The sequence below is a fragment of the Melozone crissalis genome, unplaced genomic scaffold (genome assembly GCF_028551555.1).
Source record: "Melozone crissalis strain CALT ecotype California unplaced genomic scaffold, PUWL_Pcris_2 ptg000107l_1, whole genome shotgun sequence".
Lineage (NCBI taxonomy): Eukaryota > Metazoa > Chordata > Aves > Passeriformes > Passerellidae > Melozone > Melozone crissalis.
Window position 1 is genome coordinate 4,047,957 of NW_026535884.1, and position 141,680 is coordinate 4,189,636.

Genomic DNA, 141,680 nt, shown 5'->3' on the forward strand with positions numbered 1-141,680 from the left:
TGAAGGGACAGGTGAGAGGGGACAGTGCTGAGGGGACTGTGTTGATGGGACACCTGTCAGGGGACAGGTATGAGGGAATGGGATGTGTGAGGGGACAGCATTGAGGGGCTAGAGGACATGTAAGGGAGATCAGGTGTGAGGGGACTGGTATGAGGGAGAGAGGACAGTGATCAGGGGACAGGGGACAGGTGTAAGGTGTGAAGGGAACAAGCATGACATAATATGATACTGATGCAAGGGGACTGGTGTGAGGGGACTGGGGCCTGAGGAGAGGTCCTGAAGGGACATGGATGAGACTGATGTGAGGGGACGGAGTTGGAGGGGCCATGTTTTGAGGGGATAAAGGCCAGGTGCTGAAGGGACAGGTGGGACAGGACAGGCCCTGCCTGCCTCCCTCGGAGCTGCTTCCCAGGAATCCCAGCAGGAAGCCCCAGCAGTGATGTCCGGCGAGTGTCAATCCAGCACCCAGCCCAGGGAGGGGCCACTCAAAGTGGCTAAAGCAGGAAAAGTACGGCTGAGATAATAAAGAGGGAATAATATCAGACTGGCCAAACGAGAGAAAAAACCAATATATTAGTGGTGGAGCAACCAGAGTTCCACAAGAGGCAGTCTGTGACGTGTTTAATGCTTTGTAAAGTTGGGTTTGGATGTTTTTCTCTAGTGGTGCTTTGATATTTTGCTTCCAAACTGAAGCAAATCAGGATCTCCTGCTTTTTCCTCACAGAAAGCTGGGATGGTGAACACAGAGAGTCCTCTAGTGGAAATGCTGCTCATCCTGCCCAAACAGCTGGTTTCCTTATGTACCTCAAAACTTTTCTAAGCAAATCAGCTACCCAAGCAAAAGAGTTATTTTGGGGCTTTTCTTGATGTATTTATACCCACCATTGGGCAACATCACCCACCACATTTGAAAAATAAAACAAAACAGGGAGACAAAACTATTAGGATTTTTTGGGGGGGCTACCTGGAGTTGAGTGGTCATGATTTGTATTTTGAAATGGAAAAAAAACAATTGGTCTTTAGTTTTCTGCTATTCCATGTGTACACCTACCTCAAGTTTTTTTGGGCACATTTAGCACTTTCTGAGCACCTTTGTGGGGCTTTTGGGGTTTGTGAGTGGGACAGTTGGCAGCAGTGTAGCTCTGAGGCCTCTATTGGTGTATCTAAAATCTTCCAAAATACAAATAAATAATTATTGGCACCAGTTTAATTAGCAGTAAAATGGGAAAATGTATTCCCATCAGTCGAGATGTTTTCTCTGACACCAAGGAAATGCATCCCTTGGCTTCATTTATCAGTCTTTAATTGAATTATTTCTGTGTCCACTGCTAATTTTATCTTATTAGGAACTCTCAATTTGGTTTCAAAGTGGGTCCTTAAATCTTCATGTGTTCTGAATTTCTCTGCTTAAAATGGAGAACATTATGTAAGTTAGGTCTGCAAACATAATTCTTTCAGGTCAAGGTAGTCTTTGATCTCCATGTCAATTAAATGCTTCAGCTCCTTGAGCTGTTGGATTGGGAGATAAAAGGTTCTTCAGAACTGTGATCTGAAGTTTTGTGTGGTTATTGCTGTTTTTTTCTTCTAGCACAACTTACCAAGGAGAAAAGCTCAGGTATATTTTCAGTGCTTGATGAAATAAAATCTCAACCATACTATTCTTACATCTCACAGAGAAATTTTGTAGTTGGTCACTTACTGTCCATGCTGTTGCTTTAGAAGCCTTGTTTTGGGTTGGTTTGTATTTTCTTGTATTACAGTAGAATTTCTCAATAGATGCTTCCCGCTTTTGGACAGATGGCAATTTTTGGAGAGGACCTTGGCTTTGCTCTGTGCAGCAGCTGACAAGGTTGTAACTGGTTTGAAACACAAGTTGTAAATCCTCAGTGTACTCCTTTTTTTTCCCCCTTTATTTTTCCAAATGGCAGGCACTTTTGTCTTCTACCAACTTAAAAGTTGCAATATTTCTGTCACCTCCATCTAGATTTGAAGAGCTGACAGGATCCTACATTTTATTTTATTTTATTTTATTTTATTTTATTTTATTTATTTCATTCCAGGTGTAAATGAGATATCTAAAATTTTAGTTCTTTTAAAAATCACCATTAGAATCTTTTCGTATCAGATCTTTTAAGACCAGTGATCCGAAGCAATATATTTGAGAAAGAGAAAACTGAAAAGGGTTTAGTTTTTTTCCAAATATTTCATTTCTGAAATTCTACATTCAACCTCAGCTTCCAGTCATGCCACAGATTATCTGTATCAGGGAAAATGTGATTTATTCAAGAATCTAGTGATGGTAGTGCAACTGCTGCAGCCTGGGAGTGTGAATTGTCTTTTTGACCCAAAGTTATGAGCTTTCCGAATGTTGATTTCCGAATATTCTCCATGATTTCCCGGCCCTGATGTAAATTCCATTCCGGCTGTACATCCGCACGTTTCCAGCAGATGGCAAGAGATTCCCGGGGAACTCGCTGGGAGTCACGGCTGTGCAGACGATGCTTAAGGGTCGTACGTCTTTATTTAGTGCTTCAGGGGGTTGAGAACTGAATTAAAAATCAGTTTAAAAGGGGAAAAAAATCTTTAGGTAAATGATTGCATTAATCTCAAGTACAGCTTAAGCCACCAGACACGAGGGTCTGTTTCTGACCAGGCTGACCAAAATCTCCTCCCTCCCAAAGGCTCCAATGAAAACATCATTACGGCAGCGGCTTCTTCCAGACAATTGTTGCCAAAAGGGAACAATCGCTACTAATTTCACCTCGGCAGAAGACAGGTATCCTGTTAGTACTTGAATTCCCGACTCAAAATCTTCAGCTATATTAAGACCTTTCAAGTTTCCAAGGTTTTAAAGATTTAGTAGGGATTAGAATGATGCTTTCACACTGTGAACTAAACAACAAAGAAATTGGGAGAGACAGCTCATATCTCCAAGTGCATGTGAAGTGTGAGTAACCAGTTCTGGAGCACTTCAGAATAAAAATGCCTCCCCATAGAATGTCTCCAGCAGATCAAACCAGCAGCTCTCCAGCCTACTTACTGTCTTCCTTTGCCAAGGAAGAGACTGGATATTGTTTCCATTGAAATAACTGGCACTGAAATCCTTGGGTGCAGTGGGAATGAATTTGGGCCACATGCCACAAAGTTTGGATAAAAATAATAAGGCAAAGCATTGATATGTTTGAACATAAACTGGAGTAAAGCAGATATTCTACATAATATCAGAAATCACCATGGCAATTCTTTGTAGATTTTCTTGCTGGCTTGAATATTAGTGTTTTTCTAGCCTGTGTTAAAATAGACAAAATGAATAATGTTTCAAGACTATTTTAAGCCAACACCTCCCTTCCTTGTCTGTCTTATATAAGATAGAAGCAACCAGAAGCTGACGCTCTTGTTGACACCTCATTAGCCAGGAGGAGAAAGAATTCTCTGAGTAGCCCAAAGTACACATCTTTAAAAGCAACTAAACCCAAACCTTTGTGCTTCTGTATGCACTTTTTCAGATATTTAAACAACCTGTTTGATTTTACAATTCTGTGTGCACTGTAATTGATAAAGAAAATGTGGAACCTCCTGTCCTTTATGCACATGCAAGGTTGTATATGCAAAAGTTTCACCCACAAAGATGAGGGTAGGATAATCTTAAATGCATCTGTAAAAATTGGAGTTAAAGATGTACAGAAATAGTTATTTTGTATTTGTTTAAAGCTGGTAGAAATGCAGCAATAGAGGAAGAACAGCCTGGATGGAACATTAGACCAGATGTTTTACAGATTACTCTGTATTTCATCACTCACTCTTTGTTTAATCTTAAGGCTGTAGTAATTGTAATACTGGAATAGCTCAATGGCCTATATATGGTTTTGCTTCTTCCAGCTCTGCCTGTTCCAATTGGCCAAAGCTGGCCAATTATTTATTACTGTGCAAAGAAAAATATTCTCCCTACTCCACTTGGTAAGCCCATGAATGAAAATGGAGTTTTGTGATAATTAAGCAGCACACTTAATGTGGAGTTTTGTGATATTTGTGCTGCTCTTCTTGAGATTACCTACCCAATGAAGAACTAATGCAACCTGGATTTGCTAGTAACTTATGTTACCCAGCAACTATGTTAGAGATGTTTGGGCCAAAATTAGGAAGAGATGGAGAAATTGAGGCATGACTTAAACAATCTTTTCTCTCTATTGTGCATATGGGGTTAGTAGTGTGCAGTGTGAGAGAGTGAAACAGGGAGGAAAGAGCGTGTTTGTGTGGGAGTGTGTTTGTGTGGGAGTGTGTTTGTGTTTGTGTGGGAGTGTGTTTGTGTGGGAGTGTGTTTGTGTTTGTGTGGGAGTGTGTTTGTGTTTGTGTGGGAGTGTGTTTGTGTGGGAGTGTGTTTGTGTTTGTGTGGGAGTGTGTTTGTGTGGGATTGTGCCTGTGTGGGAGTGTGTTTGTGTTTCTGTGTGTTTGGGTTTGTGTGGGAGTGTGTTTGTGTTTGTGTGTGTTTGGGTTTGTGTGGGAGTGTGTTTGTGTGGGAGTGTGTTTGTGTGGGAGTGTGTTTGTGTTTGTGTGGGAGTGTGTTTGTGTGGGATTGTGCCTGTGTGGGAGTGTGTTTGTGTTTGTGTGGGAGTGTGTTTGTGTTTGTGTGGGAGTGTGTTTGTGTGGGAGTGTGCTTGTGTGGGAGTGTGTTTGTGTTTGTGTGTGTTTGTGTTTGTGTGGGAGTGTGTTTGTGTTTGTGTGTGTTTGGGTTTGTGTGGGAGTGTGTTTGTGTGGGAGTGTGTTTGTGTTTGTGTGTGTTTGTGTTTGTGTGGAAGTGTGTTTGTGTGGGAGTGTGTTTGTGTGGGAGTGTGTTTGTGTTTGTGTGTGTTTGTGTTTGTGTGGGAGTGTGCTTGTGTGGGAGTATGTTTGTGTTTGTGTGGGAGTGTGTTTGTGTGGGATTGTGCCTGTGTGGGAGTGTGTTTGTGTGTGTTTGTGTTTGTGTGGGAGTGTGCTTGTGTGGGAGTGTGTTTGTGTGGGAGTCTGTGCTTGTGTGGGAGTGTGTTTGTGTGGGAGTGAGTGTGCTGCTTAATTATCACAGGCTTGAGTTTCTTGCCTTTTATGTAATAATCATTGGAAGGTACAAAGGTTTGGCAATTGGGACTTTCAGTCTTCCTGTTTTTCATACCTGGGCAATAAGATTATATTGGTTTTACCTAATATGTTCTTTTGCCAAAGAAAAAGAAAATTTCCTCTTCTTTTCCCCTTTCCAAAAGGAAAAAAAAGGGAAAGAGAACTGAGGATCAAGTTAAACAGAAGTATTGCAAGAGTCAAAGAAAGATAAGTTTCCAGAGATTTCCAGTGTCTCAGAAATGCAGAATATTTGGATTTACTTTTTTGGACCAATCTTTTCATGGAACAGTGAACTCCCAATAACATCTGATTAGTTCTGTTCCTGCTATATTTTCTGACAGTCTGGGCTTGACTGTCTCCTCAGATTTGTTTTTACTGTGCAGGATTTAGTAAAAGAAATAGCTGTGGCACAAAGCTGGTACAAGGAGAGAGCAGATCCCTGGTGCATTATGTAATGAGGGGCTTAGATCCTCAAATTAATTCTATTTAAGATACAGTACCTTTCTCATCTATCTACCAAATCCATCCAAAACCACATATTCATTGCCAAATTTTATTCAGTTTTCATTGGGAAGAATCAGCTCTTCATGTTTGTAACATATATTGCACACAATGTTATTTTAATATCAAACAGGCTTTCAACCATGGCAAGTGGTTTAAGCTGCTGTAATAAACAGGGCAGGAGGGAGTTGCTTCAGATTTTTTTCTTAAACAAAAATATTCTCAGAAACTTTCAAGAAGCTTTTTGTTATGTGTTCTGCTCCAGAGCCAAGCACACAGGGTGCTGTTTTGCTGCTCACCAGAAGTGCTTTTCCAGGGTAATGACTGGGAGCATTTAAAATCAGAGCAATCGCATTAAGTGTTTTGTTGTCCCAACAGCAGAAGCCTCATTGAGCTAAATTGGTTTTGCTACATTATCTATTGGATTAGCAAACCAGTTCAAAACTGATGGGAGAGCTTTTACTTTAACTGGGATAAATGCTTTCATTTTTACCCAGAAACAGGACAGACATTTCTGGTTTTTAACCTCTTCATAGTGCTGTCACCATTAATGCCAGCATTACCTTCAAACAAATGCAGCATCTTGCTCTTCTTATCTTTCCTCTTGTGCTTTCTGATTCTTTCCAGCCTCATGAGGCAGCAATTGCTATTTTTTCACATCAGTACAGCATTGTGCACAAGTACCCCCCAGAAAGCTCTCATGAACACACAATGGTGCTTCCTCTTCTGTTGTCAAGGCCAAAGGAGAGTTTTGCAAACCCTTGGGCACTGAAAAGGCAGGATGTCATTATGGGTTGAAATCTCTAGGGTCATTCTGATTTTCCTTCTAATGCATTTTATCTTCCAGTTCAATAGTTGGAATGCCTATTTTGTCCGTTTATAGAAGCTCCAATTTCTGTATATCTACATTTTATTAACACTTCACATTTAGAATGATTACATTAACACATATCCCACTCTTTTTCTCACAGACACGCCAGTCCATAGAGCAGTACTATAAATTGCTGAAAGGAACACAAATGCTTTCAGGTGCAGCACAGAAAAAGTGCCTTCTCATCTGTCACATACTGGTTTTTTATGGCACTAGTACAACCCATCCAAAGTCAGCATTCAACTGCCATCAAATCTGGCTTATTTCACTTTATTGAGGGCATGATGAAATTAGAGTTGAAATGGGAATTGTCTTTAGATGTTAATAGGTCTAAAGCAGTAATGTCTGGGGATTTTTGAACATGATGATTTTAAATGAAAAAAAAAAAGTGAAGTACACACAAAAGTATAGAAGATTCAAATGTATGCAAAACTCCAATCAATTCACCATACTCCTTACTGAAATGTCTCCTCAAAAGTTTGAATGGCATCTGAATTTTCAGCTTCTGGCTCTGGAAACCAATTTAAGCAAATCTCCCTCTTGTTGATGGAGGTGTTTTGTCTTGTGCTACTCATGCAAGTGCAACAAGAGCAGCTGAAACTCCTGTTCCCCCTCAGATCCCCGTTTCTGGGATGGACACGTTGCCATGTGTGTGCTCACAGGGCACTTCTCCAACTCCCTGCAACCTTCTGAGATATTTTTGCCTTTTATTTATGCTTCTGTCTACATCACTGTAGGCACTCTGACATCCTGGCTTTAGGTTTTTTGAGGAGATTGCTGCCACCTTTTACTTTGATCAGTCACGCTGAGCTGTGCACCTTGAAGATCTGCAGGCAAACTGGAGAAAAAATTCACTGAATAAATCTTGTGGAGCAGCCAGCAGGACATGCAGCCTGTGACTGTCTCCCAGATGGAGAAGCAACTAATTTTGTCCAATAACCCCATGTGATCAGTCAGTTGGCTGCAGTGTAAGGAGTTATGTCAGGTGCACAATTACAAACCATTTCTGCTGAAGTAATTAGATTAGACATTGCCTTTACAATATCTGCAGCCACCTTCCTGCTAATTACTCACAATAACCGGCCACTGCACACTAGAGGGACCAGGGCAGTGCTTCCTTCTCTGCTCCTTAATAACTTTAATTCCCAAATCATGGATTATTTTCTTATGATTTGCACTCCTCAGGAACTTGCTGTGAATATACCTTCAGCTGGATTTAGTCAATAATTTCACTCTTAGCATAAGTTACCAACATTGACAGGGTACATAATACACTAATAGCTGGAGAAAACGGTGGGATACAAAAAGGCTGGATTCTGCTTTCCCAGAAAAAATAAATCTGATTTTAAACTAAAGATTATTTCTGATTTTTACAAGTATAACAGAGAAGGTGGTGGCACCATGGTCTTTCCAAAAGATGTTGTATTTTTGTGGTGATGGATCATGGAAAAAGCAACAACTTAGTAAGGAAAAGGCATTGTAAAATCATGCTTCTGCTGCTTTTATTCCACTCTGCATTAAATCATTGTATAGAGCAGTAGGATTTATTCAGAGGAAGGCAGAAGAGGTTGCGTTTCCTTGGAGAGAAAGTGATTATGACCAAAAACACACTTAGAAAAAAATATAGTGTATTTCTGAAATGCAGCATTCCATCAGCATCAGGAACAAACAATAAGAAAAACAAATTAGAAAGAGGAGAAGCAGGAGGGAAAGAAAAAAGCTTGATTACCTGAATATATTGAAAGAGATGCAGATTTTCATTTGCTTTTCAAGTAAGGTGACATTTGAGCGATACTTGGCCTTAATTCAGTATGTGAGCCTGAGAAACAATGGTAAATGGTACCATGAAAGTACTGATTGGGTGCACTTACCTAGCTGGAGGACAGGATTTGTGTCTCCTGAAGAGCTTTTCTTCTGGAAAGCTCAAAGATACAGGAAAGAAATGATTCTAGCCATTTTTCAGACGATGCAGTGGAAGGGTTTGACTGAGATTCCGCAGCAGCTCAGTGCTGAGATGTGGGAGCAGAACCCAGGTGTCTCAGGTTGGTGGTGAGGGCTGGGTGGAACAATCACAGCTCGATGTCACTTGGGGTTTTGCAGCACTCTCTTGGCTGATAGCTTTCCATGATAACAGAAACTAAAGATTGAGGTGAACCTAACCTACAATGGAGCATATTGTCTATTACAGCCCAGTTCAAGATCATTATTTTTTTCTTCAAAGCGTTCTCTTACTTCACTGATATGAGCAAATCTCATTCGAAGTTATAAATCAGTGCTAAAATGTTTTAACTTTCAGTGCTGGTCATCTGAAATCAAACTTTAAATCACAGCTGAGTTAAGGCAGGAGGAACGTGCACATACTCCACAGGGATCAAACTCTCCTTTCACCCTTATTGCAACTATTTATTGTCAGCCACACGTTCAAGAGCTGCATCCTAAATCCAGCAAAGCTCTTCCCTCACCTGCAGCCCCTGGCTCAGTCTCTCTCCATGCCCCTTTCCATTGCAGCTTTTCAGCTTTGCTTCCTTCTCTCCCTCTCTCTCATTTCACCCTTTCTTTTGTGGCAGTCTCTATTTTTAAAACAACCTCTCACTTTCAAGGCAACAATATCCTGAAAATAAATTGTCCTTTTGTACTGTATTTTATTGGCTTCCTACATTAACAATATTTCAGTTGTTTTAATCCATATTCCTATATATTTACTGTGGAGGTTTTAGAGAATAATTGTGAAACTTGTTTGTTGTGAGTACTGTGTTCACTTGCTGAGCTCACTGAGATTATTTACAGAACCAAGTGTTATTTTGCATGAGTTGGTGAGAGATCTAGTCCTGAATTAAGCAATGTGTATGAGGACCCATAAATTTCACTGTTGAATAATGGAAGTGAAGAGGCCTAAGAGATTAGGTCAGCCTCTGAATAAAACCAGCAAAAATATCCAAAGCAACGGAATAGCTTAAAGACAGTTATGAAATTTTTTTACTTCCCTCAGCTATTTAGGGACAGATTCAAAAAGGATATTTTCAGAGGCACACATGGTAGATTCTCAGTGAAAATTAACAGAACAAATTCTAAAGTCATTCCTGCAAATGGAGTCTGACTTCCTTCGTTATCGAGCACCTTTCAAATTTTCCCCAACCTAACACAGGAAGCCTGAGCTTTCTCTGTGGTTCTAAACCACTTTATCTATTTTAGGGCCTATTAAACTAATAAACATTTCTGTGTTTAAATGTTTAAACTTTCATTAGCTCAGATCTGAAATGTAATGCAGTCATTATTAACAATTCAGTAGAATTTTATGTAGTATATTTTATTTCATGCTGTGACTAAGAGCATTGAAATTTTTCAATACTTTACCCAAGACAAATAATATTTTAAGAAAAAGCCTCCACTCCCTTCTATTCCCTTTTACTTTGTTCATGAGATTTTTCTGATTAAAAACTCCGACTTTAGCACTACTGTTAAACCTAGGCCAGCCCACAGATGCAGAAAATCACTCGTGCAGAAGTGAGGAATGAGCTCTTTCATTACAAATAAAAAGGAAATTATCTGAGTGTGAAAAGCCAAATCTTCATTACTGATCAACCTTGAAGTGGAGGAAAACCACGGTCATTTAAGATTTAAACTTTTGCTACAAATATGTACATATGAAAAGTTGTCTCATGGAATTACAGGAAAGGAAGAGCTGGACTTGTTTGGCAGAGTGCAGTCTCACATATCAAATCAGGTCAGCAATAAATTGCTGCTTTAAGTAGGAATTCATAGCAGGACCTTCTTGGCTTTGGAAGTGTTTGAGCTCGTTGGAAAATACTTTGAGAAGAGGTGCCTCAATTCAGTTTCAGTGAGGGCTTTTTAGCCTGTGACTATTGTTCAGTTTGTAGGTCTTGGGAAGAATTTTCCTTTTTTTGTTGCCTTTACATTGTGTATGCAACCCAGTATATAACATTGACTGCTGCAAAGGCTGCTGGGAACACGGCTCTGGCATAAATGTCAATGGTGTCAGCATCAATGGGCTTAAAGAGGGACTTCAGGCCAGTCTTTTTGTCCAGTTTCATTCCCTGCTGCTGTTTTGTCTCTCCAGTTTCTATTTCTATTGTGCCATATGATCCTGGCAGGCTTCTGGGAATTCGGTGCTGCCTGTTGGAAATGGCCAGTTCCTGGTTCACCCCAGCTATGGAGAGGGAAAACAGAACAATGGCATTCTTCACGTTGATCTGCAAAGGAGAGAGGAGAATAATGGCAATTTACAGGGCAAGGACAGTGTCATTTATCCAAGCCATCAGTGGCACCAGCATGGTGAAACCCCCCTGGGATCCATATGTGGAGAATGGGATTTAACCCCTGCTTTGGCAGAACTGATGGAAGCTCTGTGCTACCACACATAATTCTGGTTATGGCTTTCCATGCTCTGAATTACTGAGGCACCATCCAGAACATTCTCAAAGCCTTTCTTCTCAGGAAGAATTTGGAGTAAAAGGTCATAAGCAGGGTGATTGCTGTGGCAAAGTTATTCCCAGTACCACACTTACTGACCTCTGCACTCTGCCTTCTCGCCTTGATCTTGTTCTTCTGCTTTTTCATGTAGTCAGCATTGAAATGTGCAAAGGCGTATTCCACCAGAGCAGCAAACACAAACACGTAGCAGATCCAGAAGTAAACGTCCAGGGCCTTGATGGCAGAGGCTCGTGGGAGCGAGGATCGGGCACTGACCATCAGGGTGGTCATTGTGAGAACTGTGGTGATACCTGCAGGGTGCCATGGGAGAGAGATATGTGCACTAATATACATAAATATATTTATTAATATGAATTATTATCATTTTCACAGTAAAAGCCCCTTAATACTGGGGCTTCTGATTTTCAAAACTTTTAAGAAGCTGCATTTATATGACTAAGGCAGCTTTAACAAGTTATTCTTGGTTTTGTCCTAGATCAGAAAAAACAAATCCCAAATAATTAACCCTCAAACACTTTTACATCTGGACTGGCAACCCTTAGTCAGACCAAAAGACCCACAAGCTTCAGGAACATTTTTTTGCCACTGTCCCAGTTCCTTCAAATCAATTCTTTCATTTCTTTCACAGTCATTACTGCTTTTAACCCTCCCTAGGTGCTTATTTGCTCTTCCTTACTGAGGAACTGCTCTGATAACACGACAGAAATTAAACCAGGAGAGAAATCTTTCAAAGAACCCCCCGTTCTGCAAATGTAAACATAAATGCACTGTAATGAGGATTATCAGAGCACAATTCCCACTTGAGCACTGCCTTCCCCAGAGTCCCCAAGCCATCTGTTTTACCTAGTGACACCCTGGCAGGCACAGCTGACTGGCTGATCCAGAAGGACACCCACGACATGGCCACCAGCAGGATGGAGGGCACGTAGGACTGGATGATGTAAACGCCCCGGTTCCGCCGAAGGTGGAAGTGGAGACTGAGCCTGGGAAACTGACCTGCTGGAAAGGAGAGCAGGCACAAGAGAGTCTGGCTGTGTGAATTCCACTTAGATTGATATTTAAATGACATTTCAGATAACGACACAGAGCTACGCTCTTTAACATCTTCTGCACAAGGGTCACAAAAAGCTTTTTTGATGCTGTTGGATTGATGCTTCCTAAACCCTGCACGAGGTTCTGCAGCTTTCATCAGCTAAGAATAGGTCAAATGATTTGTCTCAGGTCATATCAATGCCAGATCTGAAAATAAAATCATGAGTCTTCTCAAATAACAGTATTGCTTCAAAATGTGTACTGTCTTATCATCTGCTGTAGAAAGTCCTCCAGATACTAAATTTAGATTTTTTAAAAGGCCAAGTTAATTTCAAACTCAAAAAAGAGCTTAGAGGAGATGCGCAGCATAAATGAGAATCTGAATACATGAAAGAGGATGAAAAATCAGCAGGAAAGAAATGACTCCAATCTTGTACAAACATTGCAATAAGCCCAGTGATAGACATACACACCACTGACTTCTACGGGGCAGAATTAGACTGATCTGACTGTACGTCATAAGCTCCAGAACATCAGGGCTAATGGAAATTTTTCTTGATCTGAAGTTGCAAATTAGGTCAAGAAAATGTGAGCTATACCTCAAGTGCTTTTATCAAGTGCTGTCTGGCTACTCCACGCAGGATTTTGTCAAGCAGAGAGAGCTGAAGGACAGAACCTGCTACAGTGACTACCTAGAGGCTCAGCAAAGAATGGCACTTCTCACAAGTGGAAGATGAAGGAAACTCTTATCAGAAACCTGACAGGTTCTTAAATTAGTCACTTAAGGAGAAGGATTTTCTGTTATAGATAGAGGAGGTTTCTCTCTGCAGGAAAAAAGTCAGGTACTGTCCCTGAATTGAAGAAAGATTCTGTTACCAGATTTGAAGTTCATAATTTCTGTTGTGAACTGGTAATTGGTAATTGTGAATTGAGCAAGCTGCAGCTTATCCAGCCCGTGGATCTCCTCCTGGTTTTCTGACCAGTGGTAGACAATGTCCTCTGAAGAGTAGCCATCTGCCAAAAGAAAGCTGAGTAAACACAAAGTTCAAGGGAGAATTCAGAGCTTAGAGAATTCATAGCAGAAGTTCTCTAATTCCTGTGCTACGCTGATTTCCACCAGGCACGTTGCAAACGTGCTGAGATTCAGTCAGGATCATTCTCTCTGCTTTGGAGAGGTGCAGGGCACCACAGCCATGACAGAAAGGGGGATATGAATGAGAGGGTTTATGTAATATGCAAATCCACAGGAAATCAATCTTTCCTACTTCTGCTGTTCATTGACAACTTGCTACTAAAGCATCCATTTCTTTAAAGAGACTTTATTTCTGTTTGCCTCACTGAAATGAAAACCCTCAAATTCAATTAAAACCTTCAGCCCCCACCAAAACTCCCTGCAGAACTCCCTGGGAGAGGGAAGGAATTGCTGGGGCACTGTCTGCTGCCTCTGCATTTGCTGATTATGTAAGTAAAACTAGATTGCTATTTTTGACAGGATAAAATGGTATTGTGGTTAACAGCCTAGAAAACAAAGTCAGTGACAGAAAAGAAAACCAGAAACCTGCATCAACAGGCCAAGGGACCTGCTCAGGATCTGCTGTTCCCAGATCTCTGCAACCCTCAGGACCTGGGGGCTCCTTGATCTAAAATCCAGATTCACTTTCCCTGACTGGGTGGTCCCTGCTTGTGTCAGTGGTGATTTTCATTCAGAAGTATTGATGCTCATGGGAATTACATGCTGATGATAGATTAAATACAAGCTGGATAAAATATAAATCCATTCTTCACCCTCCTTTGTGAGTACAAATGAATTAAGCCCATCCATGCAGCATTCTGATGGATTTCTGTGTAACAGATACACGAATGCCAAGGCAAGTTAAAGAGCTGTGTGAAGGTTAGTCACAATGGCATTCATTAAAAGCAGGGAATTCTTTCTTTTCCCTATTTTCTCATAAATTAAAAATAGCACATCACATTTTGCCTCTGGGCTTTTCTACTTGTTCTCACTGGATTTGATACAAAGCTCAGTAATGCCAGTGACTGTCACAACTGCACAAGGTTTCACATGAAGCACAAAGTTCCAAACATTTGTCAGCAGGACTGTACATTGTTCAATCCTAGAGATTTGGATTGGACCAGGGTTGAACTGGTATTGAAAAGTGCACAGTGTAATGCCCAACACAGGGATTGAAGAGATTTCTGTTCACTTAAACCCCAAGTGACTAAAGCAGAGTCATCCCAGCCCAGTGCAGCTATCTCAGCACCATGCATGCAGCTTTACACAAAGCACAGAGGTACTCAGCCCTTACAGCTCTCCAAATCCAGCATGCATTCCTGCTCATCCATGGGGTACTTGGAAAGGTCCATGTCACAGGCCACTGTTGAGGTAATCCTGTGTGGAGAAACAGGAACACCAGTTAGGGACGTTCAGACAGAGCCTTTTCCTCAGAACTCAAAAGACTGAGTGGAAAACTTTGAAACTTTAATGCTAACAGAGGAAACTGTTTTCAAAGTCCTGCTGGCTGCTGCCTGAGTCTGTGGGAAACCCAGAGGCAGAGGGAATTGAAAAAAGGTCAAATGACTCGTGTAACGTCAGAGGATTCTGCAGCTACTGATGATGATAAAAAGGAATTTTCTCATTCAATCTCCTCCCTTTCACTGTCCCCAAGATCACTGCCAATACCTTAAGGGGCACTTTGGACTTAGAGTTTCAAAGGTGCACATTCATTATTTTTCAGAACGTTACACAATTAACTGTCAATACAGTTACTGAGTTCCAGCCACAGCCCTCTTCAAAAGTGAGAAATGCTACTTTGTGTGTGTGAAAGATGGGGAAGCTGAGCCTAAATCAGGCTCAGAGCTCCCTTGGAAAATAAAGTGAGGGAGGGGAGAACAGAATCTTTGCTCTGCATTCAGCACCTCTTTGCCCAGTGACCAAAGGCATGAGGGGCTTCTCTCCCACTGAGGGCATTCTGGACATGAGCAGTGACTGCCCAGTGCAAAATGTGTTAGTGCTGCCAAAGGGACCTTCCTGACTTCTCAGAAAGAAAAGGATAGGGGGATAGGAGCTTTCCTTCAGTTTTTAACTAATAATTATTTCAGGAAATCCTCCTAGGAATGCTGGCTGATTATAGAACATTCAAAAAGTTAACACACAACAGAGAACACTTGTACTGTTTGTCACTCACCTGATGCTGTACAAAATGACTCCATCTGGCTGGAGCCTGATGAGTTTGTTTTCCACAGTCACATCATGGAACCAGGCAGACTTGGCATTGACTATGAAGGTGTCTGGCAACCAGAGCTTGTCCACAAACCTGCTGTCCAAGCCCAGAGTTTCGTTGGTGTGGTTGTAAGACAGACGATCGTCTCGCCAGCTCTGGTGCAAAAACACTGTCATGGTGTATTCCTGTGACAAGAGAAATCCTAATTAAGAAGTGATGCTGACAATGATAATGTCTTGGAACTTAGCCAATAATCAATGTCTTAGCCTAGGAATATATTATTTGCTTTCAGTGCAAATACATATTTTTATACTTAGTCAGCCAGGGAGCTGCCCAAGCATTTGTATTTTGGTCATATGCTCCTACTATGGATAGGCACAAGCTATAAAAAAGTGATTCAATATCAATGTTACACATAACACACTGCAAGACTTGCATAGGTCTTGACAGAGAAAATCAGTTTACATAGCTCAGCAAATACAGCTTCTGGTTTTGAACCTTTGCTTTTTTAAAGCAAAACTAAAAAATCTGATACTGTACCATGTTCACTTCTGAGATGTGGTCAATGCTGGCTACTTCAATTGCCAGAGCAACATTAACGGGAGGACCTGAGAAAAAAATGTTTGAACGTGGTGATTTATATCATCATAATACCCATAAAAATATCAATGACCCCTGACTGTTAATGCTTTCATCAATTCACTGAAGTGTTTCCCATTATAAAGTACATTCTTAAAGCAAGAGTTTTAAATCTTTCACCAATTGTGCCCTCAATTTCCAACAGCACACCTCACTTCAGAGATAAGAGACACGAGATAAAATCACAACTACTGAAAATCACAGAATCCTTTCTGGAAATCACTTTATCTAGTTTAAGACAGCATGACTTCAAGCAGATGCAGAAATTATCACCATTTAATGAAATACAAAATTCCTTCAACTTAGATGTCAACAATTTAAGAACTGCATCAGAAGCCTGTCTTGCTGTTGAACAGTCTGTCTCTTGTCAAAATCAAGCAAAATGTTGATTGTTATTTTTTTTCCAGCATCCAAGTAAAAGACAATCACAACTTTTTAATTATTTAAATATGAATTTCACATAAACATCAGAAGGATTAAGAACCAAAGAACATTATTCATTCTCCAAGTCTCACCTCCAATCCCAGGCCTGAAATTTCTTGCATAACCTTTCATCAAATCATCCAGGTTGGGCAACCAGGAGATTTCAATGTTGGAACCTATGTAATCTCCGATGTCACTCATAGCTCTGGGTAAAGAGAATAAATGTATTAAAATTTCCCATGTTTACAAACAGAAGAATGACAGCAAATGGAAGTTATTGACTTATTTTACACCAGAGACCACCTACAGTAGAATCAGCTATATTGGAGATTTTTATAGGTAGGAAAAGCATTTCAGATATTTCTGTTTAAACCAAAACAAATTTCAGGCAAGACTGTGGCATCTTTAAGTACAAGCCCATACTTTTAAAAGTTTATTTCTTTCTTAAAAAAGTAGGAAAAATAGATGTAGAAACTTAGAAAAGCATGAGGGAAAGGAAGATACTTTGTATACTGCCTAAAATGCATCTGTGAACTCTGAAATGCAGCTGTGACAGCTTCTTACTATACAACAGCTGAGATCAAGAAGGCTGGAGCATTGTCAAATGTGGCAGGAAAACAAGAAAAACTGCACATCTGGAATGTGGACAGCAGGCAGCAGGTTTTGCTTGGGAGAAGACGTGTTGCTGTGGGATTTGTGCTCCTGCACAGCCTCTCCCAGCAGTCAGGCTCCCTCTCTCAGGTGCCTCTTGTTGCCAGGCCAGTGATGCTCATGAAGTCTTTGGTTGCCATTTGCCAGCCCCTCAGCCCTGGCACTGATGTGGAAATTCCTCCATCTCTTACAAACAAAGGCAAGGTTGTGTTATCTTCATTATCTGCTAAACCTGGCAGGCTCCAGTGGAAGATCTGAGCCTGCTCACGTCGTTCCTCTCTCTGCACTGTGTCTGACAGGGCAGGAGGGGATAAATGGGACAATGACAGCACCATTTGCAAAGAGAAAACTTCCCTGTGGTTTGAGAGGGCCTGAGACTGAATGCAGGTACTGGATCAAAGCTGCCTGAGCACTGGTTTAGCATCTTCCACTGAGCCCAGCTATGAATGTGGCATTTGAGAGGTATCTATGACTTGTAGCAGAAAAGAAATGGTTAAATATCCATGGAAGGCTGCAGAGTAATACACCACAAACACATTCTGCCTTGGTACTTACATAACTTTCTTAGAGTGTTCATGTGACATTGACCCACATAAAGCACATGGTTTTTCTCTCCAAAATATGCCAGCCTGGGCACTCAGCTCAGCACAAGCAGTTATTGCCAGCACAGGACCAGAGCATCCCACAATAACCAACTCTGCTCACAGAGACTGAAAGGAAAACCTTTGATTGCCCTAGTCTTCAAATTCTTGTCTGGACTCAATTATATAAGGAAGGAGTTCTGGAATTACAGTGTAAATGTAAGTTTTGAGCAGCACTGCCACTGAAATCTTGCATTAGCAGAGCTGCCAAAGCTTCTGTGACCTCCCAGCACAGGGACCCTGCTCCAAGTGCAGCTTCATTAGTTCCCAGCAAAATGGGATGTTAAACTGCACTGCTAAGATTTCCTTGCCAGGAGCACACACTTGTATGTTCCTCTCCAATTACCATCCCAGCTGCTTCTCAGGTCCCTCTGTCTCTTCTGAGGAATATGAAGGATCTTGGAACACTCCAAGATGTGTTTTTAGCTACATAAACTGGAATAACACAATTGATTTAGACAAGAGCTTTGAAGATTTATAACAGATGTTGACAGAGGTTTTTTCCTTCTTTATTGGGTCTCATCAAATATATCAACACTTCTTTCTATCAGACTGCTGGTCTTTCAATCATCCAAGCTCATTATTTACTGTAATGTAATTAGAGCTTTATAATAAGTTTGTTTAAAAACATACTTATTTGTAATTCACAAGTCCCAGCCAGAGACATGGAAAGGTGTTTCTAATCAGTAAAATGCCAGAGATCCTTTTATATGTAAAGAATGGTATTCTATGTCTTTTCCTAATTAAATAGCTGCAGTACTCTTGAATGAATATATCTGCTGAAAATCTCTTTGACTTTTCAATAGAAGGTGATACTTTTCAGCTTCTGTTGCTAAAGCAGCAACCAAGTTCAGGAAAGTGTTTTGAAAACACAATTCAAGTCAGGAGGTGACAGCACCGTAGTGATGTGTCCCATGTGCTGATCATGTTTTGACAAAGCTTGGAGTTCAGCTGTTCTCCTGTGTCAGGATTCTGTTTTAATGGCATTAAGGAAAGCCAAGGAGCTCAAAGGAAGTTAAAATGATGAGAGGCGGGTTAAAGACTGAGGGCTACAGCCTGCCATGTGTTTTAAGAAGATTACAATCTAGAGGGAGTTTTACTTAAATATCCATGACACAATTAAAATAAATCTTGTTTCTATTATTAATAAAGCCTTAGGGTCAGATCATCAGTGTAACAAATGTGCTGGAGTTAGTGGAGCTATATGCATTTAATACCAGGGGGGTTATTAAAATATTACAGCTGAAATAATTTTATGGCTCAATTTACCATGTGGTGAAAACCCCTTTGAGTCATTCCTCTAGACTTCTACACATCACATCCAGTGCTTTAAAATTACAAGAAGAATAGTAGGAGAATTTCCTTCATCCTTGATAAGCAGTTGGGATTATAAATGGCCTAAAATATTATTCATTATTGTACCTGAAAAAGGAAGCCCAGCATAGAAAGGATGCATTGGAAGGGATTAACTTTTCATAGTGTAAGCAGTAGGGATGAAAAGAAAGGCAACTGTTATTAGTTGATTCAGCAACTTCACTTCCTAATGTAAGCTGCTGTAACGCTTGTTTCAGTAAGGAAAAGGACTTTGTAAAATCAAGATATTGACTTGTCAAATCCAAGGGGTAAAAGAGCTCCTGAAAAGCTTCTCTTCAGTTTGCACAGGCCAGTGTGGAGAGCCCCACTGCTGAATGGCAACAGCCCTGGGGACCTCTGTCCCTCTGGAAGTCATTCCCAAAGGCAAAGCTGAAGATGATCACACTCTGACTCTGTACACATCTCATTTCAAGCAGATATTTTTGAGGATATGTTTGCATCTGTCCATATCTGGAGCACTGGGAGAACTTCAGCTGAGCCCATTGAAAACAGATTACTGCTGTCTAAAGCATGGAAGCAACAGTGAGCTCTCCTGCACAGACAAAGGGAAAGGAAATCCCCATTGATAAACTGCACACACCTGTGGAGTTCCTCTGTCCCTAATATTGATAAATATTGATAAAGCAACTCCAAGCAATGAATGTCACATGACAGAGCAAAGAAATGTCTCTTTCAGAACTAAGTACGAGCAGTTCCAGAATAAAAAGTTCACATATCCCAAAATCCTTCCAATCCACGCTGACACCTCCCTCCCAGCTGCTGCAGGACCAGGACTTCCCACAAATGTGGAGTGATCTGGGGGAGAAACATCAACCAGCTTGGCCAGCACATCTTCAAAGGGCCTCTCAGCCAAGTGAGCCATTAGCCTGTCTGTGCTCCCTTCCAGAGCACTTCTTGAAAACACTTGCTAAAAGTTTATCAATATTATTAGAAAATATCTGGTATTTAAATCACACCAAAGCAAGAGGCAATCTGTAAGTTCCATGTGAATGAGAGCACAACAGCAGCTGAGCAAGGGATAGTATTGGCAATTTCATTTTTCCCAGCAGTGCCAAAATCTCCAGGATCATTGCAAAAAAAGGCTCAGAATCCTTGAGTCAGTGGCCAGTGGGACACAGATTTGAGGCCATACTTGTTAGGAGGGTGCACTGATCTTCTGAAAAATTTACAGACCAGAAAGATGTGGAAAATTGCTTTTTGCACCTTCTGTTTCTTCTCTAGATCTGCTAACCTGATTCTCTTGGGGATTGTAACATTGTTATAGGAATCTTTTAACCTGGCAGATGGAAAACAGTTTGACTGGAGGACTGGGATCAGTATATTTCATTTTGATAAGCATTTGGGACAGATGTCCCAGATGTCATCAGCACTGAAGAAAACTTTTCCTTGGGAAAAAGACAAGGAATATCCTGCAAGGTCAGCGAACAGTCTGACCTCTGCCAAACTCCAGGATTATCCACAGCAGTATGTATATCCTTCCCATCTGCCATTCCAGACTCGAAGGGAAGCTCACTGTAAATATGTTTTGTATTTTGAAATGTAATTGAAAAGGCATTAGGCTTAATTCATGGCAACCTTTAGAACATCAAAGCCTCTCTGGCAGTTTTAAGCTACAGAAAATGGACCACTCTGTGCATACATTCACGTGTTAAAGCTGCTCTGTTTCCACAAATAGAAGTAAAAGGCTTAGGGAGACACACACAGCAGAATGACAATTAAATGCAAGAGTATAAAAGTCACTTAACAGAGTGGAAACTTAAATATTAAATAGACACCTATTCTAATTAGAGAATTAAAATCTCTTTCAGTGAGAAATTACACAGTACAGACACACACCCCAAAACTCCTTTCAGAAGTGCTCTTTCCTCACACAAATGAAGAAATATTTCCCCAAATGTCTTTCTGCAGATGATCTCATTCACTGTGGCACATTTATTATTGCAGCATCCACAGCATCTCAAACCCTGATAAAATAGTGGAAGGCACAGTCTTTGTCCTGAAGACCTGTCAATCATTTAAATGCCAAATTCCTTGCACTAATCACTGCCTTGAGCAGACCAAAAACCACTATTTATAAAAAATGTTTACCTGACTAAAATGTGCTGACTTAGGCTGAATTTGGCTCATTCACTTCAGACAAACAACACACATGACAGAGGAATTGCTTTGCACACAGCTAAAGCACCCCAGGAGGGTTTTCAGAAATGCTCTGAGGAAGCAGCCTGCATGCATCCCCCACTTCCCCCCCCTGCCCATCCATAACATTATTTGCACTGGTAGTTTTGCTTTTGGGAAGTCTTTTGTCTCTTATGTCTTACTGGTGAATTTCAAAATCACCAAAATGTTCTTCCTTTTTTGAATATGGCTTTTTTTCAATCTACAGTGCACAGAACTCGGAAGCAGAGAATTTAGGGGTGTTGGATGGCCTCTATCATCAAAATTTGGAATCACACTGCATTTAGAAAACAAAAACAGGGCTTTAAAATGAAGCCATTGGCAGTTTTGCCCATTAACATGCTGGTATTCATAAAAGCATCTCGTACCAAAAATGTTTTTACTAATGAAAGGATAAAATTTCACTTCAGTTCTGTTTAACTGATCCAAAGTACACATGCAAGCGAGGCTACTCCCTTTTTACAAGATTAAACAGTGTCCTGCCATAGCCACCCTAAACCTGAATCCAACCAGAGAAGCTTTCCTTGGCCATGGAATGTCTCACACTTTGAAATATTTGGAAGACTACAACCTGAACAGTTGGAATTTAAGTTAGAATTTGCCTTGCCTGAGTCTGCCCTTACCAAAATATTCGTCACTATTGTGTAACTGAAGAAGGAAAGTCAATTAGGGAATTAATAATAAAATAAATAATGTCTCCAACGAACACATATTCTGGCAGTTGCTGTGCCTAGGAGCAGACCTTGGAGACACAGGCTCAGAAGACTGACTCTTCCTCAAAATTCCCTCTTGTTTTTGGTCTTATGTACTCCAACATCACTTTTCAACCCCCAGCTTCAATGGTAGCCCAGTTGCAGAGGGAGGAACAGGATCACTGAAATGATGGGCAAGCTGTGGGTGCCCTTAGGTAATAAGCAGTATTTCCTCTGCCTTCACTGTACCACTGGATTGCTTCAGAGGGTGTCAGGATCTGACCCTGATAACAGATTCAAGGTCACAGGATAAATCATTCTGTCAATCCTCACTAAGAGCAGTTGACTTGACACTTTCTCTGAGCAAGGTTCTTTTCCTTCCCAGTGAAAAAAATCAGATCTCCCTGATTAATTCCAAAAGGTGTAACAACAATGTTATGTTTTACTACAGTTCCCACTTTGCCTCTTCCACTCCTCTGAAGCTATTAAGGATGTCTATGAAGCAGGAGATGTAAGACCCCCTTAATGCCACAGCCACCCCTGCTCTGGGGGGTGTAGGCATGTTTTTACATGCAGCAAGTTCTTTTTTACTCCCCCCTCTATTTTCATTGCGTAATCATGGCAAGCTTTCTCCACATCCAGCCTCCAGATCTGGAGAGAATAAGAATATACCGAGACCGGCGCTGGTTGCCTAGCTAACACCTTCAGAGGAAATGTGACTGAGAGCTGCAAATATACATCTTTCTTTCAAATTTATTATTTTAAAAAATGGTTTGAGTTCTCCAATTTTTTTTCCCCTAAGATCTCTGACAGTCTCTTCCTGCTAACCCAAGTTGAGGAGACTTAATGAACTCATTAGAAAGGGATGGTTGGATTTTGGGGTTTTAATGGCACCTATGGAGGCCCTAAGCAAAGCTATTGAGCTCGTACCCCACTGGTTGTGCTGGGGTTTAGGGAAGAGTTTCATGTTCGAGCAGGCCCCTACAGAGCTGCTGGAGGGGCTGAGGCTGAGCTGGGATATTGCAGTGCCTTACAAAAAGTGATTGCCCCCAATTTAGAGCAAGTGCCCTCGGGAAAAAGGTTCCAGGAGCATCCTGTTAAAAACACAGCCCTTGACTAAGCCAAGAAACTGCTGCTCCACTGGCAGAAGTGCATTCTCAGCTAGGGAATGAAGAAAAAAAAACTGAAACAGATGAGGCACATTAAGGAAACTCTTCACTCAAGGGCCCTTTTTCTCCTGAACACTCACTCCAAGCAGTCGTGGCCCATAAGTGCAGAAATCATCCCTGGGCAAAAGTGGGAGCCCCAGCCCGAGCTGGCATCACTCACTCCAGTACCCGAGAGAACGGCTGCCTGAGGCCCGGCTAAGAAAGAATGAGAAGATGTTTTCTTACCTGATACACCTGTGCTGTTGGGTGCACAGTAGAATCAAGGCAGGAAAAACCCAGGTAAGAAATTCCATTTTACTTCCATTTATTAGACAGCAGCGACCAAAACCCAGGTTCCCCGGCTCTCCTGGCAGCCCCAAAGCTCCAGTGGCTTTGCCATTCTTGCCTGCTGCGCTAAGTTGAGGCTGAGTTTAAAGCGATGGATGGTTGCTCAGCAGCAGCAGCCCCCACAATCTCCACAGTGCCCGGGAGCCATGCAGGCAGCCCGGCACGGAGCAGGGAGCAGGGCAGCTCTCCCCTCCTCTCCTCTCTTCTCCTTCCCTCTCCTCCTCTCCTCTGCGGGTGGCTCAGTCCCGCCCGGCTCCGCTGCCCTGCTCCCGCATCCCTCCCCTGCCGCGGGCTCTTCCTCCGGCCGCTCTGCCCGCCTGCGAGGCTGCTTGCCGAAAATAACCTCCAAAAGGATGGATTAATCCCACGGAGCGGGGTGGGAGCAACTCAAAGTGCTCCGGAGCCACTAATGTCCTGCGCGCATCGTGCCGGGGAGGAGCGGAGCAGCTGCAGCCCGAGCCCAGGGCAGGGGCGGCCGGTCCCGGGGCGCTCGGGGGCGCGGAGCCGCCGTGCCCGCTCCGCGCGGGGCATGTGAACCGCAGGCACCGCCGCCGCCGCCGCCCCCCGCCGCCCCCCCGAGCTCCCGGCAAATCCCGGCGGCACCGCAGCTGCAGCCCGGCTCCCGGCATCGCTCCGAGCGCCCCGCCGCTGGAGCCGGGGACCGTGCCCGGGGAAATGCCGCCTCTCCGCTGCTGCCTGCGCGCTGTCCCGGCCCGCCGGTACCACCGAGAGGGGCAGAGCCCGCTCACAAACTTCTGCCTCGCCGCTCTCGGGCTCCCGGGGGGCCGCTCTACAGTGAAACGCTCGGAGCAGTTCCCTGCTCCATCCCGGGCTGCCATAGTCCAGCTTCCACCGCCTGTGCCTCGCGAACTCCCGGTCCCTCCGCCGGCTCCCGGGCACCGCCGCTCCCGGCACGGGGCCAGCGCGGCCCCGGCCACGGGGCTGCTCGGGACCTCGGGCTCATCTTGACTTGCAGGTCAAACTCGCTTTTCTCCTCCATATTCGCTCTTTCCTTCTCTCCTCCTCCGCCTCCTCGGTTTTTTGGTGCTGTTCAATCTCGAATGACAATTTTAAAACCAACCCACAAAGGAAACAGTGTGAAGGAGACATTTTCAAAAAACAAAAATGATTCTGCAGGTACCTTAAACTAATGAACGGAGGCACCTGGGGTACAGTGTTGGATTCATCTTTTTGTCTTCTTAGTTGTGTATTGTTATTTAGCACCAACATTTCAAATGGCTACTGAGGGGTGGTGGGTGAGGGGAATAACAGCCCCATGAAATCCAGGGGAACAGATGTACACAACACACACACAAATGTAATACAACAAATAGAGGCATGTCATAAACCTGTGAGAATAACGTAAGAGGTAATTTCCTTACTGATCTTTTCCTCCCTCTGCCCATCTCAGTGGCAATCCTGCAGCTAACATCCAAAAAGGAGGAAAAGACACAAATTTAACTCCAGGAGTCAGATTATTGCATGATATTTTTTTTTAGGAGGTAGGTTGAAAGATTTTTAATGGAATTTACCTGGTGACATGCAGAACAGAGTGACTTTGTCTCTCCATCAACACATTCACACTTTTTGGGATATTTTCAGCTGAGATTTTTCATATTTTTCATATTCTTAAGGCTGATGGTGCTGTGGGCTATGTAGCTATGCTGAGAATTCCTCAGTGTTGCTCTCCTCTGGCTGGAGAGCTGTCACCTAATTTACTAGTAAAAAAGAACAGTTTTCTATATCTTCAGCATATAAATAATGTATCCAACATTAGCTGTAAAAATAGCCCAAAAATCCACAGAGGCACTTTGGACATTTGGATTGTGTCTGAGTGGATTTTATGTGTGGATGACACGTGTAAGTGTGTGATGTGTGCATTTGTATGTTGATATAAGCACACCATGCTCTGATAGGACAGACCTTGCTACAAAAGTGACCACTGACACAAGTGAAAATACAATGGCAATCCTAAAAGACATGTGAGAGCTCTCTCAGATAAAAAAACTACATTTTATCTACAAGGGTCTTATTATATCCTCATAAAGGATAAGGACAAATGTTTGGTCATTCAGCCCTGGATTTAGTTGGTTTTACATACAATACATATTTAAAATAGATTGGTACATATATATGTATATGTATATATATATATATATATATATGCACAACCCACTCAAAATAAATAACTCCTATTGCCAAAGGGAAGAGAGGAGATAAAATAATAAAGGTCAACAATATATTAATTTCCTACATTTTTAGCTAAATATCCCAAACTCATTACAGTCAATGACAGATTAAAATTGCTGAGACATAGATTAAGAAACTATTAAAATTGCCATTAAAACATCAAAACAAAACAAAATAAATAAGCTCTCCAAATCTTTCTCATCTAATCCTCTTGAAAATAATTAAAGCTTTCCTTTAGCTTTAGCTCCCGGCTGGGAACTGTCAAATAGTCTTAAAAAGATGGCCCATGATACTCAATGTTTGCTAAGCCTTTTTTTCACTCTAACAAACTTCCCCTCACTCCCTGTGGCTGCAGGCACCAGCTCCCATGGCAATGTCCATCCCAGGCTCTGACCTTGCATGGGGGCTCAGGGACCCTCGGGGACTGTGTGGGGTCACTGCAGCTCCAGCAGGACCAGGCTGCCAGGACAGTCACACAGCTCGGGGCAAACTTTGATCTGGGCTGTAGTAAAGCTGTAGTAGATCTGTGGAAGAAACACAGACCCTTAAATCAGTGTTTCTGTAGTATTTGTCCATGCCAGGTCTAATGCTAATGGGCTCCACGACATCTGGGCAATTTTACAATGATATTTAATGATTACTATTTATTAAATCATTAGTTATTACTACTATATCAACAATTACTAATTCTTGAAGTATCTACCCTACTCAAGCACTAATAAAGGTCACAACTTTGAAGTATGTTTTACTACACTGAAGCCGGAAACCCATGTTTCAGTATCTGTCAAGAATTTTTCTTCTGGAACGTGTAACAGGTATGAATGGTCCCTGATCACAGTCATCCATCCTTCTGTAACTGCTACCATACAATCATTTATTGGATGGTGTAATTTGATGGGATTGAGGAGAAGCATGCTCAGTGATTTGGGCCAAAAAAACAGTTTTCAGTCATTTATTACTCAGGATTTTGAGACTGTATCAAAAGGATATTATTTCATTTTATGGCTGCACTGCATTACCTGGTATTCTTAACAGATCATTTTCTAAATAGAACAGGTGGTTTTACTGCCAGAAAAATAAAGATATCATATTGTCACATATAATTTCAAGAGGCAAAAAACGTACCACAGGGATAATTAGTCTCACCCTCCCATGATTCCACCTAAGCAGCTCGTGAAAGACTGTTGTGGCAACATCGCCAAATGTCTCTAGATATATAAATTACACACATATGCCTATTTTTGTAAATGGGATTTGGGAATATCAGTAGCAATTGCATGGTGGAAATATTTAGCTCGTTTCAGAGGTTGTACTGTACTTGCACTGTCTGAACGTCCCCCAGCCCCAACACAAACGTGTCTGTATTTAATCAGTATCTGGATAACCACAATATTAATTTCCCTTTCTCCTTAAGTACTAGGAATACAGTTTTTATCTGTTTCTAAATGTTCTGTAGAACATCTAGTTCCTCCCTCAATCTGCATAATTTTTTTTATAATCATGAAGCACACACTGCAGCCAGACACTTTGCCCTCCTTTTCTTTTCTTTATGCAACAGATTTGGGATGAAATTCCCCACTTTTCCCGCAAGGCAGAGCTAATTCCAGGACCAGGATGAAGTTTTACCCCAGCTCTCAGGGGTGCAATCCCAGCTGTGCCATCCCAGGCCATTCCTCCACCAAGTGCTCTGACAGCAAATGCCCCTCTCATTTCCTGTCCATGCATCTGTAGGGATGAGTCATTGGGAAGATGCTCATCAATGTTTGCCATTATTTACAGTCCGACAAATCAATGTTTGCCATTGTTTACAGGCCAACATCGATCCCTATCAAACAACAGGGCAGACAAGTTGCGTTATGTAATTGATGTGAACCACCCTGCCAAAATGCAGATTCCATTATTGGCATGTCTTCCTGCCTAAACGCCAGAAAGCTCCATAGATGAGCTCCTGTCACCTTGGAAACGTTCGGGAGGGAAATGCCAAGCGCCTGTGGAAGCACAGCATGCAGCCACACAGCACAGGGACGTGGCCAGCTCTGCTGCCTCTCCAGCTGATCCTGAGGTGCCACTGCAGGAACTCCACAGAAATGCCTCTGAACTGAACCCTGGCCGAAAACAGCAGGGATTTCATTTGCATCTGCTCACTCCATTTCCCAGTTTCTCCAAGATGGATCACTGGGGTCCAGAACCCACAAAATCTGGAAGAGCTGCATCAAGCAAAGCCTTTTCTGTACATTTCCAGGAGCTTAAATCTTAAAGATTCACTGGCTTCAAGTTGATAGACGTAAATTGTAGATTGAGAGATAAGAACTTGGCTGGGGAGCCATAATTTCCTTCAGAAGCACTGCAGATCTCTTCTTCCTTTCCTATCTATATGAGAGAGAAAAATCTACATTGTCTTTCCCTAAAAACACATTATTCACCTGACACAAAACCATGACCCTTGTTGATGTTGCTGTTATGAAATTGAAATAATTCAAACAGTTGTAAATTGGGACTGAAAAAATACCTTAAAAAATATCACAAGAAACTGATAATCAGTGATATTTCCAGGTGTTCTTCTGAATGTTTTCTTGAGGGGAAAATCCATGCTTGGATGTTTTTCATCCCAACTCGAGGAATGTGGGAACTGGCAGGTTCAGAGTTAACACAGTTATAACTATTCCAGATCTGCAGAGAGAGCTATACAGTTAATCACTGCATATTTTTAGCCTACATCTTGTAGCTTTAATCCTGCAAATGTCTGTATGTAATTTGTTTTATGTAATATGAATAGATGCCATAAAATCAAGATTCCACCATTTATAGAGCTAAGAATGTCCATGTATTTCTCAAGATTGAGGACCTATAGCATAAATATGGGACAATGCACTGGTCACTGTGAGTAATTTACACTCCATAGTGTGTGTGCCAGTGGAAATAAATGCTCAGATTAGCAGCATGTGCTTGGGATCAAAACCTAGACCTTACTCTCATAGCAACGATAACAATTACAGAAATATTGCTTACAATTAAGGAACGTTTTCAACTAAATAAATCTGAGAATGCATCTGTCTCTGTGTACAGATCAGGGTGTATTTTGGTGCAGATGATGTCTCAGGATTTTAATAACTGAATCCCTGGGAGTCTGTGAATAGCTGGGTTTCTCTGGCACGTCATCGAGGCCTAGTGCCAAGAGTGAGGGAGCTGCTGGGCTGTGGATCCAGCTGCACTGCTCCTTGACTTTGTCAAGGTAACACAAGGAAGAGAACAGAGAGGAAACCCAGTTAATCACCAGTTTAGATAGAATGGCCTGGGTTAGAAGGGAGCTCAAAGCTCACCCAGTGCCACCCCCCGCCATGGGCAGGGACACCTCCCGCTGTCCCAGGTGGCTCCAATATAGGGGCCTGAGTAAATGTATGTATTGCAGTAAAAGATCTCTGTATCGTATAAGTGACCCTGCCCCAATTCTAGTTATTGTAAATGGGCTGCAGCTGTGATGTCCTTAATTGGGTGGCAGCTGTGGCCCGTGGAGGTAGCTGGGATAAAAGAGGGTGGGGCGGCCAGGGGAGACTTGGAGGAGCCCTGATGAAGCAGGAATAACACTGCTGTGAAGAGCTGCTTGTGAGAAAGCCACCCAGAAGGTATGGACTTTAGAAATATGAAATACAGCACTCCAAGCCATGTCCAACCTGGCCTTGGACACTTCCAGGGATGGGGCAGCTCCAGCTGCTCTGGGCACCCTAAATCTGGTACTGAACACTTGAATTCAAGCGCACAGGCTCAGGAGATTCCACTGCAGGACAGAATATTCAAACTGGTTCATTTTATGAACACAGACATTCATTATGAGTATGTAAATCACTGAAATATCATCTAAAGACTTTTCATGTAGTGATTTTGTGCTTATTTCTAACAATTACAGAAGTTCATAAAGAACCTCTAGAGCTGAAGTTGCTGTTGAAGCCAGAGGACCTGTCCAGAATGAGCAGTACATGATTTCAGCTGAAATAACCTTTAATTAGTAACTAACGGGGAAATGCTTTTTGTCAGGATAGTACAGGCTTACTTCCGAAAAGACATTTGAGACAGATTCCTTTTGGATTGAAATTTGGAAACCTTCAGTATTCTAACATTGAGTGCTCCAACCCCAAATCCACAGGACTTCACATTCCAGCAAGATTAAAGGGTTTTAATCATAATGCCACCAACTTGCTTAAAATTTAAAAATGTATTTGAATAAGCATTAAGCTGAAAGTTCACTGAGAATGTCTCTGGCTTTGGTTACCTAAAACCACCTGAGCCAGATGTCCCAGACAGGCAGCACAGGTAGAGGTGTTCCCACCAGAGTAATTACTGACACCAATACGATGGAATTGTTAATGCTGCTGTATTTCAAAAGTGTAAATCATTCTTCTAAAGAACGTGCAAAAAGCGTGTCAGTGTTTCATATTCTAATCTACCTCTGAGAATAAATAATGTCAACAATTGTCAAGTAGGAAAACTCCCCAGAGGGCTGCTCAAGATGCCTCAAACCTCAAGAACGCAATGATCTGAACAACTGCGAGGACCCCAGGGACATCAGACCCACACCCAGGGACCCCCGGACACCGGACATCAGCCCAGGGACCCCGGCCCTCAGGCACCGGACCCGGATCCAGGGACACCGGACCCCGGCCCTCAGGCACCAGACCCGGACCCAGGGACCCCTGCCCTCGGACACCGGACCCCGGCCCTCAGGCACCGGACCCGGACCCAGGGACCCCTGCCCTCGGACACCGGACCCCGGCCCTCAGGCACCGGACCCGGACCCAGGCACACCGGACCCCGGCCCTCAGGCACTGGACCCCGGCCCGCACCACCCCGCGGCCGGGGGGGGACGCAGCGAGCCACGCCGGCAGCGCCGCCCCGCGCCCGCGGCGGTTCGGGAGCGGATCGCGGCCGTGCGTGCGCGGCGCCCCCGCGCGCGGTGGTTGGCGCCGTTGCCGTGGCAGCGCGGGCGGTGCGGCGGGCCCGGGCCGTGAGGAGCCGGGCCGGGGGTGAGCGCGGTGAGCCCTGAGGGGACAGCGCCGGGAACACCGACACTGCCCCGGGGTGTCCTGTGGGAGGGCTCGGGCCTGTGCTGTGCATCTCGGCCTAATTTACCCCAAACTTTGTTCTTTGGGAGTTGGAGCCCCACAACTTCACCACGCAGGGGTTTGGCTGAAGGCGTTGGGCCCGCTGCTGCATTGGCTGCGTTTGATGTTTGTGCCACTTCTTAGTGCCACCAACATCCCTAAATCAGTAGCCAAGCGTAGGAATCCTACTTGGCTTTAAGGTGGTTTCTATCATTTGCTCATTCCTCTATACTTCAAATCCTGGGGTTTGTTTTCTCTGCTCCTTAACTGGAGAAAATAGATACTCTTTTGTTGTTGATTCTTCTTGAGTTCTGCATAAGGATTTACATAAACGCACTCAAAGCTGAGCCACCTTCGTTAAAATTAATCATATGTCCAAGTCCTTCTGTGGGTAAGATGTGAAATGCTCAACCATGTGGTAATAACTCATTCTAGATGACATGCAGAATTTACTGCATTCTAATAAATTGTAACAACATTTGGGAAGAGTTTACTTTGCATTGGAGAACTCCACAAGACTCAAGAACAAATAATGTTTGTTGGAGTTGTGTCCAAATAATCTGGGGTAAAATCATGGTGTAAGTGGATAAAATACATTCAGAAGGTTTGTTTTATTGCTGAGCTGATTGTTAAAAGAAAAAAAAAGGCAGTTCCTTGCTTTTCACTAAGAGATTTATTATAGTTGATACTCAAAATGTGTAACTAGCACAGAGATATTGTATCCAGTCATTTCACATGCATTAAATGCATACTGAATGCTGTGAATTCGCTCCTGAGATAGTCACCACTACTGCAAGTTGTTGGATATTTAATATGGAAAACATGTTCTTCTTTTTATTCAGCCTGGTCATTTGGAAAGAACTGTCACCATGGAAGACCAAGAGATCAGTTTTAGTGAGGGAGAACAGCAAATGTCTCCTCTAGTGTTCCTAGAGGAGGAGGAAGAAAGACAAGAGGAGGAAGAAGAAGAAAAGGAAGAGGAAAGCAAAGAAAGAGAAGAAGAGGAAGAAAGAGAACAAGAAAAAGAAAGGCTAGAAGAGGAAGGAGAAAGACAAGAAGAGGAAGAAGGAGAAGAAGAGGAGGAAAAAGAAAGAGAAGAAGAGGAAGAAGGACAAGAAGAGGAAGAAGAAAGAGGAGAAGAAGAGGAAGAAGAACAAGAAGAGGGAGAAGAAGAGGAAGATGCAGCTGATCAGCTCTTTGACTTGGAAGAACACTGGGAAGGTAAAAATGAATTGTTTTGATAACTCACAAAAAACTGACATTAATGTAAATTTAATGTAAGATAAACATGTTAGATCATTGGCCAGAACCTGACAATACATTATCCTCCCTTGTCCCCCTCCCTGTTCTTGTCTGGGATTTTCCCACATAAATGGGATTCTTGGTGACACTTTCACATGAAGGCAGAGAACATTCTCCTGTTCTTTTGCAGGTGTATCATAGTCCTGTGTGTTTTGCCATATGAATTTTTTAATGTACACTGCAGTAATGCTATAAAATGTCACATCTGATTCTCCACACTGTCACTTGACAGCAAATATAGAAAGGTTTTAAAATTTTAAAATTCATACTCTCTTTATTAAGCTGTTGTTTCAATATCTGCTAGAATATGAGCTGGAAGAAGAGCTGGATGTTGGTGACAAGATGGAAAACAAGGACACTTTTGAAGAGGCTGGAGACCAGTCTGATTCTACCATGTAAATATCTTGTTCCAGTTCAAACAGAATTTCCTCAGTGGTGCTAAGTGACCAGCTGTGTATGACATGGCTTAAACTAGTTTAAAACGTTCCTGTTAAATTGTAAACTATTGTTCAGGAACACTCAAATTGCAAAGCCAAGGTGGGATTGAGAGGAGCCCCAGGCATTTTAAAACAAAGACACATCATTAGTGCTTTCAGTGAGGGTGTAAATGTTCAACTTTAGATATCCAATACTGAAAATCCTGGCTTAAGTCTATGCGTTCAAACTTCCTGTGCTGTTTGTGTTCATTTTCTTCATTATTTATAAGTTCTGCTAGAATAAAACAAAAGCAGGAATGTAAGGATGTCAGACAAACTTCACATTACTACAGTTTCACATTGTTTCTTTCTTGGTTGTGTGTTCCAAGTCGAAGGCAAAGCTCAGAACACTCTTTGGGCAGAATTGGTACCATTCAGCCTCTGAAGTCTGCAGAGAGAATTCACTTATCAGCCTCACTGAGAAGCCTCCAATTGTTCAATGACAAGGTCAGGGAAAAGAAACTGATGGTCCAAAAAACCAGGTTAGTGTTTAATAGGCATATTCCATTAGCACAAATCCCCAGCCAATACTGAGATACTGTGTCCATCTTAAATACTGGAGTTTATAGAACTATGTATCTGACAGGAGTCCTGGCTGTGAATCTTGCCCCCAGAAAGAAGAGTTTCACTGAGAAAAGAACCTACAGAACATAACTGGTGTGTTTGTTTCTTGCAGTGACATGCTGAGTGCCTGTCGGCTGCGGAGCAAGATGCTGGCAAAGCAGCTGGATCATGTAGACATGGAAATAGAGAGAGAGGAGGAGGCTGGCAATGTGTAGGTAGAGAGTATTTCTGGATACCAAGGATTACAGGCATCCACTATCTTCATCTGTGTGTAATTAATGAGATAAGAGCAGGAAGAGGTGGAAACTTGGGAATGGGTAGGAAAGAGGCATATATTTTTAAATGTAACAACAGGTACTAAGTCAGCCTAGCCCACTGCTGTCAGTCATGTCAATCTTCTATTCAGTCTGATGAATCAAGGTGCTGTGACACTCCTGGAGGTCATGGCTTTGCTTCTGGTGATTATTCAGTCAGGATTTCTATATATGTGTGCGTATTTATTTTTATAAATGCACACATACATGTGCCATTCCTTTCTTGTGTTGTTCTGGAATGCAGGAATGCCTTTCAGGAGTAGCTCTGCATACAGGAGCTGCTCTGAAACACTTGTGCTATCAAGTGGGAGGCAATTTACTGTACTCTTCACATTTGGTTTAAATAGAAAGCAGTGGGTGGCTTGTGTACCAGGAGCCAGAGGCTTGTGAACAAACTTTGCAGCTGCATTTCTAACCTGTGTTAATCTCCAGGTTAGAGCAGCAATGAATGAGAGAGGAAGGCAGGTTAACTGCCAGAATGGCAGAGCTGCTTAAACAAAACTGATGAGCTCATGCAAATGAGCCTCCTGAAGTGGTGCAAGTGGGATTTCAGAGACAGTAACAAATCCCAGCAAAGACAGAAAAGCAGTGTAGTGTTTATCCTTATGATGGGTCACATGGAGAGGTCTAGATATGGAAAAAATAGCAATTCTCCCAATCTCTTACATTTAGCAAGTGTCTAGTGGAGTGAGAAGGCTTGATAGATTCCTGGCTTCTGAAGTTCAAGAACTTTGTGTTTTAGCAATAATGCAAATCCTGGCTGCCATTAGCACTGCCAATGCCAATAGAGAAATGTTGAATTTAGAGGAGTAGCTGCAGGTAGAAGATCCAATTTTCATTTAGAGGATGGGAGTTTATGTTGAGTATAGTCAGGCCACTGTCTGTGGATCCTGTAGCACACTGTCTGCTAGTTCTCCTGGGGAGAGAGGGAAAATAACTGTGTGGGAATGCTGCAGTTGTAGGCTAAGTGTATGGAATATTGTAGTACCATTTTAAAAGCAAACTCAGTCTAGGTTCTCTAGGTTCACCTACGCTTATCTTCATGAATAATACTACTTTTATCAGTTGGAGAAGTGAATAGTTGCATTAAGCTACTGGTCAGTGCTTTTGAAATTCTCATCTGTTCCTTTCAACCGGTGTGTAAGAGTTTAAAGTAAGCTCTGCCTCAAGAATGGACACTTAGAAGGTTAAACAAGAGGCTGCATGAATTGCTGGGATTCTGCTGAATAAATCTGAGCCTTAGAGCTGTGCTTTATTCTTGCTGATCTTGCAAGGGGGGCTCTGTTCACATTTCTGCCTGATGGGCTCTGTCTGACTGTGCAGTGCAGCCGTGTCCCGCCTGCAGGCCGTGAGCAGCCGCCTGTGCACCGAGCTGGAGAGAGAGAGGGAGCTGGAGCTGAGCCTTGCTCTGACACTCAAACAAAACTTGTAAGTGAGGGCATGAAGAAAGTGTGCGGGGAGTCAATCTTTATTGCCTTCTTCATCTGCTCTTGGATGGATTCAAAAGTTAATCGATAGAGACATTTCTTGTAAATACTGAACTACATCAATCCAGATCAGCTTTTAGCCTGCATGGTTCATCCCTTACAAAGCTGGATGATGTGGCTCAGAACCCAAGTTAGCTTTGCACATGTAAATAAAGTTTTGATTTTATTACGAGAGGTACATAAATTGTGACCTAAACAGGTCTCATTTGAAATGTAAAATAAGATGGACTAAAGTAAATCTGTCTGTGCATGAGCATAAATAGTTGTAATTTATGCCTCTTGGTGGCTTTATAGGGCATAAAGGAAAGGAGAGAAAATGAGCATGATGGAGACATTGTAGCAGTACTCTGTATTTTTATGCCAAGCTAATACTGCTGTTGTAATTGATTGTTCACACATAATAAATTACTGCTTTTTATCAGACAGAGTAAAACTGCCTTTTGCAGGAGGCAACAGGTGAGTGTGTTTGTATTTTGGTACCACAGGTACATCAAAGGAGGAACACAGGCATGAGCTTCTAGCTGTGATTAGCCAAGTGGTTAACCAGGATACAGTGTGTTCTGCTGCAGTGTTGTGTAATAGCTTTAAAATGCTTGACTTGTTTATTGTGTGATTAGCAATACACAGAGCAGATTAATGTACTCAGCTCTATCATATCTGGTTCCTTCAGCAAAGCACAGAAGAATAAAAGCTGTGGCCTGTCTCTGAAGTTATTTATTGTTGAAGGAAAAGCTATTTTAAGATTTTTTCTTGATTTTCACATTTTCATCTAGGTAAATGGGAGAAACAAAAACTTGAGGTTTATTTTTTTACCTTTTTTTTGACCAATATTTTTGATGTCTTTGAAAGGAATATTGTATTAGATATGAGCCTTAGTCTGTGTCAGTAGAAGACTTTGATTCAAAATATGTTTGTAAATAATAAAAGAAAACATGGTTACATGTTTATTTCCCCCATAGAGCCTTCCTTACTCAATTTATCACCTTAAAGTGAAAGAATATCAGTATCCCAGTGAAAATAATTCACACTTTTTTTTAAAGGCTTGAGATGTGGCAGATAGAAACTGAACAGGAAAAACACGACATCCTCCATGAAAAACTTCAAAAAGATGAGGAGGAGCTGCAGATGCAATACCAGGAGGAGAGAGAAGTGAGGATTTGGAAGGAAAAAATAACAGCCCTGCAAGCAGAAGGAACACGTCGGACTCGAGAGAAGTAAGAGCCTCAAAGTCAGAGCCTGCTGCCTTTCTTGTTTTATTTTCAGCCAGTTCTCTGCTGCAGGTGCTGAGATTAGCTGGTTCAGATAGTGCTGCTACTGTGTGTCTTAGCTGGGTGTGCTTCAGGAATATTTGATGAGGAAATGGAATTAAAATAAGAATTGGCCACGGCCTTGCAGTTATGCAAGTAAAGATTTCTGATCTGTGGGAATAAACTTAATGAAAATGAAAAAACTACAAATGCAGGAGGTTTTATCATAGGAGATGAGGTTTATTGGGTCAGACTAACTGCATGTGTCTGCAGTGCTGTTGGCCTCCAGGACCTTCTGGGCTTATGAGTCCATTGAGATTTCCTGGAGCAGAAGCAGACACCAAAAAGCACAAAAGTGCTCTCCAAAAGCAGAGCAGAAGTGTGTCAGTCTGTGGCTTTTGTGAAGTTTATCACTTTGTCTGTAGTGTGGGGAATGTGGAGAGTGGACAAATGTCCGCATTTCAGCACATATTAATGAACTTCCCAACCCTACCCTAGGTCTCATTGTGTTGGAATCAAATTTCCCTTAGTCCTGCTGCAACTGTTGGTTTGTCTGTGTTTTGCAGAAGAGAGAAGGAAGCCCAGAGAGAACGTGAAGAAAGAAATAAAAAACTCCTCGAGGATGCCAAGAGGAACCATGAGAAAGCAGTCTGCTTCCTGAGGCAAAGCATGGCCAGGTGGGGCTTCACTCCCTTCCTGTTGTGCATTCTCTGCTGGGCAAGACTTCATCCCCCAGTCTTTGAAAAATAAGGATTTTTCTGTAAGTTGTATTTTCTGTTTCACCTGGAAATCTCATGCCAGGTACAGTGTGGTGTGACATTGAGATCTTTTAGGGCAAAAAGGATGGGGAAAGAAGAAAATCCACTCAGTGTCCTGTCATGGCCTCCACATTCCCTGGAGTCTCTGGAATGAGAGCTCTGACCTTGGAGGCACTGATGGTGATTTGAAGCATTTTATCTATATATGTGCCATTAACTGAAGTAGTACCGCTAAAATCCAGGTTTGAAACCTGCCCTGTGCCATTCTATGTCCTCTCAGAAATGTGGTAAAAAAGCATCAATGGATTGATGGGCCATTTCCTTGTGCTGCTGCTCTGGTTGATTTTAAATTAGATGTTCCTTCATAGGTTGATGTTTGTGTTATTACTCTGGTGTTGAATTATTTTGCTGCTGAAGAAACAGAACATTCGTTACTTATTTTTATATCTATCTAAATATATCCTAATATATAAATAATAGGACTTAATTTAAAATGATTGAAATAATTGTACTGTTTCTATGCTGTTTTATTTTTATTAGATGGTGTGTACAAACTGATAATTAAGAAGAACAAAATCAAATAGTTTTTTTTCTTGACAAATATATCAAACATATCAATCTTAATTGTTTTTATGGTTTCCTATTATATTTACTGGAATATTCCCAGGTTTGACTCCTGCCCACATATTTCCAACTTGTAGAGTTCTCAGGATTTATTTTTAGTGTGGGTACATGTGCTTGGCTTGTAAAAGTTTGCTACATAAGGTTTAGATACTGCTTATATGAGCAACACCTGAATTCTTTATTTTAGCAGCCAGTCATATGTCATAACATGAAACACATTCTTCATATCCAAAATTTTTTAAAAAATTAAAGTTGTTGAGCAAAATATTTGAAAACCTGTTGGCACTTGGAGCTCGAGCAGTGCCGTGTTTGGAGGAGCTGCAGCTGTTCCCTGTGCCCACAGCAGTGCCCACCAAGCAGGGCTGTGCAGCAGCAGCGGCTGCTGGCAATTACTCCCTGGCAGCTCAGACATTCTATTACCCAGAGCTTTCCAGCATGAGAGCCTGAAAGATTTTACTTTGCTTACAGAATTCATGAACAAAATGCAAAGGAAGAAGCGAAAGCTCAGGAGCATATGGAGAGAAGGATCCAAGCTGTGCTTTCCCTGAAAACCAGCATCACTTCCAACAGGGTACTGCTGCTGGGCTGGGATGGCAATGAAGTCACTGCCTTCTGATGCTCAGTTCTCCTTGCAGAGCTGTGTGGGGGTTTTTGATCACATCACTGACCAAACCCCTTGAAACTGGGGGGAATTTAACCATTGCAGGGATCTGTGTGGGCAGGTTTTGACATTCTGCTGATGCAGTTTATTCTGTCAACAGTCTAGTTGTTCTGGGAGGGGAACTCTCTGGGAAATAATGCATGCTAAAAAAAGTTCTCTGGAAGTTCAGCCAGAAGGATTTCCAGTTATTTGGATCCCAGTGCAGAAATATTCCACATGGAGAAAACATATGGAAGAAAAACAGTTATTTGAGAATTTAAATAGTATAAATTAGGAATTTCTGAGCTATGCTGCTTTGCTTTTCTATTTCTGTTCTGTAGGATATGAGGGAATGATCTTAATTTAAACCTGATTTGTTTAGAACTGTTATCTTTTCACATTCCTTCACTGAGCAGCATTCCAGGGGCAGGCTGGAAGGATAGAGAAGTAGCTTGGACCTAGTCAGAGCTTTCTGCATCTCAGCACCCCAGAGAATATTACAGACAATACCTTCTGCTTCAGAGACATCCACCACAAAGGGATACTTGGATAAGGGGACCAGCATTAGATCCTCTGTTTTATATTCTTTAATATGTGAATCAAACATGTAACTGGTTTGTGTGACTCTCCTAGGAAAAGCTTCAAACTCTCCAGGTTTTGAACAAAGCAAAGGCCTTGGAGGCAAAGAAGGAGGAGATGAAGATGAGAGAGGCCATCCAAGCAGAAGGAGGCAATGTTATCAAGGAAATTTTTCTCCATAAACGGCAGCAAGAACAGGAGAAAAGGAAAGAGTGAGTGTCATATCCACATCAAACTGTGCCTGCTCCCTGGAGCTCAGTCAGGTCCTGAGGGCAGAACATCTCTGATGGTGCCTGGAGGGGGTGAAGTCCCTCTCCCACTCCGTGTGTGACACTTGCTCAGTTTGTTCCTGGGGCCCTGAACTCTGCCTCAGGGGAGCTCAGAGCTCCAGAGCCCCGTGGGTGTTCCGTGATCGACTCCTCCGGGAGGGGAGTTCAGTGACCTCAAACTGGAAAGCTGAAGTAACTGTCCCTCTTCCTCCCCTGAACACTGTGAAAGTCTGTATCAGCCTTCTAAAACACTGTAACTGAGTATATTTAGTCTGCAAAAATGTATAAACAGCCTCTGAATCACTTGGTGTCTTGGCAGAAATTACTGCTGAACCCAACTTGCTATTTAGCTAAAAGGCTCCAAGGGAACTGGGTTGTGGTTAATATTATTGTTAAACAACCATGGTTGGGTTAATATTTCTTACAATTTTGGATTACAGAGCTTTTAGAGAACAGCAGAAGTCGAGAAAAATGGAGATTGTGTCTCGAATTTTGCAAGAAAGGGCTCCTCCTCACAAGCAGAGCAAAAGTCAGTCCCCTACTAAGGCAATTAAGGCTCGTGGTAAATTTGAGGATCCTTTACTGCAGAGCAGGAAAGCCTGGCAAAGTGAGGAGACCTGCAGATATGCAGATGGAGAAATATCAGAGGTAATCAAAGGCCTAGGAAACAACTCTCTTTACATTGTCTTGTTTTGTTTTGTTAAATGTGCAGGTCATTGAATTCTGTTTAAAAATAGCACAGGGTACAACCAAACATGAGACAGTAGAGAACAAGTGGAGAGGAATTTCCCCATCAGATCTCTTAATATCTGTTAGTTTCCTTTTTCTTGAAGGAAATAAAGTGACTTTTAATGTAAAATTTTGTCTGTATTCAGTGTTTTAAGAGGGGATTGGCCTAAGTTGGCATCTTTGACCTCTGAGCCAAAGGCCAAAAGGCAAAAAGTCAAAGACTGTAATTTGTGTTAAAAGATCTCAGAAATTGATAAGTGTTGAAGTAACTGTAATTTTTAACTGTATCTTCAAAACTTGTGTTCTTTCACCAAAGCTGGGGTGCCCTCCATTAGTTTATTCCTTGGCTGGGGAGGGAACTGCTTCCCAAGGAGAGAGTTGTGAGGACACACCCCAGGATGTGCTCCAGGAAAGTGGTGATGAGGACACAGAGAGGGACAAGACCCTCCTGGTACCTGAGTTCCCAGGACTTTGGAATCTGGAATTTGACTTGCACAAGGTAAATGTTGTGATATCTCCTGTTAGAAACAGAAAAGAACCTTGCTTGAAACCAATAATTGTGTATTTTGCAGTTAAAATGCAGACATGATGTTATTACATAGATGCAGAAATTCTGATGTGAGAATATCATCAGTCATTGCTGTTTGACACTGTTCTGGAGGAGTTTGTTCTCTCAAAGAGAAAACAGTGCTTTAGGTTTAGTTCAGAAATCTGTGAAGACATAAATCACATTATGTTTACTTCTTTGAATGTAAAAAAAACTTCAGAATCCATCAAAAAGAAATCATGTCAGTACATATTCCTAGACTTGCATGGAGAAACACTGGACCATGACTGAAACATTCCAGTGAAGTCAGCTGATTTTTTTCTCAATGTTTAATAAGTTTACAAGAAAATAAAACCCTTAAAGTGCAGAAAAGCTAATTCTGCCATGAAAAACATGATTTTCTAGTGTTGGGTGATGAGAAACTGCAGAACAGACAGCTGAGAATCCATTGAATTCTTCATGTTGAGGTTGGGATGCTGAGTTTGACTGGAGAGAGCCAGACAAAGGCTGGCCAGGTGCTGGAAGGTTCCTTTTGCAGATTTTTCTACTGGAGCTGCAGATTCTGTGGTCACACACAGATCTGGCACCTTTTCTGCATGTTCCTTTTAGGTGGCCAAAATTGAAGATCCAACACAGTTGGCTCTCAGGACAATAAGGACACAAATGGCTAAGAAAGAAAAGGAGAAACTCCAAACTGGAATTCTTTACAAGCAAAGTGTGCCTGCTCAGGAGCACAAGGGCTGTGCTTTCCACAGCAAACCCAGCTGCATTCATTTCAAGGTCAGTGGCCATTCTGCATGGAATTGTACAGAGGAATCTGCTGGAGGTATCTTCCAAAGTCTTCATAAAAAATCTGTTGCAGCCTTCAATAGGTTTGTAGTGAAATTTGAAACAGCTTTTGCCTCTTTCTCTCACAATCTCTTTATTAAGTAATAGATTAAATAAATTACTTATTTTTACTATCTAAACTATAAATACTTCATTTTTTAGGGGAGTTTAAATGCTGTCAGAAGGGTGAGCAGATGATGAAACCTCCTGTTGGATTGTGTTGTGTTTTTTGAAGGGCAGCATGACTGTACTTGTATATTGTTTGTAAATACATTATTACTGTAAAATTATGTCCTTAAAGAAGTGGTGACTCCCATGCAGGTAAATCTCAGTTAGTTAACAAAACTTTAAATAACTCAGACCATGAATGTGACATCATGTCTCTGACACTCACCTGGTGTGTTTGGCATCCCAAGGATTTTGATGTTGGTCAAATCTACAAAAAGAAGATAATTTTGACAAATGCATCCTACAGTGTTAATTACTGCAGGCTGGTGGGAATCAGTGAATGCCTCAAGGACTCCATCAGTGTTCAGTAAGTAAATTCACTGCAGACTTGTTTTACCTTTGTACCTGAAGAACCCAGTTCTGCAGGAACTGAAATTTCTGCTTGTTGTGGGTTAACCCTGCAGGCAGAGAAACTCCACAGAGCAGCTCCTCACTCCCTGCTCAGTGGGATGGGGGAAAAAAGTCATACTTGTGGCTTGAGATAAACACAGTTTAATTCAACAGAAAAGGAAGGGAAAAATAATGAAATAAAGGAAATCAATCTCAGAGCAAAGAACACTTCAATTGCAATCCTGTGGTCTTTCCCATCAGTCTATTCCTGTAATCCTGCTGCCAGGTTATGTAATGTAGCACTGTGTCTGCTTGGGAGATTGCAAATTAATCTCAGTTTAACTATATTGTTAATTTTATCTCACTGTTTATAAACAAACAAAAGGAGGTATTTTATTTCATTTAGTATGTTGGACAATTGCATATGGTAAATCAGCACCTCTGGTTTTTCACCAAAAATTAAACAATGCTTTCTGAAAGGCCCAAGTCTTTCCTTGCTGTAATTGCCTTTCAAAGTACTTTCCAAATATCAAGAATTGTGAATGATTTTTCAATGTCTGATAAATTAATTAACTTTTTAAAATTCAATTGGTTACCCTTACATTTGCCAGCAGGATAGCTAGCAAAAATAATCTAGGATTTTGTTCTCCATTTTCATGTTATTAATAATTTGATCAGCAGAGCACAGACCTGTGGACACTGATCTCTATGAAGCTTATCTCAGGTAGAACCAAACGTAAATTGTTTGTTACAAAATAGTTTTGCCAAGTATTTTGAAAACACCCAGCACATCTACACTGCCATGGTGTCACTGTCCTCGAAATCAGTGCCCAGGTATTTACAGACAACACCTGGGAGCTGTTATCAGTGACAGGGCTGGATTTGCTGATAAAAAGCTTTATCCCAGTGCTTAAAATGAGCAGCATTCCACCCCATGGAGCCTCTCCTTAGCACAGTGGTTCTGTGTGGGTTTCTGTGTCTGACACTTTGTGCTCTAAATCAGAACTATTTTATCAAGATAACATTTGAAATAAAGAACCATTCCTTAGAGTCCTCCTCAGGAGAAACTGCCAGGATCTGTTCAGAAGCATGCAGGTGCTTATTCCCTGTCTACATTTTAAGCTCCTGAATTCTGAAGTGTTTCTCTTTCTGAAAAATTTTCATTTTTCTTAGGCTTGAGTTTAATTTTGTTTTGATAAAGCTGTGAAGGGCAAATGTGTTCCATGTCTCCCTTGGCTTAGGGGCTCCCATGGCTGACAACACTTCCTTATCTCCTCTGGCTCCTCTGCCAGGCTCCAGGAGTGCCTCAATAATTTCATTTACAGTGCAGCTGTGAGATGTCTTGTCTTCTGATGGACATTTTCCCTGCCTCACACAGACCATGAAATGAGTGGCAGATTCTATTCAAGATAATTTTGATACAGCTGGCAACAAGCAGCACATTCTCTAATCATCTGCAGCTCCCTCCTTGGGTTTTTCCTCTTCATTTTGTGCTTGGACAGGGGAGATGTTACAGAGCAACATTAAAATGGAAAATGGGAGAATTTGCTTCCTAATTGTCTGACTGGGCAGTTCCACCTCTTCTTGCTGATTTTGAGCCTCAGCTTCACCTCCTTGGCTGCAGTCCCTGTCTTGCCTTTTAAAAGCACTTTGAGTCTTTCTGAATAAAACCTTAATAAAGAATCAGCCTTTGTTGTTTCCCAGTTGTAGCAGGGTTCTGGAGCCTTTCATTAATCTGTCACTCATTCTGACTTTTCTAATAATTATTCCAAGTGAGGGGGGAAAAAAAAGCAATCTGCCATTGTTACCAGAGCAGGAGCTGGGTGTTCCATCCACAGCTTTAATTTGGAGTTTTATTTTAATTATCTCTATAGTTTTGACCCACCTGGCAAAATGTCTTCTGGGATGTCCTGTGAATTCCTGGTAACATTTAAGCCAATGGTAAGTGCATAGTGAGGAGAATCCTGGTAAAGGCCACTGGTCTGATTAAAACCATTATTAATTGAATTTCTTAAGAGTTAAGAAAAAACCCTACATTTTTAGAAGAGCTACTGTTGCACATGGACAGCTGTGTGCATGTTCAAGCTCTGATAAATTGTCATAAGGCAAATTCTGAGGACATGTTTGGAAAAATGCCTCCAAATGAGAGCAAGTTTCCAAATATTTATAATCTTGCCCAGCTCAAGTTAAGCAAGCTGTCACAAAGACTGTTTTAAAGTGGAAACGTGGAATCAGTAAAGATACATTTTAATATGGTACTCAAAGAATGAGTGAAAATATTTTTCATCAGGCTAAATCTTCTAAATTTACTTAGGGGTTTTCTGGTTTGTTTTCTAGATAAATAAAGGGCTGGAAGGAGCAGTCATGTTTATGGCCCAGACAGGTTCTTTTTCTGTTCCACTGAAATGCACAGTCAAAACCTGCATGGTAAGAGACTTCTTTTAAGCATGTAGATAATATAATTATTATTATAAAAAGCTGATGCTCACTTAATTGACATTAGTGCTATGTAGGCCAGTGGTAATTAATGGTTTGTTTTCTCACAGCTGGCTCTGGATAAGGAGCTCATTGACTTTGGCAGCCTTGTGGTGGGAGAGACAATTTCACGGCCCATCAGCCTGACAAACAGCGGCGCTCTGGGAGCCAGATTCCGAGTCTGGGCGTCACCAGGTGCCACAAGTACCCTCAGAGCAGCAGCAAAAGCTGCTCCTGCTATCGTGGTGGGTTCAAAAGCACTTCCCTAAAGGGATAGAAATGTTCTGCTTTGGAAATGTGGTGCAGTTTGTGCAGAGTCACAAAGCAGCTCAGGTCAGAAGGACTTGGGGAGATCATCACGTCCAACCTTCAGTACATTTGGGTTGGTGTAAATATAATCTTAGACCCAAATATTGGAAGGTAAGAGCAATTCTCTTGTGAGGCGTGGGGAAACCAGCAATACTGATTTTTTAAAAGTATTTTAGCAATTTATGTCACGATTCCTATTTTCTCCACATTCATGACAATTAGGAGAAAATACTTCAGTTAAAAGAGGAGATTCTGACAGAGTCATTAAAAATCTCAGCTCGTGGAAGGCAGAAACATGTGAACTGCTGCAAAACTAGCAATCAAGTGAGGGATGTGATAAAGAGAGGGCTGGTTTCACCAGACTTAGTTTTGACATAAAACTGCCTGGGTTTCCACTAGAAAAATGTTGGGTTTGTTAATTGTAAAGTAACTGGCATTACACTGCACTGCTCCTGTTCCATGATTTACCTGTTTGGGGCAGCCAGCAAAAAATCCAATCTGCTCATTGATAAAGGCCTTGTAGAACGTGCAGTTCTTGGAAAGTGCAACACATTTCTCCCTTTATAACATGGAACTATTGCAAGAAAACACAAATCTGATTTGCATAAAACTTTTGCTGGGTAGAACTGGAGCTGGTGCAAGGCAGAGGAACATCCATGGGAGAAAATCCCTCTCTGTGTTTCCTAACAGGTCACTGAACATCCCAGTGACTCTGAAGAGGAAAAGGAAGGCAGCACAAGCCCTGTGGCAGCTGGGGATCCAAACCAGAGCTGTGCTGAGCCCAGGGAGGGGCTGACCCCCAGTGCAGCCCAGGAACCCAAGAGAAGCAGTGCCACAGGTGAGGTGATGCTGTGGAACCCACCCCTGCACTTCCCCAGGCCAGGCTTTAGCCAGCTGTAATCTCCTGGAAAGGACTGAGCAGTTCAGTTTACAAAGTTACCCAGTAAATGGAGTAGCTCATCACTGCAGGAGTGATGTTAGATTTCTTTGTGTGCTGCCTCATGGAAAATTACTAAAATAATGTCTTGACACCATTATATCAAAAGCAGCAGAGAACCTCATTGCTCATTAGTGATCAACAATTCAGACTCAGAAGAGCACAGAACCCAACCAGCTTCAGAAATTGCAAAATTGTTAACATCATCCCTGTCTCAGCAACTGAATCCCCACTTCTCAGAATAGCAATCCACATGACAGGTTTATTTTTATAGTCTGTAATTCTAGGAACAAGGAAGCAGAAAGATGAACCTCCTCAGACATTTTCCATCTCATTCCTAATGTTTACTATGTGCTTAATAAAATCCAGTCTTGTAGATGAAATACTTTCTTAATTTGCTTCTTATCTATGTTCTTTAACATTTCTCCCCAATACTGATTCCAATTTCAGGAAGCTGAAGGTTCCATGGGAAGGTTGTGGGTGGTTTTTGCAGGTCCTTCTGGCTGCATTCCTTTATCCCACTGAAATTGCTCTTGAAGGCCATCCCCACTGCAGCTGAGTCTGTATTTTTGAACCATTCATGTTGTTATTCAGTGGAAGGCTCCAAACTAGACTAAAGCTGGATGGCCAAACAAATATTTCCTTGCAGACATTCAGGTTTTCCCATCATGGCTATACATGCCTGGATTTGCAATATTGACTCAAATTAATGTAGTTGTGCCTTGTTGGATATTGTTTGTTGGATATCCAGCATTTTATTTTGTTTTGTGTTTGTTTCTTTCCCCAGAACAACTTGGTCCAGGAGAATTAAATACCAGATCACATCTGGACATAGACAATGAACATAATTTAATGGAAGTTTCTCCTGAAGAAATACCAGTTGAAATTATGCTTGGAAAGGTAATGAATGTCCTGAGATCCAGACAAGATCTCACTAGGCTGAGCCTGCATCAAATAAATTGCTCAGGTTCATGGTCATTCCAAGCCCACTGGACATCACTGTATCACAGTTGATTCTTAAAATGAAATCACTGCACTTTCCTCCTTTCTTTTGATCTATAGAGACAGAAGGTTTGATCTATAGAGACAAAAGGTTTAACTTTTTGTTCTAAAAAAGGTTAAGACCTTTTAGCATAGAACTTTTTGTGGCAATTCACATTTGCCACAAGTAATTCTTTTTTTCTGCTATGTGGTTCTGTGGTTAAACAAAGTCTGGTGGCAACAGACAAGGAGGGGTAGGAAAAAATGTCTGGAAAATGTCAGATTTGAGCCATTTTGTTGCTCTGATTCTGATTTTTCCTGTGCATAGAGAGTTCAGTTTCGTTTCAAACCAGGTGTAGTAGTGTGTGTGCAGTGAGTATCTACAGCCTCTTTATTTCAGTGCAATTTCTAGAGTTTCGCTGTTGTTGCTCAGGTCACTGAGGGTGAGATTGGACCCTTCAGCTCAGTGAAAATCCCAGTCCTGTTTGTTCCAGTTGTCCCTGGGGACGTGAGGGCAGAGTTTGTGATCCTGTTTGACAACCCAGACTGCAAACCAGTGAGTGACCTGCTTCAAAACATGTGGGAAATAGTTTAAAATCTTCTCATTTGTGCTCTTCTCAGGAATTATGTGTTAGGTAGTTTTATGGGAGTCATAGCTCTTATTTCTGATGCAGGATGTTTATTAAACCTGCTAATTCTCTTAATTTCTATCCAAATAATCCTGATGTTCCCATTTTATCAGACATCCTATTGGAAAACATCTCATGTCCTGGAAATAAATGGGGAAATATTCTCCCTTATTCCCAACCCACCTAGTTTATTTTCTTTCTGATCTATCAGAATTGGAATTATTTAAGAGGCAGTAGTGAAGCTGATGTGTGAAAGCTGGAAGAGATGACAACTTTAGTTACCACTTCAGCATATTGTGATTCTAAATTTTATTGCGAGCCAAATTTTGCTTGGAACAGTTCACAGAAGCTTGCCAAAAATTAAAGACAAACTTCCCAGCAGCTCAGCAGCCAGGCTTGGCTGTCCCTTGGGCTGCAGAAGGAGCTGCAGATCCTGCTGTGAGATCCTTCTTCTGCAGGCCCAGCTTTGCAGGGCTGAGCTCTGTGGGCCCTGGTGCCAGGTCTGGGCACTGCAGGGAGCACAGCCCTGTGCTGCAATCCCTGCATTTCTGTGCTGCCTTCCCTGCATGTCTGTGCTGCCTCCCTTGCATGTCTGTGCTGCAATCCCTGCATGTCTGTGCTGCAATCCCTGCATGTCTGTGCTGCCTTCCCTGCATGTCTGTGCTGCAATCCCTGCATGTCTGTGCTGCAATCCCTGCATGTGTGTGCTGCAATCCCTGCATGTCTGTGCTGCAATCCCTGCATGTCTGTGCTGCAATCCCTGCATGTGTGTGCTGCAATCCCTGCATGTGTGTGCTGCAATCCCTGCATGTCTGTGCTGCCTGGAGGAGCTGCAGCCCCAGGGGAGCCTGGACTGGGGCCCATCCACTTCAGCTAAAGGCACTTTAAATAATTCTTCTCAATGTCATGGGCAGATGCTCTTCTTTCATGTTCCCTGTCAAGGAATCCAACCCAAAGTAGAATTGTGTTTCTCTGCTGGGTTTACTTTGGGTAACATCTTGGGTTTACTTTGCAAATGATTTTCCTAGGTCTGCCTCATTAAAGAACCTGTTGCAATACAAATAACAAAACATTTTACTCAGCTGAATTTATAGCAGAAATCCTTGCTGGAAGTCAGTAAGAATGTGAGACTGACACCACTAATCCCCTGCCATTGCTGCCCTGCCAGCTGAGCTTCAGTGCCATTGGAGTTTCTGTGGATGTGCCCATCTGGGTGCCCCAGCCCAACGTGGACCTCAAGATCTGCCTGTACGGGCGGCTGTACCAGGACAGCGTGGAGGTGCGCAGCAGGTGAGCTGCCCTGGGTGCCCCTGGCACTGCCCCTGGCACTGTGGGTGAGCTGCCCTGGGTGCCCCTGGCACTGGCACTGCGGGTGAGCTGCCATGGGTGTCCCTGGCACTGCACCTGGCACTGTCACTGTGGGTGAGCTGCCATGGGTGCCCCTGGCACTGCCCCTGGCCCTGGCACTGTGGGTGAGCTGCTCTGGGTACCCCTGGCACTGTGGGTGAGCTGCTCTGGGTACCCTGGCACTGCACCTGGCACTGGCACTGCAGGTGAGTTGCCATGGGTGCCCCTGGGACTGCCCCTGGCCCTGGCACTGTGGTGAGCTGCCCTGGGTGCCCCTGGCACTGCCCCTGGCACTGTGGGTGAGCTGCCCTGGGTGCCCCTGGCACTGCCCCTGGCCCTGGCACTGCAGGTGAGCTGCCCTGGGTGCCCTTGGCACTGCAGGTGAGTTGCCATGGGTGCCCCTGGCACTGCCCCTGGCCCTGTGGATGTGCTGCCCTGGGTGCCCCTGGCACTGTGGGTGAGCTGCCATGGGTGCCCGTGGCACTTCCCCTGGCCTTGGCACTGCAGCAGAGCTGCCCCTGGGTACCCCTGGCACTGCAGGGGCACATCCTCTGAGCCCTCTGAGCTCTGGAATATGTGGGCATCCTGCTAAACCAGACTCCCAACACCAGCCCTGGCTATGGGGTAGCCCCACACCTCCCCAGCCCTGCCACATTCCCAGTGATGTTCCTGTTCCTGGGGAGAGCTGGGAAGCCCCCAGGGAGCAGCAAATCCACAGTTTCCTCATGTGGAATCTGCACACTAAATGTTTAGGGAGATAAATGTATCTAAAATTAAGTGCACATTGGGCTGATTCAGCCAGGGAATTTTATGTAGGAATATTTTGTTGTTTCTCAGCTATTTTGCATTCAATTAAAGTCCTGGGGGGACTTAGGATCTGGAAACCAGTTTCATGAGAGCCTTTCCAGACCTGGAATTAGATGCTGGATAAATCATGTCAGTCCTTTTGCATTCACTCTAAAATGGGGAAGGCGCAGCTTTTCCTGACCCGTGGAGGCATTAAGGTCTGCACTGGAAGGACAGATCCCTCTGGTTACACAGAGAGTGAGCAGACAGTGAGTGACAGGGGAACATTTCTGGGTGTTGCAGAGTCCAAGTCAGTCAACCATCTGAGGGCTGGTTCTGTTTGCACTGTGATATAAAGGGAATATTCCACTCCTTGGCTTCTGGAGATTTCCTGCTATTAAAAGTACTTATGGGAACATTTAATTGTCTTCAGGTGCTGGGTGTCTTCCCTCCACCTAATGCAGTCACTATCGAATTCTTATTTTAACAATTTGCATTTCTTAGAGTCTATTTCAATAGGATTGGGGTGGGTTTGTGGGAGGGTGGGGGAGAGATTGGTTCTATGGAAGGCATCCATTCTAAACCTCTTACCAGAATTACAGACTGCAGAGATTCTTCACAGTTGGAAAGAAATGAGTAAAGCTGTTATCTCAGAAATTCAGCTTACAGATATGACAAGCACAAGTTGTTATGTAAGTGATTTTACTTGGTCTAGATAACCCAGGGATAAAACTTATAAGTATAGAAACAGAATAACTCTCCTAATGGAACTTAAGAGTTCAAGGGGATCTCAAAGATAGAAGCTGTCAAATTGCTTAGGGCAAAACTTCTTAACTGAGGGAAAAATCCTGCTGATCCTTTGCCAAGTTGCACTAAATTAAGAGCACTTAATATGTAGTAGCCTGTCCTTAGCACCTTGGCAAGTCAAGGCTTTGATTTGTCACCCAATTTCCATAATTAGCAAAAATAGCCTGTTATACAGTCAGGTGGGCTGAAATTCAGTGTATTTCATGTGCAGGAATACCATGTGTCAACTTTTTATCCTACAAAAGTGGATTGATTCCATCCTTCTGTTGTGGCCTGAGCAGATTCTGCCTCCAGGAGCTCCTGACATTTCCCTTGCTGTGTCAGGAGGAGAATTCCTCCTGCAGCCTGCCTGTGACTTGTAGGCTGTAGCACAAGGGGAAAATAAAGTTTCCAAGAGAGTCAGATACCTCTGGAGCTGGAATGTAAAATATTGCTAATATTGGTTTTGTTCTGGGTTTTAATTTGGGTTTTTTCTAGTCAAGAAGATTGTGGTAATCAGGCAGCAAAAATAAGCAGCATCAAGGGTGAAAGTGTCTTATCAGAATTGTGTTCAATAGAAATAATTTTAAAAAGTCATTTCTTCAGCAGGTTATAATCTGCACTGATTTAATGAAGTAGTATATAATTCTCTTAGATTGTCAACAGTCAGAAATCATTGCAGCTCTCAGCCCCACTTGCTGTAGCTGTTGATTTAGAGGAGACCATCTGGCCTGACAGCTTGGAAACCAGTCCAGGGGAAGGAGAATGACAAGCTGAAATATTTGTAAATTGCTCGGCAATTTTGCACTTAGGCATAAAATTCCAAAGCAGGGGATGGTCCATGGCTGTTGCTGTGCTGTGATAGGGCCAGAATTCAGACAGGCAGAGGATTCCTGGTTCCCAGTGTGCCATTCCCAGGGCAAATGGATCCCCAGGTTTAGCAGGGGAGCTGGCAGGACCAGCTCAGGTACGCTGTGACTCCCAGCCCTGCAGAATCTCTGCTGATGGAGGAGAGGTCACATAAAGAAATCACCAGGGTTCAGTCATCCTATGGATCCTGACAGAGCCAGTGTGTGTTAGGAGCAAATAATCAGCTGATATTCCTCAATAGCTTGGCTGTGGCTGCCCCTGACCTGGCTGAGCTGTGCTGAGCTCTGACAGTTCTCTGTGGATCACTTTGAGCCCTGTTTGCTGGGTTTGTTACAGAACTTCCAAGTCTTGTTTTCTGTACTTAAAAGAGAACACAACTGTGTGAGCTTGCTGTGGCACTTTTCCATGCCCATCATTTTCAAAGGAAGCTCAGGATTGTTCTGATTACAATGCAGGGCTGGGGGCAGGAGGGTTCAGACTCCAGAGTCACTGAAGTGGCCTCAAAGGCACCTGAGCCCCTCTGATGTGTTTGCAGAGCAAGAACCACGCTGCGTTTGAAGTTTGAGGTGTGCAGAGAACTGAGCAAGCACATGGAGCTGCTTCCAAAAACAGGCTACATCCAGGCCCAGTCATCCTTCAGTGCCCAGCTGAAGTTCCTGCCCAGGTAACCAACATTAACCCAACTCCAATCTTTCAGGATTTCAGGCAGTGGCAGTGGAAAAGCTGAGCAGGGTTGTTGTTCCCTCCTGCTGTCCAGGCTGGAGCTCACAGTGCTGCTGCAGTGCAGGTCTGGACTCCTCCCTGTCCCCCTGGAAGCTGCCAGATGCTCCAGGAGGAAATGAGCTTGGCTGCCAGCGCTGTGAGGCAACGTCCCCCCTGTGGCGGCAGCAGCGCTGTGACACTCCGAGCGCTCGGTTCCTGCTAGGCTGCTCTGCTCTGTGGGAAGCTATTCCTGTCCAGGGGGAGGTTATTGAGGCAGGTGGCTGCTTCATGGATCACTGATTGAATAATTTCTGGACAAGAACTCCTGTGCTTGCTAATTAAGGTGAGAGTGCTTGGGCTTCCTGTCCATATCTCTCCTCCCCAGGTACATTTTTTCTCCAAATGATGAAGGTATTGAATGAATTTCACATGGTGTTTTATGTAACATCTGATGCTAAAAGCTTTATCACAGCAAGTTTTGTTTCTCCATTTTACAAAACATCTACAAATGCAAACATAGCTCAGGGATAGGAAACAATTCCAGTTTCTAAAAATTTAAATACCACAGCTCCCATTGGCTGCTGTTCATTTTATTTTCCTCATCCTTGCCCTCCTAAAGAATTTAGCAGGACATTTCTTTTTAAAAAAATAATTAATTACATATGGAATTCAGCATCTTTGGCTTTGACTGCTGCTGCCAAGCTGCTGCTTCTTTGATGTGAGTTCTTAGTCCCAGGGATGTGTTTGGATTCTCACAGATGTTCTCAGAACCTCTGGATTCTATCCTGACTGCAACATTTTCACCAGGTTTGTATTCAAAGAACTCGGAGTATTTACAGTTCTTGCAGCATCTCAAATCCCATCAGATTACAACAACAGTAACATGGTGACACATCCCAGTTCCTGAACCTCAGCTGCTGTGAGGCACTGTTCCCTCTCTGAGGGGATGCAGACAGAGCTTGGATTTAGAACCTTAATCTTCCTTTAAAAATGGGGAAGCTTCAGAAAGGAGATTTGATGAGATTAAGGCATTTCTGACACACCAAATAAGTATCTGGCTGTTTGAGGGTACAGATGATTTAAAGACCTGCAGCAGGGGGAGTGCTGGGAGCTGAGGGAAGCACTGAGCCAGTGACACATTTCCGTCAGGGCTGGCACTGAGCTGCCATTAGGAGCTCTATTAATAGAGCAGCTGTGGCACAAGTGACACAGAGGGAAAAGAAGCCCCCACTCAGCAGTGCTGAGGGAGCTGGGAGCTGCCTGAAGGCTTGAGAAGCTCTCCTGAGTGTTCTGTGCACACTGACATTCCTGGGCAGGTGTTCCCAAACCCAGCTCCTGGGAGCTTGAACATTTCCTGCTCAGTTGAAGGCAAGTTCTCTATTCTGCTGCCTTTCAGAATTCCCAAACACCACATCCTGTAGTTCTCTGCATTTGGAACTAATCTTGGCAATCTAAATTTGATTTGTCTTTTGTGCTTCTCTTTAATTGTGCCATTTTCATGGAACTTTCTGAAGGATTCCAAGACCTTTTCCCCAAGGTACAGCAGCTAATTTAGAGTCCACTCCTGTGTCCATACAGTTACAAGTATTTTCTTCCCCCTCTGAATTATTATGAATCAGGTTAATTTCTTCTGCTATTGACATGTCCTGTGACAAAGTAAAGGCTGTAAAAACTCCTCCCTTGCACTTAACCTCAGTTCAATGTGTAAAGAACTTCCCAACATCTTTGAACATCACCCTTATTGCAAAATAACAGCAAGAATTTGGGATCACCATGGTGACTGAGTGGGTGTTATTTTTGTTCTTTAACAATACATTAAAGAGTTGCAGGCAATTCCATGAGTAGTAGTAGAACATGAGCACTGTGGAGACCCAAGAAGAGGAAGCAGCTCACTCTGGTGCTCTGAGATATAAATAGAGCAGCAGAGCTAAAAATGCTCCAGGTTTGTATTGTCTTGGCTTGAAGCTCTGGAATGGAGCTCGTGACAGCAAGATGTTCACCTACAGAAAACCTGCATATTCCTTATAAATGCTGAGGCTGGTGGGTGATCAGGCACTGCTGGGCTCCAGGTTTGTTCATTTGATATCTTTGATTTGGGGTACAAAGTGGTTCTGCCCCAGGCTGATCATTAACCCCAGAGGGAGCCCCTGCCTGGGCTGGGTTGGTGGCGTGCTGGGGCTGCAGCAAAGATCCACAGGGTTCATATTCTGATTAGAGTGTAAGCTTTTAATTTTTCAGAATTTTGATTGACTGGATGGCATTAAAAAAAAAAAAAAGATAAATGGATGCTGACCTCTGTGACTGCCCTTAAAATCCTGTGTGTGTCCAAAATCCTGTCTTTAAAAACAAAAAAAAAATCCAATACAACTGTACAAGGTCAATCACTCTGATATCAGTGCCTTGCAGCCCATGCCCTCCTGCTCAGAGCATTGCCTGGGGGTGCCAGGCTGAACGAAATCTGGGACAAATCCAGAATATTCTTGCCCTGACTGCATCTTCTTTCCCCTGGTCAGGAGGTGGGACCTCACAGGTCACTAATTTTTGATTGGCATTTTCTTCCACCATTCTTTTTCCATTTTCTCTAATATTTGAGTTTATCTTGCAAGCAGAATTTTAATGAGAATTCCCTTCAGTGAAGAACTGGAGTTGATGCTTAACCAGGTGAATCCTCCAATTTGAGGACAATTAAATGAAGACTAAAAGCTGTGAATAGTAAAACTTTCAGACCTTAAGTAACAGGATTTGGTTTGTTTTTCTTTCTGTTCATAAATAATCCATCCAAAGTTCATTATTCGACTTAGTGAGAACATAGTCAGAATGTTTTAATGGCACTGACTGGATTTGTTCTTTTGGGTTTTCAGGCAGTCCCTTCCTGAAGATGCAGGGAGTTATTTCAATGCACAGACAGGAATCCTGGAGGCCCCAGTGACAATCCTGATCATGGACAAGGTCAGCGATTTTTGTGATGTTGATTATCAGACTGACAATTTATGTAATTATTATAGTGAATTTTCATTTAATGATACCTAATTTTAGATTAGTTCTTTACTAATTGAGGCTCTGTGATAATAGTTAAAGATGCTTGAAGTGGTGATATAGATTTGATCATTTTTTCTTGTCTCATATTTGCAATATAGGCAGTTTAATCCTTTCTCCTCAGTGCTGATCTCATGTTACTGTCAAGGAACAGAGTAACTTTTTCTTGCACTTTTCCTTTTGGATGACATTTCATTTAAATCCTGTCCTCACAACCCACAGATGGAGGTTTTTATCCTGTTCTCTTGCATTTGTTTCAGGCTAAAAAAGTGAATTTTACTGTCCATGCCATTGTTACTACTTCTGATTTGGAAATCAGCCCAGCACAGATCAGCTTTGGGTACTGCACGATCTACGAAGCTGTGCAGGCAAATGTCACCCTAACAAACAAATCCATCTTGCCACAGGAGTTTGGATTTGTGGGACTGCCAGAGGTATGGGCTGATCCCACACACACCCCCTCTGCTGTCAAAATAGATTTCAGTGTCATGGGAACGTGTTCAGTGTGAGTGTAAATAAATCATGACTGGTTCTTGCATGGGAATCCTGCTGCTGGAGCTCTGTCCTGCAGTGTGTGAATCTCCCTCTGCATTTGCCACACAGTGCAAATCCCTGAGAGGAGATTTTCCTGTTCCTCACCTTTTCCTGTCAGAATTCCTGGGGTTTTACACCAAGAGATCTCCTAAAAGAACACCTGGGACACTTTTACCCCTAAATAAAACAGGCTTGGGGCTGTGGCTGTGGAATGTGCCCACTTTGCACCAAATGCCCAAAGGCTTCCCTTTAAAATGCTCCTTGGAACCATCCCAAGCCATGCCTGGGCACTTTGAGTGTTAGAAGTTGATGTGGAAGCACAAATTTAATCACAGGAGCTGCTGGGTTCATGTGGGCTGGGTCTCCTGAATAATTTTTTGGAGAAAATTTGTCCTTCAAGCTCCATAGTGGCAGAGTGAGGTGAGCACAGTGTGAAATGTTGGGCAGGTTGGCATCAGAGCTGGAGGAGCCTGGCAGTTCATTGGGCATTGTCCTGTTCTCAGCTGGCTTAGGGATTAAAATCAAGGAGTAGCTGAAAGGAATTGTTAACTTCAGCTTCAGGAAAGCTTTACTCCCCAGGATGTGTTTCCTGAGGAGCTTGAAGAGTGCTGGGGACACTTTCTAGAACCATCTTCAGCTCAAGCACAAAGCACTGCACAGCTGTGGGTGGGGAACTGTTCCTGTCCCTGCCCCACACAGGAATCAGCTCTGAAAGGCTCGGGGCACCTGCTGGGATTTTCACCATATTTCATTCAGTTTTCTATGTAGAGTAAATAAACATTAGAGCAAGGTGATTTCCACAGGTGGGAAGAAGCTGGGGAAGGGATTCTCCTGAAATCTGAGTTAATGGATTTAATGCCTTTTGAGTTACTTTGAGATGAGAAATCTGCCCCTCAGACTCTGGGCACTGACTCAGACACAAACTTCTCCCTGGAAGGTTTTTCTTTTCCTGACAGTTCCACATTTAATAACAAATTTTTTTAAATCTTGCCAATATTGTCTTATTTTAATTTATTAGTAAACTGATAAATTAATTAATAATTTCTTATCCTGCCATTTTGAAGTTTGTTGAAGTTCAACCCAACGATGGATTTGGAATTATTCTTCCCCTGGAAAGCCTGACACTGGACATAATCTTTAAAGCCACCAAGGCAAAAGAGTACAGCTTTGAGCTCACCTGCAGGACAGAGATCAACAGGTGTGTTCATGGATGGACAGCAGGGAAACTAAAATCTGAATTTCACTGCTAACCCAGCTCAGGGATTGAACCCTGCCTGCCCTGGGGAGGAGAGGCTGGATTAGCACCTGAGGCAGGTGGGAATTCTCAGTTGCAGAAGTCGCTCAGTTCCTGTTGGTTTCATCCTTGATTTTCACATCTGCCTTCACTGAGGTGACTTTTCCCACCCCTCCTGAAGTTTATCCTTGTCCTACACCAAAGCTCCAGCCCCTCAACCTGCAGTGCTCTGCTGCTTTTTCAGCACAATTACTGAAGGAATTCTTTTTTGTAAAAATGCTCTATGCTTTAAGCCATTGCTACTGCAATAATGATGGCATAAACTTTGATTTGACTGGATGTATTTCCAGAAGTTCACAGAGGAAGAATTCAAGCAGGGACTCTGGCCAATTGTGCATTAAAAATAGATAGTATTATTGTTCATCTTTAGGCAAAATTCCCATTGCAAGCTTGAAATTCTGCTTAAATAGGGACTACAGGATTAGCTCCCTATTTTCCGGGCTGATTAAGACACTATTTTATGCTGAGACAATTTATCATGTGTTTATTTTTAGACAATTCAAGCTGTCATGCAAAGCAGTTGGAGTCCACCCACCTCTTGAATTGTCTCATTCCTTGGTTCAGTTTGCTGCTACAGCCCTGAACTCGGTGTCTTCAGCCACCGTGGATGTGCTCAGTGCCCACCCTGTGCCACGGACGGGCACGGGCAGCCCTGGCCCAGCTGGCCCCACTTCCTTTGAGTTCCACGTGCCCCAGGAGTGCCCTGTGAGCATCACTCCCTCTGTGGGAACTCTGCTGCCTGGGCAGGTAAACTCACTTTCAGTGTTGGGTGTTGTTCCAAATCTTTGATCATCTGCATCCTCACAAAGGCTGCCACTTGTAAACACAGCTCCAAACATCAGTTGTTGTTGGAATAGCTGGAATGTTTTGTCTTGTTTAAAAGAATGTTTTAAATCAGACAGGAGGGTTAAGCACCAAATCTGGCTAATGCCTCATGGGAGTGTGTGATGAATGTCACAGAGGTCCCAGGACCAGGGAGGAGATGAGAATGTTGACTCCATGTTTCAGAAGGCTGATTTATTATTTTTATATATATATATATATATATATATATATAATATTAAAACTATACGGAAAAAATAGAAGAAAAGATTTCATCAGAAAGCTAGCTAATAATAGGAAAGGAATGGTAACAAAGACTGACCAGGCAGTCCGAGAAAGCTGGACTGTGATTGGCCATTAATTAGAAACGACCACATTAAACCAATCACAGATGCACCTGTTGCATTCCACAGCAGCAGATAATTGTTGTTTAAATTTTGTTTCTGAGGCCTCTCAGCTTCTCAGGAGAAAAAATCCTAAAAAAAGGATTTTTCATAAAATATATCTGTGACGGGAGTATTGTCACTGTGATTTATGTGGAGAATGTTTAAATATCAAAAGCATTGCCCATGTAAACCCAGCCCACTGCAACATCCTGGACATCCAAAAGAGCTGCAAGTGCCCTTACCCTGAGGCTGCTGTGACTCCCTCTGAGCAGAAGTGAACTGGGTGTGAACTGGGTGTGCTCCTGTGAAGCTCTGCAGGTGTCCCACGTGCCTGGGGCTGAGCTGTGCCCTCACTCCTTCTGAGAATCATTCCTCCTCACTCTTTCTTGGGATCTCTGCTGCTCACAGTGACCCCAAGGTGTTAGAAAGTCTCTTTTCCCAGCCCAGTGGTTGAAGAAGGAGTCAGAACTCTTTATTTCTCATTCTCAAGGTTGTTTATTGTTTCTTATCTATAAAATTCTTTCTCCTATCCACCCGAGGTCCACTCAGCAGGTGAGACAGAGGCACTCTGGTGTTATCTTTTTATACTAAAAACTATGTGTACAATATTTACAATTCATTCCCAATACCCATCGCCCATGTTAGACAGTGAGCTTCTACTCTAAACCAATCCAAAAGTGCCACCATCACCCAGAAGATGGAAGCCAAGAAGAAGGAGAAAGGCTGGACAAGCCCAGACTCCTCCATCTTGCCCCCTGAACCCCCATGCTAAAAACCCCAAAAATCTATTTTTCACCCTGTGATAACTTCACTATCATTCTACTTAAACTTTCATGGCTTGTAATTCTTCATACAAGGTTGGTGATTGTTTTTTCCAAGGGCTCAATCACAGGCACAGGGGTCTGGGGCTCTGTGCCAGGGTCTCTGAGCCCCCTGGGCAGGGTCTGGAGCCCTGCAGGGCAGCCAGAGGCATTTCCTGGGCTCCAAGCCCTGCTGTGTGTGCTCTCCCCTCCCAGAAAAGCTCCATCCGAGTGTCCTTCAGGCCGGCGCTGGCGGAGCAGCTCGTCAGGGAGGAGGCAGCGCGGAGGCTCAGCACAGCAGCTGTGCCAGAGGCAGCAGCACAAGTAAGGAATGCTAAGAACAGCACATGCTGCTGGTCTGCCACTTCCAGAGATTTATTTCTCTGGATGGTATTTTTATCATAAAATTATTTGCATATTAATGAAGCCCAAGCTTGTGGTCCATGGGGGACCTGCCTGTGAAGGATGAGGGTGTGACTGTGCACTCAGTGTGTGGCCTGTTCACTGAGCAATCATTTAATTTTGTGCTCACAATTATTCCTCGAGGGTTTTATTGCCAACTGAAATACTCTTAAAAAAAAAAAAAAGAAAATAAAAAGCTTCTAAACTTCCTGAAGATTTACAGCATCCATGGAATTTATATGCAACCCCCAGGTCAGTTAATTTATGTGAGCAGCTGTGGTTGTCTTGGATTGGGAGATAAACAGGTAAAATTCCCATGAGAGACTCATCTGCTCCAAGAGGAGACCTCTTATTCTAAGAGGGAGTAAAATATGTCCATTTCAACCTAATTTTTAAACTTTACACTTTTGGAAATTTGTCTGTTGTAGCTACTGTGTGTGTGGGCTGTCACCATCATCCTGCTGTCCCCTGCTCTGTGTCACCTCCTTGCTCTGTGTCTTTGCTCACTCCTCTCTTGCTCAGATTCCCAGTGATCCCCCTCAGTCTCCAGTGGGCAAAAAGAAGAAAGATTCAAAGAAAGAACAAAAAGAACGAAATAAATCGAGTGTTTCCATCTCCAGAGGAAGGAGTGGAAGCAGGAAAAGCCTGGCTTCTGTACATACCCCTGAAGAGCCAAAACCAGAAGAGTTAAAGCCTGAGTAAGTCAACAGAATCTTGTACTACACAGACAGCATTCTCTTTAGAAGTAGTTTAATAAATCTACTAAAGCTGTAGGTAGACAAGAAAGCAAACTGGAGAGGGAACAGCTTCAGCTGTGTTGCAGAGGCTGTTTCCAAAATTAGTGCTGCTTGTGAGCCACACAGCTGTACCCTCTCATGTGAGGCAAAGAATCCCTTTATGCATCAGAGGGATTGAAGACTTCAAAGAATCTGTCAGGGAGCAGGAGCTGGGGCTGTGCGGGGGTGGGGCTGAGCCAACACGGGTTTATGGAAAGGGCAACAGCAAAGCTCAGCTTGGGCACCAACAGAAACCCCTCAAAGAAACCTCTGTGAGCACATCTACAGAACCAGCTGATGGCCCAAACCCGTGGCACAGAGGAATTTCTGTTTTTAATTTGAGGGCTTGCACAGTTCAGCACATCAGTCATGGTCAGCATCAGTGCTGGCAGGGAAATGCTGCTGGAAATGTGCATGTGGAGCAATCTCTGTGCAGTGTGAGCACCTCAGGGAGAGCCAGCACCAACAGCATTGCTGCCTGCAGCCTGGGACACTCACATGCAAAATCTGATCCTTGAGGGCCCCTGTTCAGCAGGAAATTCAGCTGTCAGAGCCACACTTCTGCCCAGGCTCAGGAATTTGGAAGTATTTGGAAGTAAATACATACTGAAGCAACAGGCATTTGGCTGTGCTGGATGTTTTGATGTCTTTTACTACAATTCCATGTTCATTGCAATCCATTAATTATAATTTCTAAACACTTTCAGCAGAGATTGTAAAAAAATTCCCTATTTTAGAAATATTGCCTACAGACTGCATTAGAGGAATGTGATCCTGTGTGTTTACATGACATTGAGATGATGTAGAAGTACTGGAAGACTCTGAAATTCTTGAAATATTCAACCCAAGGAAATTGTATTGAGGTTTTTGCAATCTTTGGTGTAACATTTGTTATCTGGGTTCTTCATTTTTATTCTCTTGTAGGGTGGGTCCATTGCTGACAGTCATTTAATTTCACTGTTACATTCCATTTTGAATGTGTGACTAAGAAACAATAATCACAAATAGCTCAGCAGATATTTATTTGATGGTTTTTTGCTCTCTCACTCACTGAGATAATTCCTATTCCTGGATTCTCTAGTTCTGATGCTTATAGGGCAGCCCAGGCTTTCCTGACAAGGAGTTTCAGAGGGAGTTTTAACAAATACATCATCCCATGCTCTGTTGCAAGTGGCCATGCCAGTGGAGAGGAGGGCTCTGGGAGCTTGACCTGCAGGTGGGTGCCGTGGATAACCCAGAGATGGGAGGGGGAAATGGTGCCCTTGCTGATTTATTCATTTTGAGGGAGAAATTTGTTTTCTGCTCTTAATTACTTCATAGCTCAGTGGTAGAAACTCATGCTCCCAGCCCACCAGTTGGATAAGAATCAAACACATGAATATCAAAGCAGCTGAAGGAATAATTGTGTGAAAACTTTGAGGCAGCTGTAGCTCAGGCACAGTCAGTCACCCAGCCCTGTGCTGTGCTGTCACACCCTGGGACAGGAGCAGATCCCTGGCAGTTGTTGGTGTGTCTGTGCTCCCAGAGCTCTGCCCTCTTATTCCCAGCTCTGCCCTCTTATTCCCAGCTCTGCCCTTTTATTCCCCAGCTGCCTTTGCTCTCTTGCAGCCCTCACAACACCTTGTACCTGGAGCTGCACTGCCCTGCTGTGGCCCCTCCTGTGCTGATCATGTCAGACTCTGGGATCAACACAGTCAATTTTGGGGATGTTTCTGTAGGTATGGAGTTTGAATTCTGGTTGGGAGTTGTTTCTCTCTGACAGTGAGTTCTTCCCAGTGGTTTTACATTTTCAAAAGTCAGGATAGAAATTAGCCCTTAGTGGTATTTAGGTGGAAAATAAGGAGCCTCTAGCCACTGAGGCCCATGGAAGAGCAGATCTGATCCCCAAACAAGGACCTGGAAGCTCCAGAAGTGACTGGCCCAGTCTGAAAGCATTTTGGTGAGCTTTGAGTGGTGCCTTAGCCATAGGCCTGGGATGATCTGGCTCAGGCAGGAGCAGGAGTGAGGGGGAGGAATGGGAGGGATGAGCATCCTCCCTTTGGGAAGTGTTTTCATTCCTTGCAGGCCACAGAATGATGAAGAGAATTACAATAGAAAACATCTCCCCAGGGAAGCTGGAGGTATCCTTGTCTGAGCACGTGAGCTCAGCCTCTGCTTAATCAGGCTCTGCCTCTGCAGGAGGAACTGCTGCACACCAAAGCACCAGCTCATCTTCTCTCTTGAGTTATTGACCTCTCAAAAGCTTTTAGATGCTTAGTTCAGACCTAAGACATGGAAACAATATGTAGAATTTATTCTCATATCTTTTTTCTCAATCTTTATGAATGTTTTTCCTTGAGTTGCACTGTTTTAGCTGGGATTCTCAGTTCTGAATCCCAATGGCCCCTTCCTGTTGGTCAGAGCAGTTGGAACACTCGAGCCAGGTGAAAACAAACCCCTGATCATCTCTTTTTGTCCAAGTGAGGATAAATGGGTGAGTAAAAGATACAAGAGCAGTGAAGAGAGGAGAGACAAAGTTCCCTGTCCACCATTTGGATCTTGTCTCAGTTCTGGGGTGGTCCCTTGGGAGGGGTCAGCTGGAGGGATGGGGTCTCTGAGCAGATGCACTAACCCAGGCACCCTCTGGGCAGTTCTTGGAAACTCTGGACATCCAGGTGGCACAGACCAACCTCAGCCTCCCCCTGTGTGGGCACGGGGTGGTGCCCAGCACTGAGTGCTCCGTGGGAGAGGTGCTGGACATGGGATACGTCATGGCCAGGGACACAGTGACTGCCACAGTCCAGGTAAGGCCTCTGAGCTGAGCTGCAGAGCACAGCAGAGCTCCTGTCAGGAGGAACACAACACAAACTCCTCCCAGATTCTGTCTAAGTGTGTCAATAACCAAAGCCCAGTATTGATGCAGAGTGGGGTTGGTGTGGCACATTGTGGGCAGCACTGATTGTGCCTCTGGTGGCATCTGGGGACACAGAGCTGCACTAATGCAGCAAAATAAATTCAGCCCCATTGCAAACTATGGATCTTACAGGCCTGAGAGTCAATTTCCTTCATGCAAATGCTGTTGTGTGAATGAATGTCCCCAGATAAAGAACACTTCCAGCATGACCCTGCTGTTCTCTGTGCAACTGGAGTCGCTCTCACCAACGCGGGACAGAGACCGGCAGAAAATCCCCTCCTTTCTCACATCCTCTCTGCAGAGAACAGAGATTGTTGGTAAATTCCTTTTATTCTTTGCTCTTTTTCCTCTGCTAAAGACTCAGGAGGTGTAAAGCAGCATAGCTGTGTCCTCTTAGATGCACACAACGGTCAGACCTGGGGCATCACAGCCCTGAAATTAAAGACTTTATTTTGCTCCCCAGTAGGAGCTGTAATAATTCTTTCAATATGGGGAGCTGTAAATGTATGCAGCCTGAGCAAATACCCACAAGTAAGGAGATATTGGTGTTTAAATCTAAATAAACCCACACAGTAATTGCACATTAAAGATTACATTTAAAGATGTCCAGATCTGTAAAAACACGTCAGAATATAGGAAGGGTTGGTGATGCTTTTCAGTTCCTCTGGAGATTAATGCATCAAACTGAAGGATGGATGGATTTATCTGGTGTTCCTAACACCCTGTTTTGCTGCAAAGCCATGTATCAGCTCTTATTTATTTGCTGTTCCAACAAAAATTAAATGGGTTTAAAATTTATGAAGAAGTAAAATGGAGCTGTTCTCCTTTCTTGTCTGTATCCTCATTTTTATTTACCAGGAACACAGAACTATAATGGCTTCAGCGTGTTCAGGGTCTCTCCAACAGAAGGAAAAATCAAGGCTGGGATGAGCCAGGATCTTGTGGTTACCTTCAGTCCTGATCATGAAAGTCTCTACTACTCCGACCGTCTCAAGGTTCTGCTCTTTGGCAAGGTGAGACAATCAGGATCATGAGAACTGTCCAAATTGGATGAACTGATGTAGGGAGGAAAGGGCACGTTTGGGGCCCTCTGACATTTTTCAGGCTTAGATATTCAGTTATTAATTAATAAAAACAGTGACGTGGGGTCCATCCCTGTCCCTGTCACCCCACGGAGGGGACGGGAGCTGAGCACGCTCCAAGGGGCTCCTGCAGGGAGCATTTAATGGCAGAGCAGGGGGAGAGGGGAGCTCCGGCTGCCCAGCAGGGCCCGGCAGGAGCAGCAGCGCCAGGGAGCGGCTCCTGCAGCCGCTCGGTGCCCGGTGCCATCTGCGGAGCTGCCCGCGATGCCCCGGCCGGACGCGCAGGTGGCCGCGCCGCGGGCAGCGCTGGGGCCCGGCCAGGACACCAAAAGTTGGTGCAGAGTGACCACTAAAGCCCAGCAGCAGCACTGCAGAGGGCTGGGCTGAGCGAGAGCTGCGGGATTGCAGCTGGGAGTGCACGGCGGGATGAGCTGAGCGTGAACGGACACTTGACCCAGTTTGGCAACGGAAAGGTTTTGCCTCTTTTAGTGGTTGTGTATAAATCGTTTGTGCAGTGCCCTCCCGAGGCACATTCCCTGGTTGTTAAAACAGAAATGCCAGAGTGGGCAAACCAGGGGAGGTGCAGAGCTCCTGCATTAGAGCCCAGGATCGCTGGCACCGTGGTGCCACCTCCATTTGCTGGTGCTGCTGGCTCCGGTGCCAGCGTCGTTCAGGTGACCGAGCTGTCACCTGCAGCCAGGATTTGCTGTCTCACCCAGCACACAGCCCACGAGATCCAGCTGAAGGGAGCAGCCCGGGATCACCTCATGTTTGTGGAGGGGGGAGAGCCCCTGGATGTGCCCGTGGAGTCCTTGGCTGTCACCCCCCCTGTGGCACCACAGGAAGCGCTGGGAAAAGGTAAAGTGCCACCACTGTTATTATGGAACAGGGAGGGATCACACATGGAAATGTTCCTCTTCCTTTAAGAAAAGAGGAAATTTAAGGCAATTTTTCCAGAGTCAGAAAAAATAAGCATTATGTTACAGCATATATCCATAATACACAGAAATACCACAAAAGTTTCTCTTAAGGAAAATTTTTCTCTTCATTTGAATGCAGTTTTGTCTTAATGATGATCTTCTACCTCTGCAGCTTCTTTGAAAAAAATTATTATAATGTAATACTACTATGAAGAATTGAGATGCATTTGCTTTCTGCCACTTCTGAGGTGTATTAAATGTTTAAGAAATTATTTCATATATAATCACATATCCTGGATCCTCCTGTTTGTCCTGTTGTGAAACTTCTGGGGGTTTGAAGTTACTCTTCCTTAATTTCATGGGACAGGATGCAAACAGCTCCTGACTCCTGAGCTGTAAATAAGTCCAGGCACACACACATAAGTAGGAATAAAGTACACAGAGGTGTGTGCCATGGGCTAGAAAACCAGCCTGGAACTTGATAAACAAGTAATAATTGCACTTTGCAATTGCAAATTATCCAAACCCTCCTTTTCCTTAAATCCTCACTACCTCTGTGAAAGGATCTCTTTGTCTGTGCCAGCTCCTGAGATACCTCATCGCCTTGTTTTGAACCTGCTGCAGTTTCTGTTGGTTCCCAAAGGCCAAAGGCTCGGTTTGCCTGTCTCAGAGCTGACCTGCTTGCTGTTTGTTTAGGGCCACAAGAAGCAGTGAGGTCCCTTCTCCTGCTCCTGGAGTTTGTGGAGGGCTCAGCAGAGCCAGCCAGGGCAGAGATCACCGTGGGGGCCATTCAAAGTCCTCAGATGGCAGCCAGGAAGGTGAGGGAAATAAAACCTGCAGGTTTGTGCCAGGAGCTGGGTGGGATCCTGACAGTGTGCAAAGGGCTGCTCCTTCCTTCTCTCCAAAATTCAGAAACTCAAAAATTAAAAAAAGCAGCTTTCAGAGTTTCTAATGAATTTGACGTTATAAAAGCACAGTGTTTGAAAAGCTTATTTTTCAGGGGCTAATATAAGGAATTAGCATTATCATACTAAGTCAGCAACAAATTGAATTTGTGTATCATGGCAGAGCGTGGAGTTCAGCCTGGACAGCGGCCCCGAGGTGCGGCGGGCGGGCTTCGAGCTGGCCGGAGCCAAGGGAGCCCTGGAGCGCGGGCAGCTCAAGCGCATCGGCGTCTCGTGGGTGCCACCTGCCGACCTGCAGGTGAGCCTGCGACACCGCTGTGGCACACGGGGCTCCGGGAGGGCGTCACACAAAGATCCTGGAGGGTGTCACACAGGGCTCCTGGTGGGGTGTGACACAAAGCTCCTGGAGAGGTGACACAGGGCTCCTGGTGGGGTGTGACACAAGGCTCCTGGTGGGGCATCACACAAAGCTCCTGGAGAGGTGACACTGGGCTCCTTCTGGGTGTCACACTGGGCTCCTTCTGGGTGTCACACAAAGCTCCTGTTGGGTGTCACACCAGGCTCCTGGTGGGTGTCACACCTGGCTCCTATTGGGGTGTGACCCAAAGCTCCTGGTGGGTGTCACACAAAGCTCCTGGTGTGCCCCATTTCCCTTCTACTGCCCTGTATCTGCTACTTCTGCCTTGTAAAGTTGGATGTGATGTCCCAACAGCTCCATGGGGCTGTGATTGCCCTGATTCACCTCCTTGGGCATTCATGGGGCATGGGGGCATTGAGTCCCCGTGTGTGGGATGGCACAATGAGTAGCTGGTTCCAAAATTAAAAGATTTCTGCCATCACAGCAGGAAGAGGCAGCAGAGTTCCTGGCAGGATGAATCCAGCCTGCATGGTGCCCCTTGGTAACCCTGCTCTTGCTCAACCCTGAGCGCTCACTGGGGGCTGACAGGATTTCCTCCCAGCCCTCCCTGGGAGCTCTGGGCTTGCTGCTGAGCCCAGCTGCCATGGCAGTGACGTGGGGACAGTCTCTGTGGGGACACAGTGCTGAGTCACTGTCACACCTCACTGGCTGCAGCATGAGCATCACTTGGGGACAGAGAGGAGCCAGCACAGTGGCTGTAGCTGTCACCTGTAGCTGTAACTGGTACCTGAACACTGAGATGTGAAACACAGAGCTTAGAAGGTGATCTGCTCGTGTCTCCTGTGTCCACAAGACCAGGCTGGTTTCTGTGTGGTTCTCTCTGCAGACCAGTGACCCCCCTCTGGTGTCAGCCCTGCTGACTGTGAAAGGGGACATCACAGAATGCTACCGAGTCCTGCTCATGGCAAGAGTGGTGCCTGCAGCTGCTCCCACTGCCTGAGGGATCAGGCAAATGGAAGAAGATGGAGGTTCCATTCCTGGGAGATCTCTGGTGGGACATGGGAGGATTTTGAGGTTGTTGCGAATTAGTGAGGGCAGCAGGGACATGGGAAGGAAGGGCCATGTAACATTGCTGCTGTTTCACCCAAAGTTCTCTCTAAACTCTGGTGTCAGTAGCTTAATTTTCCAGCTGACTCTGTGACAATAATCTTGTGTTAGAGGAAAGAATTCCTGAGGGCCCCCAGCAGCTGTTAATCCCAAGTCTCCCAAAGTCATCCCACCAGGAGGAATATCTGCTTTACATCCACATCAGTGAGTTTCTATCTTTATCTGATTTCAGATCAGTTTTTTGTAGGATTTGGAAAAGCCTTGACTTTTTCTAAGACCAGAATAAAGTTTCTTATTCAAGCCTCCTCCAAATCATCTGGGAAGTCACTTTTACAATGTTCAATCAAACGTGCCTGGTAACAGGAGGTCAAGGGGGAATATTCCTGTGCTGCTCCCTAGATATGGGCAGACACTTGCCAGAGATCCTGGCTGTCCAGGAACTTTGTATTTCTGTTTGCCTTCTGCTGAATTCTGCGTGAGAGCAGAATCCTGCTGTTCTGGGGAAGCCAGAGTGCCCTGCAGGTGCAACTTCTGTCAGGAAGCAGAGCTGGAGAATGGAGGGAGCAGGAAGGCAGCAGCCATCAGACACAGGATAATCCTGTGCATCTCTTATCATGCTCTTTCCTGAGTCACAGGCAGTCTGTGGCAAAGTTCCCTCCCAGCACTCCGAGGGCGTGCTGCCCTTTGGCCCTGGCTGTCAGATCCCTGACTCAGATGATGCAATCAGAAAACAGAAACGTTATTTGTAAATATCCCTGTGGTAACGAGGAACCAGCAGGGGAGCAATTGTCACAAGGAACATTTAAACCAGGCTCCCCCTCTGACAGAGGAGGTTTGTGGGGGTGAAGAGGGGGTTCCTTGTTTTTCCAGCCAGTGTTTGATCCATTGAGATGTGTTCTATTTAATAATGGCTCGAGTGCCAGTGGAGTCACTTAACTCTTCAGCTAAAGACTGCAGATGCTGAAGCAGCCCCAGTGTCCTGGGCTGGCAGCACTGGGGGTGGCAGTGCCAGCCAGGGACAGCTCTGCCTTCCTTGGAGGCCCTGGGTGCTGCTGCTGGCACAGCTGGGCCTGGAGCTGGCACAAAGGGCTCTGTGTGCTGGCTGCCCTGCAGCCCCAAAAGGGTGAGTAAATCCCACCACAGGCACTCACAGCTCTGCTCACAGCTCTGCTCACAGCTCTGCTCACAGCACAGCCACAGTGAGAAGGAAGGGCACAGCCTGTGGGACTGGAGGAGCTACTTCAGGCATTTGTGGGCATCCATTGTGTGAGGATCCTTCAGATTTCACTCCTGGAAACCAAAAAGTGATGGCTGACAACAAATCAGACTCCAGACTCTGGTTATGATAACCATACAGAGTGCTGAAAATAAGTGTAACATTTACCAGGAAGCAACACCCCTGTCTTAGCAATCTTCCACTTCACAGAGCTCAGGTACTGAGAAAAAGCATCCAGAGGATAAAAAGAAGTAAAAAATGTAAGAAAGCTGTGAAGACAGTGACACTGGTGCCCTCACAGGGTTGGGCTGGGTAAGGAGCAGCTGCCACCAACCAGCTGAAGGTGCCACTGGTACCCAGGGGTGTCACCCACTGTACCTGCCTGGGACTGGAGAACTTGGATCAATATTTTCACAGGCCTGAAGTGAACAGAAGGTTCTGGGTTTCTCTGGTCGAAGTCTCCTCGTTTAAAATTCAGGATGTGTTTGATGTCTCGGGGGAGGTTGGACCAGGATAACAGGAACAGGTGGTTATTTCTGGAGGACTGAAAATAAAGTAAACTCTCCCTGTAAACTCCGGCTGACGTTCTGTAAAGCACTTATGGAAATCTGAACAGGTTTCAGTCCCTTTCATAAGAGAAAACCTTTTATTTTAACTTGTCCTCAAAAATGATCATTCTTGGGGGCACAATGGCTGCTCAGGATTGGGGTTCCCTCTCTTGGATTTGTTCTTTGGGGACACAGAGGGTGAAGTGGCAGCACTCAGCAATGAGACACAGGCTGATGTGGAAGGGAAAACAAATTGTCTGATGTGGAAAAGCAGAGCCATGGGAATGTGAGCAGACTGTGCTGCCTCACCTGGGACACTACTGCAGTTCCAAAAGCAAAAGCAGTTACTGTGTCTGCAAAGTGTAACCCTGGGTGTGCAAATGTGTCTGTAAAATGTAACCCTGGATGTGCAAAATGTGTCTGCAAAGTGTAACCCTGGGTGTGCAAATGTGTCTGCAAAGTGTAACCCTGGATGTGCAAAATGTGTCTGCAAAGTGTAACCCTGGATGTGCAAAATGTGTCTGCAAAGTGTAACCCTGGGTGTGCAAAATGTGTCTGCAAAGTGTAACCCTGGGTGTTTCGCTGCCATTCCATTGAGCTACCACAGTTAGAATCCTCATGATGCAAACCTGCACTGCAAACCCACCTTCAGTTTACTGAAAATGCAGGAATTCTGTGAGGATGCTCCTGCCCACACAATTCTCATGTGCAATGTGTGCTTTGTGCAACAGCTTCTTGATATTTTTCCGGTGAACAGAAAATTGACTGGGACAGCTGAAGATGGAAACAATTCTCTGGTAACTCAGGCACATGGAGCTGATCCAGGAGTAGTGAGTGGCTCTGTAGGGAATTCCCTGAGCACACAGAGAGTGCTGGTTGTTCTCCTGGCGTGGATCAGTGCCAGTCCCAGTGCCCAGGAGAAGCTCAGCACAGCTCCTGCAAGTTCATCTCCTGGAAAGGCACCAGCCCTGTTCAGTTCTGTGCTTCCAGAGTGGGTTCTCCACACTGGCCATTAAAACTGCCAGGGGACTCTAAACATGGAACCTGGGGCTTCTGTTTCCATGTCACAGGACTCCAGTAGGAATGGAGCTGTTGTTGTGAGGACAATATGGAAAATGTAAGCTCAGAAGTATTTCTTCATTTCCTGGAAGTTGAAGTTTTCTGCTCCTCTAACTGCACTTGTGACCATTCTGTATCAAAGTGAGTTTTGCAACTGTGACCACTCCTGGGTCCCCGGATACAAACTCGTGCTTCCAGATTTGGATCTAAAAGCCAACATGAACTTCATGGCACTGATGCAGTTCTGGTTTAATGAGCAATTCACACCCCCATGTATGATCTTATTAATGCTTAAGGGCAAACCCAGCTCATTGTAAAGCAGAGAGTGAGAAAGCAAGCACTGGTGTCACACACATTTATTAATTCATGTTCTGCTTCTCCAGAAGTGACTTCAGCTATTTCTTCACAAGTATGAGCACAGGTTTTCCTAAATGAGCAATGGCCCCATGACCCTGAGCAGTGCTGGAGGAAAACACTGCAGTCACTTTGTCACATGCCATGGCTGAGCCTGGAAACACTGGGCATCAGTTCTAGGGAACCAAAGTAGGGAACATCACCTGGTGCTCCCCAGGCATTGTGTCCATTGGGGTCCCCAGGGAGTGGCTGCCCCGGGACTGTGCTGGGCGGGCCCTGATGGGACACCAGGGGCCACCAAAGCCACTCCACCAAAGCCACTCCATCCCTGCCCTCCTCAGATGGACAGGGAGAACAACACAACAAAGGCTCATGGGTGGAGATAAGGAACTTCTACATTTGAAACGTTCGACACAGTGAAATAGCCTGGACCACCCCAATCCTAAAGAGCTATCAATACCTTTTCAGTCGCGTTCCATCTGCTTTAACAAGGCTGGGTTTAGAAGGGGAAATTATCTGCTCTTCTAAACATTTATTTCTGACTCACGTATTTCATACCAGGTTTCTCATTCCTTTATTTCTCCTTTAAGTCCCTCTGGCGCAGCAGAGGCTCAGGGTGTGTCCAGGGGCTGCACATCGATGGGTTCTGGTTTGGTGAGAGCATCGAGTGCAGTCCTGAAGCGCTCCGGGGAAATCTCTGCAAGCGGAGCTCTGTCCTCTGTACCCCCTCCTGGTCTGGGCAGGCAGGGGCAGGGACAGGGGCAGGGGATGGAGCAGGGGCAGGGAGAGGAGCAGGGACAGGGGATGGGGCAGGGGATGGGACTGGGGCAGGGACAGGAGCAGGAACAGGTGCAGGGGATGGGGCAGGGAAGAGGCAGGGACAGGGATGGGGACAGAGACAGGGACAAGGGCTGGGACTGGGGCAGGGGATGGGGCAGGGGACAGGCACAGAATCAGGGATATCCTGGGGGTGTCCGGGCCGCTCTGCCCCGCCCGGCCCCGGCCCCTCCCGCGGGCGGGCGGATCAGTCGGGGCCCGGGGGGCGGCGCTGCCCGGTCCCGCCGTGCCCTGCCCGGGCTCTGCCCCCCCGGACGGTCCCGGTTATTTATTGCGCTGCCCAGCCCGGGCCGGCCCCAGGGCTCGGTGTCCCCTTTCAGCGCCGGCCGCGTGTCCTTGAAGCAGCAGCGGTGGCTCCCGGGGCTCTCGGACGCTCGCCCCGGCCGGAGCCTCGGGGCACGGGCAGCAGGGACGGGGAACTTCTCCTGTGGGCACCTGCTGATCCAACCCGGGCTGCCCTTCCCCGGGCACGGCTCTGCTCTGGGAGCACCTGTGACAGCTCTGCCCGGTGAGTAACCACTGCCTGCTCCCAAACCTTCCCACCGGGACCAAGTGACATTCCCACAGCAGAACGGTGACTTGCTCGTGGCCATCCCTTACAGCTTCTTTTCTGATCTCTAAGACTGCCAGCGACTTTTAAATTCACTTGGCTGCCCCTGCTCTGTGGACTGAGGTTCTCCCCCAAGACGACTCCCAGGTGTCACTCGTGCCCAGTTTGCAGAGGCTGTGCTGTGGTCACAGCCACTGTTCTGGCACAGGAAATCCCACAGGAGGTTCAGCACACACAACCCTGCTGAAATGGCACAGGAGCTGTTCTCCTCCTTTGTGCTGCACCAGAGCTGAAAAAAGCCATTCCTGGCTGCACTGGAGCTATGGAAAAAATAACTTTAAAGTACCTGGGGGACACAGGCAGTTGTCCAGACCAGCATTTTCAGACAGGCCTCTGGTATGAGGCACCCCATCTCAATTACCTTTAAATAACACTGATTTGGCTTTTTGGGAATCCTGCACGAGCCATTCTCTCTCCCAAGCAAGAGTAAAGCACCACTCAATAAAAACATTTCTTGATTCAGAAGCAACTTTTACAGTGGGATTGTTGGCATGTTCTCATCTGGAGTAAAGGTACAACCATGAAGAACAATCTAAGGTGGTTTTGCTCCATACTCTCACCGAGTGCTTTCCCTTTTCCACCCCAGGGAAGTGCATTCCCTGCCATACATGCACTGTTTAATCAGAATCATCTGCCTTCCTTCACAGATGCCCTCAGAACATGTCTGATTGGACCAGTCTGTGGTATGTCTGGTAAGTTGGCTTTTAATCTTCCCAACCCAGAACCCTTTGGAGGTTTTTATGAGCAGCCCTTGGAGCAGGGCAGTGGAGAGGCTTCTCTCAGGCAGATCAGGGAAGGGTTTCTCTGTTTTCAGAGGAATGGACTGGACGAGGCCAGGGGAGATTGGGTGTCAGGTGGGGACCAGCATTCACCGAGGGCTGTGTCATCTTTCCCTTCTGAGTGCTCTGGAGTTGAACTCCAGGGCTTGTTTGTTCTTCCTAAATAGCCAGAGCCCTGCTGGCCATTGGCTGCTCTCACAGGGCAGCTCCAGCAGGGATTTGCTGGGCCCTGGCCCTGCCCCATGCAGGACTCACTCCCTTCTATGGGACAGGGACAGGGACTGTCCCCTCTGCTGGGCACAGAGCTGAGCACAACCTGCAGGGAGGGGCAAACTGGGACCAGAGAGGGGATTCCCAACAGGATTCATCTCACACCTGGTACAGGTGCCCTGACATTGTTTGCATGGTTGGCACTCTGTCCATACATTGGCTCTGAGCACACAGAGGGAGTTGATTCCTTCACCTCCTTCATTCTGGAGCAGTTTTGGTTGATACACAGAGCTGTTTAAAAATACACAGTTACCAAAAATAGATTGAGAAGGCTTCTGAAAGCCTCCAGGAAAAGAGGGAGTTGGATTGAGAAACTGAGAGGTGGGCAGGTGGAGTTTTAGTGGAGAACCTGAAACACAGGTATATCAGTCTAGGTACATTGTAAATTGTTAAATTATAAACTTCCTTAAGCAATAGCTACAGATAGAATTGTGTTTTCAAGGCATAAATATAATTTAATATAATATCATTTCCATGCTCATTTATAAAGAGAGGCCCTAGACTCGTGAAAGTTTGTGCTTGTACTTCCCTCCAAGTACAAACCCTCTCTTGGTGTGGAAAGCAGAGCCATTCTCCCTGCACAGAAGTAGAAAATAACCCAAAATAGTGAAATGTTTCAGCACCTGTGAGCCAGAACATGTTGTACTAATGGGCAGTAATTCTTCAGCTCATGACTGAGAGTTTGTGATCCAACTTTCTAACCCAGGATCCAGCCCCCATTCAGAACTAAAGGAGGCTTGGCCTGTCCTCTGACCATTTTGAAATGATATTGTGGTTGAGAAGCAGTAAAACATAAGCAGTGCACTGCAGGTGTTCCCCCTCCCTCTTTCAGGCTGATCTTGCTGCTGGTGTTCCTGCTCCTGCTCTGCGGGGTCTCAGCGAGCTGTGTCAGGTTCTGCTGCAGGAAGAAAAGGATCCCAGTGGAGCCCTTCCCTCGGCACCCCTGCGACCTGGCCGTGATTGGCATTGACAGTGACAGCACTGCCCACAGCACAGTGACCTGTGAGTATCCCAGGAGTAACCTGCTCCTCACCCTGCGCTCCTCACCCTGTGCTCCTCACCCTGCGCTCCTCACCCTGCGCTCCTCACCCTGTGCTCCTCAGCCTGCGCTCCTCACCCTGTGCTCCTCAGCCTGCGCTCCTCACCCTGCGCTCCTCACCCTGCGCTCCTCACCCTGCGCTCCTCACCCTGAGCTCCTCAGCCTGTGCTCCTCACCCTGAGCTCCTCACCCTGAGCTCCTCAGCCTGCGCTCCTCACCCTGCGCTCCTCACCCTGTGCTCCTCACCCTGCGCTCCTCACCCTGCGCTCCTCACCCTGAGCTCCTCACCCTGTGCTCCTCAGCCTGCGCTCCTCACCCTGCGCTCCTCACCCTGTGCTCCTCACCCTGCGCTCCTCAGCCTGTGCCTGGGGCTCTGTCCAGCCCTGCAGGAACAGCAATTCCCAGTGAGCTCCCAGAACAATTCCAGCCCCACAGGGTGGGCACAAGAGGTGAAGGGAGGGATCAGGGTGACAGTGTGACACTGAAAAACAGGAGTGACCCTGTATGGACAGCTTTAGTATACAGTGCATTCATTCTGAAAATACAAAAGTCTGTAATTTCCAGGAAAAATAGCCCTTCATATATCAGTGTCCCATGCAGGTGTTTAATTTTTATTTTAATTTTTTTTTTCTTCCCAGCATACAGCTCATGGCAGTACCCCCCAAGTGTCCAGATTCCCTTGGTATTTGTGGATATGGATAAGAACACTGTGTCCCCTCCAGCTTACAGCCTCTATGCCATGGACCTGCCACCTTCCTATGATGAAGCTGTTCAAATGGGAAAGCAAGTGGCACGGACAAACCAGAAACTTGATGACATCCCTGAACAGGTGACACCACGTGGGCTGAACCCCAGCCAGTCCCCACCTGACACAATCAGCAGAGATCCAGCAACACAGGCAAATTTAGAAGATTCAGAAGATGCCATGAAAGAACAGCCACAGGTCTGACTCAGTTCAGATGGGGAGAAAAGCAAGGGAAGGACTGTAAGAGTTAAAGAAGACATGAAGATTTTGGGTTTCTAAGTAGGTTATGATGGAAAGATATTTCTTCTCATGCCCTTGTAATGATCTGTCAGAAGAAATGTTTTCTGTGACTGCTCTAATCCCCTGGTAAAGCTTCTTCAAGGATATGAAATGAGGTAAAGGGACAGCAGTTTAAAAATGCCTGTAAAAGTGGGACATGAATGCTTGTTCATCCTCTGATAAAAAATTGTTCCTTGTGTCCAGCAATAAAAAAGGTTAGGAGAGTTTTGCCACCTTGGGAATACACTCAGAGCAGCACAAACAGGAAGCTGTTGTACTAGAACTGAAGTTTCTCAAGCTGGAGTTGAAGGGGAATCCCAGCAAGTGACACTGAGCAGCCTCTGTGGTTTCTCTTCCTTTGGGAACACCAAGTGCCCAGGAAGCTGCTGAGGACAAAGAGCTGCTCATGTTCCTCCAGGAGCAGGAAGATGCCAGGACAGGAGAGCATGGAGGGAAATGCTTTGTGTTGTTCCACACCTGCACCAAGGGAAGGAGGCAGATGAGACACAGACACTTCTGTGCTGCTGGTGGTCATGAGACCCCAAGGGATTGGTTTTGAGTTTCTATAAATCTTTCCATTTCTATTCTCAAGATGTGTTGCCTTGTGGGTGGTTCCCTTTGCTATTTAATTTTTCCAGATAAAGTACACATGAATTCCAAAGAGACACCTGCACACATGGTTCGGTATTATTGATGTGTTTCAAATATTCAACAAATATCCAAAGGTACCTTTATATTTTGTGATCTGCTCAGGTGTCAGGGTCTCAGGCAGCACAAAGTGAAATCCCAGGTTCCTGGGCAGCTTTTACCAGTTCAGCACATGGACAAGCTCAGGAATGAGCAGGGTGACACAAAACATGCCTGTGCTGAGCCATCCAGAGATACAAATACCACAGAACAGGCTGGGCAAAAGCTCAAAGAAAATACTCTTAGGGATGGTTCTTTGTGAAGTACTGATAGAGGGATAACTGCTGAGCATCATTTTAGAGCTGGGAGCTTGGAGCTGATTACAGCAGTGGCAGCCCAGACAAAAACGTGGGCTCCAGAGGCTGGGTTTTAATGCCAGCTCTTTCCCTTGCTCTTCCATATTCCAAATGGTCCAAATTTTGTCCACTCCTGAGCAGTGATTTTCTTTGAATCCACTTCAGCAAGGTGCTAATCTGGCTGCTTTAGGAACATGAGCAATTGCCAGGGTGGCTCATTGCTGTGGGTAAGAGCAGCAAGCACAGCCTGAGCACTCGCTGCTATTAGTGAATGTAGCATAAATTTAGGTGTCTGTCATTAACAGGCAGGAGAAGTGGTGGGCACAAAAGCCTGCACAGCTTTTAGAACACTGTTATTCTCTGACAACCATTACTGCAAGAACTGCCCGGGAAATGAGCACTAATGATTTAAAGATGAAGATCTCTGGCAGCCACAGGCCCAGGATGCTGCTGCAGAGTCATGTGTGAGCTGTCCATGAGTCTGGCTCCCCAGGGAAGGGTCAATTCTATTTTTAACTTGCGTGTAACTTACTATGAGGGCTGACTGGTGCAACAAATCTGCTTCTCTTGTGTCTCCTCTCTGTCATCCTTCATTACATTCCTGCTGTTTTATTCTTTCCTCTGCTTTCCTTATCTGTGTCAAGATGGAGGCTGGGCATAACCAGGGGAACTGTTTGGATGTGTCTGCCTGGAAGGGCAATGTATGCCCAGCTCTGGATGTCTCCAAGTCATAAACGCAGCAGATGTATTTTTATTTATTGAACTTTTCCACAGCACTCAGAACGAAGCCTCTGCCCTTCCGAAGAAGGAATTAGTGCTGGAGGGAAACGGCTGAGCGCTCACTCACAAACAGAGACGGGAATTCAAAGCCAGGCGAGTGAGAGAACCGTGACTGACACAAGAGGGCAGTCCCTGCCTGCTCCTGTGCCTGCAGGGAAGGCACCGGGCTGGGGAATCGCCAGGGCTCCAAATCCCGGCCCTGGTGCTCGCTGTGCCTGCAGGGGAATCGCCAGGCTCCGATTCCCTGCCCTGGTGCCCCTGGTGCTCGCTGTGCCCGCAGGGAAGGGAGCGGGGCCGGATGGAGCAGAGCACGGGAATCTCCAGGCTCCGATTCCCTGCCCTGCCCCGGTGCCCTGGCAGCGCTGGCACGGGACCTGCCCGGCTGCCAGCTCTGTTCTCTTGGTCACAGGAGATGCAAAACCCCAGGAAAATCCCAAATGCCTGTGAGTTCCTAGGAATAAGGGCATAATCTGGTGGGAAAATGCTCTTGCCTTGCAACATAATTCAGAAATTGTTTACAGCAGCTGCTGCCCCATCAGCCCTCAGGAACACGGATTTCCCTCTGCACACAAAAGCAGCTCAGTTTGCTGTGTCACCTTCATAGTTAAGACATTATTAAGGTCTTTCTTGAGATTGGCCTTCTCCAGGGTGGTGCCATGCTGGAATCCTTGCAATGGAGGGTTGAGCAGATCCCTCATCTCTGTTCATCACCTGTGATGATCCCTCATCACAGCTTCTGTTTCATGGAACAGGTAGAACTTCACATTTTTGAAACCTACAATTCTTTATCGCTTTGTTTGGAATTTGTCAGTGGATTCAGAAGTTGTTAGCTGGGTGTGCAGAGTGGAAGGAGGGGAAGGAGGACATGGATTTAGAATTTGTGATTCCAAAGCTTCACTTCCAGAAGAAAGCAGTTCTAAAAAGAACACCAGGAGGAGGTTGGTCCCACAGCAGGGTAAAGGCTTGGCCTGATGCATGATCCCAGAATTCTGATTTCTCACCATCACTGGATCTATTCAAGCCTGATTATATCCACACAAGCTTTGTGACATCTCTAAGGGAAAAGCCCCTCTCTGTAATTACCCAAAGTGCATTTTTAATTGTGATTTCTATTTGGTCCTCAGTTTGGCACTGTTCAGCATGCAATTTTTCCTCTCCCATTTGTTCAGAATGATCATTTTGTCAGTTATTTTCTGCTGTTCTTTGCTGGCTGTGTGAAAGAGCCTGTGCTGGGGAGATGGACTCTGAGGCTGAGCCTCCATCACTGTCTCTGCTCTCACACATGCACTCAGCACGAGCACTTGTGCTCAGAGAGAAAATGCAGCCATGGAAGTAAATTTTCTCAATAATTCATGGCCTTTATAGCCCAGAGCAAATTATACCTTGGCTCTGTCATGAAACTCAGGCTGCAAATCCCTTTATGGCCAAGCTCGTTAACAATATCAGTAAAGTGGTACCTCTGGATGCCTTTGATAATTGATGCATTATAATCTTTGGAGAGTGTTTAGTGGTAAACCTGCAGCACCCAGCCTGAGCCATCAGTGGGCTCTGGATAGAGGAAGAACATTTCTTTGTTTGCCTTGTAGCTGCCTTTGTCTGCCTCAAACAGCCCAGGTTTGGTTGCTTTGTTTTCTAACTCATTTTGTCTCTATCAGCTGCAGTTTTTTGAGGGAAAAGGATCACTGCTGCTGCCAGCATGGATGAGTGGGACACTGCAAAACCTGCTCATTTATGGAACTAAATATCTCTGCCACAGCCACTCTTCACACTGTTGGCTGTCTCCTGGTTCTGATCCTCATCCTCTTTACCTCTCTTTGCTTAGGGAGATACTCCCTAATTTGCTGCAAGTAGCAGAGGTTCCTTCCTTCACCCACAATTAAAATTCAAACTGTGAGAGAAGCCTTGGAATCCTTCTCAGAACAGACGATGAAAACAAAGTATCACAGGGGAATTGTGCTCTAAAAACTGGAGAAGACAATAAATGTTTTATGAAATTCCACATCCTAAGGTCAAACTCAATGCAAAAAAAAAGGTTTAGGTGCAAACCCACATTGCTGGAAAAACATTTTGTTCTGGTCAGACAAAATTTAGAATATAAAATGCCTGAGCTGATCTTTTGTATCTCACTGGAAGGAAAAAGGGGCCTGTAGAATAGAATGCAGACTTTCAAATATATTTCAATTTTTTAAAAAAATAACAAAGCTCACCTTGGACACTCGGTGAAAGGAGAAAATCAATTTCTATTTTAAACCTAGAAGTGAATCTGCAAACCTGAACCTGTATTAAAGTGCTTAATTTTTACTCATTTTTTCCCCCTGCTTTCCCAAGTAACTCAAAAATGAAACAAAGGAGAAGAGCCTGATGATGAAAAAATATTGGTTTTTTTCTTTCCATGCCAGGAGTTTATGGCATAACTACTTCCTCCAACAAATGAGGAAGTGCAGTCCCAAGGTCCAAGCACTGACCTGGGGACCCACTTTGGTGACTTTTCTGCCACAGAAAAGTGGCACCTTTTCCTCCCCCCCCCCGAGCCTGGTCTGTGGAACAGGGACTCAGCTCTGCCTTTTCTTGCACAGGATCTGGAGGATGAATGCACCGAGCGTGGGCTGTGCTGTCACAGTGAAATACAGGTACAGTCAGAGCATGATGAACTTTGTGTGGGACATGAAGTGCAGGAAAAATCCTCCAATCCCACTCCCTCCCCCTCTTAAGGGGCGAATCTGGAGCAGAAACTCGGGCAAAGGGTGAGATTTAGAAAGAGCCCCTGGACTGCAGGTGCCTCATCCCAGCATTCCTAACTGGGGGAGAGGGGAGGTTTGCTCAGCTCACGGGGCTGGAAAGGTTTCTGTCCCCAATCCCTCCCAGAGCTGTGGCAGCCCGGGCCGGGCTGGGAGAAGCTGCTGTGCCCTCACAAAAGTCACCTGCAGGCAATGGAGCTGAGATCAGCCAGCAAAGCAGACGGCCATAAAAATAACCCAAATAACCCAAATAACCGCTCCGTGTGTGTTTGGAGAGTTCACTCCGCCCTTGGCTGCGCGCTGCTCCAGCAGATGGGGGAAGTGAGCCGGAGCGGCCCGGGGAAGGTCGGCTGGGCAGGCGGCAAGGCCAACACACACAGCAATTACATTGAGGGCCATTATTTGGAGGGGAAAACCGCGCTGTGCTTTTATTCCTTACTAATTTCGCATATAGACTTTTCCACAGTACCTGCTGTAAAACACGGAAATTCAAATGGCTTGGGCATCTGGGAAATAAAAAAGAGTATGTTGGGTTATTTTCTACTGTAATAATGAGGAAAAAATCGGTGATAAGGAGTAGGGGTATCTCTGAATCAAGAAACATCCTGGAGTGGGACAGACTCCAGCTCTACCACAGATATCCTGGGCATCTCGACAGGTTTCAATGTGTCTGCCTGTTTTCCATGGGTAAACAATTCTAGGATGAGGTTGGAAGGGACCTTTGGACATCTCCTGGTCCAGCCCCACTGCTCCCTGAGCCCTGCCCACTGTGGCTCTGAATTCTCCAGGGATGCAGAACTCCCTGCTCCTCTGGGGAACCTGCTCTACTGTCTGACCCCCCTCACAGTGAAAATAGAGAATTTTGGACTGTTGGAGTGGAATTTCCTGGATTTGGGATTGTTCCTACTGCTTCTTACCCTGCAAGCTGGTGCCCAGGGAGAAAAGTCTGCCTGTGTTCTTTATCCTTTCCCCCAGGTGTTTGTACACATTTATAGATCCCTCCTGCACCACCTCATCCTGAGGCCAAAGACTCCCAGCTTGCTCATCCTTCCCTCACACGTCAGCTTGGATGCCTTAATCATCCAAATATTTAACTCCATCTTCTCTCCAGCTTGTCCAACTCACCCAGGAGTTTCCCCTGGATCCAGTGTGCTGTTTGAGGGGTTTCTCCTGCCTGTGCAATGAGGAGCTGCAGACAGCAGAGCGTGAAGCACCCTTGGGCGCTGTCCCTGTCCCTGTCCCTGTTCCTGTGTCTCTGCCCTGGCTGGTGGCAGTGCCACCTGGGCACAGGGGTCAGCAGGGCTGGCACTGCCATGGCACCACCTCCCACAGCAGGGAGGGAGGCTGTGACACCACAGCTGTGACACCTCAGTGGCCACCCCAGCGAGGCCCCACGGGAAGGGAGAGCCAAGGTGAAATCACAGCAAGATGAATCTCCCCTCTCTCCCCTCTCTGCTCTGCACCAACTGTTTAACCAGAGGTGAGTGAGCTGCTGGAACAGGGAAATAAATGCAACCTTGCTCCTGCTTTGGAATGGAGGCTGCTACAGAAATGCCCCTCCTTTGGGAGCCCAAGCTTTAGCAGCACAGGAAATTGCCTGGATTTAAAAAAGGAACACAAGGAATAATGCTTCTCCAGGCCAGAGAAGGAAGAGAGATTTCCCTTCCTTTCTCTAGTTTATCACATTGTCACCAACAACAAAGCCATGTTTCATCAGAGCTTGGCCTTGCTCCCCCAGGTTTTAATCACAATGGTTATGGATGAAAAATCTGAAGGGAATTGTAGCTAGAGATGCTGCAAACCCACTGCTCAGTGCTGTGCCAGAATCACTGTCACGAAAATTCAAAGTTTCTCGTTGATTCCTACCTCTTGATTTCCCAACATATCCCACAATTTAGGTACAAAACCTTCACCCCAAAATCTCCAAGATTTAATCAATGTTCATTATACCAGGTAACACAGATTAATGTAATTAGACAGCACAACAAAATCAGGATAATTAGAGCAGCTATGGCATTAGTTTGGTGACTTCTTCATCACTTTATAATTATAGATCATGAAAGTGCAAGTGTGTACACGTGTCTAATGAACTGATGCCTGTCACACACAGCCCTTCTCCTGTCCCCTCCCATTTTTGTCATCAGGCCTGCTCCTTTTGGCTCCTTGGTGCCTCTCCCCTTTGTAACTCTGTGCAGCCATTTACCCACGGACCTGTGGTTAATCCTGACACCCAAACTGGCTCCTCTGAGGCTGAAACAGCATTCAGAGAAATGAAACTGAAATAAAAGGAGTTTTCATCCATCTGGAGATGGGGTGGGGGATGGAAGAGGCAATGCCAGGTCCAAAAATCAGTCAGATTGTTCTTTATGAACCCCAAACCACAGGTGTGGATGTGGAAGGGTCTTTCTTCAAATCTGCATGTCTGAGTTTGAGTGATTCGCATCTAAAGCTGTGGCTGCACATTCTTGAATTCAGGGAAGGCTCCAGTAGAAAATCTCTGGCACAGGAAGTTCAGCTTCCTCTCCAGATTTCCTTCCTCCACCCCCTTATATGCAGAACAGCAGGAACTCGCTCTGGCCTGGCCTGTGCAAACTCTCAGGAGTGCAGGGCTGGAGTTTGTGGCCAACACCTCCAGCCCAAGGGCCCAGGGCAGGCAGCACAGCCCAGAGGCTCTGGGTGACAGCACAACCCCAAAATATCCTCAATGGCTGAGCTGGGTTTGGTACCTGCACGTGAGGCTGCACCCAGTCCCTCAGCAAACATCATCCACAAGGGTGACACTCAGTGACACTGAAACCACCTCCGGTCAAACTCCTGCTGGTGACACTGAGAACCAACCAAAGGCAGAAATTCAGCCATCATGGACCTTTGCTCCAAAGAACATCTGTGGAAAAAGCAGTTTGGATCCAGTCAATGCCTAAATTATCACAAATTATAACAGGCTAATTTCACTTTCTAGATTTTTATCTAGGCTTTGGTGTCCTTCAAAAACAGCCTGCTAGACTTCAGGCCAAGGGTCAGGCAGTTCAACTGCCCAGTTTGAGCCTCAAACTAAACCAGGAAAAATGTGAACAGCATCACACCTGGAAGCTGATGTGAAGTTTGCAGCCTGGGCAGCAGAAGGGGTTAAATCCCATCACTCACCTGCTACTTCATCCCAGCAAATAGAAAAGAGTCCTTGGGTTTCAGTCCCTCAAAGTGAGAGATTAATAAATAATAAATAGGAGTAGCATCAGTTACAAATGCCAAAGGGGGATGATGCCTCTGGATGCATTTCTGCTGACTGCTGCACATCAGGAAACCACAGAGTGCTTTTGGCTTTGACTCCAACATTAATTTTGGCACTGGAAAGAGGTTTTATTAAAAGTACTGAAAATGTCATTCATCTTTATTCCTATTACATTTGTTACAAGGACTTAAACCCCAATATGGAACTATAGGGAGAAGAAAAAATTGAGATTGACTCATCTGATCATAAAAATAAATGGAACTCTAAACATGTTTTAAATAGTAAGAAGTGCATTTGGGTATTATATTTCTAATACTGGAAGGTGGTCCTGAGATGAACTGTTTTTCATGGTTTGTTTTTTCTCTAAGGGGTTCTGTTGGAATCCCTAACAAATGAAATATTTGTAGGTATGCTATCATGGTAGCCTATAATCCATAGGGGAAAAATAAACAAAAGGTGGAAATGTGAAGAATTGAAACCATTCCATTATTTTGAAATATTAAATTCAAAGGAAACAAAACTATTCTTTGAAGTACTCTAAGTAATCTAAGAGATCTGAAATCCTGCTGTAAGTCCATTTACTCAAAATTGTCTTTTTGCCTATTTCAGTTAATGCTGAACAGTACATTGATAATGCTGGGTCTTTTCTAGGATGAGGTAAGAGGGGAATTTAAGTTACTTGCAGTCCTGGACTCCTAACCTGAAATCCAGATTTTCTGCTGCAAATGCAAAATTTACAAAATAAATAAATAAAAATAATTCTGCTGCAAATCCCTACTGGCAGCAGAGTGGCAGAAATCACAGAAGCCCAAAGGCCTTTGTGTGTTCTGGGATTGGCACAACAGCCCCAGAAATGGAAGAGCTGATTTCCAGCTGTGACAGCTCTTGAGTGGAAATGTCTTTAATCAAGCATCACCTCTCAACACACAATAATCACCTACAAGTAGGTTTTGTTCCAGGTCTGACACTGGATTGTTCAGTGAGGGAAAAGTTAAAGGTTTTTAGAGAACACTGGGTTTTTATGGGTTTTCTTCCTTGTTCATGATAATGCTATCATTAGGGAAAGGGGTGGTTTATTTTACTTTGAGTATCTATTTTTTAATGTATTTCTGGACTCTTTGCAACTTCTTAGTCCAGACTTGTTTGTGTTTTAAGGTTTATAAAAATATTTCCCATCAAAATTATTTCTTCAATAAATATTTTGGCTTGACTAAGCAAAACTATACCTGTAGAGGGGCTTATTTTTTTCCACTATAAGTAATTGTCTTTGTATAAAACCTAAATTTCACGTGCTGTTTATTTACTAAAACCTCCATTCATTCAGCCTCTGAAAATCCAACTGTGTTGGCTGTTTGTACTTTGTCAGCTCTCCTGAGCAGTGATAGAGAGATGTCACAATTTATGTATAAATTTTAGTTTTGCTGATTTGAAACATGAATTTTAAGCATGTTCTCTGTAACAGGTTCTCCCAAGGAAGGGAGAATTCACAGAATTGCTGACAAATGGTTTGAGATTTGGGATATTTACTGTGACAGATCCCACAGGTCACAGGAAAATTCTCTTTTTGTACATGTAGAATCCAGCCCAGCCCCTCACTCAAAGGACATGAGTAGAACTTGGCTGCAGGTTCCTTCATTCTGAGAGCAACTGAATTGTGTTTTGCTTTTTTCCCAAATAAATACTTAATTTTGGAGTATGGGATGCAACCATCACTGAACCTACTCATTTTATTACCTATTGCAATTCAATTAATGCCCACTGAACTCTCCAACCTTCTCATGGCAATGAGGCTTTGTTTGACTTCACAGGGATTCTCCAAGGCCACTGGTGAAGTCCCCTGACCATGAATATTTTTGTTTTACAGCTGCATTTTTGTTTTCTGGATTCTGGAATCTTGCAGCAGCACTGGAGTTCTCCTTCAGCTGCAGGTCAGGCTGCTGGAGAGAGCAGGAATGGTTGGGAGCAGCTTCCTCAGGACACACAGCTGTGCCCCTTTCCCACCCTGCTCCTCCAGGGATGGAAGGATGGGATGGAAGCTCCATGGAGTCTGACACACAGCAAGGTGAGCAAATTCCTTCTTGTCTTTGAAGGTATTTCAAACTTCACCACAAATCTGCTGTGTCTGACACCAGGGAAAGTTCAGCAGCCAGGCTGAATTCTCAATGTGCATTCTGAACTCTCAGCATCTCCTGGGTCCCAGTTGTTTTTCTGTTTGCTGCTCAATGAACCCCTTGAGGAAAGTCCCTTTAAATGGGGACTATGAGGATTTAAATGGGGAAATATGAGGATTTAAATGGAGAAATATGAGGATTTAAATGGGGAAATATGAGGATTTAAATGGGGAAATATGAGGCTTTAAGTTTTTACTCAAACTGCCTGATCAGCCCTCACACAACCCAATGTTACCTACTCAAAGGAAGACCTGCATGTGTGTAATTATTTGGGTGTGTCTATAGATTCTGTAAAAACAAAATGCAGAATCTGATTTCTAGATGATTATTACAATTCCCTTTGTTGCTATTATATTATTTTCTAAGAGCAACAAAGGACTTTTAAAAGCCAAGCTACAGCTTGCAAGTTTAAAGGTACAGCAGAAATGTAAACTCACAATAAATACCTGAGTACAAAGGAAAACCAGGATAATCCCCAGCACATGGAAAAGAGCTCTGATACATTTGTGATTCTAGAAAAAAAACACTCAAAGCTATTCTTTTGGCTCTCTCAAGATGGATTTGTTTAAATAGAATGAAAAAAAGGAGAATTGGTGTTTGGTAAGTGCATAAACATGCTCAGACCAACCTTGAGACACCTGTTTATGCTTCTAAGTTGGAATATGAAAAAAAAGTTCAGAGCAGAGCAGTCCCAGCACAGAAGTTTTGTATTTTGTTGAACAAGTATCCACAGAGATTACAAAATTCTGTATTTGTGTCACTGTAGGATTGTATCACAGTATAAAACCAGGTGCTGACTGTGAGGAACAGGGGATCCAGGTTCAAGCAACCCCAACATTTCATCTCCTTTCTTTCCACAAAGTGCTGGGTGTTGGTGGTAAAGAATTTCACATCCCTCTGCATCAGCTTCCTGTGTCTAAGAACAGTATTTGTATTTTTTGGCTTTGGAAAATGCTACAAGTTCTGCCAAACATTGGAACCAGGAATAAATTTGTATTATTGTTAAGTGACAGGTACCTGTGGCACTGATTCTTTTTAAATGGGTCACAAAGGAATAGGAGCAAGGTTTTTCCCTGGAAATGAAAGCACCTCCAGCCACAATTTGTGAGAAAACCAGATTAGAATTTGTGAGGAAACAGGACTGGAGATAATGCCTTTTTAAGGAGAGGGAGCCCAGTGTGTCCTGCTCCAATTCTGCCTCTGCTGAGGACAAAATATTCCCAGACAATCATATAAGAGACAAGATTATAACATTGTAACATCCCAGGAACACACCCAGGACAGCTCTGGCCCCTCACAACTCTGCTCCTTCCCCTACACAGCAATGGATTTTTCCAGAGGATTTTGAAGTGATTTCCAAAGTCTCTGAACAATTCTGAATTAGCTGTCCTTGACCCATCTCACACATGACCCTCACCAGGAATTCCATGGCTGGGTCAGTTATAAACTGGAATTCAGGAATTCCATGGCTGGGTCAGTTATAAACTCAGAGTATGGACTTTGCTGTTTGACACAGACTCCCAAACCAGCTCTCCTTACCTTAAAACCTTGTCAATTATATTCTCTGCAGACTAACACAGTTTTGCTAATTTTATGCCATGTTCTCAGAAGTGTTTAAAATAACTCTTTTGTTCCATAATAATAGGGAAACTGAAAGAAACTGTGAGAATGCAGAATGTAACTAAGGAGACTGAGCTACTCCTACTTTTTGCTCTGCCTGGCCCCACTGAGGATTTCTATTCAGTTTGCTTTTACTTATTTATTTTCTCTAATGAATGATCTTGATATTCTGCTACCTGGGTCCTTCCTCAGAAGGTAGCAGTGATGATTGTCATCCAATTGTTAAAGAAGTGGCAAATAACAGCAGGTTGGAACTGCTCTGAATTAGGTTTTAAAAAATAAAACAATATTTAAAAAAAAAAGAGTTCTGAATACTCAGGACTGAAGCACAGCTGAAGTTTAGACATTGTATAAGCTTCCTTTAATTTTGGTGCAATGTCAGGAGAAATGAGAGTTCTGCTTTTCTTTAGGGACCAAATGGAGAACTTCAAACCAATTGACAATCACGTGAGTGTGTCCTTGGCTCTGCCCAGGGCTCACAGAATGCTCTGCAGCCACCCCAGGATACACAGGCACACAAAGTGTTATGGAATGGGAAGGGTGAGCTTCTGGAACATGGGGGGGGTTTTGAGCCAGCCCATTAAAAACACTTACCTGAGGTAACAAAGAAAGGAGGCAAAACACAATTATTTATTACTTCAGCAGTATCCTTACACCATCTGAGGAGCTTTGCAATTTTGGTGAGTGTTGATTTTCCACCCTTTTATAGAAAGCATCATTTATACCTGTTTGGTGACAGTTATTCTGTCAGAGCCCAGGGGCATCTGGATTTACCATAACAATCATACAGTAACAACATGTAAATTTTGATTATAACAATGGTCTTTGTGTGCAAAAATTAATTACTTTGAGAAGTGGAACTGCCCAAAGCTTCACCCAACTCAGGATGCTCCCTACAAAGGGGTTAATGTCAGCTGATTGAGAAAAAGGTGCAAGAAATTTTGCAATGGAGAACTGTGGAGCAACCCTTCTACAGAGGTTTTCTGTAGCTCTAACCCAGCACCAGAACTGTAACTTCAAAATGGACTAATCAAAAAACATTAAAATTTATTTTATTAATTATCCATACCAGATCTTCAAGTATTCATAGATGTTTTCAGTGAAATTTTTAAACAATATTTTTGCAGTGTACAGGAAGAGATAAACTTATATCTGGTAATTCCACTTAATTCTGGTGATTTGCACATTCATCCACTGAACAGTGCAAACTATGGCAGTTCATGGATCTGAGTGAAAAATTAGGATTAAAAATGAGAAATAAATTTAGAAAATAAATACAATGCCTGTGCAGCAGCTTCCAGTACAGGATCACATGAGGACAGCAGAATAAACCACCTTGTTGCACACAGCAATGTGGGATTGCTCAGATTATAAAACCTCCAGGTCTTAAAAATTAGAATGGAAAAAAACAGAGATTCTTAGGAAAGGATAAGATCTGAATGTGTATTTTATTTTAAAAATCCAAACCATGTTTAGTTATTAGAATTGCACCACTGGTAAAAGCATGGAAGAGAAACCTGAGGAGGAAAAGCAGGATCTGTGTGATAAGAGTGTGCAATGGGAATAAAACATGCATTGGTTTAAAATGGTATCAGTTATAATTATGTAATTTATCATATAATTAATTCACAGAGCAACTGTTCTAGTCCAATAACAAAATCTCAATGCAGCTATTTTCTCAAAGAAGCAAAATGTGATTTACTATTTGCTATCAATCTCAGAATGTTATTTTTGTTCATTACACAGATTTTTCTCTGCATCATCCAGTGCTAGCTGAAAATTTTCCACAAAATCTCTTAAGATTGAGAATTTTTCCTTTGTAAAACAAGGACTTTTTTTTAACCTTTTATGTATGGTACCTTTTTTTGCCTAATGTATTAAGTGGTCATTCTTTTCCACATAAATGGATATTTTAATCTCTGCTAAGCCTAAAAGTAATCTCTAACTAAAACAAATTTAAAAAACCAACATGCAATTTGCCTACTATAAATCTCACTTAGATTTAATGACTAAAATATTGTGTTTAACTGTTTTTGAAATCTGTAGGCAACTTTGCAAATTTCTAATAAACTTGTGGTGTTTCTGGAGCACTCAGATTTAATCAGTATTTTCCAGATGGGGATGCTGGATGAATCCATAGCCTCAGGAACATTGACATCCCCATCTGCATCCAATGTGCTTCCACAGATTTTAACATTCCTGTCCACATTTCAGGGGTGGAACAGAAATTTCCCCATGGTTACTGGAAAGAATATGAGTAATTTGGGACAGTAATTCAAGAACAATTTATTTTAATTTCAGTAAATTTATTTTGTTATTTGTGAATCACAAGGTGACGAATTAAAGCTTTAGTACATCATAAAAGTTTTTAAAAACAAACATTTGATCATTATAAATCAAAGGCTTAACCACAGCAGGATCTAATAGTTTTTCATCACAGACAAACTGAATAATAGCCAATCCAGTTTCCCACATTTAAATGGCAAACCTGCTCTTTCTTTTACTAATTAAAGGTAACCACACCTCCCAGCAGAAGGCATGACAGGAGGAACACTGCTTTAAATTCTGGGGAAGCAAGAATCTACTGGGGGAAGAGTTTGCAGAAGAAATATTGGCCTCATTAACCTTTTTTTAGTTGTTTTTTGTTGTGTTTGTGGGCTTTTTGTGTGTTGTGGGGTCTTTTGTTTATTTTACTACAGTGCATTCATGCTGGATAGGTTTTAATTGAAAATTGACTATAATGCTGTGGGTTGTTTTACTTTTACTACAAACCTATTTTGGTTGCCAAGTAACCTCACCTTTTAGCAAGGTATAAACAAATATTTGGGAAAAACCTCAGATTTAGACCTGTGATAAGAGGAAAAGTGACACAATAGTGTATCTCTACTTACTTTTTAATAGTAATTAGGGTTTCAGTATGAGTTCTGGTGGGAAATTATTCCATTTTGGTGACATGTCTCCTGCCTGGTTTATGTGAGGTCCCATCTGCAAGACAGAAATTGCAAATTTTATGCTTCCTTACTATTTTTTCCTACTTTCTCTTTCATGCAAACCCTTCCAGAGCAGTGATGGATGCTGTGAGGAGAACATGAAAAGAATGCTCTGGAAACTTTGGCTGTGTGAGTACCTTTATAAACAAAGCTGGAAAAAAGAAGTTCTAAGCTACAGAATTGCTGTTTGTCAAGTTTCTGAGGGAAAGATCACAGGATCACAGATTTGTGAGGGTTGGAGGGGTTCTCTGGAGATCACCCTGGCCAAGGCAGGGTCACCTAGAGCAGATGAAATAGGAATAGTGTCAAAATATGTTTGGGATGGCTCCAGAAAGGGGCACTCCACACAGAGCTGCTCGCTGCCACCCTCATGGAAAGAAACTCTTCCTCATGCCGAGGAGGAACTTCTGGTTTGGTTCACAGCCATTGCTCCCCGTCCTGTGGCTGGCACCGCTGAGGAGCCTGCCACCATCCCCTGACACCCCTCAGAGACATTTTTATTCATTAATGAGATCCCTCCTCAGTCTTCCCAGATTAACCAGGCCCAGCTCCCGCAGTCTCTCCTCACACGATGATATTTAGATATTTATCGCCTGCCAGCCTCTTGTGAGCAGCATTTTAAGGCCTGTGGCCTCTCCCGCCCTTTCCCGCTCGGCAGCCGGGAGCACTCCCATTTAACGCGGTGTGCAGGCTCTGCCTCTCCCAGCCCTGAGCTTAAACACCATTTGTGGCTTCAGTTTCGTGCCTTTTTGTTCCCATGCGGCTCTTTCTGACTTGTTTTCGGCCTGCAGGGCCGGCGGGGCGGCCGCAATCCCCCCGCCCGCCCTCGCCCTTTGTTCGCTGAGGGGAGGGAGCGCGCGGGAGCGCGGGCGGGAGGCGGGAAGCGCGCGGCCGCCGCCAGCGTAAGGGGCCGAAGGGCGTTGCCCGCGCGGGAGCGCGCACCGCGAGGCTCCCGGCCGCGCGCACCGCCCGCCCTCCCTCCCGGCCGCGCTGGGCGGGTGCCCGGTGGAGGCGGCGGAGCCTCCGGTGAGGCTCGCGGCGGCCGGGGCGGCGGAGCCTCCGGTGAGGGGCGGCGGGCAGCGGCGGGGCCGCGCGGGGCGGCGGGCCGGGGCGGGGTGGGAGCCGAGCCGGGGTTTCCCGGGCGGGCAGCACGGGCGGGGCGGAGGGAGGAGGGGAAGGAGGGAGGTTCGCCGCGCCCAGGCTGCCGCTGCCCGATGGCTGCGGGGAGCTGAGCGGGCTGAGGAGGAGTCGAGACCCAGCGACACCCCCTCCCCCGCGGATCCCTCCTTCCCGCTCGGCTCTGCCGCCTTCCCCGGGACCCGCCGGGCGCATCGCGGGCGGCTCCCCCGCTCCTCCTCCGCCGCCTCCTCCTCCTCCTCCGCCCCCCTTCCCTCCCCAGGCCGGCGGGACGCGGGCAGGACCGCGGGCGGCGGACGGACCGGCCCGGTTCATGAGCAGCGGCCGGGAGGGCAGGTAACCGTGTGAGGGGTGCGGGGAGGGCGGGGGTCCCTCAGAACGCGTTTCCCGCCCGCCGAGCCCCGGCCGGCCCCACCCCGGGGCCATCTTCCCTCGGCTCCCCCTCAGCCCCGCTCCTTCCCCTCCCCCGCGCTTCCTCCTCCTGCCGCACTTCTCCTTTCCCTCTCCTTTCCTCCCTTGTCCTCCCCTTCCGCCGCCGCACCGGGGGCCCCCCGGGCCGCCTCCTCCTCATCGCCCCCGTTCTCGGCGACCCCCGGTATGGCGGGGTTGGAAATAGCCCCCCTCCCCCGCGCTTCCCACCTCCTCGGGGCTCCAGCTTCCCCTAAAAAAGAAGTGTGTTTGTAGCTGGAGGAGGAGGGGAAAAAGGTGGGGGTGGGACTGGTTCCCTCTCGAAGGCTTCCAGGCGAAAAGGGAGGAGACCTCGGATCTTGCGGGGTTCCATTTTTAATTATAATTACGCTGTAGTGGTCCCTGCTAGACGGTTTGGGGGTCTTGTCTTAAGCCACAAAAGGCGAGTTCCAGAGCGATCCAGCCGGCAGAGGGAATATCTGGAGAGAAATTCAAGGGGAAGGAGGAAAAAAAAAAAAAAAAAGGCAATGGTGTGGCTGCTGTAATGGTGGAAAACTGATTAAGAGGAGCCGGGGGTGAGACAAACAGGGTAAGGCTGCTTGCAGCACCCCCGGGCAGCCCAGGGCTCGCAGATGGGGCTCATGCTGGGTGTGCTGGGCGAGGGAGGGGTAGGGAAGGTTTTGTTCTCGTTAGAACCGGAACCGAGCATGGATTCAAACCGCATATTTGTTATATTTATTCCCCCATGTATTACGGTGCTGCATATTTTTGTGTGCCCGTAGCAGCGATAACGAAGATCATGGAGGGTGTTTGCTACAATAGAAAGATGGAGTTTTCTCCTTGGAAATGTTGTTTAAAATGTTGTTTCAATTCCGAGCTCTTTATCGAAAGGATTTCAGCGTTATTTTTTTTGATCCATCCAAGGGATATTGAACGTGTAGGGTTTTTAATCCTACAGCTTTGTAGGGAACGAGGATGTGTAAAGCCTTGCATGTAAATATGAAAGAGATAAAGCGTTTTATTAACCAAAAAATCTTGTCCAGAAGAAAATCAGAATGATGTAGAGGTTGTTGTAAGATGTCAATTTATCATTCCTGAGGATGAACTGAAATTTTAACGAATGTGATATTTCATTATTCCCTAACAAAGTCATGACTGGGACTCGTTTTAAAGCAGGCATCCTTTCTAGGATGTGCCGACTGCCACGTTATTATGTATTGTCTGCACAGGAGGAAATAGGAGGAAAGCACTGTAAATGTAAGGCTTAAGTGATTATTGAAACAGCTTTTGAGAATAGTTGGCTCAACTTAGGGAGGCGATTTAAGACTGAAAAATTAAACGTTTTGCCGCTGTAAGGTATCTGCACCTAATCGTGAGACATTTATCCCATATTTTAAGCTGATCTGGACACGAGGATGTGAATCAAGACAAAATGCTGTCGGTGTGTATGTGAAATACGTGTGAGGAAATGAAGATAATATGTTAATACCTAAATCCGTCCCTAAATGTGATAGATCAGAGTTTATTTCTGTCCCTTGTGCTCGAGGAGGGGAGAAGGAGAAGGGGTGATAATAGTGTAGTTGTTTTGGTGGCTGCAGATTAGCCAGGGTGTCTGTTTGATTTTCTTTCTGCTGTGAATGAATGGATCTCTCTGTGCCTGGGCCCAGTAGCTGCAACAAGATGGCGTTTGCAGCAAGGCAGCTCTCATTTTTCAACTCCTCCTCAGCCCAGCTTTGCCAAACTAGATCTTATTTCGTAATTGTGTTTTAGATTTACTTTCTCATTCTCTTTGCTTTCTTCTCTTCTGGGGTGGGGGGAGGAGGAGCGTTTGGAAGATTTGCTGTGAGAAATCTGTGGGGTTTTTTTTTTTTTCCTTAATTTTTGTGAGCTCCTCCAGATAGGAACTAGGTGGGAGGAGTAAATAGTTTTATTGAAATGTTCACATAGGCTCTTAAGTGAATAAAGGGGTGACACAATTTTCGTTTTTACCTTGCAGTGCCTGCTTAACACCACCAAAATGTCCCTGGCTTTTGTGAAGCCTGTTGCTAAAAAGCAGTTTTTAAAGGCAGAGCACAGGTACACAAAGGCTGCTGGGCCCTGGGTCTCTGCTGCCAGGTGATCTCAGATCAGAGCCTGTGCACACAGGTGTCTTTCTGTGCCACAGGAGGCTCCTGCCTCCTTCAGAACACTCCCGATTTGTGGAGGGTTTCATGCTGACCCAGAATTACTGCCATCCTCTGGATAACTGTTCTTTTAATGGGCACGAATAAGAAAGGCTGGGGGGTGTTAAAACAGCTCTGGGTACTCTGTTTCAAAATAACACTGCAAATTTCTAAAGCCTTTTACGTGTATTTTTTAGTACCTTTTGAGAAAAATGGACTTTTCATTTGTAGCTCCTGTGATATTTCAGTGCCAAACACCTTAACTTCGGTAGCCTAAATAAAATAGCTTGGTTAATATTTGATATACTGGAGTCAGGCTTGAAACAATGCACTTCCCAGCAAGAAAAATAAGAAATGCTTGTTATGTCTCCTGTATTCAAGTGACCTCCAAACCTTTGATATTATCAAACATTTTACTACTGTTTATCTATTACTTAATGTATAATCAGTTGTTTGTTAGTTTATTGGAGTAACCCAGCTGTAGCTCATGCAGAAGGAAGCAGGGAACAGCAGAGCTGATTTTCACTTGATGTTTGCAGGGCTGGTGTTTTTCTTAATTAAAAAAGAGGCTGAAATTAGCTGAGTGCATTTTATTCCTGTGGTGTTTCATGAACATTTTTTTTAAATTAAGAATACTGTCTAATAAACTCTTAGTTCCATTGAAGTTAATGTCCTGTTAAACCTTAAATTACTAAAATTTTTTTGTTATTACTACTTTGGCCCTTTAGTACAGGATCAGAAAGAGCAGAGTGAAGTGAGAATCTGTTTTGGGTAAGATAAATTACATTTATCCTTGTTGAGTCCTTGCAGCTGCTAAGTCAGTACGTAGCAGGCATCCTAGCATGAAATCTTTGACAACATGGTAAATTAAAATTCCACAGGAAATCTTAGCAGAACAGTTTCTTAAATCACCTCTGTGCCTCATGGAAACGTGGAGATGCTGGATTTGGACTTAATGGGAATTCTTGTGTAAGTAATCAGTTAAATTCTCTACAATCAGGGAGTGGATAGAATTTTGTGCAGCATTATTCTTAATATCATCCCAGAAGAAACCTTCCACAGCTATTAAAAATCTTAAAACTTGAACCATTAATTTACTTAGGATAAGAAAACCCTTCAATTTATGCAATTCCAAAGCTCTTTAATTATAGTGGAAATAGATATTGTGTTTGTAGGATGCCTTTTCCTGGAATGAAGCAAGATGTTGGCTGCCCTGTGTAACTTCCTGGTGCTTTGGAGCCTTCCATTTGCTCGTGTGGAAAACAACCAAACTTCTTAAATAGTAACTGAGTTAGGATTTCTCAATCCCTGTGCAACCAGATGCCAATTCATCTGAAACTTTTGTTGTTTTTGTAGATTCCTACCAGGCCTGGAGCTGTGGTTGGGGATGTTCAGCTGGTTTTGTAGTTCCTGCAATAAAAAATGGGAGTTGTTGGCTCTCTGTGAAAGCAGCAGTAGATTTGTCTCCTCCTCTCCGGGCTCAGCTCGTGTTCTAGGCACTGAATTGGATTAAATTCTTACTGTCCATGGATTTTGGCTCTCAGCATTAGTGGATTGGTAATTGATATTCTCAATTTTAATATCCAGTTTTGGCCATATGGCACACCGTATTGTCTCAGCAATTGCATTTAGCACTGCTTTGTGTGAGCAGGGTGAAATGGGAAATGGAAATGGGAAATTGGCCATTCCAGGTGTTGAATTACCCTGAGGTGAGTTGGCCTTGGAGTCTCTAATGCCTGTGGTCATGGCAGAATTTTAGATGGGGTCTTTTTTTATAGCGAATTTTAGATGGGCTCTTTTTTTATACAGAATTTTAGATGGGGTCTTCTTTTATACAGACTTTTAAATGGGGTCTTTTTTTTTTGTACAGAATTTTAGATGGGGTCTTTTTTTTTATACAGAATTTTAGATGGGGTCTTTGTTTTATACAGACTTTTAAATGGGGTCTTTTTAAATACAGAATTTTAAATGGGGTCTTTTTTTTTTACAGAATTTTAGATGGAGTCTTTTTTTTTATACAGAATTTTAGATGGGGTCTTTATAAAAAAAGACCCCATCTAAAATTCTGTATAAAAACCGAATTTTAGATGGGGTGTTTTTTTTATACAGAATTTTAGATGGGGTCTTTTTTTTTATGCAGAATTTTAGATGGGCTCTTTTTTTATCCAGAATTTTAAATGGGCTCTTTTTTTATACAGAATTTTAGGTGGGGTCTTTTTTTTTATACAGAATTTTAAATGGGGTCTTCTTTTATACAAAATTTTAGATGGGGTCTTTTTTCATACAGAATTTTAGATGGGGTCTTTTTTACTACAGAATTTTAAATGGGGTCTTTTTTACTACAGAATTTTACTGGTTATGTGGCAAAAAAAAAAAGATAACCTTGAAAGCAGCTTGCTTGCATTAATGAAATGTTTCTTAAGCATGTGACTGAAGATAAAATGGACATTTTTTGAAGGGAGTCTCTTGGTTGCTTGATGTGCAGACTGAAAATGAAAAGAATACATATTCCATTCAAAATGTTTTTTTTTCTCCCCACTGATAAAGTTGGAAGTAGCATTGGCCAAGGTCATGATAAAAAACAAAAATACCCCCAAGCCCCCATGTTTCTATTTAACATAGAGTCTCCATTTATTGTTTCTTCCCAGGGTGTCCAGTGTGCTGGGGATTCTGTGAGTGTGGATTTGTTTTTCACCAAACAGAAATACATGCAGAATCCATAGATCCTTGAGCCAACTGGTAGTTGAGCAGAACATTAAGAGGTTTTTAAAAGCTTGGAGCTGGCTATGAGCAGTACCTTTACTTGAGATGCCAAAATAATCAATGTAATTTACTCTGCAAAGCTTCCTAGTACCAAATATGGGCACTCCAAGATGGGTTTTTAGGCAGAATATTGCATTTTTATTAAAATAGTAGAGGATTTCTGAGTAGAGAGAAAGGAGATGGTTAGAAATACACACTTAAAAATAATTTTGTGAGCATAAAAATCAGATCTTCTTGGCCTCTTTTTTTTAACAGCTGACCTTCTAAAATGAGTTCTTTGCAATTAATATCTTGTAAGAGTATTCATTTGTATTAACTGCAAATGAATTAATGTATTAATACTTGTTCATACTGCATTTATTGGAGTGATGTGGAATATGATTTGTTAATCTCCTGAAATACAATGGAATATTTTTGGCTGTCTGGAGGGTTTGGGTGTGCTGGTTTCAGGGGGTGATGTTTCCCTTGCCCAGTATATTCTTAGAAATGCAGGAATTTTCTGTCTTGAACCCAGCCAGGGAGTACTGACAATATTCTGGTGCCATCTGGAAGCAGCCAAGATGTGTCTCCTGCTATGAATATCTTACTCTCACTTTTACTGGGGGTGCTGCAATTAGATGCCTACATGGGAATTTTTTTTTTTATGTGTTAGCCAAAAAAATACTTTTTTGGGGGACGTTATGGAAGTGTAATTTGTAAGGAGCCATGGAAATAATAACTTGTAAATTCTCTGCAGGATTTTGAGTCTGAAGTGGAAGAAGATAGAAATATATCTAGGTGTTCCACATTGACCTGGTTATTGGTGTTTGGGCAATGAGGGCTTGAGAAAGCAGTTAAAAAGCAAATGTTGAGATATTGCTGGATTTAAATCTTGTTAAAATCCAATAAAGTAACTCCAGCAGGTTTAAAATTGGAATCCTTTGGAAGGTGTTGCAGACATTTTGAAGACCTGGGAAACATATTCATAAAGGGAACACGGTCATAAATTTTGGATTTATGAATATGTTCCCTTTATCAGATACTCTGTGGTAATTAAAAATTATTGAAAGCAATGTATTTTTGTCATGAAGGGAAGACCTGCAGTTATTTGTGCATTTGATGGGACTGAAGGGTTAAAATTTGATCTGTTTTGGAATCCTGCTAATGGATGAGTGGAAATGAGGCTGAAGGCCTGAGGAAGGTGATCTGAGGGAGCTTAAAGGAGACAAAGCCCTGAGGTGGCTCTGTCATTGAGGCTGAATCTCAGAGTTCTTTTCATAGATCACATTTAGAACTTGATGAGGGAAAAATTAGTAGCATTTAATGCAGTGAAGGCAAAGAGGCTGATTAAAAACCTAGTTGCCATTTTAATGGGAAATGGAATTCATTTCTGTAAGTAGTTTGCCTGAAACTGTTTCATTAAAAATAAGTTTATTAATTGGAGGAGGTAGAATATCAGCTTGTCAAGTCACTGCAATTTCTGAAGGTTTTCTGTTTAGTCTTCTGTTCTATAACATTCTAGATGTTATAAGGATTAATTGAATTGTGTACACTTAAATGTTTTTTTTCTCTGTGTTCTTACCTTGATCTGATGGTTTGCCTACAATTTCATGCCAGTTATGTTTATCATGTTTTTTTTCAGATGAGAATATTTTTGATGTCTTCTTGAAAACTGCAGTAATGCCTGCCAGCACTCCCCAAAAAAAGAAAATATTAATTATCTGTAATTAGATAGATTAGATAATTTTTTGTAGCTTTATGTAACGTGGTCCTATATTCAAAGCTATGTATAGATTTTTGTCACTATTTTAAGCTTGTTCTTTTTTTTTTCCCCAGCAAAGAGGAAAAAAAAAAAAGTAAAACCAAAATACTTCTCTGAAAACTCAGAGTTCCATCCATGCTGTGTGTGAAAGTAGGTTTAGGGAATATTTTATCAGTGCAGATATCAGTGCTGATTTGGCTCATCCTCATTAGAAAATCAAACTGGTTTGGGGATGAGGGAATAAAGGAGGAATTTCAGGGCTGTGTGAGTTTGAGAGAGGCAGCTGTGGGTGTTGGCCTGGCTGACAGGAAGGGATGCCTTGTGTTTGTTACAGTAACCTTCATTACAGCAGCTGAAGGCTCTGTTATTTTCTTTCTTAAAGAAAAAGAGTTTCTGCTGAGCTGTTACAGGTGAGCTGTTCCTTCTGTACATTTTCATTTCTTACTGCATTTCTGGCTTTTTTCCTGCCTTGGGTTGGGTGTAGGGAACCATCTTAAAAGTCCTCTCAGGCACACGTGCTCTGTGTTTGTCCTGCCATTTCAGGGTTTCCTAAAACCTGTCAATAAATAGAGGTTATCTAAAATTACTTGCAGAACCATGAATTATTTGACAAGCTGAGTGGGTTTTGTTGTATTTTTGTGAAACATTAAAATTTCCAACACTGATCTGACAGAAAAATCTTCAATTGTGAGCCTCAAAATTGGAGTTTAACTTGAATTGATACAGAAATACACATGGCCAGTGTTAGTGGGGTGTTCTTTACTGGAAGGGCTTTCTCGCTGGCACATCTGTGCTAACGTGGGATATTTTCCCAGATTTCTTTTCCTGAGGGTGGCTGGGCAGGATGTTGAGCTTACAGATGTTGTTGGAGATCTCATGTCCTGTCCAGCTGTGCAAGCTTGGGGTGCTGCTGCCCTTCTGTAATCTGTGGAGAACTGGAGAAATTCAATCTCTTACATCACACAAACCACTTTGTATTCAGTCCAACTGTTTGGAGTTCTGTAGGTATTTGAGAGATTTACCACAACAAATGAGGGGTGGGAGGTGGGTCAAAGCTCCAAGGTTAAAGCCATGCAGAAGATGGTGGAAATTTGCCTTTTTTTGTTGATGCAGAGATCTTAAAAGTCAATGCTTGGTTATCTTCAGTAGTAAAATTTGTAAGGCCAGGCAGAAATGTTCACTCTGTCAACAGCACTGATCACAAGTCCTTGAACTTACTTCTTAGCTTGAAATATGTGCAATACTGATATTTTCTAGTAAGATCTTGGTGGTGAAAGCCAGTGCAGAAAATCTGGTTTAGTCATATGTGTGAAGTTCTGTCGTGTTTAACTTGATTTAAATTACATTGGAGCTGATGCATGTTGGTTAACACCAAGTGCTTCAAGGTATGTGTTGAATGTAGCAATGCTTGAATCTCAAAATAAAAAAGTAAACTTAGGTTTCAATATGTAAAATCTAAAAAAACATAGTTATAACTGCATAAGACAAAACTTATTTACTGGAAACAAAATGTACACAAAAGTGACACAACAGAGCTGAACAGAGCAGGCCTACACTGCCTCATGGAAATCTGTTCATGGTCCTCTTGCATTTTATCATTTTGCTTCCCAAAACTCTGAGGGGTTTTGTTGTTTTTCACAAATATGTTGGGAAGTTGGTGTGGTAATTTTCTCTGTTTGTCTAGAAAAACAAAGTGAATGTGATAGTCTGCTGAAATGTTGAAAGGAGCTGATCTGTACTGGTTGAGGAGCTTTGCTGAGCAGATGTTTGATATTCCTGTGGCACATTCCCTGCACGGCAGCTCTGGAGTCAGGCTCTGTGTGTAACCAAGGTGGTGCCTGGACAAGGATCAGGGCAGGCTCCTGATGCTCCTGGCACTGCAGTTGTGCTGCATTCCCCAGAGCTGCATTTCTCTGCAGCTGGCAGAGGTTATCTGCCCACTGCCTGCAGACTCACTGGGCAGTTCCTTGCTGGCAATGCTGGGGAGTACTCACAGAAAATAAAACTGAGCAGGAACCATTTATTAATGAATTTAAGTTTTGACAAAGTAGTTGGGTCTTCAGAAGGTGCCTGAGGTGCTGGGGAAGTGGTTTCTGTATGTGGAAACTCAAATATCATGGACACCTTGGACACTGAAATCAAATTGGTTGGTTTGACTTCCAATTCTTCCTTTCTTCTCCTAACCATGGGCAGCAGATGAGTTTCAGGAAGTTCTGAAGTTCAGCATTGCAGGAAGTGCTGTGGTTTATCCTGAGTGCCTCTGGGGTGGGGGAGCTTGAGCAGGGCTGGCTCAGGCACAGAGGTTCTGGGTGGGAGCAACCTGTGCTCATCCAGAGGGGAGGCGGGGAGAACCTCAGCAGCTCCAGAAAAGCACCCAGGGCTCATCCAGGGGGGCTGAATGTCAGAGCAGAACCTCAGCAGCTCCAGAAAAGCACCCAGGGCTCATCCAGGGGGGCTGAATGTCAGAGCAGAACCTCAGCAGCTCCAGAAAAGCACCCAGGGCTCATCCAGGGGGGCTGAATGTCAGAGCAGAACCTCAGCAGCTCCAGAAAAGCACCCAGGGCTCGTCCAGGGGGGCTGAATGTCAGAGCAGAACCTCAGCAGCTCCAGAAAAGCACCCAGGGCTCATCCAGGGGGGCTGAATGTCAGAGCAGAACCTCAGCAGCTCCAGGGCTCAACCACCCAACCTGGCTGCTGCTTTGGCACTTTGCAGGTTGGTTTTTTTTTCCCATTAAATAGGTGGGATTGTCTTCTGGTGTTTTCAGTTTTGTGGTTCTCAGTTAATTCCCTGGTGTTACCTACTTTTTTTCCTATTTATCATATTTTCCTCTGTATTTTGATCACCTAACAAGATAGATACCATCTCCAGGAATACAACTGATATTTAAGGATTAACAGCAGAAGTTTTCAGAGAGTTAAAGCAGATCCCTTGGGGAGAGGAGTGTCCAAGGGTGAATTGAGTATTTCCTGCTGTACCTTTGTGCTTTCTGCTGTGATCCTGGCCCTGGGCTGTGCTCTCCTATCAGCACTGCTGCCTTGTGTGTTCCCAAACTGCACTTCTCAGTCTGATGCATTCAAGGTCTCCTGTGTTACTCCACTTTTCAGGCTCAGCCTTGCTTTTCTTGTTCTCCTGTACCTTATTTTGTACAAACAGTTCGTAGCAAAATGCAGCAATTGGGAGAAATCAATGAGCATAAATCATTGCTCTCCAAACTAATGGAGCTGCTTGCACACTGATTAAAGATGGGGCATGTTGATTTTGGAGCTGGAGAAGGAAGTATTGCTCAGACTGTTTTGGGTGAAAAGATGTGAGAAATGCCATATTTTAATCTCTGCTGAGTATCTTTTATCTGCTATATGTATATAATATATTTTGTTGATTTTTAAGGCCCACTGAAATGCTGCTTCTCTTCAGACTGTGCTGGGAAGCAGCTGTTTCTCATGGTATAGCTGAACCTGTTCTAACAGTGCTCTGTTAATCTCTTACTGAAGATCACTGTGCTGTTTGAACACTAAATTCTTATTTCAGTGCATTGAATGTATTCTGGTTTTTAGCTAGGGCTTGGATGAAGATCTTTTCCATGGTTGTAAAGAATGAATATTTTGCTTTTAGCTGATCTCTGAGGCTTTGTACAGTCTGTGTAGCAGAGGCACAAAGGAGCAGATGGTTTGTTCCAATGTCTGAACTCCCCTGTTTTTGTTGGGGCAGATGTGGCAGCAGCTGTGGTGAGGAGGTAGTTATCAACTCACGTCCAGCCTGCCTCCAAGATGGGCTCACTTTTGTTGCTTCTCTTGCACTTTTCTCCTTATTATTTTTACTTCATAAAAGCTTAATACAGTGAGAGCTTGCTTGCTTTCTCTGAGTGCTTCTAAGGCAGAGCAGGAGGAAGAATCCCTGGATCCTGAAGTGCTCTCTCAGGATTTGATGCTGACAGCAAAAAGCATTTTGGGTGCAGCTCTTGATCCGTTTGGAGGAGCACAATTGAGGTTTGGTAGAACATGGACTGCCTTGCTGCTCCTGGAAACACAATGTGGTTCTCATTAGTGCCCCTCATTATTGTCTGAGGGCCTGGTGCACTGAGACATGGCAGCCTGGGAGCTGCTCAGCACATCAGGGAAATGCTGTTCAGAGGCAAAGCTGGCCATAAAGGATCTCTTTAGATCTGGAAATGTCTCCCTCAGATCAAGAGTAGAGATATGTCAATTTGATTCACCCTTCATCCTTGTTTTTAAATGGATTTACTTGCAAGGATGTAAAAGCAGGGTGGCTGAGCGTGGCTTTCTGGAAGTTGGTTGTGTTTTTTAAAAGGGTGTAGACAGGAAGCAGTTGATTCTCCCTTGACTCAGTTGACTCTTTATTAGCTGGCACATGCAGAACAAAATGGATGATTCAGCTCCTGTTGATAAAATAGCAGAGCTGAAATGTATGGAAATACCAAATACAATAATGGGGATTTCTGCTGATTTCCTGTGCTTATGCAGGCACAGAGTGTTACTGGTTTATTTTTTGTTTTAGTATTTTTCATGTCTATTCCACAATATTTGTTTGTGGGGTATTTTGGTGTTGTAAATAAGTGATCACACAACCCATTTCCTGCTCTAATGTAATAAATATTGTAGTGAAGATCTCAATGTACCTGCTGATGTCACTGATGGCAATATCTGAACCAGCCCATGATTTTTAACAAGGTGAAGATCATTCCAAGCCAGATGTGTTGGCAAGCAGAGCTGAGAGAAATCCCATCCAGGCTTTTGGAACCCACTTGTTCCCTTACACTTTAATCCCTGCCAGGGCAGCTGATCCACTTGATGGATTTCATTGTAATCTTCAGCATTTTGGGAGCAGGAGGTGCCTCTGCCACGTTTTGCATCTCCCCATTCATTTATTGTGATTTGCCTGGGGATTCAGTGCAGTGTGATCCATGCTGGGCTCTCCTCAGCCCCTCCTGGGAAATATTTGGGGAGACTTGAGCAGAACATCATCCTGCTAGAGAAATCCATCAATCTTTGGGAGGACTTCTGAGCATTTCTAAATCACACAAAAGGAACTGAAGGCTACTTGAAAATTGGCTTACCCAGAAGTGACTTTTAAAAGACAATATTTGGATACTTAAGGGGAATTCTCAAGAATTACATTTCTTAATAGGATTGCAATTTACTATAAGCATGTTCTTAAAGTGTGGATTAAAAACTTGGTTTGATACCTGAATAAACATGGTTTTTATGCTGACTTCCATTAAAAAGAAACAACTCTATGAATTTAGGCATGTAAAATGTTTTTATTTGCTGTGTAATGGTTCTGTCACCCTGGGACACTGAACTCCTCCTCCAGCTGTGTGCTTCCATTTCTGGCTTCTAGCAGAAAATGTTCTGTATATAGCCTGGATTGTGACCTACCCCAAACCTATAGATCCAGCTGATAGACATGAGAAATCACACATTATATCAAAAGATAATACCCTGATCCCGTGGCATTGCTTGGTAATATCACAGGAATATTGCAGTCTTACTTTGGTTATTAATTATTCAAGCAGGACTGCAATATTCCTGTGCTGCATGTGCTCTGCCCTGCTTAGGTAAACACAGATTCTGGTGCCTTTGCAAATGAAGTGAAAGCAGCAGCAAAAAGTGGAGGTTCATGATGAAAGAGCTGAAGGAAGCAGTGAGAAATGGCAGCTGAAGGAAGAAACAACTGTTCAGGTACTGTGAGGCTCTGCAGATAGAAGCATCTAGTAATAAATGCTTAGTCATTTCTCTGTTGGTTAATTAATAGTAATTTATTCTCCTTCAGAGCTGCATGTGTTTTGTTTGTCAGTCTGAAGGGAGATGTCTGGGAGTGTGTGACAGCAAAATTGGCTTTGGATAAAGGGATACTTCAGGAAGTGACAATTTTCAGTGACTTTTTTTTGATAAATGTAGCTAGAAATTGATACATAAGCAGAAATTGATGCCTAAGCAGATTTTAAGTTTTTACTCTGGTTTTGGGGTTTTTACATTCTTTTTAAATGGTAAGATCAGGAAAGAAGACAGTAAAAACATCTCTGAATAGTTGGATAAAATTGAGGTTTTCTGTAAATGTGTTGCTCTTCAGAAGGCCTAACTGCATAGAGATAAATTTGAATAAAATCTAGAATATTGGTTTATTGTGATTCAATAAATACAACTTTGTTGAAAACTGACACTAAATACCAGTAATGTTTGTTCTTAAAATAAGTTAACTTTCCATGCCTGCTTCTTATCAGGAAGTGTAAAAATGCTCTAAAAGGGGAATTTCTTTGAGAGGAAGACAGAAGAGATGTAGTTAGGAAATGTTTGGGCTTGGGTCACTAAAGTACCAGGAGTTATTAATATTAGTGAACTACTTCAAAGATCTCTTAAGACCCTTCTTTTTAAAAAGTGCTATTTTAAGCATTTGCCTTTAGGCCTCTGTTAAACTTGTAATATCAGTTATTTTAGTTTTTTACAGAAATTCTGTGCTGTACCTAGAATATTAAAATGATTTTTTTTTTTTAATAATGCACATGGCTTCCAGATGCATTTAGGAAGGATTAATGAAATGACCTGTTAGAGTCCAGCTTTTTATGCTTAAATATTACATCAGGATGATTCTTTTTTTAAATGTAGGTCATGGGATTAGCATCAGGAAATGTGAGTATGTGGCAGCATGGGGTTGTGGCTGCCATGCAGGCAGCTGGAATTGGTGCAGGAGGGGACACTGAGCCCACCAGAGCTGCTCATTGCATTTATTGTTGTGTGCTTGGCAGGCTGCTGTTTAGAGAAGGAGCTAAACTATCCAAAAAGTTGATTTTCAAGTCAACAGAGGAGTGATGGCTCCTTGGAAAATGGAGCCTTGCAAGCAGAGCTGATGGATTCTGCATAATTTGCATTTTGGTGCCTTTCAGGAGGTGTTGTGTTGTGTTGCTGGTGGTAACAACCTCTGGCATATTGGGGGATTTAAACACTGAAGTTGAACTTCTGTGGTGAATTATTCATATTCTGGAGCAGTTTTGGAGGAGGCAGAAATGCCCCGTTCCTCTGAGACAGTGCTTGCAATCTGGGACTTGGAATGTGGAAGTGCCTTGCTGAATTTGCAAAACTTGGGTTTTGCAAGGTTTAATTTTCTGAAATAAAAGGTTAATTTTAATTTTTTAATTTTTTGTTTGTTTGTTTGTTTTTATGTTTTTTGGTGGTTGTTTTTTTTCTGAATAGCAGCAGCTATTTATGGTGGATGGGTTTGTTCTGGCTTTTTTGTTGTTTTTGTGTTACTATTTGGTTTGTTCTGGGTTTTTTGTTATTTTTGTGGGGGTTTGCATTCTGAAGTGCCAGATTAAAGCAGTGAGGCACTTGAGGATTGCCTCAGTGCCTCACTGAGGGCAGTTTGGTGCATTGGAGGCTGCTCCATGTGGGTCTGTTCTGCCTGGTTTTTCCTGCTGCTTTGTGTCAATGAGGTTACAGGATGAAGGAACTTGGCCAGAACTTTGCCAGCACCCTAGAACTGACCTTTATTCTTTAACCAACAATTTTCCTGTGTTCTATGCAAAAACGAGAAATTTTTTATTCCTAATGTGGTCTTAGATGCATCAAGCTGAGCAGAAAAAGTGCCCAAGTTTCTTCAGGAAGAAAACATTCCTGGAGTTCTTAACAAAACACAAAAGCTCAATCTCTCAGCACAGTGACTCCAGAAATGCAACCTGTCCTTCCCTATTGGGCTATAGGTAACAGTGAAGCACTGATGAAATCAGGTTGTTGAGTTGCAGCTATTTTTAACTTGTGTAATTATCATTTTAGTCACACACTCCATTGAAAATGGAAATTTGTGAGCACTCCAGCCAGCCAACGTGGCTGCTGCAAGATGAGCATTAACACTGATGGACCTGATGCTTGTTTTGTGTGTACTTCCCACTAATATATGGAAAAATGTCTACTGAGCACAGCAACTGCTTCAGCTGGGAACTTGGCAATTCTTCAGCACCAGAAGCAGCCAAACCTCCCACAGAAACACTCAGCTGTGCTGGCCTTGCACCACACAAGTGCTTCAGGAAGTTTTCAAGGAGTTGTACAATCTCCTGTTGTCCCTAGCAGGGTGAGCTCTTTGGCAAACCTGTTTTAGGAAGGTCCTGCTTGATTTTCAGATTTGGTGAGCTGGGAAATTACAGACGTGGCAGATGGTTCCCAGAAAGGAGACTTCAAATAAGTGTATTTAGATTTAGGAATTTGGAATTATTAATTTATACTTCTCTAGGTTGGACTTCAAAGCTGCTTTTGGAGGAGGGGACAGCAAAGATTTGGATTTCTGGGCTCCAGCTCTGCACTCCCCAAGGAAATTCTGATCTGGAATTACCTAATTCTTGGAGGGGCACATGGAGATCCTGAAACATCCTTTGAGCTTCCAGCTGTCTGCTAGAGCACTTAATGTTTTTAGTTGTCATGAAACTGAAGATGGGAATTTTGGGGAGTTTTTTGTATCCAGAACAATCTTGAAAATTGAAATTTGAGACTTAATTACGTTGGAATTTCAGGATGCTGGCAGTGCTTTGGCAAGGTGCTGTAATAATCTCTTGAGCATCTAGCTGCTGTTCTGTGATAATAATCAGCCATGCAGACTGTAAGGAATGATTTTAATAAACCAACTTGCAGTTGCTGTTTCACAGCCATTATCTCTGCCTCAGAGGTGATATATTGCAGTGCTGGTGCTGCTGGGTACCTGTGCAGGAGTTCCTGAATTAGGAACTGCCTGGCTCCCTCCAGCCATCTCTGCTGGCTCAGGGGGCAGAGCAGCACAGCAGCTTCACTCCAAATTGCTGCTTTATCTTAATAGTGATACTGGGGTTTGCTAGTTGGTTTTTGGGTCGTTTGAGGGGGTTTTTTTGGTTTTTTCTTCCCCTCCAGCACAGTTGTTTTTGAGTGCCTTGATTAAAACAACCCTATGTGCCACTCTTGCAGGAGGATGTGTTCTGCAAGACATTTTTAAGATCCATGTGGTGTAATGGTTATGAAAGTCTGTTTTTATGGTGTTGGTTGAGATCCACGTTAAGCTGTGTGTATGCATTGATTGCATCCCCCATGAACACATCTCCCACCTTCTCCACCTTCCTACAGCAGGGACAACTGCTGGGGGTCCTGGGCAAACCCATCCCAGGGTTTGAGGCAGATCCTCAGAATCTTCTCTGATTCCTGGCCCCACATCCCTGTGCATGAATTGCTGGTGTGTTTTAAACACAAGGATGCCTTTGCACAGTTCAGATATTCAGCCTTGGCATGGAGTCAATGTGTGTGGAAAGCAGTCTTGAGAAGGTTGGGATTACATCCAGAATATTTGGGGTTTAAATCCTTCATTGAATCCATAGGTCAAGAGAAAAATGTGTTTATGGCTCTGGAGAGGGTACAGTGTGTGTGTTTAATCTGCTTAGGAAGTTGCTCCATTTTGGAGGGTTATTCACATTTCCTATGTTGTTAAAACATTTCAAAATGCCTTCCATACTCTTCCAAGTCCTTTTTGTTCCTTTTCCTCCCTGCTTTCCCCAGCCTCATGAAAAAAGTTGGTGTCTTCTGCAGAAATCATCTTCATATGTAAACTTGTACCTGGAGTTGAGATGACCTGGGTTGGTGAGGGGCTTGGAGCACAAACCCTGTGAGAACAACTGAGGGAGCTGGGGGTGTTTATCTGGAGAACAGGAGACTCAGGGGTGACCTTATCCATCTTATAATTCCTGAAAAAGGTGCTGTGCTCAGCTGGGGCTGGGCTCTTTCTCCAGGAACTGACAGAACCAGAGGACACAGCCTCAAGCTGCACCAAGGGAAATTCAGGTTGGATATTGGCAAGGAGATTTTTACAGAAAGGGGATAAAGGTTTCTACAGAAAGGTGATAAAGTTCTGGAATGGCTGCCCAGGGAGGTGCTGCAGTCCCCATCCCTGGGTGTGTTTAACAAAGCCTGGATGTGGCACTGGGTGCCAGGGTTGAGTTGAGGGGTTGGGACTGGGTTGGACTCACTGATCTTGAAGGTCTCTTCCAACCTGGGGATTCTGAGAATTTGGTGGAATTCTGTGAATTTGGGAGAATTTTGGGAATTCCCAGGAACCGGGGAGGTGCTGGAGTTGCCATCCCTGAGTACCAGGGTTTAGTTTAGGAGTTGGGTCTGGGTTGGACTCAATGATCTTTAAGGTCTCTTGCAACCTGGGGATTCTGTGAATTCTCTGACATTTCAGGCGGAGTTGTCAGCTCGGAGTGACTGCTTCAGTGCCTGTAAAGAACAAAGGATACTGGGCTAGCAGCAGTCAGTGAGGGCAGCTTTACCCAGAAATGAAGAAGTTTGTGACCTGTGGAGTTCCTTTACTCGTTTTCAGCCCCAATGGCTGTGCTGGTTGTTCTCTTGCAGCAGGAGGCTGTGGCCATGTGGGGACACTGGGAGCACCAGCCCTGTGTGGGGCTGGCTCTCCTCCAGCGGCCTTGGTGTGATGGTTTAACCACTTGAACCGTGCTCCCAGTGTTCTGTGGAACTTGTTGTTCTCTGGTGTTTGTGAAAGCCCAGTTTTGGTGTCAGGGAGCTGCAGCTCTGGGCTCAGCAGGCCTGCCAGGGCAGCTCCTCACAAGGACTCTGCTGAGCACTGCTGTGGTGCAGGGAGTGAGCTGGCCTCTCATTTTCATGTCGCTTTTACCAGGCTACATTTTAGCTAAAAATGGAAGCTTGTGGCAATGCAGATCTTTTTTTCATGAGTAGCTTGTCTGCTTTTGTCCTTAAATGAGCTCCATCTTTAAGGTAGAATTGAAAATATCTCTGTTGCCAGGACTGCGTTCTGCGAGCATCCAGCAGAAACTTTAACCCTTTGAAAAATAAACTCAACTTTTGGGGAAAAGTTTGCTGTTATGCTTCCTTCCTCTTCTTTCAGGCTGGTTAAAGTGGCTTTTTTTTGTTGTTTTGTTTTTGTATTTCTTTTTTGCAGAAGGCAAATGAAATCTGCAGCACCTCTCCTGCATTAATGAGGGTGCAGCAGAGGACAGTAATGGTGTGTGTGCTTTGCCCTTTGCTGTCGTGTATTCTGTGTGCTCTTAGAGCACCAGCATAAATTTACTTGTTTACATTTCAGGTAATTCTTTCAGAATTTCATTATCTCTGTAGTGGGGGCAATTTTTTTTTCCTCTCAAGACTTCTGGAAGTTGGCTGGAGTTGCTCCATTTTCAGAATTTAAAATGGTCATGTCATGGTTTTGTGTCTGGGAGTGGAGTTTGGCCTCTAAGCGTGAGTTACTGTTCATGTCCCAAAGTGTGTTGTTCTGGCAGTAACAAACAAAACTGCTTACTCTGTGATGGTTTCATAATCACAGCATTAAAATGTTTATCTATAAATGAGCTTGGGTGAGGATGATCCATACCCTAAGTAGCTTAACCTCCATACCAGACACTGGAGTGGTTTGTAAATTCTCCAGCTTGTAGTGAACTGTAAAATCAGAAACGTGCATTTTGTGTGGGATTTCAGTTAAGTGTGTGGGGTTTTAGGCTGATTTTCTGATTTAAGGTCATTTTGCTTCAGTACCTTCTTGCTTTGTGCCCAGAATAATCTCACCTGTACTGATGGAGCAGCTTTGAACGCTGAGGGGTCCCCTGGCATCACCCCAGCTCTGTCTGGGTGACAGAGCCAGGTCCAGGTGTTGGGATGTAGAAGTGCTTGTCAGTGTTTCACATCTTGGGCTGAACTCAAATATTGCTTTGTGCTACCTGGAGAAAAAACTGTTCCAAAACTTCTTACATTTCCCCTTGCTGCACAGGCAGTTTGTTAAAGCAGAGCAGTCCAGCCTGTGAGAGTTCCTGAATGTGTCAATTCTCGCTGTACTTTGTGATACCATTAGTGATTAAAGTTGTAACTCTTGCAGAGAATGGTGTGCTCTCACTGAGCTCATTAGTAGGAGGTTTATGTAACTTCTTCTGATAAAATAGATATCATGATATTTAGCTGTGCTTACAAGGCAAAGGGAGCTCAGGGACAGGATTGAGCAGAAATAATTCCAGTGTGTTGAAAATGCTGATTTGGGGAGGGGGCACTTTGTAGCAGTGAAAATTGTGTGACTGATACTGTATCTTCTTGTAATCCTTAAATTCTCTAACTTCTCGGACTTCTCTGTCACTGGGGCAGGAAAATGATCTCAGCATTGCAAGAGTTTTATGGGAAAAGAAGGTCAAAATGAGCTGCTTGACACAAAGTCATCTTTTGGTTGTGTTGCAGTAAATAAACCTGTGCCCATTTCCTTCATGCTCGAGTTAGCTCACAGAAATATCTGCACTTTGATAGTTTAATTTCTGTTAGATTTATTGAGAAATCAGTGCTCTTTTGTGGTAATTACATTAATTGTGGTTTTGGTGTCTTTTTTTTTTCCAGAATTTACATGTTTGACAGCAGAAGTTGGCTTTCTACTGTAGTGAGAGAAAATGTAAGTAGAGAAAAAAGATTTTTTTTTTTCATACTCCCTGAGAAAAATCCTATTTTTAAAAAGTGGTTAATTCAGATTTTTGGCTGTTCATCTATGCAAACCTAAAGTTAGTTTTTTCTCCTTTAGCATGTGTATTCTTGTGTCAACAGGAAGGATTTAAAATGGCCAGGAAAGCTGCTAAATAATAGATGTTAGTGCCTGCCTGTGTCAGAGAGGGAGCTGGCAAAGCACAGGGAGAGCACAGCTGAAACTGTTTCATCTCAGTGGGGCAGGGAGCTGTAATAAATAAAATGATGAGAATAGTCATTCTCTCATGAATGAAAAATTACTTCTCCACCATGTTTGACAAAAGAAGGCCAAATTTCTTTTGAGCAAAGTGGTTCTTGTCAGAATGTTCTTTTCAATGTGTCAGTGTTATTTAAACAGAACCTAACAGTTCCAGAGTTTATATTCTGTGTAATTGTAATTATTACTGTTGTTCTTGGAGCAGTAAAATCTTCATTACCTTTGAGACTTTAGCTTGAATGTCTGTGAGGAACATTTGCTAATTGGGCAAGTATTTGCAGAGTTAAATCTGATATTTTCAATTACTGGATATTTATTGGTTTTCTAAAGGCAGGCAGCAGGTTTTGTTCCTCTGCCCATATCTCCCTCTGGATCCAGGGGGACCTTGAATTTTATCTTCAGTTTTAGTTCATATGAGTGACAGAGACAACACCTCAAATTTGTTCCTCAAGCAATTCTGATCTCACTGCATTTCCCACAGCATAAAAGAGAACCAATCTCTGCTCCTGCAAACAAAAAGAACTCAGCTTTTAAAATAGATATCATAGAAAATTAATTAAAATAGATATCATAGAAATGTCACAGATATCATGGTATTTAACTCTGCTTAGAAAGCAAATGGAGCTCAGGGACTGCATTTTTTTTCTTCAATTTTACTTCATATAAATGTGAGTGAACACCTCAAATTTGTTCCACCAGCAGTTCTGATCTGACTGCATTTCCCACAGAATAAAAGAGAACCAAGGAATCCCTCCCTGCTCCTGCAAACAAAAAGAACCCTCAGCTTTTCAACGATATCCTAGAAAATTAATTAAAATATATAGCATAGAAATATCATAGAAGTAGATATCATGGTATTTAACTGTGTTTAGAAGGCAAATGGAGCTCAGGGACTGAATTTTTTCTTCAATTTTAGCTCATATAAATGAGAGTGGCCACCTCAAATTTGGTCCACCAGTAATTCTGATCTGACTGCATTTCCCACAGAGTAAAAGAGAACCAAGGAATCCCTCCCTGCTCCTGCAAACAAAAAGAACCCTCAGCTTTCCAAAGGCAGTGATGTCAGCTCACTGTAACTAACAGAGTTGTGGGTAATTCCTTTGTCATTGTGAACATGTCCAAGCTGCTGTGCCTGTTGCTAATAGGATTTGTGCTATCTGCTAGATTAGCACAGCTTCATTTAATCAGATGTCCTGCTCTGGGACTGTCTGCTGGCCATGCTGGCAGCTCCTTGTTAGGTTTGGGCTCTGATTTTGGAAATATTTTGCTTTTCATCCATGTTGGAGTGATGGGTGTTGGCAGGAAAGAGGTTGAGGGAAGAAATGTCAGCCAGGCTGTTCGTGGCAGAAAGGGGATTTTTGCTAAACCTCCTTAGAAAGTTTCTGTGCTTGAGTAAAATATGAACAATTTAGATTGAAACCCTCTGTGTTACCAGACTTTGCATCCACAGTGGCTTGGTGGGATTGTGTTAGGCTGTGCTAAAAATACCTTGTGGCAAGCAAAGTTTGACCAGCAAGGGATAGAAATTCAAAATACTTGACTTAATGATAGCTGTGATTTCAAATGTGGGGTTTTTTCTTTTATTTCTAGAGATTATTTTCAGGACAGAGAGAGGGTGGAATACCCATCCTTTTTTCTTTTTTAATAGGAATGGTGTAAGAAAATTAAATAAACTTATAGTAATTATTGCTTCATTGCTGTTACCAGCAGAGGAATTTCAGAGAGGAATAACATTTAACAATGTTTGGATGAGTTGTATCCAGCTCTCAAGCATCAGACTAGAAATAAATGTGAGGGTGTTAATGATACCTTGGTTTTAATAACTGGATTTAATTGGATTAACACTTGGAGCTGTGGAAAGGACACTGGAGTTGTTACAGTGAAATGAGTGGAGTTGAGTTCTTTTCTGCCACTGTTTTCTGAGCAGTGAGTGAATAATTCTTATTCTTTAAATAAAAATGAGTCCACTGGGATGCTGAGTGTATGTCCATTTGCAGGAAGCACATGGAAGCTCTGTAAGGCTTCCTGCAGCTGAAAAATTCAGTGCAAAGCTGTTGGGGACACATCTGACTGGACATCCATCCTTTTATACATGAATACAGCTCATTTGAGAGAAAAGCAAACCTTGAGCTGTTTCTTGGTCCTTTTGACTCAGCTGAATTGTGAAGTTTTGTTGTGTATAGAAAGTAACGAATCAGGCAAAGTCAGATGATTTTCCTGTGTGGGAAACAGAGGAACAAAGTGACTTTTCCATGGGTACCTTGTGAGAAATGAGGGATTTGGGTCACCTGGAGGAGGGGGACAGGGAATGCCCTGGGGTGCACAGGTTGTTGCCCAGCAAGAGAATTACCCACAAGGTGCTCTGCTCAACAGGATTAGGGCAAATAAGCTTAGAGCACAGACACTTAAGCACTTCAGCCCTGGGAAGGTCTTGAGGGGGTTGGAGAAAGTGAATTTTATTCCTGAGGAGCTGCCTGCAGGGACACACTGACATAGGCCAGGCAAAGTGAGGTAAGCAGGGGTTTGGCTCCTATTTCTGCACAACTGTGGGGGAATTTGGGGAAAAGGAGTGTGGAACTTGAGTGACTTTTTTCCTTGATTTAGAAATGCAGTAACTTCTTTGAAAATTCCAGAAATAGGATCAGCATCCTCATCAAACTTACAGATTCTTCTAGAAACCTTGTGTAAAACAGGGTTAAATGCCTTTAGAACATGCCAAGAAATAAAAATCTATTCCATGATACTCAATTGTGCTTGTTTGTGCTGAGCAGAGGCTGTTCAATATATGGCCCATGTCTATAATATAAATAAATCTGTATAAAATTTCCCATCTATCAAGAGTGAGAATGGATAAAAGCATTTTCCCCCATACATTCTTCTGACCTCACCTGATCCCATTAAAGATACTTTTTAAAATACAATACTAGTAAGCTCTGATTTACAGCATAGCTAAAAGGGACATGGGAGGCTGGAACCTTTTTTTCCTCCCACAGATCTTATACTTCTACCATAAATTCAATTGTCTAAAACTCGGTATAAAAGAAATAGTGGAACAGCCAAGCTGGTTTGCTGTTTGTCCCATAAATTTTACAGTTTGCTTCAGAGAACTCCTATATTTTAAAGCCCTTGGCTGCTGCAGGGTTGTCATTTCCTGAGTGAGTTCAGTCCTGTTGGCAGGAATTAGCACTTCCTGTTGATGTTGAAACAACAAAGACTACAAAGAGAATGTGGAAATGTGCTTTAAACAATTCCTATGGATGCTGACAGAAAGGCAGCTCAGTTTGGAGTTGCTTGGGATGCACAGGGGCTACGTTGGAATCCTCAGGGTGGATCTATCTTCAAGATGGGAAAATGAACTTTCTTAATGTGACTTTCTTCCTATGATAAGGGTTCATCTCCCTGTTCCATGCAAAGCTTTGTTTCATTTAAATGCCAGAGAATTCTCTCTCACAGTGCACAAATTCTGCAGAAAGAAATGGGTGCTATTTTAAGGAGAGATATCTGCTCTGACTGACGTGAGATTATTCCTCCTATTGTAGTTTTAAATAAAGCTGCATGTAAAATATGTAAAATCTTCCCTGTGGATCCTTGTACCTGCAGCTGGAATTTTTGGTGTCCTGAGTCTTTATTGCAGTCTCATCAGTGAGTTGCTGTGACCTTGGGCAGAGCACCAAAGTTTTGGAATTTCTTGCTCTGAAATAGGAATGATAGCATCTCTAAATTCTTTGTCTGGAGTTGTCAGTATTTGCTTAGTGGGAAATGATGTTACATATTAACTCAGAGAATGGCAGAGCTAGAAATGAAGAAGCTGAAAGATCTGAAAAATCACAGTTTATTCTAAATTAACCCCTTTGTGACAAGAGCAGTGCATTAATGTTTCACCAGGTGTGACATGGTCCAAATTCTAACAGATATCCAGCCCAGAGTGTTTGTCTGAGATGTAAAATGAACAAAACATCTTGAGAAAACAAAAGAGCGTTCCAAGGAAAGCAGGATAATGAAATACTCAGGATGGGTTTTGTCTTAGCTGGATTTGGGCTGAGCTGACCAAGCAATCCTCAGGGGGCTTAGAGATGACCCTGGGAGCAGCAGGGAGAGGAACAAACCCAGTTTCAAATGAAGGGAAAGGGCCTTGGAGTTGTGTGAGTGGAGTTTGGGAGAGAAGCCAACTAAAATTCCTTTTCTCAGATACTGTGGGTTTCAGAGAAGAGGAAAAAATGGTAAATGATGCTGTGACAAGATCTGGCATCTGTTCCTAGAGGTTTTCAGTTTGGAATAACTACTGTGGAGAGAGCTGCAGCCTAAGTCTGGCTATGGGGGATAGAAATATTTAGGGAATATTGAAGTCTAAACTTAGAAATATTTAGGGAATATTGAAGCCTAAACTATTTTGAAGCTTCTTTTAACAGTGATGTTTGTTCTACTACTCTAATTTACCTTGACAGTGTGTTCTCTGTTATTGTGGCTGCATAAAAATGTGGAAGTTCTCCTCATCTCTCTCCTTGGGAAGGGCTTTGAGAGGAAAACAAACCCCACATGCTTGCAAAGATAAATAAGCTGATTAAATCTTAACAGAATAATATGTAAAGCTGCTAGCAAAGCATTTCCGTTATTTAATGGTAAAGGGTCAATTCTGGCTAATAAAATATTCTAAAATCACACATTAGCAATATCAATTTATAAACTCCAGGTGTTCTGTGTAGTATTGGAAATTGGAACCAATTAATTTGTTCTGCAGTAAAAGATAAAATTCATCAGCATGTTTCTTCAGCATCTTCCATTGCTATCAAGCTGCAGAAATTTTAAAACAAATTAAGGAACAGCTGAGTTGGGGATGTGGAATGCTGGAGAAAATGCCAACAGTATCTTTCTGGAGCAGAGATTTTCAAAGAGAAGTTGTACATTTAATAGGAAATATTAATGGTTGTGATATTGGGGAACAGCCCAGTAGCTGAGCAGCTCTAAAGGCAAAAGCTGAGGTGGTTTCAGTGGTTGTGATGTTTCCTAAAGCCTCTGTCTTGCAAAGATCAATTTGATTTTTGCCTAATGGTAAAATCAAATGGCTCAAAGTGAATATTCCAATATAAAATATATAAATGTAATTTGGTGCCTATGGATACTGGGAAAACAGAGGCTTAGAGGGGAGAAGTGTCTGATGGATGTGGTTTCTCAAAATCCTGCCCTCAACCAAAAAATCCCTGATTTTACTCTGACAACCTGTTCTTGTCACAGTCTGCTCTGGGATCTCAGACATTTCAGCAGTTACCAAATGAAACCCTGAACATTTGTGAGTGATTCCTTTTTTCCACAAGCAGAACAACATTTTTCATAACTGTGGTGTTGCAGACTGTTCTTGGAGCATTCTGCAGGTGCTTGTGTCAGTGTAAATCCTTTTTCTGCTCTGGGAGGGTTCCTTGCTCTGGTCTGAAGAGCTGCAGGGCAGTTCTGACTTCCATGTCTAAAATTGGTGTTACCTGCTCACTCAGTCTTGGACAACTTGAATTTATACAAAAATGAATCAGAACATGAAAAAAGGAATGAAAAAAAGGAAAAAAGAGGAGGCCTGGAGGAGATAAATAAGTTCAAATTCTATTTTATGGAAGAAAAGTACATCCTTACACTGAGGGGATTTCAGCCACACATTTCCACCCGTGTTTATAAATCAGTTTCCTATTTCTTTTCAAGTTTGAAGTGATTGAAAATACTTGTCATTTCAAATTCTGCCTTTTTCTAATTGTCCTGCTTGTGGCTGTTTTTCAGATTTCTGGTTGTTTCAGAGGTGGCAGTGGAGCACACCTTTAGCACAGGAAAATGAGCGAGCTTGACCAGTTACGCCAGGAGGCCGAGCAGCTGAAAAACCAAATCAGAGTATGTATTGTGCCCCAGCAGCCATGAGTGTGTGCTGGGCAGGACAGAAATGATGCCTGAAATGTTCCCCCAATGCCAGAGTTAATGAGGAAAGGGCAAGCACATATGGCTGCTTTAGAAAATTACTTTTTGGTCTTTTATGTTGTAATAGTTACAGAAGCAATGCACAAAATTGCTGATGACAATGAATGTTTGCTGAAGTTTGGCTGAGCTAGGGCATAACTAAAGTTTAAAAAACTGATAAAAATAAGGTCAGTGATAAAAGTTTGTCAGAGTTCTGTCCAGTAAGTTGTTAAAAACCTCTGAGGCTCTCTGAACAAGCAGTTCCACTGCTTGAGTGTCTTTGTGGTCAAAGTCTTGTTGCCTTTCTTCCAAAAGAAGAAGAAATTTCCAAGTTAAATGCACAATGTGTGTTGACAGCAGGCAGTGCATTATGGTAATGCTGCTGTTAGTGTGGGTCCTCTCTGGGTGACAGAAATGTTCTCTGAACCTTGGGTTCAGGGCGCTTAATTAACTTGATAAAGCAGAGATAGAAATGTACAGAACTCCATCCAATTTCTCTAATTTCCTTCTCTTGCAGGATGCTAGGAAAGCATGTGCAGATGCCACCCTGGCTCAGGTAAGAATTTCAGAGTTTAACAGGAATTAGGAAAATATTTCCTTTACAAAAAGCAAATGCTGTGTAAAAAGGTGAATCTGGTTTTACCTCCTGTAGCAATTTTTTATTATTATTTTGCCTTTGGGTGTTTTCTTCCAGAAATAAGTACATGTTTGTCCAGCTCCTGAGAGCAGGGGCCTTGAGCAGAGATTTCTTGGAGTGACTCAGGGCACATTTCTGCTGCTTAATGGAAAATAATGCTGTGCCCTGGAGCTGGGAGCAATACTGTTGTTACCCTGCTAATCAGAACCATAAGGCCTGCTGAGGTTAAACTTCTTCAGTGTCTGCCACATTTATCTGTGCAGGAGGAGAAAACCCAGATCAAAGGTCTGAAATCCTGGAAGTCTAAGAAGATATGACCTAAACAAAAGAATTTCTGGGAGTGTTTATAAATGCAATAGGCTGCTTGTGTGGTGTAATAAAGACTTGCTACTTAAAATTACATAACTTGTGAATGGAAAAAAATCAGTATTGAGAATGTGGGGCTGTGGGAATTGTGTGTGAGATGTTACTTGAGGACAGTGAGGGGAGGAACTGAGTGTGTGACCTTGTCCTGTCTCAGATCACAGCCAACATCGACCCCGTGGGGAGAATCCAGATGCGCACCAGGAGAACACTCCGGGGACACCTGGCCAAAATTTATGCAATGCACTGGGGCACTGATTCCAGGTGGGTGCAGAGCTGCCTCAGGGGCTGCATCTCTCTGCAAAGCTGGGTGCACGTGGAGTTAATAATCCTGAGAGGAGTCAAACACTGAATGCCACCGTTTTCCTCCATGTTTTGTAATCCAAGCCTACATTTGGTGCCAAAATCCCAGTCCTTGTCTACTGAAAAATACAGGAATGGTACCACATGAATTCTGAGGAACTGTGGAAATAAAGTAGATGCCATTATCAGTTGTCTTTCTTTTCCTTTTTTTTTTTCCTTTTCCTGATTAATTTAAACAGAACTAAATGCCTCAGGTTTCATTCTCTTTTCTTTGCAATGTTCATCACCTTGGCTGCCCACAATGATTGTGTTTCCCTGCTGTTTCCTCCCTAGGCTTCTAGTTAGTGCCTCCCAGGATGGCAAACTTATAATTTGGGACAGCTATACTACAAACAAGGTAAGGCCAGCTGATCCATTGCTGTGTAATTCAGTTGTGGAAAAAAAAAAGCATCAGGAGGAGCTGTTGCCCATCATTATTTTGGTTCTATTGCTTTCCTAGTTCTAAATCAAAAATTTGAATTCTCTAAAAAATCAAGTTGTATGTAAAGAACACAGCAGTGTCTTCAGTGTGTGAAAATGTGGACCACAAGTGGAGAACAATTCTTTCTTTATAAAGAATGTTTTGATTTGCTTTAATACTGCAGGAAAATGATTACCAGAGAGCAGATGAGCATCTTGCACCAGAAGGGGCAGAGATTTTGGCATAGGCAGATGAATTTGTTGTCTGCAGTGAAGTCCTGGAAGACCTGACATGTTCTAATGAGTCATCTCTTGGTGGCTGCAATCACATGAGGAGCTCAGGACTACTTTTACTTTCATTTGACAGTGATTGGTATTTACTGATCATGGCCACTGTTCCAGGGCTGGCAACAATTCCCATGTAGCTCCTTGTGGTTAAGTTGACAGAGCTGCTTTAGTCTGATTTTATTCCAGATAAATTTTCCTAACTTGGCTCCTCATAGCATTAAAATCAGTGTTACAGTGCATTGGAGCAAATGGCATCACTTTAGTAAAAAGTTAATATAATATGGTTTGCAAATTAAAATTAAACCCTCTCATTTTTACCTTCATACCCAGCCTGCAGGTAAATGTTATCTAAATTACTGTGACTGCTCAGGATGGTGAAATCATCACTGCATCCATGATTTCTGTATTGATATCTTCAATTCTTACATCAATGCTAATTAATCCATGCAATATTCTTTTGGCAGTTCCAGAACACACTTGAAGTTGTCATCAATTTGATCTTTGCCTAATGATAAAATAAAATGGCTCAAAGTGAATATTCCAAATAGTAGAGACTTTTGGAATATTCTAGACTTCTTGGTAGAAGACTTCATAAATGAACTGGTTGTGGTTTTAGGACAGGGTTGGGGTTTTTTAACTTTTCTTTGCTGCAGGACCACTGATTCCTGGCTGTTCCTCTGCTTCTAATGAAATTTTTCTGTAAGAAATTCAAGCACATTGTTAATATTGCATGAAATATCACCATATGTCCAAGGGCACCAGCCCTTCCTAAAGACTGTGAACAAATTCAAGGGATGAACACAAAGAGTTAACAAGACAGAACAGGTTTAGCTTCTATAATTATCTAAAAAAAGTTCTTTGAGCAGAGAATGACAAGGAACCATGGGGTGGTTATTTAAATGTGAAGCTTGATTGCTTGCAGTGGGTTTCCAAAGAAGGATTTAATGGCAGTGGCAGCAGCGATTTCCTTACTTGTTCATTCACAGCATCTTAGCCTGGAATTGGCACTTTTGCTGACTGTGCTTGGAAGTCAATATTTTCCTGAACCTATAATAAACCAATAGTAATCAGAGCACTGAAATGAAGTCATTCACTTTGCACCAAAATTGCTGATGGAACTGGAATGAGGAAAAGCAAATCTGAGGTTTTATTACGTCACTGCTCGTTCTGACGAGCTCTGTGTGCAAGTTACCCTCAAAATAGTTCAACACTCAAACAGCTGTTTTATTCTTGCTTCTGTGCCAAAAACATGATCCTGTCTTGAGAGACAGGTGAAAAACTTCCTTTTGAATGCAGTTTCTGCAGCTGAAGTGCTGACCTGTCTGTGTTGCAGGTGCATGCCATTCCCCTGCGCTCCTCCTGGGTCATGACTTGTGCATATGCTCCCTCTGGCAATTACGTGGCTTGTGGTGGGCTGGACAACATCTGCTCCATTTATAACTTGAAAACTCGTGAAGGGAATGTCCGTGTCAGCCGTGAGCTCGCTGGGCACACAGGTGGGTGCTGCTCACAGTTACCTCAGCACAGTGAAAATTAAAAAAAAACTCCTTGAAACATCATTTCCTAATTACAATCTACTTCTTTTCTCAGGCAGGAGCTTAGCTGCAGACTGCTTGCTTTTAAGTGTTTTTAAACAGTTTTTCAGCTGTAAAATGGAATAAAAACTTAAAGCTGGAAGTTGATGCTTGCAGGTTTTCATATTTTCTGCTGTAGTTTGAGTTCTGTGCTTTGTGAAATGGAGGTGGTTGGCAGGCAGGCTGATTCTGTAATCAGAGTGCTTCCACTGATGGTTTGGCAGATGGGATTGCAGGAGAAAAGATGCTTCAGAGCATCCTGATGAACTTCTTTGATGCTGCTGTTGGGGAACATCCAATGTCCATGCTCAGGTCTGTGTACTGACCAGGAATGCAGTTTATTTTTATCAATGGTTTGATACAGTTGAGGCCATCAGCATTTGTTGCTGCTGGATGAGACTGAGATGATTTCCTTAGAAAGTTGGGTGTGTGCAGTGCAGGCTTACTGGGATCCTGCCCAGCTTGGCCAGTGCATTCCACACTGGAATTCCACATTTTGTCCCCCTTCTGCTTGGGTTGGGGTGGTCTCTAAAGAGCCAAACCACAAAAATATTGCAGATTCCCATACAAAAATCATCTGTTGCATTTTAGGCTTTCAGTGTGTTTTGCTGCAGCTTCAGGAGAGGAGGAAGCAGCTTATTAGCAAACCAATTTGCCTTTGCAGGGTAATCTCTGGCCTTATTTGTGCACTTTTATTCTGTTTCCAGGCTACTTGTCCTGCTGTCGTTTCCTGGATGATAATCAGATCGTCACCAGCTCTGGCGACACCACTTGGTAAGCTGGGACATGGGGACAGCACTGCCAGAAGGGCTTTTCTCACCTGTTTTCTGTGCCTGAAGGAAACTTTGTCCTTCACAAACTTCATCATCACCCACAACATTCTGGTGACACTGCTCAAATGTCACTTTTTGCTGGTGATTACAACCCTGTGAGCTTTGGCTGTTTCCTTGTGCCCATGTTCTGAAGAGCCTGACCTAATTCTGTGCTAAGATGTTCTGGGAATTTTTTTCTTCCTGTGACTATTTGGCTTTCAGAAAAAACTGTATTAGACTAATGATTTTCCTCAAAACTCCTTTTGTATTCAGTATTTATTACTTAAACAGTCATGTTTGGATATTTCTAATACAGAATGTAGCTAACGTTGTTATTCAGAAGAGCTTCTAGAAAATATTCTCCAGTGACAATAGCTGGGTTTTTTGAGGAGAATGTAGGTGTATATCTTCATAAATACTGGCTTCTGAACTAAAAAAGGCCTCCATCTTTTTTTCATGGATTCTTCTATTATATCTATTCCTTAAAAGCATTGCAGTTCTCTCAAGGAGCAGCACTTAGAGCAGAGGTTGTCTAATAAATACCTGTCCTACACAATGCCAGTCTCTCTGAATGCCTGATTCTGAGTAGCTGTGCAATATATATGAGATTAAAACCAAAAAATGTTTCTGAATATGTGTTGGTGTTTAGAGAACCCAGTAAACTCTAACAGAATGGGAGGCTTTGTAGAAATGATGCTCTTTGTAAGAGAACACAGCTGCTTCAGGAGTTGTGTAGTAATTCTGCAGCTGTCCTTGCCAGCACCTCAGTTCATCAAAGGACTTTATCAAAGTACAGGCACATCTTGTTTACCTGGTTTGAACCTGCTGCTGATGGCTCTGGTTTGCTGAGAAATTACAGAAATTAAAAATCCCAACTTCCTCAAGTGTTTAGGCTTCTTCTTAAGCAGGTGATAGTGTTCTTTCATCCTTTTATACTCTTAATTATCACTGTTGTAGTGATTTGGCTGGCTTGCAACTTTAAGATCAGACATAATTCACAAAGTTACTCATCCTCTGTGAGTTTATAAAATGAGAAATGCTGGCTCAGCTTTTGCTGTGGCCTTACCACTCCTGTTTAATTGAAGCTGTGGTAGTACTGGATAGCAGCCATGGCAGAGAACTTTGGGATGAGCAGCCCTCAGTGCCAGTCACCAGTTTTTTCAATTATTTTTCAATTTAAAACCCTCCCAATGTTTTAAAATTAAGGATAGCTTTAAGGTCTCCTATGCAAAATTAGTCTGCAACAGCCAAACCAAAAATATTTATTTCTATTGTCAGGATCAGTGTTATTAATACCTGGATAAAAAGCAGTGATAAAAAGACCCCATGAAGGAGCACAGATGTGTTGATTTTTGTACAAATAGAATACAACAGCCAAATAATTCAACCAAAAATGTTTATTTCCATTGTTAGGATCAGTGTTATTAATACTTGGGAGTTTTACCTCAGGAGTGATAAAAGGATGTCATGAAGGAGCGCAGATGTGTTGATTTTTGCACAACTAATTTTTGCACAATTAATTTTTATACAATTAATCTGCAACAGCCAAATAATTCAACCAAAAATATTTATTTCCATTATCAAGATCAATATTATTAATACTTGGAGTTTTACCTCAGGAGTGATTAAAAACCTCACAAAGGAGCGCAGACATGTTGATTTTTGCACAGTTGATTTTTGCACAATTAAACTGCAACAGCCAAATAATTCAACCAAAAATATTTATTTCCGTTATCAAGAACAATACTTGGAGTTATTAATACTTGGAGTTTTAATACTTGTTAATAATACTTGGAGGTTTAATACTTGTTATAAATACTTGGGAGTTTTACCTCAGCAATGATAAAATACCACATGAAGTAGCACAGACCTGTTAATTTTTGCACAATTAATTTTTATACAGTTAATCTGCAACAACCAAATAATTCAACCAAAGATGTTTATTTCCCTTATCAGGATCAATACTTGGAGTTTTAATACTTGCTATTAATACTTGGAGTTTTACCTCAGCAATGATAAAAAACCTCACAAAGGAGCGCAGTCGTGCTGATTTTTTCCTCTTTCATGATTCCTCCAGTGCTCTCTGGGACATAGAAACTGGTCAGCAGACAACCACATTCACTGGGCACACTGGAGATGTGATGAGCCTGTCCCTTGCCCCCGATGCCCGGTGTTTTGTTTCTGGTGCCTGCGATGCCTCTGCCAAGCTGTGGGATGTCAGAGAAGGAATGTGCCGGCAAACCTTCACCGGCCACGAGTCCGACATCAACGCCATCTGTGTACGTGCTGCTCCCTCAGCTGGGCTGCTGCTCTGCAGAATTACCAGGGAGATTGTGCCCAAAGTCTGGGGGGAATGGTGGGGGGGACTCCATGGTTATCAGAAGTTAATTAATTACTTTATTATTCTATATTATATTATGCTACATCTAAATTGAACTGCCAAAGATTCAACTATTCAGAATCTCATGACTGTCAGCCAACAGTCCCAACACACACACTTGGTCCTTCTAGGGGAATGATGATATCAGAAGGCTAATTAATTACTTTATTATTCTGTATTAATCTATATTACATTACATCTAAACTGGATCTGCCCAGCACTCAACTGCCCAGAATCTCGTGACTGTTATCCAGCAGTCCTGACACACACACACACACACACACACACACACATGGTCCTTCTGCGAGGAATGATGAGGAGGACTCCATGGATGTCAGAAGTTAATTAATTACTTTATTATACTATATTATATCACACTACATCTAAACTGAACTGCCAAACATTCAACTGTTCAGAATCTCATGACTGTCAGCCAACAGTCCCAACACACACACTTGTTCCTTCTGGGAGGAATGATGATATCAGAAATCTAATTAATTTTTTTATTATGCTATATTATTTTGTATTACACTACATATAAACTGAATCTATCAAGCACTCAACTGCACAAAATCTTGTGACTGTCATCCAGCAGTCCTGACACACACATACACTTGGTCCTTCTGGGAGGCATGATGAGGAGGATTCCATTGCTGTCAAAAGGCTAATTAATTACTTTATTATCCTATATTATTCTATATTATATTACACTACATATAAGCTGAATCTACCAAGCACTCAACTGCACAAAATCTCATGACTGTCATCCAGCAGTCCTGACACACACACACACACACTTGGCCCTTCTGGGAGGAATGATGATATCAGAAGGCTAATTAATTACTTTATTACACTATATTATTCTATATTATATTATACTTCATCTCAGCTTCCTAAGAAAAGAATCCTGGGCAAGAGGATTTTTCAGAAAACATGAGTGTGACAGTGCAGCCTGTTTGCTGTGTTTGTGTGATGCAGAGGGATTAAATCTGAAACCATTTGTGTTTTTATTCTCCCCAATGGGAAGGCGTTGGTCCGTGATCGGTCATTAAGTCGAACCAATTCACATGAAAGCAATGAAACAATCTCCAAACACATTCCAAAGCAGCAAAACACAGGAGAAGCAATGAGATAATATTGTTTTCCTTTTTCTCTGAGGCTTCCCAGGAGAAGAATCCTGGGCAAGGGGATTTTTCACAAAATATCAGTGTGACAGTGCAGCCTCTGGTTTGCTGTGTTTGTGTGATGCAGAGGGATTAAATCTGTGTTTTTCTTCTCCCCCATGAAGTTCTTCCCCAATGGGAAGAACTTTGGGGAAGGCATTGGTCCATGATTGGTCATTAAGTCAGAACAATTCACATGAAGCCAATGAAACAATCACCTGTCGGTAAACAATCTCTAAACACAGTCCAAAACACAGGAGAAGCAAATGAGATAAGAATCGGAAAACATGACTGTGACTGCAACCTCTGGTTTCTCCTCCATGAAGTTCTTCCCCAGCAGCAACGCCTTTGCCACGGGCTTTTAATTCTTTTATTTTGTTAAATTTTTATTTTTTAATTTCATTAAATTTTAATTTATTAAATTTTATCTTATTAAATATTAAATCTGTGTTTTTCCTCTCCCCCGTGAAGTTCTTCCCCAACGGCAACGCCTTTGCCACGGGCTCGGACGATGCCACGTGCCGGCTCTTCGACCTGCGGGCTGACCAGGAGCTGATGGTTTATTCCCATGACAACATCATCTGTGGCATCACCTCTGTAGCATTTTCCAAGAGTGGCCGCCTGCTCCTAGCTGGGTATGATGACTTCAACTGCAACGTGTGGGACACGCTGAAAGCTGACAGAGCAGGTAAAGGCCCTGAGGGTTGGGGATTTTATGGAGTTCTCACCCTTGGAGATGTCCAAGGAGCTCCTGGATGTGGCACTCAGTGCTGGGGACAAGCCACAGGTTGGACTCGATGGCCTTGGAGGTGTGGTGGTGTTCTCAGGGGTCCCAGGATGAGAGGAGATGAGAATCTTGACTCCATGTTTCAGAAGGCTGGTTTATTTTATTTTATATATATATGTGTGTGTGTGTGTGTGTGTATGTATATGTGTATATATTTGTATATGTGTGTATATATGTGTATATATATGTATATGTGTATGTAATTTATAATTTGTGATATATATTATACTAAAAGAAAATTATCTGTTAAAACTATACTAAAAGAATAGAAGAAAAGGATTTCATCAGAAGGCTTGAAAAGAAAGGAAAGGAATAATGATAAAATCTCGTGACTCTCAGAGAATCTGAGCCAGCTGGACTGTGATTGGCCATTAATTAAAAACAGCCACATGGGATCAATCACAGATGCACCTGAGATAATCATTGTTTATATTTCATTTCTGAAGCCTCTCAGCTTCTCAGGAGAAAAGATCCTAGCAACAGGATTTTCCATAAAATATGTCTGTGACATTGACCTTTTGTGTGACTCGAGTCTCAGGCACAGATCTCAGCACTCCCTCTCTCAACTTCAGAAATCTGAAAACTTTAGGCTGCCCAGTGATGGTGCAAATCCACTGGAATCCTGCTCAAGGATGGATGTTGAGAGCAGGATGATTGCCATTAAAAACAAGGCCTTGGGGTGCAGGGATATTCTTTTTTAGACTTTATGGCTTTGTTTATGCATTAACTATTCAAAGCAATTCAACATGAATGTTGCTATTTATACACAGGAATTTTTTTCCTGGTATTTGTAGCAGTAGTTGTAGAGACAAGCAGCAAAACAACAGAGACTGGAGTTTATCTTTTGAGGAAACAAACATGAAATTCATGGTCCAAAGATGAAGAGAATTTAACTTCGGGTCTTCAAAATGAAAACTTTTGTTGGGAAAAATGTATAAATTAGGCTATAAATGTTTCATTACTCTGATCAGAACAGGAGATAAGAAAAATATTCTTTGTATTGAAATCTTCCAAGGCTTCAGATTGCCAGGCAAATTTGGCATTTCTGATATTAAACACTTCTATATCTTCTGATATTAGCACTTCTATATCAAACACCTTTGTAGTTGTGTGTTCAGTACAAGAATTTAAAACTTCTTGGTGCTGATTTTGTTTTACCAAATTGCAGCACTTCCTGTTGCTGGTGGGAGAATGAGGAGAGTCCTGTGAGCACTCTAATTCATGTAGAAAGATTAATTTCAAGTCTATCAAGAATATCTTGGCTCAGTGCTGTGGACTGGAAAGCTTGCACATAATTAGGTTTTCTTTTTACCTCCTTGAAACTGTTAAATTAAAGGGGATAGAGGAAAATGTTGTCTCCCTTAATTTTTCTGTTTAGTGTCTCAATTCTTTCTTTTAATGGTGCTGTAATTGAATTGTATTAGATCTCCATATTGACAAATGGGTTGTATGGAGGAGTCTTGTCTTGTGAATGTAGTAAGAGAAAATTGAATGAAAAATGCTTTAGAGTTCATAACACAATTCAGTTTAACTTCTGGTTTTAAAAGAAAATTTTTTGCAAATATGAAAATTTTGTAAAATTTACCTGATCTTTATCACTGTGGTGAGGAGCAGAAGCTGTGCAGGGCATGGTTACAGTGACATTGTCACAATCTTCAGGGCTGTCACTTCACAGCTCATGGGACACCAGTAAAGGTCATAATAGGGGGAAAACAAGGAAAATTTTGGAGTAATGCGTTTACTGAATTATCCCTTGAGAACCCACCCAGCTCTGCCCTGAGTCTATGCTTGTAAAACCAAAGGCATTTTACAATTCCAGCCCTGTTTGTTCAGGATTTCTGACTCTAGAGCTTGGCTAACCCAAACGTGCTGTGCTGTAACTGGAACGGACAGGAAATGCCCCAAACAAAACAATTTATTGTTGATTTCTCATTCCCAGGTGTCCTTGCTGGTCACGATAACCGTGTCAGTTGCTTAGGTGTGACTGATGATGGCATGGCAGTGGCAACAGGGTCATGGGACAGCTTCCTCAAGATCTGGAACTGAAAAAGGTGAGTGCCCAACTCACTAAGGCAGTTTTGGGGTCCAGAATGCTTTTTGTCAGCAGTGCTGTTATTGGGGCTGATCATTCAGGGTAGTCTCAAGCTGCAGCAAGGGAAATACAGGTTGGATATTGGGAAGAAGGTTTTTACAGAAAGGATGATAAAGGTTTTCACAGAAAGGTGATAAAGTTCTGGAATGGCTGCCCAGGGAGGTGCTGCAGTCCCCATCCCTGGGTGTGTTTAACAAAGCCTGGATGTGGCACTGGCTGCCAGGGTTGAGTTGAGGTGTTGGGGCTGGGTTGGACTCTGTGATCTTGAAGGTCTCTTCCAACCTGGGGATTCTGAGAATTTGGGGAATTCCCAGGAACTGGGGAAGTGGTGGAGTCACCATCCCTGAATGGGTTTAACAAAGCCTGGATGTGGCACTGGGTGCCAGGGCTGAGTTGAGGTGTTGAGGCGCGGTTGGACTCGATGGTCTTGAAGGTCTCTTCCAACCTGGGGATTCTGAGAATTTGGGGGAATTCTGTGAATTTGGGAGAATTTTGGGAATTCCCAGGAACTGGGGAAGTGGTGGAGTCACCATCCCTGGATGTGGCAGGGTTGAGTTGAGGTGCTGGGGCTGGGTTGGACTCCATGGTGTTTAAGGTCTCTTCCAACCCAGAGATTCTGTGAATTCTGTGAAATCAGTGAGGAGCAAACCCAAGCAGTTGGGGGTTTAGATGACCATTACTTTAATGCATGGAATTTGGGGGTTTAGATGACCATTACTTTAATGCACACACTGACATTTTTCTGGAGGTCTATTTTTAATTACCAAACTTTCCTGTGTGGGTTTTTAAATAAATAAATATCCTTGGGGAAAGGGGGGGATAAAATGATGCCTGCATGTGCCAGTGGTGGGGACAGCAGAGTTTGCCACTTGTTTGCAGTGTCTCAAAGTGCAACTCTCACCAGATGTTTCTGTGTGCCAGAAGAGCAGCGGACTCCAGGACTGGAAGAAGTTTCCAATGGTTGAAAATGACAAAGATAGCATATCCAATCCAACCATACTAACTTGGACCCCCATCCTCCCCAACTTCAAAGGGCAAGATCTTTTGCGTCTCCTGTTGCTGAAATGAAGAGCACAATTACCTTTCCAAGAAGAATTTCTGTGTTGTAAGCAAAATGAAATTGTGCATTCCTTTTGGGACCATTTTTTTTTGTCTTGAGAATTTAAAAACAAATGAAACACTATCATAAAAAGCATGACCAGAAAATAAACTTGAGCATAATTGTGAAACAGTTAGCTTTCACTGTAGTTTCCAAGTTGAAGTTAAGGACTTTATCTCACACACTTGCAAATTTTAAAGTCATGTTTGTAGCAGGATTTTTTTCAAGTTTCCTTTTTAAATACATTTCCTTATGTATTTAATTGAGCAAAACAAGGGAGTCCTAGCCCAGAGCACTGGGGGTTGTTAACGCTGTAAATTTAGTCCCTAATTTTTTTTATTTTTATTTTCTAGTATCACAGATAATTGTTGCACAAAACTTGGCATATATAGGATAATGTTAAGCAGTAAGGTAACCAAGCACATGCTGTAAAAGGTAATGAATGCTTGTTTAAAGAATCCTTTCACCTTTTATGGATTACAAATGCAATCCTTGGTCCCTCCTGCCCCCCCTTTTTCACCACACTGATTTTTTTAATCTGTTTTGGTTTGTCCACTTGGAAGGGCAGTTTATATATCCTAACACTATCCTATAAGTCTCAACAACCAGGAATCTCTGTTTTCAAAAGAGACCTATCCTACACTTGGGTATCGAGTCAATTCTTTGTGTATGAAATGATGTACAAATCAATGTTTTGAAAATAATGATCTTGAACTTTCTAAGTTAAACAGAAAAAAAAAAACCTTTTTTGATTGTTTGCCATATTGGGTGGGTTTACTCTTAGAATCGCATGCTGTAGAAATGCTAAAAAGTGCATATTGGACTAAGTCCTTAGATGTTTTTTCTTTGAAGAAATAACCTGTTTAAAAACTGTAACCATTGTCGCTGTATTCATTTATTGTTGCTACTCTGTGCATAAATCTATGAAGAACTCCAGTACAAAGCTATGCACGTTTTGGAGTAGCGTGATAAGTCACTTTTTTTTTTTTTAAAGAATAAAGAAAAAAAGAAACAGCCTGTTCAAACAATCGCTGTCAAAGATTCTGGGGTGTGGGAGGAGGGAACCTAGACCATCTTCTTTATAAATCAGTTCCTCACAGCCAGTTCCTCTTGCAGGATGAGTCCTTTGCATCTGATCAGAGTCATTTTTGTAATGAGCAGGTTTTCCTGGCTTTCTTTTCAAATAAAATGTTAAAAGCAGCAGTGTTTGGACAGCAGATTGTTCTTTCCTATCTTCTCACTGTATCCAGAAATGCTCCTTCCTAGCAGCAGTAGTAGCTTTTCTCCATTTTGTTTTTTCTGCAACATTCTGTACAAAAATGTGCTGTAATTGTGCGTTAGGCCTGGATTTGGCATAAAAGATGAGTTCCCTCTTACTCTCTTTCATGAAACTACTCTGTAGAGCTTTCTCCACGCCCTGTATCCCTCTTCACCTTTTGTATTTAATTTTAAAGTCAGTGTACTTCAAGAAAGCTGGATGCAAGATAGATACTATATTAAAATGTAATGTTATTTAAGATGTAATAAAGCAGTTTGACATGAGTTTGGACTGATCTGTTTTGCAGCTTCTTGTTCAACGTGCAGAACATCTTCTGAGTTGTGGAATAAACAGAATAAACTCACAGGAGGAGGGAATGCTGGCCCCAGAGAAATGGTTTGGTGGTTTTTCAATGGTTAATGGTCAGTTATTGGGCAGAGGAGGCATTTAAATTCAAAGAGCCACTGTGGTTCAGGAGGTGCACAGCACAAAAAATACTGTGTGCTGTAGGAGTGGAGCACCTGAAAAGGGAAATCAAAGCAAAATTAACTTCTTTTAAAACTTTTGTGTCCTTTATTAGGAAAAGACTTGAGTGGTTCCTGCCACGTGAGGATCTGGCCACAGCAGCTCTGGTGGCACTCTTAGATTGACAGGGTAAGAAGCCATTTTCATGCTCAGTAAGAACAAAGTCTCCAAGAGGCAGAATTTTATCTTAAAAAAAAATTTTTAACATTGTTTTATACCCAGAGAAGCAGATTTGTGCAGTGAGGTGTTAAAAAGCAGTTAGTTCAACAATTTGGTATTGATTGACTTGAGGATTTTGTGGTTTTAGTGGGTAAAGTCCCATCTCTTGTTTTATCTAAACAAAAACGGATTTTCCCTCATTTCACATCAACCAAGAGAAATTCCAAAGCTGTGGAATGGTCTCACCAAACGAACTCTCAGCCTCATTGGAGAGGTTTTTAAAAGCTGGGAGTGTGGAAAATGTGATGGTGGCATTGCCCAGCTGTGAGCTCTGGGGTTTGGGGCTCCATGGGACTGGTAAGTAGCTCATGGCTGGAAATGCTGAATTTTGGCAACTCAGATTTAGTGGTTTCCAGTTCCAAATGCTGTAGCTGTGGGGTTTCCACTGGTGTGGAATATTTTTATTCCAAAGGATGTTTCATGTGTGACTGTGTCTGATCTGTAATAAAATCAATGATCTGTCTCACCCTCCTTAATCTCAATCCATGTGTTAAATCTCTGTGCCCTGGCAATAAAACACCCCAGGACAGTGACTTGTGGCAGGAGGCTGCTGTGCAGCCCTGTGGGATTTATTTGAAATGCAAACAGTTGCAGTTCCCTCTCACTACTCTTATTTTCGTGTTAAATATGAAATTTTCTTTGATTTAAACATTTTTCATTGTGTGTTTGGTTATTCAGAGAGCTGCCACTGGAGAAAAATGGGTGTGCAAGGGGAGCAGCTCTGAACTCTTGAGTCTGGGCCAAAACTTTGAGGTTTGAATGCCTTTAATTTTAGGATAGACCCGAATCAAAATTATTTATGTCATCTTACCTACAATTATTTATGTCATCTTACCTACAAGCTCCTTCTGTGGGCTTGGAAAAGACTGAGTTGGAATAATTGTGGGATGTGGCTCCAAAGAGCAGCTTCCCCCAGTGCTGCTGAATTTCTGGTGCTAATTTCTTATTTCTGCTTCAGATTCCACGACCTGAGAACACAAAATCTGTGAGAATGGGGTTGGAATCCTCTCGTGGAGTTTGAAGGAAGGGGTGAAGGAAGACAGAACAGATTTCTCAGTCCCAGGAGTCCCAGATTTCTCAGTCCAGTTAAGACCTTTAGCATATTCTGTGCCCCTCAAGGCCTTTAATTTCTTCATGAATTAAATAAAAGATCTGAGGTTCTACTACCAGCACAAAAAAAAATTGAGTTGGGCATTCTACCTTTTGACCATGAAGTCCCCTGGAGTGTTTGAAATCAGCTGTGAAACACACTTGAAATGACTGATTGAATCATGCCCTATAGGAGCTAAAAATAGCATAATCTGGTTTCTGGGAAGTGGCAGAGTAAATAAAGAATAATAAAAGCTGTCACCCGTGCTGAGCTCTGTGCTGGCTCTGCAGCAAGGCAGGAGCCTGGTGCTTTTGTGATTAACACTTTTTAGTGTAGGTGTGAGCATGAATTCACTTTGGAGGGGAAGGAAGAAAAGAAGTGGCTGATGAACAAGTTCTAACAGCAGCTGGCTATTTTTGCATGGTGCTGTTCTCTTCTCCTCATGTAATTTCTGAGAGTCTGCCTCTGCTTTTACCATCAGTGATGAGTTGCTCTTTTTCCATTGCATTCCAGTGAAAGTTGGAATGCGGTGGAGAAGTGGAAAGTTGAATTTGTTGTGTTTCAGGGCTGTGTGAGCAAAAATGAAAGCCCAGGTTTCAGTTTCCCTCATGGAACAAGGATGCCTGGTGCATTCCCTGCCCCTCCTGCTGGGAATGGCCCTGGCACATGGCAGCTCCCAGAGGTGGCAGCAGCCATCTGCTGTCCTCACATGTGCTCAGTGATCTCAACATCATTGCTGTGCTCCATTTTACCTGATGGCTTCAAAATTCCTGCTCTGTCTCCTCTGTCCTGCTTGCCTCACATGTGCTCAGTCATTTAAACATTATTTCTGTGCTCCATTTTACCTGATGGCTTCAAAAATTCCTGCTCTGTCTCCTCTGTCCTGCCTGCTTCACATGTATTCAATGATTTAAACATCATTGCTTTGCTCCATTTTACCTAAAATTCCTGGTTTGTCTCCTCTCTCTGTCCTGCCTGCTTCAAAAATTGCAGCTCTGTCTCCTGTGTCTGTCTTGCCTGCCTCACATGTGTTCAATGATTTCAACATAATTTCTGTGCTCCATTTTACCTGATGGCTTCAATAATTCCTGCTCTACTCCCTCTGTCCTCCCTCCCTCACATGTGCTCAGTCATTTAAACATCATTGCTTTGCTCCATTTTACCTAAAATTTCTGGTTTGTCTCCTCTCTTTGTCCTGCCTGCTTCAAAAATTACAGCTCTGTCTCCTCTCTCTGCCCTGCCTGCTTGAAAAATTCCTGCTCTCCTCTCTCTGTCCTGCCTGCCTCACATGTGCTCAATGATTTAATTTCAACATCATTGCTTTGCTCCATTTTACCTGATGGCTTCAAAAACTCCAGCTCTGTCTTCTCTCTCTGTCCTGCCTGCTTCAAAAATTCCTGTTTTTTCTCCTCCCTCTGTCCTGCCTGCATCACACGTGTTCAATGATTTAAACATTAATTACTTTGCTCTATTTTACCTGTTGGCTTCAAAAATTCCTGCTCTCTCCTCTCTTTGCCTGAGCACTCCTGTGCTGTGCTCAGCTTTTCCTTATATCAGTACTAAAAAGTATTACAATACAATGTACAAGGAGTATTTTTAAATAAGGATCAGTAGCTGCATTGGTAAAATTATCCAGTATTTCACTTAGCTGGGAAAATCAAACCCGAGAAATGTGAATAAAAACTGAGTGAACTTCTCATTGTTTAGAGAGCTGCTCCAAACTCGCCCTTTAGGAATCTGCTCAATACTCATTCAAGTAATTCCTGCCTTAACCCAAGACAATTTTGTCATAAAATAGAACAAAGAGAATCTTCCTGCTTTAATTATTCAGAAGCCATTTGCTCTGGCTGAGTGCAGCGAGACGTGATTGACCCTGAGAGGGAATTGTCTGGGGAACTGGGAGTGCAAAATGAAAAGTTTATTTGATGTAACAGATTTTTAAATGGCAACTAGATAAGGGAGGGAAAAGTCTGTTTAAAAGGGTGGGAAAAAATAAATAAAAATAAAAAAGGCAGTGCAGCTCCATCTGCTGGTACAGAGCCGTGGAATGGTCAGAGCAGGGAGAAACGTGTGTGCCAGCAGCCTGTGCTGGGTTTGGCTGCAGCTCATGGAACCCCTCCCTCCCTCCTTCCCGTGTCTCCAGGGTCCTCTGAACGTGGGCAGATTTTTCCATAAGGCCTCACAAACAAAACAAGCTTTTCCCAATGTTTACTTTTGGAGGGATTTTCTTTTCCCAGTGTTTTATGTAAAAAATCCTCAGCTGAAGATGGAGAGGTTAAAAATGAGGCAGAGTTAACTGGAGCAGGGGCTCCTGGACAGATTTAAATCTTATTTAGAACAACTTGGACAACTCTAAGTCTTATTTAGAAAGGGTTCCCTGCATTTCTCTCCAGCCCCTCTCCCCAATATTCCTCTCACATTTTTTGCCATGCTCTGTCACAGCCCTGATGAGAATCCCTGCTCATTTCAGCCTCCCTCCTCTGCTTTAGGTAGGAATGAGGATCTGGAGTTGCTAATTAATATATTTTAATTGTCAGGGTGCTCTTGCTGATCTGGTGCCCTGAGCTGTGGCAGGGAAGTCCCTCTGCAGTGGAAATTTGGATTTTGCTGTCACACACACTCCTGTTGCACCTGAGAGAACCATCACATACATTCCAAACCCCCATTTATTAAACCAAACACATTTTAAGATGTAGAATTCTAATATTTAAGGGATTTTTTTCTCTCTTTCGCACACCCAGGGTTGCAGTTGAGTGAGGAGCAGTAGGCAGCAGCAGCAGCAGCTCCTTTCCTACCCTGGCTGTGCTTGGCAGGGTGAGTCATCCTGGAAAACACGTAACTGCATAAATTTATCTCAACTTCCATTGATTTTTCACCAGAGTTCCTTATCTTTGCTTTATTGATTTACTTCCTGGGGTATTATAAGCAAAACTGAAAGAAGGTCCAATGGGAATAATCATGTTTGATGCTTGGAGCTGCTGCTCAATCCAGTGGGGAGAAGCAGAGAGGGTTTGGAGTGAATGGGACACAACAACTGACTTTGAAAATTACTCAAGATTTGTAACTCTGAGTTATTCTGTGTTTTCTTCCACACAGAAGGTGCTCAGAATTCCCTGTTAGTACCTGAGGGACCTTGGGAAGCCAAAGTTTATGCCCAGTAGGATGATTTTTTTTTCCCAAAAGGAATGGTATTAATATAATATAATATAATATAATATAATATAATATAATATAATGTAATATAATGTAATGTAATATATTTAATAGATAGATAGATGTGTGTGTATATATATATTTTTTATATAAATACATATATAATATCCAAACTGGATTTTATTAGCTGGATAGATATGTCTATATATTTTTTATATATATATGTATATATATATATATACATGTGTATGTATATTTTATATATATGTGTATACATGGATAGATATATTTTTTTAAATTTTATATACATATATATTATATCCAAAATGGATGGTATTAGCTGGATATATATATCTATATATATATGTGTGTGTGTGTGTATAATATATATATATATATATATAAAATATCCAAAATGGATGGTATTAGCTGGATATATATGTCTCTATATATATATATGTGTGTGTGTGTGTATATTTTATATATATATATATATATATATATATATTAAAAATATCCAAAATGGATGGTATTAGCTGGAGTTGAAGGCATTCCCCTCCTGGAACCACTGAAAATTCAGCCTTACACTGATCTATGTTTTCCACATATTTAGGAATTTACCAATTCCTTCCACCCTGAAAGCAGCAAAAATCAGGTGAGGAGAGGAGCAGCGAGACTCTGAGCTCTGAAGAGCAGCAGCTCCACCTCCCCCTGGTCCCTGCAGGGTTTTCAGAGCCCAGGAGCTCAAATAGCTGCTCCTCCTTGGGGATCTGAGCCTTGAGTGAACAATGAGGATTCAGGGAGTGATGGACACCAGTTTGCACTAATGAGAGATCTGGGAGCTTTGCCAAGGATGACTGCATCACTTAATTGAACAATTCCATATTTCAGCTGCCTCTTGCAGCAGACATGAGTGCTTAACCCACTGCAAGCTCAAATCTTGGCAAATCTTGGCAAATCCAGGTGACAGAGCTGCCCAGGGAATGAGCTCTGAGTGAGCTCTTGAGGAAATCCAAGAACATTGAGCATGGAGAAAAAGGAGTGAGGTTCATTGAGGTTGGGTCTGGCAGTGACACCTCTAAAACGTGATGTTGGAATTAAAAAAGGATTTTTGGAGCTGTTCTCCCTCCCTCCCTCCTCCCAAGGCTTATTTCAATCAAGTGATAGCATCAGCCTTGGTGGCAGGAAATGGAGCAATTACAGATAGACCTCAAGGAACAGCTTATCACAACTGAAGGTTAAATTTCACAAGCAAAAGGATCATTGCTGGCCTTTGAAGCCTGTCACTGTTCTCCCCACCAAGAGTGACTTAACCAGAAATTCCAGATGGGAGCCTCTGACCTCAGCTCTGATCTGAAAGTGAAAGTCCCTCATCGAGTTGTAGAGCTTGAATTAACAGCTAATTTATCTTTCTGCACTAAAAAAAAAGAAATCCAAGCTCTTGGGCCTGTTTTAGCTGTTTTATAGATTCACCTTTGGAGCCCAAATTATCCTGGCAGGTCTTGGCACTTGAAAAGCCCCATCAATTAAAATCTGGTAAATTCTGCATGTGAAACAGTTGGTGGTACCTCTGCCAAGATCTCCAAAACTGCTGTCCTCCTGTTGGTTCTGAATAATTGAAATTATTTATTTACCATTTCTAGTGCCTCACTGTTTATATTCTGAATGGGAAACAGCAGCACTGGCAATATTTGCTGTTGCAGGGAGAAGTTTGCAAAGAAACCTCTTCACCTCAATTATTTGCTGATTTTTTAAAGAAATCCAGGAATTGTTAAAGCTGTGTGTGCTCATTTGAGCCCCTTTGATAAAGCAATGCCTCCACGTCTGTCCATCTGCAAAGGCAATTTCTGACAATGTCTGTCCATCTGCAAAGGCAAAACCTCCCAGAGGATTTCACCACACTCCTGTGACCGTAATACATTGGGTGTGAGCCAGAGACAGCACAAATATTCTCAATTTTACAGTTTATTTTAATTAGATCATCTCAGGGGTTGTCTGGCTGAGTTTTCATGGGACATCCTCTGCAGTTCAGCTCAGGGATTTCTGAGCCAGCTCCTCCTCCTCAGTGCTGGATTTTTGGGGGTGGTTGGGAGGATTTAATCCCATGTTAAATGGACATAAAATAATTGAAAAATTCCATAACTGGGCAACTGCATCACATGGATCTTCCCCCTTCTCCCTCCTTTTTCATGTCCAAAAATCAGCAATTTTCACCATGAATCCAGAGCTCTTTAGGGTCTGGTGGTGAAACTGGTGCTGAATTTAATTTGGATCCCACCCTTGCAGGAGGGCTCAAATCCAGCCTGGGGATCCTGAGCAGAGCCTGTGCATTGAGCACCAACCCATAGTAATTATTTAGAAAAAATATTTTAAAATATTATAAAAAAGTATAACAGAAAATATTATTAAAGACATAGAAAAATATAGATATAAATATAGAAATATAGATTATAATATATACTATTATAAAAGTATTATTTAGAAAAAATAATTTCATTTTTGAATGATTGGTCAGGTGCTGTGAACATCAAATTCTGCTTTTCCTGGGCTTTTGTGACATTTAGAAGCTGACTTCAAGCCTCTCATCATAACTATGTAATTAACAATCAGCTTCATTTTATCAAATAATTTCATTTCTGATGGCTTACATTGAAATGTTGGGTTCAGAGGGATGTTTGACAGCATGTGCTTGAATTTCCTGATTTTACAGAAAGAAACAAATATGAAATGTAGGGAATAAAACCCTAAAGTTCTTCAGGAGCTTTTTAGCTGTGGATTCTGCCCCGTGCTGGGACGTTTTTATTGGCACAGAACAGAAGCTGCTGATCGATAACTGATCAATAACTGCTGTGTTTGACTCCTTTGGTGAGATATCATCCCATGAGAGCGGGAAAACCGCGCCAAACCTGTGGATAATGGGACAAAATTCTCCTTTTTTCCTGGAAAACGGGGCCGTGCAGAGATCCGGGATGCGGCTGCTGCTGCCCCCTGGTGCTGGCGCCCAGTTTGGCCGCGGAACTGGGACCAGGGAGGCACAAGGGAAATTGAGGGTTTAAGGGTCCTCCTCGACATCCAGGCTTGGCACAGGGGCAAATGAGACACCAAAATACAGGCTGGGAAAATATAGGAGAAATTATGAATATATCAATATATATATACAAAATATATATATTTTTAGGGGCAAATGAGACACCAAAATATAGGCTGGGAAAATATAGGAGCAATTATCTATCTATCTATCTATCTATCTATCTATCTATCTATCTATCCTTCCTTCCTTCCTTCCTTCCTTCCATCCATCCATCCATCCATCCATCCATCCGATATATATATTTAGGGGCAAATGAGACACCAAAATATAGGCTGGAAAAAATATAGGATGAATTATTAATATATATGTATATTAATATGAATATATATTTTTATATAATTGTATATAATCTATATTTTATATACATATATATATATATAAAGTATGTTTAGGGGCAAATGAGACACCAAAATATAGGCTAGAAAAATATAGAAGAAATTATGAATATGTATGTATATATATATATATATAAAAAATATATATAGATATATATAAACTTATGTATACAATATATATAATATATATTTTTATATATATTATATATATAAAATATATTATATATATTTAAGGGCAAATGAGACACCAAAGTATAGGCTAGAAAAATATAGGAGAAAATATGAATATATAAATATATATTATATATGCTATATATAATATATATAATATATATTATATATACAAATATATATGATAAATATATATTATAAATATAAATGTTCCATTCTATATCTATAATATATATAACTGAATAAATGGCACTGGTTCCAGTGGATTTGGGGCTGTGGAGTAGCTTAAAGCTCATGCTGAGTGGCCACTTGGTGAACAAACACCACAATTGCCCCAGTAAATGATTTATAGCAGCAAAGATGCCCCCCATAGCTCGCTGTATTCCAGTGCTTTGGGGATGGACAGCTGCTCCTGTCAGGGAATTGTTACAGAAAATATTTCTATAAAACCTGCAAAGCCCCTCCTGCCACATCCTTCTGGCCCCTCAGGTTTCACAGAGTGAAATGTGAATTTTCTGCATTCATTTATAGACATGAAGGCTGATGAAGAGGAATTGTTTTTTCTCTGCTAATCAATCCTGACAGCCAACGTGTGAAGGAGTCTCAAACCCAATTTTTGTGTGTGTTCCAAACAGATCTAAAAATGTCCTGCAGGGAATTAAAGCCAAAGCTGAGCTGGCCTGGCTGTGCTCTCACAGAGGTGACGGGAACAGCGCTCTGAGCTCGGGGGAAAAGTTCATCTGTGGTGTTTAAAACCTTCTGAGCTTGATTAAAACCTTCTGAGCTTAATTAAGAGGCTGGGGAAGAGCTTCGGCGGCTGCAGCAGCAGCAGAGGGCACTGCTGCCTTCCACAGCAGCTCTGCTCTGCTCTGCTCTGCTCTGCTCTGCTCTGCTCTGCTCTGCTCTGCTCTGCTCTGCTCTGCTCTGCTCTGCGCTGCTCTGCTCTGCTCTGCGCTGCTTCCAGGGCTCCAGAGAAACTCAAAACTGCCTCAGGGGAAAGGGGCATCGAGCCCAACCCCTGATCCTGCACAGGACACCCCAAAAGGTGCCCAGCTCTGGTTTTGGAGCAGGGTTTGGGAGGTGATGAGCAGCGATGCCCCTCCTGTCCCAAACTCGGGGTGTCCTTGCCATGGGGACAGAGGCACAGGGTGCCCATGACCTGTGTGTGCCATGGGTGAGCATCTCTGCCCAGCCCTCAGGGGGACAGGGCAGGGATAAAACCCTAAAACCCGGCCTGAGGGGTGTGGGATCTCCTCAGGGGTGACTGCAGCAGGACAGGGCAGGGATAAAACCCTAAAACCCAGCCTGAGGGATGTGGGACCTCCTCAGGGATGCCCCCAAATATGTGACCACCTGAGGGATCCCCCAGTTCTGTGACTGCAGCATGACATGACAGGGATAAAAATGAGCCTGAGGGATGTGTGACCTCATCAGGGATCCCCCAAATATGTGACCTCCTCAGGGATCCCCCAAGTGTGTGACTTCCTCAGGGATCCCCCAGTCCTGTGGGGTGACTGCAGCAGGACATGGCAGGGATAAAACCCTAAAACCCAGCCTGAGGAATGTGTGACATCCCCAGGGATCCCCCAAATGTGTGACCTCATCAGGGATCCCCCAAATGTGTGACCTCATCAAGGATCCCCCAAATGTGTGCCCTCCTCAGGGATCCCCCAGTCCTGTGACTGCAGCAGGACCTGACAGGGATAAAACTGAGCCTGAGGGATGTGTGACCTCCCCAGGGATCCCCCAAATGTGTGGGGTGACTGCAGCAGGACATGCCAAGGATAAATCCCAGCCTGAGGCATCCCCAGCTCTGTTTTCCTGTGGGTGGCGGTTGCTCAAGCATGGATTTGTGCACCTGACCTGCTTGCTTTCACAACAGGTGATGCTCAGGGACACAACAGGAAGGACAAACAGGATTCAGGACCAGCCTGGGAGTCTGTGCTGGTGAGTGGGGAGCTCTGCCAGCTCTGGGAATGATGGAAAGTTTGTTCTGCAGCAGTACAGGGAGAAATTGGGAATTGCAGGGAATAAAGAAGTCTCTGCTGTTCAGAAAAAGCACAAATTTTAAGGAAATTTTAAGAAAGGAGAATGAGATGGAGGCAGGTCTGCTGGGAGAGGACAATTTTGGATGCTATTTCGGATGATTCTTGGGTGATTTTTTGCAGTTTTTTAAAATACCTGCCTGGCCCCAGAGTTAGGAACATCATCTGTGGATGCAGAGGGAAGGAAAATGGGAATCTGAGTGTAACCATGAGAACAACCCAGTCCTAGAGAACACATTGCTGCTTTTCTTTCTGGTACTTTTTCTACTGAAATGTTTTGGGGAAAGGAGAGGCTTCACTGGGGGCCACAGTTACTCCCAGCATTCTGTCTGAGGCAGCAGGACCAGTAATTTTACCCAGGCTATTGTAAATGCAGGTGCAGAGCTCCTGAGTGTGTCATTCTTTCATCTGAAAAATTACCCTGCTCTTTTCTATGAAGAAAAAGGATCATTTAACCACAGTGCAGGATGTTCTTTTAATATGGGGTATTGGGGAGGTATATTTCCTTTTGTGCACAGGCAAAGGGATATCTGCATCACCTTTCTGAGAATTAGAACAAAGGGGGTGAATGGGAAGGGTTTCAAATGCATCTGGGATCTGAGCATCTGCAAAATACAAGGGAGTTGAATACATGAAAAGAAGAAGTTAATAATGCTGGGCTGTAGAGAATTCTGATGCAAATGAAGCAGAAGTTGGCAGAGCCCAGTCTCTTTTCATTTCTGTTTTTGACAGTCACAAGAGTGTGATGTAAGGCTGATATTCAGAACTAATCCTACCTTGTGCTGAAGCTTCTGGATCCCAGACTGATTTCCTCTGCATTTGTGTTGTTCTGATTATATCAACTGGACGTTTCTGTTTTTAGAATTAGATTTAATTTTTCCCTTTGCAGAGACTTTTTCCAAGCATTAATTCTGTCTCCTCAAGTCCACATTGTGTTAGCACTGGCCTTAGTTTGACTCTGCTCTTGGTGAAAAGCTCCATCTGATCCTCAGCAGCAAATTGGATTCAGGCACTTAGTTCTGAAGATCTTCCATCGAGTTTTCAGGTTTCTCAACAAGAAAACTAAAAATTTTTCTTTAAAAAGTGTCCTGGTGATATCAAGTCCCTGGTCAGAATTCTCTCTTGTGCTATCAAATAACTCCCAGGGCAGCACAAACCTGAAGGTCAGAGGAATAAAGAGCCTCAATTACAAGAGGATGAGCAGCTTTTTTAATCCCTGGATTGTTTAGTGGGGGGTTTAACCAGAGTTTAATACAAGGGTGGAGTGTTTGATAAGCCACCAACTGCAATGGAGCAGAGCCACTCAGTGAGGTGATGTGTGACTTTGCTAACTGGGGACAGCAAAGCTCTGAAAGTTAAAACTGCAGAGTCTGAGGGCTGCAAGGAAATTTTTGGTAATGACCAAGCTGCAAATTGGCTCCCTGGAGGCTCTGAGAGCAGAAATTGGTGTTAACTCCTGGTGAGCTAACAAGGATCAGCCTCCCTGCAGGATGGATGTGCTTGCAGTGCTCCAAGGATTCTGGTACCTGCTGAGCAGCTGCTTTGGGATAAGGTTTTGCTGTGGCAGCCTAGGAAAAAAAAAAAAAAGAAAGAGCCCCCCCCACTATCTTTATTCCCTTTGGAACAAGAACATGGCATTTCACACCTGCACAGAGCCTGCCGTGATGATTCTTTCCCTTGCCAGCAACAAAAACAAGGTTTGGCCATTTGGCTTTTCCTGTCACCTGTTGAGCTTGTGCCTGCTGCCATTCCCCAGCTGCCAGGGCCTGCTCACACACATAACAAAGAGGAATCCACCTCACTCTTGCTGTCACTCCTCGGGCTGTTCCCAGAGCCTGGGCAGTTGTGAAAGCTGCTGACCCAACTTCCTCCCCTCTCACAGCAGGCTGTTTGTCCTGCTCGCTGGACTTGGGGGAATTCTGGCAAGGAAAGGCCCCAGAACAACCAGTCCCACCACTATCAAGGCCCAGCTGGAGCTGGAGTGGCAATTTCAGTATCTTTGAGCAGTTTGTGATGGTGTTGGGTGTTGGATTGAGCCCTTTTCTGACCCAGATATGGGGAAACTGAGAGGTGTTTGAAAAGCTTTTATTCCATTTTCAGTCTCATGTGAAGGGTGAGTGTGGGGCCTGGCAGC

The 141,680-nt window shown here is 43.2% G+C and overlaps 4 protein-coding genes across 9 annotated transcripts; 3 read left to right on the forward strand and 1 right to left on the reverse strand.

Moving 5' to 3' along the window:
• Positions 1-7,948: 7,948 nt before the first annotated feature.
• Positions 7,949-23,767, reverse strand: GABRD (gamma-aminobutyric acid type A receptor subunit delta). 2 transcript variants are annotated; one of them, XM_054291873.1, is made up of 9 exons: positions 23,158-23,767; positions 16,323-16,435; positions 15,709-15,776; positions 15,133-15,353; positions 14,254-14,336; positions 12,824-12,961; positions 11,759-11,911; positions 10,994-11,205; positions 7,949-10,674 (listed from the first exon to the last, which is right to left on the reverse strand). In XM_054291873.1, exons 1-9 carry the CDS (start codon positions 23,223-23,225, stop codon positions 10,375-10,377), a joined length of 1,356 nt encoding a protein of 451 aa, XP_054147848.1. In that variant the 5' UTR covers positions 23,226-23,767; the 3' UTR covers positions 7,949-10,374. The 2 variants fall into 2 exon arrangements, with proteins under 2 accessions (XP_054147848.1, XP_054147847.1); XM_054291872.1 differs by having other exon boundaries at positions 11,759-11,914.
• A 7,947-nt stretch (positions 23,768-31,714) lies between these two features.
• On the forward strand, positions 31,715-69,892 carry CFAP74 (cilia and flagella associated protein 74). Its single transcript, XM_054292097.1, has 39 exons — positions 31,715-31,766; positions 32,152-32,242; positions 32,653-32,805; positions 33,000-33,098; positions 34,525-34,629; positions 35,729-35,902; positions 36,502-36,612; positions 37,786-37,888; positions 38,591-38,748; positions 39,246-39,453; positions 39,851-40,033; positions 40,691-40,861; positions 41,326-41,444; positions 43,342-43,408; positions 43,805-43,894; positions 44,014-44,187; positions 44,942-45,089; positions 45,976-46,088; positions 46,603-46,725; positions 47,967-48,088; positions 51,123-51,251; positions 54,151-54,238; positions 54,586-54,759; positions 55,924-56,057; positions 56,648-56,900; positions 58,378-58,485; positions 59,086-59,261; positions 60,421-60,555; positions 60,948-61,057; positions 61,404-61,459; positions 61,693-61,812; positions 61,970-62,122; positions 62,420-62,549; positions 63,091-63,245; positions 64,034-64,172; positions 64,931-65,052; positions 65,303-65,437; positions 66,384-66,571; positions 69,439-69,892. The coding sequence occupies exons 2-38, from the start codon at positions 32,190-32,192 to the stop codon at positions 66,495-66,497; spliced, it is 4,905 nt and encodes a 1,634-aa protein (XP_054148072.1). The 5' UTR covers positions 31,715-31,766; positions 32,152-32,189; the 3' UTR covers positions 66,498-66,571; positions 69,439-69,892.
• Positions 69,893-70,933: 1,041 nt separating this feature from the next.
• TMEM52 (transmembrane protein 52) lies at positions 70,934-75,053 on the forward strand. The gene is made up of 4 exons (XM_054292073.1): positions 70,934-71,126; positions 71,876-71,920; positions 73,110-73,279; positions 73,955-75,053. Exons 2-4 carry the CDS (start codon positions 71,889-71,891, stop codon positions 74,263-74,265), a joined length of 513 nt encoding a protein of 170 aa, XP_054148048.1. The 5' UTR covers positions 70,934-71,126; positions 71,876-71,888; the 3' UTR covers positions 74,266-75,053.
• Positions 75,054-89,867: 14,814 nt separating this feature from the next.
• GNB1 (G protein subunit beta 1) lies at positions 89,868-129,201 on the forward strand. 5 transcript variants are annotated; one of them, XM_054291949.1, is made up of 12 exons: positions 89,868-89,913; positions 109,435-109,486; positions 115,532-115,639; positions 116,220-116,258; positions 116,860-116,966; positions 117,339-117,402; positions 119,086-119,248; positions 120,034-120,100; positions 122,216-122,417; positions 124,153-124,369; positions 126,408-126,519; positions 127,465-129,201. In XM_054291949.1, exons 3-11 carry the CDS (start codon positions 115,583-115,585, stop codon positions 126,512-126,514), a joined length of 1,023 nt encoding a protein of 340 aa, XP_054147924.1. In that variant the 5' UTR covers positions 89,868-89,913; positions 109,435-109,486; positions 115,532-115,582; the 3' UTR covers positions 126,515-126,519; positions 127,465-129,201. The 5 variants fall into 5 exon arrangements, with proteins under 5 accessions (XP_054147924.1, XP_054147925.1, XP_054147921.1 ...); XM_054291950.1 differs by lacking the exon at positions 89,868-89,913 and adding an exon at positions 90,018-90,324 and having other exon boundaries at positions 127,485-129,201; XM_054291946.1 differs by lacking the exon at positions 89,868-89,913 and adding an exon at positions 90,019-90,324.
• Positions 129,202-141,680: the final 12,479 nt, after the last annotated feature.

What these genes read in the sequence shown, in the direction of transcription:
- GABRD (XM_054291872.1), bottom strand. Translation starts at nt 23,225, where the DNA reads ATGGAATTTCTTACCTGGGTTTTTCCTGCCTTGATTCTACTGTGCACC. An exon ending in TTTCAGGCCTGGGATTGGAG is followed by an intron (nt 15,777 to 16,322) that starts GTGAGACTTGGA and finishes TTTTTTTCTCAG; the next exon opens with GTCCTCCCGTTAATGTTGCT. An exon ending in CATGCTGGATTTGGAGAGCT is followed by an intron (nt 12,962 to 14,253) that starts GTAAGGGCTGAG and finishes TTCTTTTGGCAG; the next exon opens with ATGGCTACTCTTCAGAGGAC.
- CFAP74 (XM_054292097.1), top strand. Translation starts at nt 32,190, where the DNA reads ATGGAAAACAAGGACACTTTTGAAGAGGCTGGAGACCAGTCTGATTCT. An exon ending in CCAGCTGCATTCATTTCAAG is followed by an intron (nt 40,862 to 41,325) that starts GTCAGTGGCCAT and finishes TGGCATCCCAAG; the next exon opens with GATTTTGATGTTGGTCAAAT. An exon ending in CAGCTGAAGTTCCTGCCCAG is followed by an intron (nt 51,252 to 54,150) that starts GTAACCAACATT and finishes TTGGGTTTTCAG; the next exon opens with GCAGTCCCTTCCTGAAGATG.
- TMEM52 (XM_054292073.1), top strand. Translation starts at nt 71,889, where the DNA reads ATGTCTGATTGGACCAGTCTGTGGTATGTCTG. An exon ending in ACCAGTCTGTGGTATGTCTG is followed by an intron (nt 71,921 to 73,109) that starts GTAAGTTGGCTT and finishes TCCCTCTTTCAG; the next exon opens with GCTGATCTTGCTGCTGGTGT. An exon ending in TGCCCACAGCACAGTGACCT is followed by an intron (nt 73,280 to 73,954) that starts GTGAGTATCCCA and finishes TTTTCTTCCCAG; the next exon opens with CATACAGCTCATGGCAGTAC.
- GNB1 (XM_054291949.1), top strand. Translation starts at nt 115,583, where the DNA reads ATGAGCGAGCTTGACCAGTTACGCCAGGAGGCCGAGCAGCTGAAAAAC. An exon ending in CAGATGCCACCCTGGCTCAG is followed by an intron (nt 116,259 to 116,859) that starts GTAAGAATTTCA and finishes GTCCTGTCTCAG; the next exon opens with ATCACAGCCAACATCGACCC. An exon ending in ACAGCTATACTACAAACAAG is followed by an intron (nt 117,403 to 119,085) that starts GTAAGGCCAGCT and finishes TCTGTGTTGCAG; the next exon opens with GTGCATGCCATTCCCCTGCG.